The sequence below is a fragment of the Salmo salar genome, chromosome ssa03 (genome assembly GCF_905237065.1).
Source record: "Salmo salar chromosome ssa03, Ssal_v3.1, whole genome shotgun sequence".
Classification (NCBI taxonomy): domain Eukaryota; kingdom Metazoa; phylum Chordata; class Actinopteri; order Salmoniformes; family Salmonidae; genus Salmo; species Salmo salar.
This window is the reverse complement of record NC_059444.1, coordinates 71887641-72007279: the sequence shown is the minus strand read 5'-3', so window position 1 is coordinate 72007279 and position 119639 is coordinate 71887641. Positions and strand designations below refer to the sequence as shown.

The 119639-nt window shown below is 44.9% G+C and overlaps 4 protein-coding genes and 3 non-coding genes across 13 annotated transcripts; 5 read left to right on the top strand and 2 right to left on the bottom strand.

Moving 5' to 3' along the window:
* Nucleotides 1-406: 406 nt before the first annotated feature.
* On the bottom strand, nucleotides 407-9616 carry grna (granulin a). Of its 2 annotated transcripts, none has more exons than XM_014193858.2 (17): nucleotides 9464-9616; nucleotides 8299-8439; nucleotides 7892-8029; nucleotides 7094-7222; nucleotides 6840-6924; nucleotides 6645-6751; nucleotides 6271-6421; nucleotides 6062-6166; nucleotides 5868-5959; nucleotides 5486-5728; nucleotides 4835-5045; nucleotides 4623-4714; nucleotides 4241-4483; nucleotides 3473-3802; nucleotides 2026-2268; nucleotides 1519-1764; nucleotides 407-1301 (listed from the first exon to the last, which is right to left on the bottom strand). In XM_014193858.2, the coding sequence occupies exons 2-17, from the start codon at nucleotides 8437-8439 to the stop codon at nucleotides 1158-1160; spliced, it is 2700 nt and encodes an 899-aa protein (XP_014049333.1). In that variant the 5' UTR covers nucleotides 9464-9616; the 3' UTR covers nucleotides 407-1157. The 2 variants fall into 2 exon arrangements, with proteins under 2 accessions (XP_014049333.1, XP_014049335.1); XM_014193860.2 differs by having other exon boundaries at nucleotides 6062-6163.
* A 157-nt stretch (nucleotides 9617-9773) lies between these two features.
* On the top strand, nucleotides 9774-31412 carry slc25a39 (solute carrier family 25 member 39). Of its 6 annotated transcripts, XM_014193862.2 has the most exons (12): nucleotides 9775-10846; nucleotides 15109-15214; nucleotides 26201-26260; nucleotides 26850-26900; nucleotides 28028-28137; nucleotides 28316-28383; nucleotides 28579-28703; nucleotides 28901-29074; nucleotides 29274-29383; nucleotides 30123-30204; nucleotides 30326-30406; nucleotides 30523-31412. In XM_014193862.2, the coding sequence occupies exons 2-12, from the start codon at nucleotides 15118-15120 to the stop codon at nucleotides 30639-30641; spliced, it is 1077 nt and encodes a 358-aa protein (XP_014049337.1). In that variant the 5' UTR covers nucleotides 9775-10846; nucleotides 15109-15117; the 3' UTR covers nucleotides 30642-31412. The 6 variants fall into 6 exon arrangements, with proteins under 6 accessions (XP_014049339.1, XP_014049337.1, XP_014049338.1 ...); XM_014193864.2 differs by lacking the exon at nucleotides 26201-26260 and having other exon boundaries at nucleotides 9774-10846; XM_014193863.2 differs by lacking the exon at nucleotides 26850-26900.
* Nucleotides 31413-31471: 59 nt separating this feature from the next.
* On the top strand, nucleotides 31472-36835 carry rpl3 (ribosomal protein L3). Its single transcript, XM_014193861.2, has 8 exons — nucleotides 31472-31591; nucleotides 32260-32452; nucleotides 32743-32911; nucleotides 33334-33469; nucleotides 33748-33934; nucleotides 35579-35937; nucleotides 36234-36353; nucleotides 36706-36835. The coding sequence occupies exons 1-8, from the start codon at nucleotides 31589-31591 to the stop codon at nucleotides 36748-36750; spliced, it is 1212 nt and encodes a 403-aa protein (XP_014049336.1). The 5' UTR covers nucleotides 31472-31588; the 3' UTR covers nucleotides 36751-36835.
* On the top strand, nucleotides 33539-33632 carry LOC123741971 (small nucleolar RNA U83B). The gene has a single exon (XR_006769493.1). It is a non-coding gene; the product is annotated as a small nucleolar RNA U83B (small nucleolar RNA).
* On the top strand, nucleotides 33938-34030 carry LOC123741970 (small nucleolar RNA U83B). Its single transcript, XR_006769492.1, has one exon. It is a non-coding gene; the product is annotated as a small nucleolar RNA U83B (small nucleolar RNA).
* LOC123741961 (small nucleolar RNA SNORA54) lies at nucleotides 36490-36620 on the top strand. Its single transcript, XR_006769484.1, has one exon. It is a non-coding gene; the product is annotated as a small nucleolar RNA SNORA54 (small nucleolar RNA).
* An 11698-nt stretch (nucleotides 36836-48533) lies between the features above and the next one.
* On the bottom strand, nucleotides 48534-108758 carry LOC106601533 (voltage-dependent calcium channel gamma-2 subunit). The gene is made up of 4 exons (XM_045715265.1): nucleotides 106710-108758; nucleotides 65500-65583; nucleotides 52072-52212; nucleotides 48534-49892 (listed from the first exon to the last, which is right to left on the bottom strand). Exons 1-4 carry the CDS (start codon nucleotides 106933-106935, stop codon nucleotides 49360-49362), a joined length of 984 nt encoding a protein of 327 aa, XP_045571221.1. The 5' UTR covers nucleotides 106936-108758; the 3' UTR covers nucleotides 48534-49359.
* Between the last annotated feature and the right edge of the window lie 10881 nt (nucleotides 108759-119639).

The following is a 119639-nucleotide window of genomic DNA, read 5'->3' as shown; positions in this document are numbered from 1 at the left end:
TGCAACGCCAGGGTTGTGGGTTTGATTCCCACGGGGGGCCAGCACAGAAAAAGAATGTATGAAATGTATGCATTCACTACTGTAAGTCACTCTGGATAAGAGCGTCTGCTAAATGACTAAAATGTAAATGTAATATTTATTTTATTGGTTTCAAACCGTCCAGTTGGTGGCGCCAATACATCTTTTTGGGTGAAGTCCACCATAAAACCCACAGAAAACTTCCCAGTGATTGGTAATTAGTATCAGACGTTGAATGTGGTTTTTCTCCAACTGTAGTCCACTCAGTACTCACCTTTATCACCTCTTGAGTTTTTTCCTTTTTACTTGCAAGGCCTACTATAGTTACATCCTGGGCACAGATTTGCGTGAACACTGATTACAAACCAACACGTGCATATTGTACAACTGATTTGGCAATGACTTTTTTATTCACATTTTACAGCTAATTAATTCCCTTTGGTAGCAACAGCAAGAATCATTACGGACTATTTAAAATTGCATAATTTGTAAAACACAAGGAAGTGGGATAATCCATGTCTTACTTAAAACGTGGTAGCAACAAGACAGAGGGCATATGGGGCGGCAGGTAGCCTAGTGGTTAGAGTGTTGGACTAGTGACCGAAAGGTTGCAAAATCGAATCCCCGAGTTGACAAGGTGAAAATCTGTCGTTCTGCCCCTGAACAAGAATTTGTTCTTAACTGACTTTCCTAGTTAAATGAAGGTAAAAATGTCATGTAAATGTCATGTAAAAAGCATTTCAAAGGTATACCTGAAACTATGAGGCACAATGCACTTCACACGATCAACTAAAAAACAACACACTTCCTGTTTAAAAGGTAACATCAAACATTGTAAAACAGTACTAAGTTCTTGTCATTTATATGCTCCTCTGTGACAATCTTGATAGTTTCTGTTCATGAGCAAGCATGGGTATCTCTTGAAGTAAATGTAGTAACATTCCAAGCACCTACCAATGGTGCAAAATGTTACATATTTTCACTTCCCTTTCCTAAATATGCACACAATATTTTTCCTCTGTAAAAAACACAATTTGATATACTGTAACAGTGATATTAAGTTCCTGCGTCCCTTCATTAGTGCAATGCGTCTGGTGGTGGAGTTTGGGCCTATCACTCCAACGGTTGGCCCAATGTTGTCACACATGCAGGGCTCTCTTCTTGTTGGAGAAGAACACCTGCCAGTGGTCCCATTTGAAGCCAGTGGACTGGGTGCAGGACCCTCCCTCACCACAGGTGTAGCCTGTAGTGCAGCAGTGCTTCATGTCACTGCAGCACACCGCCTAGGAGGACAGGTGGAGGAAGACAGGGATAAGGTGGAAGGGAGAGTAAAAAAAAAGACATCGATGAAGCAATGAGAGAAATCATATAGGAATTTGACTATTCAATAGAAGGAGAGTAGATGCCTTAGTCTTGAACTCCACTAACATTAGTATGACATTTTCATTTCTAGAAGCGTTTGTGGTGTCTGTGGTGAGAGGGCGGAGGTGTATATCATACATTTGGAACGGGACAGCAAGCCCATGTAGTGGCGGAGGCCTTGCAGCATGTCTCCTCATTATTGCAGACAAACGGCCCCCCACAGTGGATTTCCTTCTCCTGTGGGGTCGGGGGCTCAGGCGCAGATACCCGGGTTAGGGGTACCGTCTGGAACTGAAGAAACATTAGCTTCTGGCAAGTCCCTGAGCCCATGTTACAGCTGTAGCCCTGTGGACAGCAGTGCTCCTCATCTGCACAGCACACAGCCTATACAGTGAGACAAATTAGTTTTATTTAACTAGGCAAGTCAGTTAAGAACAAATTCTTATTTACAATGACAGCCTACCCCGGCCAAACCCGGACAATCGCTGGGCCAATTGTGCGCTGCCCTATGGGACTCCCAATCACGGCCAGATGTGGTACAGACATGAAAGGTTCCCCATGTGAGATAGCAGAGCAAAACTGTTTCTAGGGTTCTCTATACGCATGTGCATACCAACACACACCCTCGCTCACACAAACACACACCTTGCGCAGGGGGCAGCAGCCCCACTGTCCTGTGGAAAGTTGGCAGCAGCTGGAGCCTTCAGGGCATCTGTTCTGGGTGTCACACTTCACAGAGAGGGGGGTAGTAAGGGCAATGTCATGTGGCTCAGCTGCCAGCTTGTTGTACCATGGGATCACCACCCCACCCTTAGAGCAGGAAGTCTTGCTCATATCACATATGTAGTCTTTGGGACAGCAGTGCTCTCCATCAGCACAGCACACTGCCTGGGGAAGAGGGAACAGCGAGTAGTGAGGGAAAGGGCTTTCATTCCCTAACATCCTTCCTCACTAGTTGGGAACACCATTAATAGTGCTGAGTGATTGACATGTTGGTTATCAAACAACTAATTGACCGATGTCAGTTCAATTATTTTAATTCCATTTTGTTCAGATTTTTTTATGAGCTCAATGCGCACGTTGCAGTTCCTTTAGAGATAAATCAGATCCAGCCTGAACTGTGAGATGTTGTAGGGAGTTGTTTCCAACAGGCCAATATTCTACATAGTTTAGCGCATAAAACATTGTAATTAACTACAATGACTATAATCCATTGCGCATCGACTTGTCCGGTCTGTGTTTCTTTTATGCCTGCTACGGAAGGGATATAGAGAGCGCTTGAGAAGCAGACCAGGCTGGGGTTTGAGAAGTCAATGGGACAAGTAAAAAAAAAAAAGTGTCCTTACATTTTTCATCCAAATCTAAAAGGTACAACCTAGATTCGAGCCAATGCCTTTTTATAGTTGAACAAGTTATTACTCCAAAGTGACAATCTTACACGTTTTCATTTTAATCAAAAATTACTATATTGAAGAAGTGCCTTTGATTTGATGGCATGAACATGCGCAGTTCGGCACGTGATGCCCGTTAGACCCAATGACGTTTCTGAACGAGCTTAGCTAGCCAATGTCGCCATGACATCGCCTACAAGCATGATTGGATATTTCTATTGGAGAAGCAGTTTCTGCCTATCTTCATACTGTACTGTCTTTGGAGCAGCTGTTGCTTCGCGAGGTATCTCTACCTGAAAATACATGATCAAAGTAATTGATAGTTGGTATTCAGCAGTCATAAAAGTATGCCTTATTTATGTTGAAGAACTAAAATGTTTTTGATTTTGTCAGACAGCATAGGCAGCAGCTCTATAGAGATGAAATGATGAATTGGAATGAAATAAAGTTCTTAAATTAAAACAAATGTAATATACACAAAAAGTAATATTTTATTAAAGTAAAGCAATGTGATAAGTGATAAGCAGTAATGGGCAGTCACTTCCACCATGGGACTTGTATTGTTATATTCTGTGCTGTTACAGCATTCAACCCAAATAATCGAAACCGAAATCCGTTATTATTTATTTATAATCGAACCGAAACTGAACAGACCTCAAAAGCACCAATTGCTCAGCAATAACTATTACTGTAACACTCACCTGTGGCAGTGGGCAGCAGCCCCATTTCTGGGTGGATTTCATAAAGCAGCAGGTGGCGTCCTTTGGGCAGCTGGTGTGGGCGTCACACTGTGTCCTGTGCAACTCCTCGTCTTCGTCACTTTCATCATCCTCTGTAGGCAGCTCCATGTCGTCCATCTGCACCCCCTGGTGGTCTGCAGGTGCCTCCTCATGATCAGGTGCCAGGGTTGTGAGGGCGGGCACCTTCCCCACCATCGGCTCTGGCCCTGAGGGGCCATCACAGGTGAGGGTAGCCAGGTCACAGGTGGTGCCATGGGGGCAACAGTGCTCGTGGTCCTCACAGCAAACAGCCTTAAGGAAGGGAAAGGACACACAACAAGCATTTTCTGTCATTTAAGACTGTCACAAGCCTTTATAGAAATTATGTAGAAGTATTGCTGGTTGCAGAAGAGATTATGCAAGTTAGAGAAAAGTTGTGACTCCCTATATTACCCAGTTTCCCAGTTCTACTTTTCAATGAAACATAGCCCCCCTTGCTATAAAACAACATGTGGTTCAAGCTCCAAAACCCCTTTACAAGGCAGAAGAAATGTTAAGATCACAAGCAGCAGCAAGCTGACAGGAGTAAAGAATGAGGAAGTGATAATGGGATGTCGTAAAGACCAAAACTAAGTGCCTCTTTGTTAGCCATACAGAATCTCTCACCGCATCGCAGAGCAGTCAAGTTAAGAGGCCATTCAATTAATGTGCCTATCCACAGCAGTAGTAGCCATATCTATTTGTCCCTACCTCAGGCAAGGGGCAGCAGTCCCAGTCTCCTGACGCTGTCTTGCAGCAGGTGGTGTTGTCGGGACACATGTGGGTGGGGTCACAGGTAACATCTCCTGGCAATTTACCCTCCCGAGGCACGGCAGGAACCTTCTTCAGCCAGGGCTCAGAGGGGGAGCCTGAGGGGTCGTCACACGTCTGGGCAGCCAGGTTGCACTTCTTACCATGTGGGCAGCAGTGGACAAAGTCACTGCAGCAAACTGCCTGGAAGAGAGAAGAACCCAAACAAAAAGGGGAAGCTGTCACGGGACAAGCAAAAGACATGCAATCAGGTTGATCTCTCTTGAAGAAATTGATTAGCTAAGAGAGTGAATGGGCCCCTACAGTATGAGACATAGTATACCTGTGGCAGAGGACAGCATGCCCATCCTCCTTCCTGTGTTTTACAACATGTGGTTCCATCCAAACAGGCCGTTGACTCATCACAGGGAACGTCTGGAGAGACAGCAGGGTGTTAGCGATCAACACAACTGGATGAGCTAACAAAATATTTAATAAAGCAGCAGGTGGTGTGGGCGTCATACTGTGTCCTGGGCCCCTCCTCGTCTTCATCACCTTTGTCATCCTTTGTAGGCAGCTCCATGTCATCCACCTGCACCCCTTGCTGGTCTGTGGCTGCCTCTTCATGATCAGGTGCCAGGGTTGTGAGAGCTTGCACCTTCCCCACCATAGGCTCCGACCCTGAGGGACCATCACAGGTGAGGCCAGCCAGGTCACAGGTGGTGCCATGGGGGCAGCAGTACTCGTGGTCCTCACAGCAAACAGCCTGGATGGAGGAAGGGAAAGGACACTCAAAACATTTTCTGTCATTTAAGACTGTCACAAGCCTTTATAGAAATTATGTCGAAGTATTGCTGGTTGCAGAAGAGATTATGCAAGTTAGAGAAAAGTTGTGACTCCCTATATTACCCAGTTTCCCAGTTCTACTTTTCAATGAAACATAGCCCCCCTTGCTATAAAACAACATGTGGTTCAAGCTCCAAAACCCCTTTACAAGGCAGAAGAAATGTTAAGATCACAAGCAGCAGCAAGCTGACAGGAGTAAAGAATGAGGATGTGATACTGGGATGTCGTAAAGACCAAAACTAAGTGCCTCTTTGTTAGCCATACAGAATCTCTCACCGCATCGCAGAGCAGTCAAGTTAAGAGGCCATTCAATTAATGTGCCTATCCACAGCAGTAGTAGCCATATTTATTTGTCCCTACCTCAGGCAAGGGGCAGCAGGCCCAGTCTCCTGACGCTGTCTTGCAGCAGGTGGTGTTGTCGGGACACATGTGGGTGGGGTCACAGGTAACATCTCCTGGCAATTTACCCTCCCGAGGCACGGCAGGAACCTTCTTCAGCCAGGGCTCAGAGGGGGAGCCTGAGGGGTCGTCACACGTCTGGGCAGCCAGGTTGCACTTCTTACCATGTGGGCAGCAGTGGACAAAGTCACTGCAGCAAACTGCCTGGAAGAGAGAAGAACCCAAACAAAAAGGGGAAGCTGTCACGGGACAAGCAAAAGACATGCAATCAGGTTGATCTCTCTTGAAGAAATTGATTAGCTAAGAGAGTGAATGGGCCCCTACAGTATGAGACATAGTATACCTGTGGCAGAGGACAGCATGCCCATCCTCCTTCCTGTGTTTTACAACATGTGGTTCCATCCAAACAGGCCGTTGACTCATCACAGGGAACGTCTGGAGAGACAGCAGGGTGTTAGCGATCAACACAACTGGACGAGCTAATAAAATATTCCACAACACTATTGTATTGTTCTAAGAAGAAGTGTAATGTCATACCTCCTGTCCTAATGAAGGGTGGAGAAGTACCCTCCCAAAGAGAAGCAGGACTCCTATTGGCTGAGGTGGTAGTGTCTGGAATAGGTGTTGTCACTTGGGCAACTTCTGGAAGCACGTACAGCAAAATAATCATATACACATTAACATCCAGACAAAAATAGACCAGGAAAATATGCCTTTTGGAGGGGGGGCAGGGGGGTGAAACCTACCATTCTGGGTTTCCCACTCTGCCCTCTTGCGGGCAGGGAACTTAGCCCACATGGGCATTTCCTTGTTGGTAGTGGATATACACTTGGATTGCTTGATGTCACAGGTGCTGCCCTCAGGACAACAGTGAATCTTATCCTCACAGCACACAGCCTGGTCAGTGCACACAGACACACAGAGAATCACCTCATGAGATGACCATATATAAACAAAGGGTTAGCACATAGGCCATGCAAATCCTTGCTTAGACATCTCTCCATGGAGTGATTACAGACACTGGAGAGTGTACATGTCACACATTCAAAGGACCAATATTATTCCTGACTCGCAAATCCATGATGGTAACCCCCTAGCCCCCTCCATATAGCCCCCCCACCTTGGGCATGGGGCAGCACCCCCAACTCCCATCTGGAGTCTCACAGCATGTGGTTCCCTCTGGACACTCAGACTCTCTGTCACTGCACATCACTGCAACAACAGGCTCTGCCGGGGTGGAAGAAGGCAGAGGGGTTAGTGATGATGTTGCAACAGAAGCATAAGATGGCAACACATGACTCCACAAGAGTCTAACCTGTCTGTTTGATGCAGGAGCTGCAGTCTGTGTTGCACTGGTGGCCTTCAGGACAGCAATGTTTCCCATCAGAGCAAGGCACAGCCTGTGTGTACATTAGATAAATGTACTATTCACTCAGGCCTGCATCCTAACTTGATATCTGTGCACATAACTCCAGTTTTTCCATTGACACCAATGCATGTTTATGTGAACGGTATAACAGTATGAATCTGGCGGAAAGGGCTAGATTGCAACAGTGGTTAGGTTATTACATGAGCAACAGGACAGCAACCATAGCCTGTAGTGGCCTTCAGACAGGAGAACTCTTCGGGGCAGTGGGACTTGTCAGGGCAGATGTTATCATCCTCATCCCCGGCATTTGCACTGATCATTCTGAAAGACTAGAGGGGTAGAAAAAAATACATTTTACTTTTTCAATGACAAAAAACATGACTGATCATAGTATTTTTGATTACCTTACGTTCATCTATGTTAATTACGTTGTTGGGGCAAAATGGATTTGTTACAGTCTAATGGTATGCTTGAGTTGAATAGTACTGTATGTACTTTTCACTGTTAATTTTCAGTACCCTCTTCACACACCGCACAAAGGATTGATTTGTTTTTGGCTCCTTATCTCTAGAACACTAAAGGCGTAACCAGGCTGAATTCTAGTTCTGTCTATTTAGGCTCTAAAGATCTTATCACTCCCCTAGCTTAGGCTGTGAGAACTGGTTAGAACCGATTCTTGTTTGTATAAAGCTTTAAGAGAGGAGTAAGCAGTTCTTTGTGTAGATGAAGAATATAAATGACTGGGTGATTCTGGACATTTTTAAGTTCCTCTCCAGTTTCATCCAGAAAGTGATCATCCCTGCAGTTGCTTGAATAAAGTCTTATTGCTGATAAATGAGTTCTGCCTGATTCCTACAACATGTTTTCCTCAACAATGTGAATGATTGAAAACAGGGACACATATTGCCATGAAAGTCAACTGGTGTCATTGTTACAGTGCATTTCAACGTTGTCAATAGTCAGCTACACTTTCTTCCTGGATTCAATGACATTCTTACTTTAGGATATATGGACTGTTTAGCAGAGACTCTCTCCACCCATGGTAGGGAGACAGTTCCATTCACACACATGGACTCATTCACAACGCAGAGTGTTCCCTCAGGGCAGCAGTGGATATGATCCTCACAGCACTCAGCCTGAGATAAATGGTAAGAGAGTAGTTTGATTAACAAAGTGTGTTAGAATCTCACATCTTACAGACCAAACAGATACTATGAGAGAATGCTAGCACAAGCGTGCAATTAAAGAGGTATCTATTTCAGGGTAAGAGACAATGACACCATAGTCTACCTATTTGGTTTGTACACTTCTAATAGATATAATTCAGTGTACAAGGGTTAGGGAACTCGGGTTCAGGCTGCAAATAAAGCTAAGGGCTAAGCTCTGCAGGCACCATCCCATATACCTGATACATTGGGCAACATTCATAGCCATCGGAGGGGACCTTGCAGCAGGTGTTGCCCTCCTCACACGCCTCTCCTCCTGGGCAGTCATCAGCAGAGACCTGGGCCAGCAGGGCCATACAGAGCACCAGATACCTCTGCATCTGGAGAGAGAGAGACATAAATAACTTGTAACACAAACTGTATATGATATACATTTATTGTACAATCAATAACTGACAAATGTTATAAAGCTCTTTTGTACAGAAATGCATAAAATCGCAACAATGGAGTCATCAGAACTAAATCTAGACAGAACTCTCACTTTCCTCTTAACTAGAGTAACTTTCAGACAATCTCCTGAGGTACTGCTGTAGCCTACTAAAGTATATCAAAATTCCCCAAGCTATTTTCATAGATTCACTTCCTCTTTTATGTTCCATGGGGTGAGCTTCAGACAGTTAATAGTTCCACATTCTTACCAAGACAAAGCCCTCCTCATATGCAACCACATTTAAGGAATGAATCTATGATGCAGGGATGGGGATGTGATTATACTGTTACTAAGTGTTGAGCTTCATAGGGGAGATCATTAAAGCAGTCTACCATTGCTTCAATGTTGTTTAGGCTACTAGACACAAAAATGATGCAGCATACAGCACTTCTACTTTCGGTTTACCTGTTTTTATGAAAGGAAAATTCCCCTTAATCTGAGCCAAGTACCTCCCATAAGAGATACTTTCCTTCATTGTGGTATCAAGAGCAATAGGGAACACAGGTGTATTAACCACAGACAATATTCACCTGACAATCAGTACTGTTCACTAACTGTATTTTGTCACAAGGTGGTTTCAAAAGGAGAAGAAAATGGACTTTAACAGTTTCAGAAGAACTGTGGACCCTGATATATCACCATGCTTCTTTTTATATTGGCACACACTCAATCACGTTGGTCATAATGTGCATTTAGAATTTTAAAAGATGGACCCACCCACCTAGGTCCATATTAAATGATTTGTAATTGTTATCACGAAAGACAATGAACAATGACAACAATTTAAAAGCAATGACAAGGATAGCATAAACAACATATGCAATTTCATTTGAAGTAGAACATTTGGTGCATTTATAATTGAATATTTGTCATTGAGATCTTGCTACTATCTAAATAAAAAAAGTTGACCTTACCTCTATCTCAGTGACTTTACAGGTGTCCGCGCTCCTTGACAATGTAGCCGACTCCTGAACGCGCTGAAGTTTCTCAACAACAAAATATCAAGTACAGGAAATATGTTCACGCCCCTTCCTAGCTATTCGACATTCTGAATGGTTTACAAAGGTGTCAATCTACCACACACGCACCACTGACAGGTACTAGAAAAGCTTCTCCGCTAGGAGGTGCAGTAGTTCAAAGGACAAATATAATTACTGTCATTGGTACAAACCAACAATAACAGATAGGATGGAGGAGAAACAAGCAAGGGGAAGGACTCAGATAATGTAGTGGGGCGTTTCGGACCTCGCCGGTGGCTGCGCTACAGGTGTAGATGGGGGATATACCATTGTAGATTAGGAGACAGCAGTTGGCAATGAATTATTGGGTCAACCTACAGGAACATGGGGTGTCTCATCCTGCAAAAGGGATTTTACAGGCATGCTGGGAACATGAGCGAAGACAGAACACAAGCTTTAGGAGGGTGGGTGGGTAATACCCAGGAGAAGGAGATGGGACTGTAATGAAGAGAGTTCAGTCTGAGGACAGAGGACAGGACGTACTGGGTCAGCATTTGTAGGGCAGGAATGTGGGGTGGCAGTCAGGAAACATTACAGAGTATCTGGCTGTATATAAGGCAGAGTTAATGGCCATACTGTTGGCCTTGCAGTGTGGGTGGAGGAAGTCAAACCAGACAGAGTAGTTATTTGCTCTGATTCATGTGCAGTGTTGATGAGTCTCCAGTCTTTTAGGTCACGTAGCAGAAAATACCTGCTTAATGAGGTTCTACAAACCCATGGCAGGATTAGACAGATGGGTATACAGATAAGATTTACTTGGGTCCCAGCCCATGTGGGGGTGGAGGAGAACGAGGCAGTTGATGGACTGGCTAAACAAGCACTTAGTAGTGGGAATGTTGATGTTGTAGTTTACTATGAGCAAGGCAGAGGCAACAAACCTTATGTGGACAGTGATGGTGCAGAGATTTATTTCAAGTACAGAGGCAAGTCGGGAGGGGAAGACGCACATTTATAATTCTAACAGCTTTTTTGTTGGCAGAGTATTTAATTGTCTTATAATATAGTTCAATTTCTTTTTGCATGGGAAGAAGAAGAATTACCAGGCACCAAGCAAGAACCGTGGTCAGATGAATTGAAGGCGTGTCTTGTCACGACAGATGAATCGGGTTGTTTTGCTTGTTCTTACCAGCTCCATAGCTTTGTCAAGTTAGCTAACAGCAGCTCACGGCTATGGACAGCATGTCCATTCAACACTTAGGGAAACAGGCAACATGCCATGAAATCCCATCAAATTCACAACGCAGATAGATACCCTTATAGCTAAGCTATAAACTAGAGGTGAGTATCAAGCTTTGACATGTTTATCTTCTGTTTTGCGATATTTAGTCAGCTAGCTAGCCTTAGCTATCAAGCATCTTGAATTGGGGAGAGCTGGCATGTGTTCCTGTTTTGCCATTAGATTAGCTACTCTATTGTACATGCACGATCGCTCATGTCTAGCTAACGTTACCTAGGTAGGCTCCACAACAAATGTTTTGTGAGTGTTATATAATTGAGAAAGGAGCACGACAACATGTTTTAATTTTTGTATTTAAAAAACAACAACATTTGAGCACAACATGTCCGTGTTAGTCGTTCATCATCATTACATCACCACGCCAACAAGGCTACAAGGTCAGATTCGCTGACTGGGTGGAGATGTCACAAAGTGTCTTTGTAGATGTGCATGTAGTGCAAACATGAGATGCAGTACAGTGCAATATTAGTTACTTAGCTAGCTATAGTTCGTTGTCCTGCACCAGAATATAACTTTAGCAGGGTCATTCCTACTGAGCGGTGCCTTTTGGACCAAATAACTTTTGGGGAAATAAAGTATCTATTTTTTTCTATCAGAAAAAGGACGTGTTTGACTTTAAGAAAAACATATTGTGACGACCCTGGGGTCTTACAGGAACCCGCTCACCGGCCAAGCACACGCACTGTCGTGGATGCAAGGTCCGATCACTTCTGACACCAATGTAATGAAACAGCAAGCAGGGAGCAGGTCTCGAACCCTCGACCTTCAAGCACGAAGTCCGGCGCGCTATCGACTGTGCCGCAAAAGCATGCTCGTCCGGCAGAGTCGATGTCCGCGCTTATAAACCCAGGGTCGTTACACTATTGATCAAACTCAGGCACTTATATTTTTTGAGGTGCATTTTCCAATCTGGTATGTGCATAATCCTAACAGGGTTGAAATGTAAAGACTAAATTAGTCATAGGTCTGTGAGTGAGTGAACTAACACAGTGGTTCCCAAACTTATTATAGTCCCGTACCCCTTCAAACATTCAACCTCCAGCTGCGTACCCCCTCTAGCACCAGGGTCAGCGCACTCTACAATGTTGTTTTTTGCCATCATTGTAAGCCTGCCACACAAACACTATACAATACATTTATTAAACATAAGAATGAGTGTGAGTTTTTGTCACAACCCGGCTTGTGGGAAGTGACAAAGAGCTCTTATAGGACCAGGGCACAAATAATAATATAATTGATCTCTTTATTTAACCATCTTACATATAAAACCTTATTTGTTAATTGAAAATTGTAAATAACTCACCACAGGTTAATGAGAAGGTTGTGCTTGAAAGGATGCACATAACTCTGCAATGTTGTATTGGAGAGAGTCTCAGTCTTACATCATTTTCCACATACAGTCTGTGCCTGTATTTAGTTTTCATGCTGGTGAGGGCCGAGAATCCACTCTCACATAGGTATGTGGTTGCAAAGGGCATCAGTGTCTTAACAGCACGATTTGCCAAGGCAGGATACTCTGAGCACAGCCCTATCCAGAAATCTTCAATTTCGATGAGGCTCTCTTGTTCAGATATCGGTAAGTGGACTGGAGGCAGGGCATGAAATGGATAACGAATCAATTTTTTTTGTGTCATCTGTTTTGGGAAAGTACCTGCATAATTGCGCACCCAACTCACTCAGGTGCTTCGCTATTTCACATTTGACATTGTCCGTAAGCTTGAGTTCATTTGTACACAAAAAAATCATACAATGATGTAAAGACCTGTGTTGTCCTTGTTAATGCAGACAGAGAAGAGCTCCAACTTCTTAATCATAGCTTCAATTTTGTCCCGCACATTGAATATAGTTGCAGAGAGTCCCTGTAATCCTAGATTCAGATCATTCAGGTGAGAAAAAAACATCACCCAGATAGGTCAGCCGTGTGAGAAACTCACCATGCAAGCGGTCAGATAAGTGAAAATTATGCTCAGTAAAGAACTTTAAGTTTATCTCTCAATTATTTATTTTTTTCAATACTTTGCCCCTTGATAACCAGCACACTTCTGTATGTTATAAAAGCATTACGTGGTCTCTGCCCATGTCATTGCATATTGCAAAAAATACATGAGAGTTCAGGGGCCTTGCTTTAACAAAGTTAACCAGTTTCACTGTAGTGTCCAAAATGTCTTTCAAGCTGTCAGGCATTTGTTTTCCCACCAAAGAAATTACACTTCCTGAATGTATTGTAGGAAGGGGTTGTTTTCTTAAATGGAGAATTACAACAAGCTATTTATTTTATGTTTATTTAACTAAACAAGTCAGTTAAGAAGAAATTCGTATTTACAATGATAGCCAAACCCTAACGACGCTGGGCCAATTGTGCGCTACCCTATGGGACTCCAAAACACGGCCGGTTGTGATACAGCCTGGAATTGAACCAGGGTCAGTAGTGATGCTTCTAGCACTGAGAGTTTTATTTTATTTAACTAGGCAAGTCAGTTAAGAACAAATTATTATTTACAATGATGGCCTAGGAACAGTGGGTTTACTACCTTGGTCAGTGGCTGAACAACAGATTTTTACCTTGTCAGCTCGGGGATTCGATCTAGCAACCTTTCGGTTACTGGCCCAACACTCTAACAACTAGGCTACCTGCTGCCCCAGATGCAGTGCCTTAGAACTGCTGTGCTACTTGGGAGCAACTAACAGGGTGGAAAGTGATATCAGGGACACACATAATCTTAAATAAAATAATAAATACAATAATCATGAAGAAAACATTATTGTTGAGAGAATTTAACTAGGATTATAAAATAATGAAGAAAGATTTTATTTATTTATTTTATGGCATATTTCTCGTGGAAGTTGATGAGTAACACCTGGGGACATGGTAAAAATGCCTACATCCACAGAAAATATTTTTGAGTTTAAGGTAAAGGACAGCTGACCTTATATTTAAAGCCTTTTGGAATCCACCTTTTACAGAAAATAAGAAGTTATATTTCCTGGGGACAGAAAAGGCACCATTGTAGGAATGACCCTGCCATTTATCACACAACACAGGGCAAGATTGATGAAGCACATGGATTAGAAATATTATGCATAATAATCAGATGCATGAGCCATAGAGGAAGTATTTGTTATAATTTTTACTCTTAACAACTTGCTATAACCAATGCTGTCTTAATTCTGTGAAATTAGCCTAGATAATGTTGTAAATGTAGGAATCAGTTCCTGGCCTGTGTTCATATTTTTGCTGAGGGTCGGGATATGGTGGGATTTGTTTTAGGGTAATACTGCCACAGTCAGCTGCTGTAGGGGGAGGTGATAGCCAGGGAAATTGGAACGTGATCGTCTGCCTGCAAGCCAGCAGTACGAGACATTCGGCATGGCTTGATAAGTGCTCAGTTCCTCTGCAGTGCACAAACACATTCAGCAACACATTCAATCATATGCTTGAGATGGCTCCCTCTGATCAAGAACTGGGCTAGAAATGTTTATACATCTACGCGAGAAACGATTAGCCCTTTACAGAGCTATGTTAGTGGTACTGGAAAGAGAGAGGTAGATGTTCTCTCTTGTTGCTTTCTAGACTCTTGCATTCATAATCTGCCAATTATTAATTTATCTTAGTAAACACATTTGTTGTCACCCATTTTCAATTTGCCAGGTTCTAATCCCCCTCGCTGTCTGTATTGAATGTGGGCTTAGTCAATCTTCTGTGGATAGTAGTTTATGTCACCAGACGTGCTATTGTATCAGTGAGGTGTTGTGGGAGTGTGTGGGGTTTGAGAACTGGGTGCAGTAGCTAGGAGAGAGGAGACGTGCCCACAACAGATACCTTATCTTAGTGTGTCAAGCTCTCTATTATAACCCCTCCTATCCCACATGAACGAGGCTACTGTACGTCTAGTCACTATCCCTTAGAAATAGACTCCTGAATAACAAGCTGTTTGTCATTTGGACTAGTAATGGCTGTTGGCGATTCAAGGACCCCTAAGACACACGTTTGGATAATATGCAGGAGCCTGGGGTTAGGCTAAGCTCAAGCTTTACAATAGCCATGCTGTTGTCCAGGCAGTGACCACTCTTGCCGTCTTGCCCTGAGGACATTCTGTATTCTGTCTCAGTAATCAGGCACAGTTTGACATAGTATAGCCTAGCTCAAAGCAGAGGCACTCCCCAACAGCCTTGTTTAGTTCACATATAATGGAATCTGTCAAGCTCTAACTAGCCTCTCATTAGAAGAGAAAATTAAAGTAGCACAATGACATTTGAGTATTGTGGTTAAAGTTGGTGTTTTCTGTCTCCCTGCCTGTCTCAGGTGGTCAGGATGGGGGAGCGGCCTGTTGTTACCCCCTCGGCTGGGATCACTCCAGTGCAGCAGATGCTGGCCTCTGGCACTGGGGCGCTGCTCACATCAGTGTTCGGTAAGATCAATGTCCAATAAAGGGGCACAACAACAAACATGTCCTCTCTCTGCCAATAAATAAATAAATAAACCTACCTAGGGAAATTTAAGGGAACCAGTAAAAGCACAGATTGCAAACACCAAGATGGTGGACTGAACACAGCTACGTAGACCACCTCAAGATAAAAACGTAATATTAAAAATCGGTAAGTTAGACTAAATATTAGCACTACACAATCTGGTGGGTAATAACCTTCAATCTGGATAACAAAACAAATCATATCATAAGACTAGAGAAATGTATCAACAAATATGATGAAAACAACCAACACCCAAACATGGCAGAGAGTAAGACAGGGGAACCTATTTCAAAACGAAAACGTGACTCTCCTACAGACACAGACGATTTAATATTTTCACCACCGGGAATGGTAAAGGACAAAACCGATCTGTTAAAATCAATAAATGACAAACTGGATATACTTGAACTAGTCAGTGTTGGTCAATTTCTTCAACAGATGATCAGGTCTATATAATTATCAAACTTATATATACAGTTGAAGTCGGAAGTTTACATACACCTTAGCCAAGTACATTTAAACTCAGTTTTTCACAATTCCTGACATTTAATCCTAGTAAGAATTCCCTGTCTTAGGTCAGTTAGGATCACCACTTTATTTTAAGAATGTGAAATGTCAGAATAATAGTAGAGAGAGTGATTTATTTCAGCTTTTATTTCTTTCATCACATTCCCAGTGTGTCAGAAGTTTACATACACTCAATTAGTATTAGGTAGCATTGCCTTTAAATTGTTTAACTTGGGTCAAATGTTTCGGGTAGCCTACCACAAGCTTCCCACAATAAGTTGGGTGAATTCTGGCCCATTCCTCTTGACAGAGCTGGTGTAACTGAGTCAGGTTTGTAGGCCTCCTTGCTCGCACACGCTTTTTCAGTTCTGCCCACAAATGTTCTATAGGATTGAGGTCAGGGCTTTGTGATGGCCACTCCAATACCTTGACTTTGTTGTCCTTAGGCCATTTTGCCACAACTTTGGAAGTATACTTAGGGTCATTGTCCATTTGGAAGACTCATTTGCGACCAAGCTTTAACTTCCTGACTGATGTCTTGAGATGTTGCTTCAATATAGCCACATCATTTTCCATCCTCATGATGCCATCTATTTTGTGAAGTGCACAAGTCCCTCCTGCAGCAAAGCACCCCCACAACATGATGCTGCCACCCCCGTGCTTCACAGTTGGGATGGTGTTCTTCGGCTTGCAAGCCTCCCCCTTTTTCCTCCAAACATAACAATGGTCATTATGGTCAAACAGTTCTATTTTTGTTTCATCAGACCAGAGGACATTTCTCCAAAAAGTACGATCTTTGTCCCCATGTGCAACCAAGACCAGTGAGGTCTTGGCTGATTTATTTTGATTTTCCCATAATGTCAAGCAAAGAGGCACTGAGTTTGAAGGTAGGCCTTGAAATACATCCACAGGTACACCTCCAAGTGACTCAAATGATGTCAATTAGCCTGTCGGAAGCTTCTAAAGCCATGACATCATTTCCGGGAATTTTCCGATCTGTTTAAAGGCACAGTCAACTCAGTGTATGTAAACTTCTGACCCACTGGAATTGTGATACAGTGAAATAATCTGTCTGTAAACAATTGTTGGAAAAATGACTTGTCATGTACAAAGTAGATGTCCTAACCGACTTGCCAAAACGATATAGTTTAACAAGAAATTTGTGGTGGTTGAAAAACAAGTTTTAATGACTCCAACCTAAGTGTATGTAAACTTCTGACTTCCACTGTATTTCTTCCATGGGCAAAGAAATTCAAAAGGGGTGATGATATTAATTAACAGTCATTTTGATCCAAATGTGCACATCGTCCAAACAGATTATCAAGGTAGATGGATTATTTTAAATATGTTATTGGACAATAAACAGATATAAGAATGTATCAACTCTACAAGCAACACTAGACTCTATTATTATGGTGGGGGATTTTAATACGATTTTAAATACCTCTATGGAACGTAAAGGAAATCACACTACAAACTATCACCCTCAGGCACTTAAGGAAATCATGAATGTCATGGATATATGGAGGCTTATATACCCTGACCTAGTGAGAAATACATGGCGGAGGCTTAATCAAGCTAGTCGTCTTGATTACTTTCTTAGCTAAATGCTTGGCGCATAGAATTAAAAAGGAATTGTCAGATATTATTCATCTTAATCAGACAGGTTTTTTTACATGGACGATACATTGGAGATAATATAAGACAAGTACTGGAAACAATAGAATACTATGAAATATCGGGGAAACCATGCCTGGTTTCCATAGCTGATTTTTAAAAGGCTTTTGATAAAGTACGACTGGAGTTTATATATAAATGCCTAGAATATTTCAATTTTGGAGAGTCTCTTATAAAATGGATTTATGTTATGTATACTAACCCTAGGTGTAAAATAGTAAATAATGGCTACATCTCAGAAAGTTGTAGCCATGTCAAGAGGAGTAAAACAAGGTTGTCCACTCAGTATATCTATTTATTATTGCCATCGAAATGTAAGCTGTTAAAATTAGATCCAACAATAATATTTAGGGATTAGAAATCCCTGGCTTAAAAACAAAGGTGTCATTTTACGCTGACGATTCATGTTTTCTTTTAAAACCACAATTAGAATCCCTCCACAGCCTCCGAGAGGATCTAGATACTTTTGCTAACTTCTCTGGATTAATACCAAATTCTGATAAGTGTACTATATTACTTATTGGGTCACAAAAAAATTATACTTTTACATTACAGTGTAGTTTACCAAGAAAATGGTCTGTTGGGGATGTGGACATACTCGGTATACAAATCCAGAAAGAAAGAAATTCTCACTCCAATAAATTTGTATAGAAAGTTAGCAAAAATAGATACGATTTTGCTACAGTTGAAGTCGGAAGTTTACGTACACTTAGGTTGGAGTCATTAAAACTCGTTTTTCAACCACTGCACAAATATCTTGTTAACAGACTATAGTTTTGGCAAGTCGGTTAGGACATCTACTTTGTGCATGAAACAAGTAATTTTTCCAACAATTGTTTACAGACAGATTATTTCACTTATAATTCACTATATCACATTTCCAGTGGGTCAGAAGTTTACATACACTAAGTTGACTGTGCCTTTAAACAGCTTGGAAAATTCCCAGAAATTATGTCATTGCTTTAGAAGCTTCTGATAGGCTAATTGACATAATTTGAGTCAATTGGAGGTGTACCTGTGGATGTATTTCAAGGCCTACCTTCAAACTCAGTGCCTCTTTGCTTGACATTATGGGAAAATCAAAAGAAATCAGCCAAGACCTCAGAAAAAAATTGTAGACCTCCACAAGTCTGGTTCATCCTTGGGAGCAATTTCCAAACGCCTGAAGGTACCACGTTCATCTGTACAAACAACAGTACGCAAGTATAAACACCATGGGACCACGCAGCCATCATATCGCTCAGGAAGGAGATGCATTCTGTCTCCTAGAGATGAACGTACTTTGGTGCGAAAAGTGCAAATCAATCCCAGAACAACAGCAAAGGACCTTGTGAAGATGCTGGAGGAAACAGGTACAAAAGTATCTATATCCACAGTAAAACGACTCCTATATTGATATAACCTGAAAGGCTGCTCAGCAAGGAAGAAGCCACTGCTCCAAAACCGCCATAAAAAGCCAGACTACGGTTTGCAACTGCACATGGGGACAAAGATCGTACTTTTTGGAGAAATGTCCTCTGGTCTGATAAAACAAAAATAGAACAGGACAACAAAGTCAAGGTATTTTAGTGGCCATCACAAAGCCCTGACCTCAATCCCATAGAACATTTGTGCGCAGAACTGAAAAAGCGTGTGAGCAAGGATGCCTAGAAACCTGACTCAGTCAGGAGGAATGGGCCAAAATTCACCCAATGTATTGTGGGAAGCTTGTGGAAGGCTACCTGAAACGTTTGACCCAAGTTAAACAGTTTAAAGTCAATGCTAACAAATAATAATTGAGTGTATGTAAACTTCTGACCCACTGGGAATGTGATGAAAGAAATAAAAGCGGAAATAAATCATTCTCTCTACTATTATTCTGACATTTCACATAGTTAAAATTAAGTGGTGATCCTAACTGACCTAAGACAGGGAATCTTTACTAGGATTAAATGTCAGGAATTGTGAAACTGAGTTTAAATATGTATCTCAGCAAAAAAAAGAAACGTCCCTTTTTCAGGACCCTGTCTTTCAAAGATAATTCGTAAAGATCCAAGTAACTTCACAGATCTTCATTCTAAAAGGTTTAAACACTGTTTCCCATGCTTTTTTAATGAACCATAAACAATTAATGAACATGCACCTGTGGAACGGTCGTTAAGACACTAACAGCTTACAGGCGGTAGGCAATTAAGGTCACAGTTATGCAAACTTAAGACACTAAAGAGGCCTTTCTACTGACTCTGAAAAACACCAAAAGAAAGCTGCCCAGGGTCCCTGCTCATCTGCGTGAACGTGCCTTAGGCATGCTGCAAGGAGGCATGAGGACTGCAGATGTGGCCAGGGGAATAAATTGCAATGTCTGTACTGTGAGACGCCTAAGACAGTGCTACAGGGAGACAGGACGGACAGCTGATTGTCCTCGCAGTGGCAGACCACGTGTAACAGCACCTGCACAGGATCGGTACATCCGAACATCACACCTGTGGGACAGGTACAAGATGGCATCAACTGCCCGAGTTACACCAGGAACGCACAATCCCTCCATCAGTGCTCAGACTGTCGCAATAGACTGAGAGAGGCTGGACTGAGGGCTTGTAGGCCTGTTGTAAGGCAGGTCCTCATCAGACCTCACCGGCAACAACGTTGCCTATGGGCACAAACCCACCATCGCTGGACAGGACTGGCAAAAAGTGCTCTTCGCTGACGAGTCGCGGTTTTGTCTCACCAGGGGTGATGGTCAGATTCACGTTTATTGTCGAAGGAATGAGTGTTACACCGAGGCCTGTACTCTGGAGCGGGATCGAGTTGCAGGGTCCGTCATGGTCTGGGGCGGTGTGTCACAGCATCATCGGACTGAGCTTGTTGTCATTGCAGGCAATCTCAACGCTGTGCGTTACAGGGAAGACATCCTCCTCCCTCATGTGGTACACTTCCTGCAGGCTCATTCTGACATGACCCTCCAGCATGACAATGCCACCAGCCATACTGCTTGTTCTGTGTGTGATTTCCTGCAAGACAGGAATGTCAGTGTTCTGCTATGGCCAGCGAAGAGCCCAGATCTCAATCCCATTGAGCACGTCTGGGACCTGTTGGATCGGAGGGTGAGGGCTAGGGCCATTCCCCCCCCAGAAATGTCCGGGAACTTGCAGGTGCCTTGGAGGAAGAGTGGGGTAGCATCTCACAGCAAGATTTGGCAAATCTGGTACAGTCCATGAGGAGGAGATGCACTGCAGTTCTTAATGCAGCTGGTGGCCACACCAGATACTGACTTATTTTTGATTTTGACCCCCCCCCCCCTTTGTCCAGGGACACATTTCATTTCTGTTAGTCACATGTCTGTGGAACTTGTTCAGTTTGTGTCTCAGTTGTTGAATCTTATGTTCATAAACAAATATTTACACATGTTTAGGTTTGCTGAAAATAAACGCAGTTGACAGTGAGAGGACGTTTGAGAGTTTATATACACACACACACACACTACCGTTTAAAAGTTTTGGGTCACTTTTTGAAAGAAAAGCCCTATTTGTTTTGGTCCATTTAAAATAACATCAAATTGATCAGAAATACAGTGTAGACATTAATGTTGTGAATGGCTATTGTAGCTGGAAACAGCAGATAAAAAAAAAAAAGGAAAATCTATGTAGGCGTACAGAGGCCCATTATCAGCAACCATCACTCCTGTGTTCCAATGGCACATTGTGTTAGCCAATCCAAGTTTATCATTTTAAAAGGCTAATTGATCATTAGAAAACCCTTTTTTGCAATTATGAAACTGTTGGTCTGATTTAAAGAAGCAATAAAACTGGCCTTTAGACTAGTTTAGTATCTGGAGCATCAGCATTTGTGGGTTCGATTACAGGCTCAAAATGTCCAGAAACAAAGACCTTTCTTCTGAAACCCATCAGTCTATTCTTGTTCTGAGAAATGAAGACTATTCCCTGCGAGAAATTGCCAAGAAACTGAAGATCTCATACAATGCTGTGTTCTACTCCATTCACAGAACAAACTGTCTCTAACCAGAATAGAAAGAGGAGTAGGAGGCCCTGGTGCACAACTAGTCCTCAGCTGGCAGCGTCATTAAATAGTGCCTGTAAAACACCAGTCTCAATGTCAACAGTGATGAGGCGACTCCAGGATGCTGGCCTTCATGAATGTCTCGTATGCTGTATAATGGAACGAACAAATTAATGACTTGATTGATGCAGTAGCCTATATAACTATTGAAATATAGGCCTAAGAAAGTTACAGTACACAGGATGTGGTCTTAGGCCTACAGCTCGATGGTGGTTATACAAGGCTGCTATTCTAAGCCTACTAATTATGTCATTACTTATTATTATTATTATTATTATTATGATGATTATAATAATAGTAATGATAACAATAAGGAGTTCCAGAAATAGGAGAGTTATTATTATAAATAATTTTTCTGACAATTTTGAACAGTGTAAAAAACACTAAATAATATCAGAGAAGTCCGATTTAATCAATGAAAGTCAGTGTAAATAAAGGGTAAAGGTACAAGACTGTGTACATATCTGGCTGTCACAGTTCCAAGACCAGTTAGAAACGTCCAGCTAACCCTACGCCAATGACGCCCATGAATCTGAAAACTGATGTTGGGTCCGTTTTAAGTAGCAATGATATCCTTCTCCACCGTCTTACGACAGATTTCACAAACCAGTCATGACTGTTCAATTTTTTATTTTTTTAATGTAAGTTTCTTTCCAGCAAATTATAACTATTGTAGCAAAGGAGTTTTGAAGTTGAGGGTGTAGTATTTCTGAAGTTTGGCAATGAGGACAAAAACTAGCATAGTTCAGTAGCCAGCTAGTTTAGCCAGGGAAAATGAGCTCGGACCTAGTGCGCATGTGCACCAGGCAAATTCAGGAGAAAGATTATAGATTTTATGCCCTGATATCAGGAGCTGGTGGCGAAAAGTGAGATTAAACAATTCAGACACTAAAACAAATAAATCAGATGACAAATATATTTTTTATTTCACCTTTATTTAATCAGGTAGGCTAGTTGAGAACAAGTTCTCATTTGCAACTGCGACCTGGCCAAGATAAAGCGTAGCAATTCGACACGTACAACAACAGAGTTACACATGGAACAAACAAAACATAGTCAATTATACAGTAGAACAAAAGAAAACAAAAAGTCTATATACAGTGAGTGCAAATTAGGTAAGTTAAGGCAATAAAATGGCCATGGTGGCGAAGTAATTACAATATAGCAATTAAACACTGGAATGGTAGATGTGCAGAAGATTAATGTGCAAGTAGAGATACTGGGGTGCAAAGGAGCAAGATAAATAAATAAATACAGTATGGGGATGAGGTAGGTAGATAGATGGGCTGTTTACAGATGGGCTATGTACAGGTGCAGTGATCTGTGAGCTGCTCTGACAGCTGGTGCTTAAAGCTAGTGAGGGAGATATTAGTCTCCAGCTTCAGAGATTTTTGCAGTTTGTTCCAGTCATTGGCAGCAGAGAACTGGAAGGAAAGGCGGCCAAAGGAGGAATTGGCTTTGGGGGTGAGCAGTGAGATATACCTGCTGAAGCGCATGCTACGAGTGGGTGCAGCTATGGTGACCAGTGAGCTGAGATAAGGTGGGGCTTTACCTAGCAGAGACTTGTAGATAACTTGTAGCCAGTGGGTTTGGCGACGAGTATGAAGCGAGGGCCAACCAACGAGAGCGTACAGGTTGCAATGGTGGGTAGTGTATGGGGCTTTGGTGACAAAACAGATGGCACTGTGATAGACTACATCCAGTTTGTTGAGTAGAGTGTTGGAGGCTATTTTATAGATGACATCACTGAAGTCGAGGATCGGTAGGATGGTCAGTTTTACGAGGGTGTGTTTGGCAGCATGAGTGAAGGATGCTTTGTTGCGATATAGGAAGCCGATTCTAGATTTAATTTTGGATTGGAGATGCTTAATGTGAGTCTGGAAGGAGAGTTTACAGTCTATTTGTAGTTGTCCACGTATTCTAAGTCAGAGCCGTCCAGAATAGTGATGCTGTACGGGCGAGCAGGTGCGGGCAGTGATCGATTGAATAGTATGCATTTAGTTTTACCTGCGTTTAAGAGCAGTTGGAGGCCACGGAAGGAGAGTTGTATGGCATTGAAGCTCGTCTGGAAGTTAGTTAACACAGTGTCCAAAGAGGGGCCAGAAGTATACAGAATGGTGTCGTCTGCGTAGAGGTGGATCAGAGAATCACCAGCAGCAAGAGCAACATCATTGATGTACACAGAGAAGAGTTGGCCCGAGAATTGAACCCTGTGGCACACCCATAGAGACTGCCAGAGGTCCGGACAACAGGCCCTCCGATTTGACACACTGAACTCTATCAGAGAAGTAGTTGGTAAACCAGGCGAGGCAATCATTTGAGAAACCAAGGCTGTCGAGTCTGTGAATAAGAATGTGGTGATTGACAGAGCCGAAAGCCTTGGCCAGGTCGATGAATACGGCTGCACAGTAATGTCTCTTATCGATGGCGGTTATAATGTTGTTTAGGACCTTGAGCGTGGCTGAGGTGCACCCATGACCAGCTCTGAAACCAGATTGCATAGTGGAGAAGGTACGGTGGGATTCGAAATGGTCGGTAATCTGTTTGTTAACTTGGCTTTCGAAGACCTTAGAAAGACAGGGTAGGATAGATATAGGTCTGTAGCAGTTTGGGTCTAGAGTGTCACCCCCTTTGAAGAGGGGGATGACCGTGACAGCTTTCCAATTTTTGGGAATCTCAGACGATACGAAAGAGGTTGAACAGGCTAGTAATAGGGGTTGCAACAATTTCGGCAGATAATTTTAGAAAGAGAGGGTCCAGATTGTCTTGCCCGGCTGATTTGTATGGGTCCAGATTTTGCAGCTCTTTCAGAACATCAGCTATCTGGATTTCGGTGAAGGAGAAATGGTGGGGGCTTCGGCGGGTTGCTGTGGAGGGTGCCGGGCAGTTGACCGGGGTAGGGGTAGCCAGGTGGAAAGCATGGCCAGCCGTAGAGTAATGCTTATGAAATTCTCAATTATAGTGGATTTATCGGTGGTAACAGTGTTTCCTAGGATACCCGGCCAGGTTGATTAGAAAGGCCTGCTCGCAGAATTGTTTTAGGGAGCGTTTGACAGTGATGAGGGGCGGTCGTTTGGTCGCAGACCCATTACGGATGCAGGCAATGAGGCAGTGATCGCTGAGATCTTGATTGAAAACAGCAGAAGTGTATTTGGAGGGCGAGTTAGTTAGGATGACATCTATGAGGGTGCCCGTGTTTACGGATTTGGGGTTGTACCTGGTAGGTTCATTTGATAATTTGTGTGAGATTGAGGGCATCAAGCTTAGATTGTAGGATGGCCGGGGTGTTAAGCATGTCCCAGTTTAGGTCACCTAGTAGCACGAGCTCAGAAGATAGATGGGGGGCAATCAATTCACATATGGTATCGAGCGCACAGCTGGGGGCAGAGGGAGGTCTATAGCAAGCGGCAACAGTGAGAGACTTGTTTCTGGAAAGGTGAATTTTTAGAAGTAGAAGCTCGAATTGTTTGGGTACAGACTTGGATAGTAATACAGAACTATGCAGGCTATCTTTGCAATAGATTGCAACACCGACCCCTTTGGCAGTTCTATCTTGGCGGAAAATGTTATAGTTAGCAATGGAGATTTCAGGGTTTTTGGTGGTTTTCCTAAGCCAGGATTCTGACATGGCTAAGACATCCGGGTTAGCAGAGTGTGCTAAAGCAGTGAGTAAAACAAACTTAGGGAGTAGGCTTCTAATGTTAACATGCATGAAACCAAGCCTTTTACTGTTACAGAAGTCAACAAATGAGAGCACCTGGGGAGTGGGAGTGGAGCTAGGCACTGCAGGACCTGGATTAACCTCCACATCACCAGAGGAGCAAAGGAGAAGTAGGATAAGGGTACGGCTAAAGGCTATTCGATCTGGCCGTCTAGCACGTTTGGAACAGAGAGTAAAAGGAGCAGGTTTCTGGGCACGATAGCATAGATTCAAGGCATAGTGTACAGACAAGGGTAAGGTCGGATGTGAGTACATTGGAGGTAAACCTATTAAAGGAGAGTGAATTGATATACAGTACTGAAATCAGCTGTAACTGTCAATTGTAACAAAGCTATAATAGATACTGTCTCAGAATTAGCTAGCTTGTTGACCACGCTGTTTTTCATCAGGTTACGGGAAGGATTACGATTCATGATATCAAGACTTGATTGGCACTCTTTTAGCTGTTGAAAAATAAAATGTTTGTAAAAAGTATTTGTATAAAAACGATTAAATGTTATTAAAATGTACAGAATTTACATGAGCTCTCTGCCTAGCCTGCCACTAGGTGCCATGGCAACTGTAGAACTAGGATGAAATATTCCATCATGGGTGACCAAAGCCTCCACGACAACACAAGAGTCTGCCACAACTGCATCAGCGTCACTGGTTCAGTTTGTGTGTCAGCCTGTGTCCATCTGAGCTCCACTCCAGTCTGGTTGTACAGGTTGAGGTCTGGCTAGTCTGACCAGACTCCAAAGCCTGTGGAACAAGTGTCCAAGCCTTATGTGTAGGAACACCCCTGCCCCCACAGATTTTTTTTCAGAGAAGACACCGTTCTTGTAGAACACTATTCCATTTTCCAAGATCCACACACACACTGCACCACACACGCTCACACTCGTGTATGCACATGTTCCTCATTGACGAGGCCCATGATGGGTGTAAATAGATCAGTATAATTGACTCTGTCTCTCTTTCACAGTCACACCACTGGACGTGGTGAAGATAAGGCTGCAGGCCCAAAAAACACCATTCTATCAAGGTAGAACACTAACAGATAACATTCACTGCTTATACGATGAGTCTGCTTATTGCTTCTTACCATTGCGGGGATAGCCTGAGAATTAGATGTTTATGTCCCCACTCCCCACCCAGGTAGCCTAGTGGTTAGCGCATTGGGCCAGTAACCGAAAGGTTGCTAGATCGAATCCCCGAGCTGACGTGGTACAAATCTGTTGTTCTGCTCCTGAACAAGCCACTGTTCCTAGGCCGTCATTGTAAATAAGAATTTGTTCTTAACTGACTTGCCTTTTTAAATAAAACATTTATAAATTAAATTAAAAGAAAACTCAACTGCACTGTCATCAGTTTCCCTGTGAGAGACTACATTCAGCCTCTTGCCCATCTGCTCCCTAAGCCTAAATAATAGAAGAGGGGTTGAGGTAAAGGGGGTTTAGAAGTCCTTATGTCGGCAATGTTGACCTTCGGCAGCCATGTCAGGCTACATTTAGTGGAATGTGAGGCATGCTTTAGCTTTTCTCTGCTCAAATGCTTATTTTGTGTGTCTTGTGCTCTTTCATTGTCTCTCCACCTCTGTGTTTCTATCTCTCTCTCTTTGCTTTGTTTCATAGCTTTAGCTGCTGACTCTGCTTCATGGAGTGGTGTAATCCGCCCCTCCAAATGTGAGTATAACCCTCCGGCGCCGCTCGCTGCATGCCCAGACTTTGCCCAGTCTGACTGACTACATGTGCCTATCTGGCACTGCTCTGCCAATATGACCTACTAACAAACTGGGTTTCCTGGGAAAACAAATGCACTTTAACCATAGTCTGAGCAAATTGATTTTGAAGTCTTTGGCAATTATATGTGTACCCTCTGTCAAAAAATGTAACTTCATACTCTTCCTCAGTGCGCCCTCATACTCTTCCTCAGTGCACCCTCATACTCTCAGCTGAATGATTATATGGGCTACAGCCTTGGCTCTCTCTCTCAGCTACACCATGACTCTTTCTGAACATTTTATAAAGAAAACTAAGGAAAATTAGCCCAGATAGTGCAACCAGCTAGTTAGTATGAGCATATTGAACTTCACAACGAAAGGATGTGGTAACAATGAGTGTTTTCTGGTACTTGAAAGAATTCAACGTGATTCATAGCTACCGGGTATCAAATTGTGCTTTGTGGTATTTGTGTTTACGAATCTCAAAGAAACAAACAAGTAGTTCATAGGTTATACTGTATAACACCCATTTTACTATGTCATTTTCTATTACTAGAGGAGCTCGTTTGTTTGTTTATAGATTTTCTCCTCAAATCCTTTGCCTTGGATTGACCATTTGACAATACCTAAAATAAGGCAAACACTAGTAGTCCAGAGCAGGCCTTGGCTAGAGCAGCCTTGGTGTTATCGTCCCCAGTGTCTGTCTGACCGGTCATTGCCATTACCTCTGTTATTAATAGCTTATCTAACCTCTGTCATGGACACCCTCACATCAATATAAGTTAAACTATTGACTGAAAAACAAACTGGAAAAAAATAAATACTTTAACAATGTCATTATTTTATAGAACTATTGAATATCCATTAATTTGACATAGAACTAGAAGCTATAGATGTATCAAACGGACATACTGTAATTACACATGAATGCGTGCCCTACAGAGACGCCAACGTTTGGCATTACTCCCAGTAGGTTCACATTTACCGATCTATAGTCTAGATAGAAGTAGAGCTTCATGTCTCATATAGTAACGTATTAACCAGTATGGTTATGTTTTGGTGACCCTGTTCTTGTGTTTTGTCTCTCAGGGAAGTGCCTCCTGTATTGTAATGGCCTGATGGATCACATCTATGTGTGTCAGTATGGGGCCAGCTGCACCAGCTGGTACAAAACACCAACCCACTTCAGTGGCACCCTGGTAAGAGACTCAGAACCCTCTTATTCGCTCCCACCAACACAGCACCACATCACCTGGTTTGACATCATTAAAGCACTGGATGGGGAACGACCTGTCTTTTGAAGTCCCAAATGTTTGTATTTTTTTGGAACTCCACAGTTCCCCAGGACAAACACGGTGTGGTTTTTTTTTTTCTCAGGATGCTTTTGTGAAGATCACGCGCAACGAGGGGGTCAGGTCTCTGTGGCGCGGGCTGCCTCCCACGCTGTGAGTCACTCGGGTATTTCAAGTACATGTATTTGTAATGAAGAACGGTAACAAGAGCGATCAGTCCTTGATTGTATAAAAGAGAAACTCAGAACTATGACTTTATGGTTTCAATATCAGTGTGTTGTTTTGCACCTAATCATGTAACAGCTTGCAGAGCTTTGAGATTGACAGTCTCTTCCTGTTTGTGTACAGGGTGATGGCGGTGCCTGCCACGGTCATCTACTTCACCTGCTATGACCAGCTCAGAGACTTACTGCGCTACGGCATGGGGTTCCAAGGCAACTACATCCCCCTGGTGGCAGGGGGTCTCGCTAGACGTAAGTGGACTACATGGGAGGGGGGTCACAATGTCTGTAAATTGATTAAGTCTTGATTATGATACAGTTCAGTTGTCACACACCACACTAAGAATGTAGATGTATAATAATGCCATTATTACATTTTTCCCTTCTGTAACATATTGTGTTTGTTGCTGCCCCTCTTCCGTTGACTCCCCCGTCTCTGTGTTCTCCAGTGGGAGCAGTGAGTGTGATCAGCCCATTAGAGCTGGTGCGTACCAAGATGCAGTCCCAGAAGCTGACCTACAGCGAGCTGAGGGTGTGTATCCGCTCTAGTGTTGCCCAGGATGGCTGGCTGTCCCTGTGGAGGGGCTGGGGACCCACCGTCCTACGAGACGTCCCCTTCTCAGGTGAGACTTCACCTCCATGGACGTTATGTCACTAACCATCTATCTGTCACTGCTAGGGCTTAGTTGGACTGGTTGATAGAAGTTGGGGGTTACATAATGAAGATCGCCTGTGTGGGTGAATAATAAATACTATCTTCGGTGTGATAATGTTTCTCAGTGACTTTTCAACCTGACTGTTTTTCTGTGTCTGTGTGTGCAGCCCTGTACTGGTTCAACTATGAGCTGGTGAAGGCCCAGCTTTGTGATCAGTACGATGTGTCTCAGGCCACCTTCTCCATCAGCTTCACAGCAGGGGCCATCTCTGGAGCTGTGAGTATCTCATTAATACATCTACTGGGAATTTACAATGTAAAGCAGATGTGTTCTATTAGATTTCATGAAGATGATGGATGGTTTGTACATTGCAAGGTGTATACAGTTAAATAGTCAAACAATTTTTTTCCCGCTCCTATTCTTTTCAGTTTATTGTAAGTGAGGCAGAGGTGTGTTTTATTGTAGGTAGATCATTGACAAATATGGATAAGATTTCAGTGTGCTCTCTCTCACCAGGAAAGGAAAGCCAGTTGTAACCCAGATGTTATTTGTATTTATGACAGAAAGAGGCCATGATAAATAAAACCAAATGCCTCTCCCTGCTGAAAACAGGCCTATGTTTGTTTAGAGAGATTCTCTCATATGTGAGAGAAGTGGACACACTTACTTAGCCTAGATCTGTAGTAAAACAGGAAGTTCCCTGTCAAATCATGGCAGTTCTACAGTCCTCATGAGTTATTATAAGGGTTGTGTTGACACCAGAAAGAAATAGAGAATTGCTGTGTTATTGTGACAACCATTAGACTGTTGATAATTGATAACAGGTGGATCCCTGGTTAAAGCCTGTCTAGTTACATAACGTACTGCTGATCAATAGATCAGGGGGTAAGTTATGTTGATTTCACTGGGTATTGCTGTTGATTTCGCTGGGTATTGCTGTTGATTTCGCTGGGTTTTGCTGTTGATTTCGCTGGGTATTGCTTATAGAGAGTGTGTCTATTGTCTTCTGTCCCAGGTGGCTGCCATCATGACCCTGCCTTTTGACGTGGTGAAGACGCGGAGACAGGTCCAACTGGGAGAGATGGAGACACTGGGAGGTGTGTAATTACTGGGTCTTATGTACCCATATGGACATTCACGTCTGATATCGTATTTTATCCTCTCTGATAGAACGTAGGATTGCCCACTAAATTGCTGTCTTTCTCCCCTTCCTCCCAGTCCCTGTGAAGAATCCCACATCCACATGGCATATCATGAGGGGAATTTGGGCTGAATCGGGATACAGGGGGCTCTTTGCGGGTAAGTCCAAAAGGATATATAAAAAGTATATATTTGCAATGCCTGAAGCGCTGGTATAGTACGCAGTCTGAATGGAGGACTAAATCAGGTAAATTGTGTCTCTTTATCCCCCTCAGGTTTCCTACCCAGGGTGATCAAAGTGGCCCCAGCCTGTGCTGTCATGATCAGCACCTATGAGTTTGGGAAGATCTTCTTCCAGAAGATGAACCTTGACCGGGAGCAACAGGCCTGCTGAGGGGCTGTATGTGTGGAGAAGCAGGGTTGGCTGCCTTCTTCTGGGGCAGAATGGGAAGAGACTATTAGCAGCTGCCAATGCACGCTCACATGCACACTGTGCAAGACTGCTCCTGGTTAAGACTTTGCACCTAGAAACCTGAGCTTCAAATCACACTGGAGGAGTCTGTCTCTCAATTCAGACAAAGGCAAAGACATGAGGAATGGGCTTTTTTTGTCTGTTTTCTAGCCCTTTCTATTGGCCCACAGGGAGGCTACTCCTACAACTGTGAACACTGTCATACGTGTATCCATGAATGTGTCCATTAGTTAAATTCAGAACTGTGGGGGAACGGCCCTGTGACCTAAGGCTTATTCAGACTTTAGCATGCTTTCCTTGCACGCTAAAAGGTGTTCATCTTTGCTAGTACAGCCCCCTGCTGTTCATACCTGAGAGAACACTTCTAACAACAACCCTAAAAAACTGCATGCAAAGTAATCCATTCAATCAAGACCTTCTCTTCAACGACCTTGATCTTCAATTTGTGTGTTTATTATTTCTTGTGTACCTTACATGGATGTATAGAATGTTTTATATGCTGTGACTGGTTTTACGCGTTTTTTTTAATTTATTTTGTTTCAGTCAGAGGGATACAGATCATCTAACAGAATGCCTAATTGGATTCAAAGACATTTGAAATGTTTTTTTTTTTCACCTTTATTTAACCAGGTAGGCTAGTTGAGAACAAGTTGAGATGGACAGTTGTAAAATAAAAAAAGGTGTTGCACCAATCACAAGAGTTTTTGCCTTGTTGCTCAAAATCTACAATTCTAGTGTAAGCCTTTATACAGCAGGAAGGCGGAACCATAATGCTGGTTGGCGATGTTAATCACGTGACGGGTCACGTCCTTGTATAAATACCAAACCTCCCTCTTCCGTAGGCCTCTTTCAATCGGCGCTGAGGCAAAATGGTGAGTTCGTGGTTCTTATTTGAGACTTGCGTTTTCAATCCGTTTTACATCTTCGCAATCCTTATCTGTTCCCCCTCTAAGTCAATAGGTAAGATATGTCTATCTGTAATTAGTACAGTTGTATGATGTTAGACCTTACCATAATAACATGGTCTTAGATTATTACAGAATGAATGTATGCTGTAATCGTTGGCATACTGGTAGTTTAAAATGGCTGAAACACTGAGGCCTAGCATGCTTCGTTACTAAAATCCATTTTAAATAAACATTTTGTAACGTTAGTTCACAATCAAACTTGTTTAAAACTGAGAACGTGCTAGTTAAGTTTCTACGGTTAACGGACTTTACCTTATGAGGCCTGACACCCATTAGCCCGACAACAGTAGCTAGTCGAGGTCCTCCGAACCTCTAACGTTACATGTTTATTCCAAGACTCTGTTTACATCGTCAGTTGGGATTTATTTAATGAGGTTGCTACTCCGGTTATTGATTAAACATCCAATAGGTACAAATCATTGAATATGGGAGACGATTCCCTCGACGGGCGGACAGAATGGTTGGCCTCGTGCTGTTCCTGTTCAATGTCGAGTTGTGACATACTGACTGGCGTGCGTTCATATCGTTTTGTATGCCTCATGGACAATGTGCTGAATTGCTTTGTCTTACAGTCCCACCGTAAATTTTCTGCTCCCCGCCACGGATCCTTGGGCTTTCTGCCCCGTAAGAGGAGCAGACGTCACCGTGGTAAGGTGAAGAGCTTCCCCAAGGATGACCCCAGCAAGCCAGTCCACTTGACTGCCTTCCTTGGCTACAAGGCTGGCATGACTCACATCGTGCGTGAAGTCGACAGACCTGGCTCAAGTGAGTATTTGGCTTCATGCAGTTTTGTTAGTTTAATTGACTGGGTGACTATTGTTGTGAGATTTATGAATACATAACCGAGACATATTAGGTTCGCTCTTGCAGTACTGTAGTTTGTCTTATTTTTTTCTGCCTATGATGATCCCCTCGACGGGCGGACATATTGGGTCTAACCCTTGATGAATGTCGAGCACTGAGCGCAGTCAATGAGCATTGACATTTTGCAATTTAAGTCTACTGTGGAACTCCTGTATTACAAACGTTTATACCTGACTACTATTTTCCTACAGAGGTGAACAAGAAGGAAGTGGTTGAGGCTGTGACCATTGTGGAGACTCCTCCCATGGTTGTGGTGGGTGTTGTGGGCTATGTCGAGACCCCCCGTGGCCTGCGCTCCTTCAAGACCATCTTCGCTGAGCACATCAGTGACGAGTGCAAGCGTCGTTTCTACAGGAACTGGTGAGTCATTACACACATGAAAAATAATAGACATTTACAAAAACATTTTAACTATTGGTTGAATGTAGTGTGTAATTACGTTTAGATAGACGCTTTGAAGCATGATGTTGCTCGACGTATAAAACATGTAGTGTTTTACTGAGCGAGTCTTAACATCCGGTGCCCCCACTGGTGGCAGCTCCGCTCGGGTCCCTCGTGGCCTGATGAGCTCCGGGCTCCTCTGGCCGGTGGAAAGTGCTTCTTAGAAACCGCGCCATGAGCCGAAACCCCTTCTGAAGCTGTAACTGCCCCCTTCGCCCCTGTGAAGGCTGGGCGAGCAGCTGAGTGCAGTGTTCTTCCGCTGGCCCCCTGGGGTTATGAAGGACCTGTGCCAACCCGTGTGCCTCTTCTCCCCTACCCTCGGTCACGCTGCATGCTCTCAGGTACAAGTCCAAGAAGAAGGCCTTCACAAAGTACTGTAAGAAGTGGCAGGATGACGAGGGCAAGAAGCAGCTGGAGAAGGACTTCGCCTCCATGAAGAAGTACTGCCAGGTCGTCCGCATCATCGCCCACACGCAGGTGAGTCTGAGCAGGATAGAATACGCTCCCTGCAATGCCCCGTAGTTTTAATGAATCAGATCTCCCTCTGACTGTCTGTGATGAGACCACGGAACACTGCGTCAGGCATGACGTCCGACACACATGAGGATACATTCCATGCTGCCTTCCTTCTGAGACAATGTCCCTAGAATCACATTTTAACCCAGTTTTGGGTTGAATACATAGTGTTTGTACCAGCTATACTGGTCCTTGTCCCAGGACTAGCAGGCTCACCTGCCTCTCTCCTCCCCCTCCAGATGAGGCTGCTGCCCCTGAGGCAGAAGAAGTCCCACCTGATGGAGGTGCAGCTCAATGGAGGCTCCATCTCTGACAAGGTGGACTGGGCCCGTGAGAGGCTGGAGCAGTCTATCCCCATCACCAACGTCTTCACCCAGGATGAGATGATCGACGTCATCGGTGTCACAAAGGGTCACGGATACAAAGGTTTGTGTCTGTGATGAGACCACGGAACACTGCGTCAGGCATGGCGTCCGACACGCATGAGGATACATTCCATGCTGCCTTCCTTCTGAGACCACAACCCACTAATGACCATGTAGTTAACCTCTCTAGGCTAGGCGGGACGAATTCGTCCCACCTACGTAACAGCCACTGCCAGCCTGTGGCGCGATTTTCAAAACCTTAAAAATCCTATTACTTCAATTTCTCAAACATATGACTATTTTACAGCCATTTAAAGACAAGACTCTCGTTAATCTAACCACACTGTCCGATTTCAAAAAGGCTTTACAACGAAAGCAAAACATTAGATTATGTCAGCAGAGTACCAAGCCAGAAATAATCAGACACCCATTTTTCAAGCCAGCATATGTCACCAAAACCCAGAAGACAGCTAAATGCAGCACTCACCTTTGATGATCTTCATCAGATGACAACCCTAGGACATTATGTTATACAATACATGCATGTTTTGTTCAATCAAGTTCATATTTATATCAAAAACCAGCTTTTTACATTAGCATGTGACGTTCAGAACTAGCATACCCCCCGCAAACTTCCGGGGAATTCGCTAACATTTTACTAAATTACTCACGATAAACGTTCACAAAAAGCATAACAATTATTTTAAGAATTATAGATACAGACCTCCTCTATGCACTCGATATGTCCGATTTTAAAATAGCTTTTTGGTGAAAGCACATTTTGCAATATTCTAAGTACATAGCCCAGGCATCACGGGCTCGCTATTTAGACACCCGGCAAGTTTAGCACTCACCATAATCATATATACTATTATAAAAGTTTGATTACCTTTTGTTGTCTTCGTCAGAATGCACACCCAGGACTGCTACTTAAATAACAAATGTTGGTTTGGTCCAAAATAATCCATCGTTATATCCGAATAGCGGCGTTTTGTTCGTGCGTTCCAGACACTATCAGAAATAGTAAAGAAGTGTCGCGCGCATGGCGCAATTCGTGACAATAAAATTCTAAGTATTCCATTACTGTACTTCGAAGCATGTCAACCGCTGTTTAAAATCAATTTTTACGACATTTTTCTCGTAGAAAAGCGATAATATTCCGACAGGGAATCTCCTTTTCGGCAAACAGAGGAAAAAATCCCAAAGGCGGGGGCGGTCGGGGTCACGCGCATAAGCCCAGTGTCCCTTGATCGGCCACTTGAGAAAGGCGATAATGTGTTTCAGCCTGGGGCTGGAATGACGACATTCTGTTTTTTCCCGGGCTCTGAGCGCCTATGGACGACGTGGGAAGTGTCACGTTAGAGCAGAGATCCTTAGTAAATGATAGAGATGGAAAAGAAGTTCAAGAAATGGTCAGACAGGCCACTTCCTGTAAAGGAATCTCTCAGGTTTTGACCTGCCATTTGAGTTCTGTTATACTCACAGACACCATTCAAACAGTTTTAGAAAATTTTGGGTGTTTTCTATCCATATGTAATAAGTATATGCATATTCTAGTTACTGGGTAGGAGTGGTAACCAGATTAAATCGGGTATGTTTTTTTATCCAGCCGTGTCAATACTGCCCCCTATCCTAAACAGGTTAACCAAGCTTCAGTTATTCATGCCAAGTCCTCAGGTACTAAACATTGAAATTTCCCCGTTAGGTGTCACCAGCCGTTGGCACACAAAGAAGCTCCCCCGTAAGACCCATCGTGGTCTGCGTAAGGTGGCCTGTATCGGTGCCTGGCATCCCTCCCGTGTGGCCTTCTCTGTGGCCCGCGCTGGTCAGAAGGGCTACCACCACCGCACAGAGATCAACAAGAAGATCTACAAGATAGGCCAGGGCTACCACACCAAGGACGGCAAGCTGGTGAAGAACAACGCTGCCACTGAGTACGATCTGTCCAACAAGAGCATCACCCCTTTGGGAGGCTTCGTCCACTACGGAGAGGTGACCAATGACTTTGTCATGCTGAAGGGCTGCACGATTGGAGTCAAGAAGAGGGTGCTAACCCTGCGCAAGGTGAGGAACAAGGCAATTCCGTCTTATACACGTTTATTCCAATGCATTGTCAGTTGGGATTTAGGTACTTATAAGTTGGATAAACTGAATAGGTAGATATTTAATATGGGTAGTTCCCTCCCTGGGCCGACTGAAGGAATGGCTGTGTGCTGTCCTTGTTGCATGTATAGTTCTGATGTATACTGACTCTACGGCATTTGTTTCATACCAGATGGACAACGCACTTAATATTGTTGCCTTGTATGTCCTGTTAAAGGAATTAATCTTAAATAATAATAAAAAACTTCTGTTTTCAGTCTCTGTTGGTGCAGTCGAGCCGTCGCGCCACGGAGAAGATCGACCTGAAGTTCATCGACACCACCTCCAAGTTTGGCCACGGCCGCTTCCAGACAGTGGAGGAAAAGAAGGCGTTCATGGTGCGTTCAGTTTCCATGACATTCACTTGTCTCTTCCCTTGTCTTCCCTCTGTTTCACAAGTCCCCTGCATCTATGTAGTGGACCCACCCTAATTCACATACAACCGGCATTGCAGCTCAGTCCCCTATGCCCGTAGTGCACTTATCGTAACCTGGTTCACTCTTGGTATGAATTTGGGTTCCATTCAGGTGCTAGATCAAACTTCAGTGAGGCAGGGGAGCGGCGTCATTTTTTTGCTGTTCCCTGTTCACTCTCTGGGAACATCACCCCTGGAGCCACAGATGGCCTAGAGGTTGCTTATTAAACTCTGTATATGCATCGTCACTGACCACTTGTCCTTTCTGTCTACAGGGACCACTCAAGAAGGACCGCATTGCCAAGGAAGAGACGGCCTAAATGCCGTGTCCTCTAGCTCTGTCTGGTGGTATGAGTCCTCATACTGCACTGCGGAGTTGTTTAATAATAAAACAAGTGAAAACTCCTTTCTCGTTTCTTAAACTTTAATCTGAGACCTAACTGGGCCCAGCAAGTTGAGTTTTTGTTAAACAAAAAATGGATGGTTATTTGCTACATGTGGCTTGATCAAATTAAGTTGAGTCCTGATAAGTAGGACTGTTGACGGCCCAGCGGTTTTCAGGGAGAAATTCAGCTAGCTTATTGTTTTGTGACAGTGGTGTAGATACTGTTTGTACCACTTAACCCGCTGTGATATTGTCTGACACTGGTGTACAAAGACTCAAACTGAATAGATGCGTAGAACAGATCTACCCCTTAGACTTGCTTCGATGAGTGCCTCTAACTACATTTCTATGAATTTGGTCGGGTAAGTTAAATAATGCAGTTTCAATTTAAGGTGCTGTTCATGAGTATTACACAGCCAATTTTGGCTGTGCATACTGCCTGTTGACGATCTGCCCCCATGGGCAACAATGGTTCCACATCTTGCCACCAATTTTGTAAACCTTTTCAGTATTTGTCACTGAAGGGGTAATCTGCTTTAATGCACAATCTAGTCATGGGCTCTATGCGGTTGCACATGTTGGCAGTAAACTTGTCAAGGTCAACATGGCTCATGAAATAAGCTGACTTCAAAAGGACTGCTTGTTCAGTGTAGCGGTTGCCTACCTTGGAGCTGAAGGGTGTTGATGCGTTTGGGCAGTACTGGTGGCCTTGTACCGCTGCCTGTCAGCATATTGGACTGCTGCAGATGACAGCTCAGTGAATAATGAAAACAGCAGATGTGGTTAATTAGTACAGTTCCAAGGCTAATAGATGGGTTGTGAATCTCATGACAACCTGCATAGTTACACGGCAAGGGTACGTGTTGTATAAATGCTCTCCGCTAAAATCATTTTTGTGCTTTGGGTGCGTAGTGGGAATTTGGTCAGGGTAACAGATCCTGGCACTTGTTCCATCAACACATGTTCCTCTTGAGAAAGTGACTGGACTATTGTGATATGGCCCACAGCTGCAGGCTGTCCAGATTTTCACGGGAAAGAACACTGCGGTCCCGAGTGCACTAATCAGGGTGATGTTATGTCTGTAGACGATAAAGTCCTTGTCAGTTTTAGACCATTATTGATTTACATGAATGTGAAAGTATACAGCCACATGTCTTTTTAAATGCAAGTAATTTTCCATTCAGCCAACAGTGGCTATACAGTGTACAAAACATTAAGAACACCGTTCTAATATTGAGTTGCGCTCCCTTTTGCCCTCAACAGCCTCAATTTGTTCGGTCATGGCCCATGTTGACTCCTGTGCTTCCCACGTGTCACGTTTTTATTTTTTTTTACTAGGCAAGTCCGTTAAGAAAAAAGTTCTTATTTAAAATGACAGCATACCAAAAGGCCTCCTGTAGGGACGGGCTGGGATTAAAAATATAAAATAAAAAATATAGGACAAAACACATCACGACAAGAGACACTACAACAAAGACCCAAGACAACATAACATGGCAGCAACACATGACAACACAGCATGGCAGCAGGACAACATGGTACAAATATTATTGGGCACAGACAACAGCACAAAGGGCAAGAAGGTAGAGACAACAATACATCACGGGAAGCAGCCGCTGCTGTCAGTAAGAGTGTCCATGATTGAGTCTTGCTGCTCGTTCCACTCGCTAGCTGCAGCGAACTGAAAAGACTAGCGACCCAGGAATGTTTCTGCTTGTGGCAACTTTAGCACAATGTCACTGGCGAAACGGGTGTTGTATGTGGAGGATGAGGGCTGCAGTAGATACCTCGGATAGGGGGGAGTGAGGCCTAAGATGGTTTTATAAATAAGCATCAACCAATGGGTCTTGCGACAGGTATAAAGAGATGACCCGTTTCAAAGGTACTTAAATATTTTGTCGTGCCCGTTCACCATCTGAATGGCACACATACACAATCCATGTCTCAAGGCTTAAAAATCATTCTTTAACCCGTCTCCTCCCCTTCATCTACACTGATTGAAGTGGATTTCACAAGTTACATCAATAAGGGAGCATAGCTTTCACCTGGTTAGTCTGTCATGGTAAGAGCAGGTGTACCTAATGTTTTGTACACTCTGTGTATGTCCATGTGTTCTACCCATATTTGGCTTCAGTCAGGGCTCACCTACCTCTGTACAGCAATTAAGCCTTCCACTCTGACTCATCTCAAAAGTGCTTTCACCTCCACTTCAGCAGGTAATGAGGAGGACCCTGAGGGCCTCGCACTCCATTTAGACGTCCCTCACATCTCCCGCTAGACACATCTCTGCATAATATTCTGCACCCTTTGCAAAAAATTGGATTTTCAGAAGGATTTTCAAGGTCCTTATTTCCTATTAACGTAAAGATGTCCTCTAGTGATTTTTTAACTTTTCCCAAGTATAAAGACAGTAAAGTACACACACTAAAGGGTAAACAAATATGTTTTTATTAAAATAGTGTTTTTTAGACACAACTGCAAACTACAAGGAGGGCATTCAAGGAGTTGGTTTGATGGGAAGTCCATTGGCCTTCCCCTTGCTCGAGGAACAATAGAAGAGCAATAGAGAACACCCCCACTTGTGCCATGTCAGACTTACCTGGACCACCTATTGAGATGTGCCTTTTGTTAAGTAAATCAGGTGTTCAATGAGGTGAGAATGAGACTGGAGTGCTACTTTAAGTCTTTGGAGCATTGTTCACATAATAGCACATTTCAGTTTTTCAAAAATTTCCCCAATGGAAGCATTTCTCGTCGTTGACGTCCAAGGAGGGGAAACAAATCCCAAAGAATGTGATATGAACATGATGCATCCACTGAAACAAGTGATACAGTGTCTGGTATGACTGTTAGTGAGAAAGACAGAGAGGCAGAGCAGTATGTCATTGTATCTCGAGGGAGAGTCATGGAGATGGCCTGTGTTATGTAATAATAACCTCCAGAGGCACTGACCCTCACTGCAGCGCAAGCACAGATATGTCCAGTCCCAACACCTACAGCGCTCTTATACATAATATCACATTTTCTCCAAATCAGCCAGTAACACTGTAAAATACAGAACTAATTACTCCCTGCCTTTCTAATGGAGGTGAGGTCAACTGTTCAGGTAATGGCCTCTTTCTGGAAGAATCTCTCCATCTGCTCCGTAGTACCTTTTCAGGGCTTTATCAAATATGAAACAGCACATTTCTGCCTCTGCTATTCTTTTTTTTTTTACCCCTTTTTCTACCCAATTTCGTTGTATCCAATTGGTACAGTGGCTTGCGAAAGTATTCACCCCCTTAGCATTTTTCCTATTTTGTTGCCTTGCAACATTTAATTAAAATTGTTTTTTTTTGTGGGTTTATATCATTTGATATGCACAACATGCCTACCACTTTGAAGATGCAAAATATTTTTTATTGTGAAACAAACAAGAAATAAGACAAAAAAAAATAGAAAACTTGAGCGTGCATAACTATTCACCCCCCCCCCCCAAAGTTAATACTTTGTAGAGCCACCTTTTGCAGCAATTACAGCTGCAAGTCTCTTGAGGTATGTCTCTATCAGCTTGGCACATCTAGCCACTGGGATTTTTGCCCGTTCTTCAAGGCAAAACTGCTCCAGCTCCTTCAAGTTGGATGGGTTCCGCTGGTGTACTGCAATCTTTAAGTCTTACCACAGATTCTCAATTGGATTGAGGTCTGGGCTTTGACTAGGCCATTCCAAGACATTTACATGTTTCCCCTTAAACCACTCAAGTGTTGCATTAGCAGTATGCTTAGGGTCATTGTGCTGCTGAAAGGTGAACCTCTGTCCCAATCTCAATTCTCTGGAAGACTGAAACCAGAATGCCAAGAATGTCCTTGTATTTAGCGCCATCCATCATTCCTTCAATTCTGACCAGTTTCCCAGTCCCTGCCAATGAAAAACATCCCTACAGCATGATGCTGCCACCATCAGGCTTAACTGTGGGGATGGTATTCTTGGGGTAATGAGAGGTGTTGGGTTTGCGCCAGACATAGCATTTTCCTTGATGGCCAAAAAGCTCAATTTTAGTTTCATCTGACCAGAGTACCTTCTTCCATATGTTTGTGGAGTCTCCACATGTCTTTTGGCGAACACCAAACGTGTTTGCTTATTTTTTTCTTTAAGCAAGGGATTTTTTCTGGCCACTCTTCCGTAAAGCCCAACTCTGTGGAGTGTACGACTTAAAGTGGTCCTATGAACAGATACGCCAATCTCCGCTGTGGAGCTTTGCAGCTCGTTCAGGGTTATCTTTGGTCTCTTTGTTGCCTCTCTGATTAATGCCCTCCTTGCCTGGTCTGTGAGTTTTGGTGGGCGGCCCTCTCTTGGCAGGTTTGTTGTGGTGCCATATTATTTCCATTTTTTAATAATGGATTTAATGGTGCTCCGTGGGATGTTCAAAGTTTCAGATATTTTTTTATAACCCAACCCTGATCTGTACTTCTCCAGAACTTTGTCCCTGACCTGTTTTGAGAGCTCCTTGGTCTTCATGGTGCTGCTTCCTTGGTGGTGCCCCGCTCTTAGTGGTGTTGCAGACTCTGGGGCCTTTCAGAACAGTTGTATATATACTGAGATAATGTGACACTTAGATTGTACACAGGTGGACTTTATTTAACTAATTATGTGACTTCTGAATGTAATTGGTTGCACCAGATCTTATTTAGAGGCTTCATAGCAAAGGGGGTGAATACATATGCACGCACCACGTTTCCGTTTAAACATTTTTAGATTTTTTTCAAACAAGTCATTTTTTTCATTTCACTTCACTAATTTGGACTATTTTGTGTATGTCCATTACATGAAATCCAAATAAAAATCCAGGTTGTAATGCAACAAAATACAAAAAACACCAAGGGGGATGAATACTTTTGCAAGGCACTGTAGTTACAGTCTTGTCTCGTCGCTGCAACTCCCGTACGGACTCGGGAGAGGCAAAGGTTGAGAGCTGTGTGTCCTCTGAAACACAAACCAACCAAACCACACTGCTTCTTGACACAATGCCCACTTAACCCGGAAGCCAGCCACACCAATGTTTCAGAAGAAACACAGCACACCTGGTGACCGTGTCAGCATGCACTGCACCCAGCCCACCACAGGAGTCACTAGTGTGTGAAGGGACAAGGACATCCCTGCCAGCCAAACCCTCCCCTAACCCGGACGACGCTGGGCCAATTGTGTGCCGCCCCATGGGTCTCCCAGTCGCGGCCGGCTGTGACAGAACCTGGACTCAAACTCAGAATCTCTAGTGGCACAGCAACACTGTGATGCAGTGCCTTAGACCACCGTGCCACTCGGGAGGCCCTGCCTCTGCTCTTCTACTGTAATGATGTTTTATTATTTTTTAAACTGGTGTGTTATGTAGGTTTGTCTCAGATAACCTGGTATGTAATTGTAGTGCCAGTCAGAGCAGTAAGGTTGTTTGTTGTTGTCCTGGGTTGGACTGGGCTGGGGCTTTGGGGCTGGGGCTTTGGGGCTGGTGCTTTGGGCCTGGAGCAGTGGAACCTCCAGTCTAGTGCAGTGGGTGTGGGCCCCAGGCCTGAGGCAGCAGCTGTTAGTAGTGGGACTGAAGCCATCTAGCCAGGGAGCATGCTGGGACAGGAGAGAGGAGGGCCAAGCATTGTGTGAGTGTGTGTGTTTGTGCACGCTCGTGTGCCTGTGTGTAGGTGTGTGAGGGGTGCCCTGGCCTGGCCTGGCACATAGGCTGGCAGAGAGTCAGTGTTGTCCTGCAGGGTGAGGGAACTGACTGTGGCAATATGGCAGGGAGTCTGACAGCCAGGGAGACAGACCATCAGGGAGGACCTCACACTCAGGATCAGGTCCCATGGAGAGGATGGGGTCAGGAGTCTGTCTGTCTGAAGGAGGCCCTGACTCCCCCGTCCCTCATCCAGCAGGTAATAGAGGGACGATACAGTATTATATTTCAACATGCTGAAACATGAACTGTTGGAGACAGTTAAAGAATAAAAACAAGGAAGCTCATTAGTAGATGGCGGATCACAAATCATACACCTATATATGTGAAAGGCATGTGTGGTTGCAAAATGTCATATTGATTAACTTCTGTTTTCAGTCTCTGTTGGTGCAGTTGAACCATCTTGCAACGGAGAAGATCAACCTCAAGTTCATCGACACCACCTCCAAGTTTGGCCACGGCCGTTACCAGTGGAGGAAAAGAAGGAGTTCATGGTGCATTTTAGTCTAATGTCGCTTTACTTTCAACATTTAGAGACAGTGGGTCACAAATCATACAATCCTTTATGGGGACCAGAAGGACTGACTGGGGACTTTGACAAGCTTAGTGACAAACGCAATGTGAACATGATGAGAAACTATTTCACTGCTGCTATTTGATCAATGTTGTATTATTATCTTTAAGATATTCACAATCGAATAATAGTGACAGGGGGTACTTTGTAAGCCCGGTTTTGACAAAAGGGGAAGATTTGATGATAGCCTTCAGACATTTAGAGGACAGCTGTAATGAGAATACCTAAGGCCTTAGCCTGAGCTTGCCAGAATAGACTGCAGCTCCAATGCACCCCTGCACTGTGGCATCAGTATTCCAAGCCCGTTCCCATGGACACAGCTTTCCTTTCTTCCCCAAGCTTATAGTAGCAGGAGTGCCCTTCTCCCTGCATGAAGTACTGCCTCTCACCGCCAGAGTGCAGGATGGGTAGGATATCATGGCCCATTTCCCCCATTGCCTTTTTAAAATCCCTGTCATGCTGTCTAGTGGTTCTACTGGTTCTTCATGAGGAACCTGTTTCTTTTCTACTACTGTTTCAAACGCTTTTGTGAAAGTACAGATTGCGCACTTAACTATTGTTTCCTCCCTCTGTTTTGAGTATAGCGGTTGTTGTGACGATGTAGTGATTTTTGAATTTGTCATTTTGAACTCAGTGTTCGTTTGTTCTCGTGACATGTCCTATAGAGGAGCCATGCCTAGCTATCTGTAGCCTCTCACCTCTCCCTGACCCAAAAATAACCTAGGTGAGCGCAGTCAGCAACTCTCTGGTCAGCATAAACAAGAGGCTATCTCTCTCTCTCTCTCTCTCTCTCTCTCTCTCTCTCTCTCTCTCTCTCTCTCTCTCTCTCTCTCTCTCTCTCTCTCTCTCTCTCTCTCTCTCTCTCTCTCTCTCTCTCTCTCTCTCTCTCTCTCTCTCTCTCTCTCACACACAGTCTTGTACAGCTAACCTTATGGGGTCACTCTTCAGCTGAACAGTTTCCAGCCGTGCCCAACCGAGCCCTTCTCTTGCGGTGGCCTTTTCATTGGGGATAAGAGGCGAGTCTTCAGGTGACGTGCCTGACGGTCCCATGGGGTGCTCTGTCCCAGAACACTGGCTGCTAAAGTCAGATAAAGGTCATTGTTGATTTGATGCGAGGTTATGTAACCTTGGAGACTGCTGTACTTAGACCAAAGACAGCCCAGAGAAGAGGATGGTCTCTTAGTATTCCCAGCCAGAAGGGGACAGTATGTTCCTCCGGCCTCATCTCCCCCCACACACTTCTCTGATCACACAGCACTGCAGAGAGACACACCAGGCACTTTGATCACAACACCGGGAGAGAGAGAAAAGGAAATGGAGGGATAGAGGGAGAGGTACACAGAGAGAGGGAGACACTCAGAATGAGAGGCTAATTTCTTGCATGCTAAAATGCAGATATTGACACACAGTAGGAGAGGGGAGAAACAGCAAAAGGGAGGATAGAGAGAGAGAACCACACACACAATTAGAGTGTGAGAAATCTTTCCCTCCTCTGGCTCCATTTCAGATATGACACTTTGTAACCTTCAGCGACAGAGCATGGGAAACCCAGCCTATGATGTGAGCCGTGTAGCTGGATCCTTGCTCTCCTCTCACTGCGGTGGGCGAGGAGAGTTAACCCTCCATGACGTCACCACGGAATGTCCAACTCTGTCAGGCTGCCAAGAAAGGACTTGACTCTTCAAGGGCACGTCTAGCCACTCCAGACTCTAACTCTCCACTGTCAGGATGGGAGACGGGGATAGAGGGATGAAGAGAGGATGGCTGTTGAAGCCACAGAGAATCCAGTGGTAAGGAGCTCATTAGGAGTGTGGCCCACAAATGCATCTTCCCCCGCAGTGAGCTGGGACTCTCGTATGGACGGACACCACCGCCACGCTGTCAATTACATTTCAGTGATGTCAACAGCACTTCCCTCCTTTCATCACATATCCTGCATTCTAAGACAGAGAGAGAGAGAGAGAGAGATAAAGAGAGAGGGATGGGTGAAGAGGGAAGGAGAGATAGAGGGAGAGAGATGTTCTGCATTCAAGAGAGCAAGCAAAAACAACAGAAGAGGGAGAGAACATAGAGAGACAGACAGAGAGAGAGCGAGAGGAAGAGGAAAGAGATGAGAACGTAGAGGAGAGGGGGCATATAAGTGGGAAGAGGCATGGTGATAGCAAGAGTCAATGGGGGAAGACGGGTGGGAGAAGGGAGGAGATAGTATGTGAGTGTGTAAGTCACAGAGGGATAGAGAATGAGAAATTGTGCAGGAGAGGCAAATTAAGGACAAGCATGTCAGCCAGACAAGATGGAGGAAGTGAGAGAGGGAGGGACAGAGACAGAGATGAAAGAGAGAGGGAGAACGTCCATTCCCAAAACATAAAAAACTTGTGTGTGTGTGTACGGCTAGTATGACTCGATGTGGCTTCATGGTAATGTCAGTATCTCCTCTCCTCCACTTAGGATTTAATGTAACCCAGCCTTGTAAAATGGCTGCTCCTTATGAATTCTGAATAAAAATGCCTATACTGTACATAAAAAGCCCTATTCATTCAGAGTGCTTCGTGGACACATTCATAGACACATTTATGGAGAGAAGCTTTTGTCAGTGAACTCAGATAATACAGTGAATCAAGATCTCAGCACTTTGTCTAATAGAAAGAGTTTGGGGTCTTTTTCTTTTCCCCATGAACCTGCTGGTCCTTTAATTTGAATGGAGTTTGAGCCCAAATAGATTGCAGATGGCTCATTGCTCCCACACTGCACAGAGACCATAATAGGATCCCTTGAAGTTATCAGCAAAGTTAGTGCTAGTAGTAAAATACAATAATAAAAAAAAAATTGGGCAGGGACTCTGCTGTCCTAGCATCAGGGAGTAATGGGACAGAGAAGGGCTTTGACTGGCCTGTGCGGGAGCTGATCCCATACTCTTCATTGGCTCTCCTGGAGATCCATTTCATGAGCCATGCTGGACAGAGAGACACTATATTACTCCCTCTTCATGAGCCATGCTGGATAGAGAGACCACTATATTACTCCCTCTTCATGAGCCATGCTGGATAGAGAGACCACTATATTACTCCCTCTTCATGAGCCATGCTGGATAGAGAGACCACTCTATTGCTCCCTCTTCATGAGCCATGCTGGACAGAGAGACCACTATATTACTCCCTCTTCATGAGCCATGCTGGATAGAGAGACCACTATATTACTCCCTCTTCATGAGCCATGCTGGATAGAGAGACCACTATATTACTCCCTCTTCATGAGCCATGCTGGATAGAGAGACCACTATATTACTCCCTCTTCATGAGCCATGCTGGATAGAGAGACCACTCTATTGCTCCCTCTTCATGAGCCATGCTGGATAGAGAGACCACTATATTACTCCCTCTTCATGAGCCATGCTGGACAGAGAGACCACTATATTACTCCCTCTTCATGAGCCATGCTGGATAGAGAGACCACTATATTACTCCCCTCTTCATGAGCCATGCTGGATAGAGAGACCACTATATTACTCCCTCCTCATGAGCCATGCTGGATAGAGAGACCACTATATTACTCCCTCTTCATGAGCCATGCTGGATAGAGAGACCACTCTATTGCTCCCTCTTCATGAGCCATGCTGGATAGAGAGACCACTCTATTGCTCCCTCTTCATGAGCCATGCTGGACAGAGAGACCACTATATTACTCCCCTCTTCATGAGCCATGCTGGATAGAGAGACCACTCTATTGCTCCCCTCTTCATGAGCCATGCTGGATAGAGAGACCACTATATTACTCCCTCCTCATGAGCCATGCTGGACAGAGAGACCACTATATTACTCCCTCTTCATGAGCCATGCTGGATAGAGAGACCACTATATTACTCCCTCTTCATGAGCCATGCTGGATAGAGAGACCACTATATTACTCCCTCTTCATGAGCCATGCTGGATAGAGAGACCACTATATGGCTCCCTCTTCATGAGCCATGCTGGATAGAGAGACCACTATATTACTCCCTCTTCATGAGCCATGCTGGATAGAGAGACCACTATATTACTCCCTCTTCATGAGCCATGTTGGACAGAGAGACACTATATTACTCCCTCTTCATGAGCCATGCTGGACAGAGAGACCACTATATTACTCCCTCTTCATGAGCCATGCTGGATAGAGAGACCACTATATTGCTCCCTCTTCATGAGCCATGCTGGATAGAGAGACCACTATATTACTCCCTCTTAATAAAAAATACACAAACACAGCCAGTGTTGCCACAGCCTCAGACCCTTTGGTTCCACTCAGAGGGCTGCTATTACGTGTCTGCCTCACACACTCACGTGTGCTCACATAAACACACACACGTTCATGCTTGCCACACACACACACACACACACACGCACACCTCATTGCAGAGAAAAACGGGTGCATCAGGTCCTGAAAGGGATGCTTTTAGGGCGGTCGTGTAGAAAGGTGTCGTATATCATTTCTACATGGATAGCTCCAGCTACAGAGTCCTGGTTTTATTGCAAACCTGTGTTCCTTTTTCAGGAATGTCATGTCCTAGAAAGACACCACGCGGTGATGTGTCTTATGTGCTGTTTTATCTTTACAATCATGGTTTCTCCCATACTGTAGCCTAAAGACAGAAACATGCTTGTTAACACAAGTGTTAGTACATGGTAGAGAGTAGAGACACACAGAGAGACAGTGTGAGAGTGTATCAGAAACATAGAACAAGGGTGTTAAGTGTAAGGATACAGTAGGTTAGAGACACAGTGAAACAGGCTGATTTGTTCTCCTAGGATTGGTATTTTATTCATCAGGACTTGATGCATCCAAGTAAAGGATAATTCGGTTTTGGCACCTTTAAAGATTTCATTTTCAATTTCAACAACACATTGAAAATCAAAAGAAACAAAGAAATGACTAAGGCTGTGTGAATTTGAAAAATAAAATACATACATATATATATATTTATATAAAGAATTAAACCAAACCATTTAAAAAAATCTGTTTTTGTTCAATGTAGATTGTTTGGTTTCTTTCACAAAAGCATAAGATAAAATGAAGTAAATAAAAAAACATAAGAGAAAAAATACTCATGAAACATTACTAGTTTAAACGTTGGCGTCATCACTTTTTTCCCCTTCTAATTATCATTATCCTTTAAAACTTAAGTTTCTCAAGAGCAGATTTGCTGTAATTTTATAGCATGCATTTAATTTCAGAAAATTTAATTCACTTAGCTTCTCTTGTACTATTTCATATTTATCTTGTTGCTTGCCTTCTACGCAAGTATTTATATTTGTATTTGGCGTCCTCTTCTTTTCCTCCCCCTCTCCTCCTTCTTTTTTCTTCAAGAAGTCGTGTTTGGAGTCTTTTTTTCTTGGTGTGAACTTTGACCCCATTGTTGTTGTTGGTGGTTTCTCTTGAGGGGTTCAACACTCCCATGACGACCCCCCCCCCCCCCAAAAAAAAAGAAAGCGAACAGGGACTCAGAAAAAGGCGAGAAGGTTCTATTAAAATAATCTCTATTTTTCTACTGTTGACTGTCTGCGTCTGTCTCTCGTCATGTTTCAGCAGCTCCGTAGTGTAGTGTACCTACAGTACTTTCTCTCTGGCTCTGTCATCCTTCCAGCAGATCCTAAAAGAGTCTTTTCTCGTGTTACCAACAGCACTTAGTTTAATTTACTTGTTTGTTTTTTTGCTTCAGTAAAGTCTGTATCTCTTGATTATTAACTTAATAATTTATTTATAAAAGTAATACACATATAGTACCTTTGTTAGAGTTTACAGACTGGGCTAATTCTTACTGAATCCCAAGCTGCAAAAATTCACAGTTTTAATGCAGAAAATAAATAAATGAATAAATATGACAACAAATCAGAGGCATATGGCAGGTGGTATGATGGGAAAGTACAGCAGCTTGTTGCACCACCAAAACTGTGGAGCCAAACTGTCAAAACCAAAAGGTTATGAAATCATGAATAGAATTTAAATCATAACCCTCCCTTTCAGTGCCCCACCCTCATCACGCATCCCCACCCATAAAAATTACTCAGTCTCTAAGGACAATCTGCCCCATTCTCCCAGTACTACCATTTACTCCAAAGGAACTCAACAAACCCCTTTAGACTCTCTCAACAATGGTAGATGGGAAAATCATGCAGTTGAATGAAATAAAATCATCAATCTCTATAAACATGGAAACTCATCCTGGCCTATGGTATATTAGAGACCTGGGTGGGGGCCTCCCTGACTCCGCTCCCCCGGGCTCTGCTCTCAGGGCTCCCTCATACGGGCGTGGTGCGGCGGTTGGCTGTGTTGGTGTTGGCCGAGTCTTTTTCCTTCTGAATACAGTTGTGGACCTGCAGGAAGGTATGGTCCCTCTCCGAGTTGTAGGTGGCGGTCGGCGTGCCCCCGGCCTTCAGGGTGTCCCGGGGCAGCGTGTACATGGAGATCTCTGTAGAGGGTAGCGCGCTGAAGCCCTTGAGGCCCACAGGCGAGGTGTCGCGGGAGTGCGAGGGGTCTGTGGACCGGGAGGAGGAGCGCGAGCGGTGCCGGTAGCGGTAACGGTAGGATGGGATGCGTGTGATGGCCGAGGCCTGGAGGTAGTCGGCAGCCCTGGCCCCTGCCCGGAGCTGCCGATGGCGGTCGATGAACATGTGAGCTGCCAGGACGCCCACCATCTCGGCCATTATGAAGGACAGGGCTCCGAAGTAGAAGGACCAGCCGTAGGAGTAGCTGTTCTTCTTTGAGTCGCTCTTAGAGGGGTCCCCTGCGTTGGCTGATATGTACACAATGATCCCGATGATGTTACTCAGGCCTGAGGGAGTGGGGGGTGGAGGGTTGGGGAGTTGGAGGGGCGGGATGAGAGAACAGAGGAATAATGTAATCGGTTAAGACAGGACATTTACCTTTTCTAGGCAAACCACATATGCAGTAGTCCTCCGTGAACCTGTTCTACAACTGATTGCATCTATCCACCACAGTGAATACGCCATTACCAAGACAAACCTTTTGAGACAAGTGCCACGGATTCACCAAAGGATAATGTACATAAATACTGAACTTCTCACTGTTTTAAAAATAGGACTGAATACGACCCAGAAATATGACCCAAGCCAGAGCCTCTGCCCTTATAGTGTTTAAGAACAAAGACTGAGATCCAGAGTCAGATCAGTTGGGACAGCACATAACATGATCACACATGTGATTCACATAGCGATCACAACCTATGATAGGGATAATAATCATATACTCATATACACTGAGTGTACAAAGCATTAGGAACACCTGCTCTTTCCATGACATAGACTGACCAGGTGAATCCAGGTGAAAGCTATGATCCCTTATTGATGTCTCTGGTTAAATCCACTTCAATCAGTGTAGATGAAGGGGAGGAGACAGGTTAAATAAGTATTTTTAAGCCATGAGACAGTTGAGACATGGATTGTGTATGTGTGCCATTCAGAGGGTGAATGGCCAAGACAAAATATTGAAGTGCCTATGAATGGGGTACAGTTGTAGGTGCCAGGTGCACCGGTTTGAGTGTTTCAAGAGCTACAACGCTGTTGGATTTTTCACACTCAACAGTTTTCTGTGTGTATCATGAATGGTCCATCACCCAAGGGACCAGCCAACTTGACAGAACTGTAGGAACATGGGCCAGAATTCCTGTAGAACACTTTCGACATCTTGTAGAGTCCATGCCCCGTCAAATTGAGGCTGTTCTGATGTTGAGGTCTAAAGTTTTGTACACTCAGTGTATATATATCTACTTTGACTGTAGCGTTTGTCACGGGGAGAGAGAAGTGTGTGACACAGTAGAGCTGGGATGATGGATCATTGGGAAAGTATGTCAGGGACACCATATTTTTAGAGTTGAATCCCAATGGGTAGCTTCTAGCCCAGCACCCAGATCAGGAGAAAATAAGTGGATAAAGAGGGAAGAATGGAGTGTGTGACTTGTGGCTGCTGCTGAGTGGAGGCTGAGAGCTGACTGAGGAGTTGCAGTACTGGGGATGACCAGCAGAGAGAGATAGACTGCTTGTGCACTGCACTTTAGCTGGATTAGTCAACAGTCTCTTCTTTGCTGGATTTACATCCATCTGTACAACTGTTCTGTGTAAGTGAACCATAATAACATTTCATGTTAGTGACTAAAAAGTAGTGACTGAAAACATTTGCATTTGTGTACACTTTGTATCAATGAAACCAACTCATTTAAAGCTAGTCTCCCTAATTTAACCCCTACTGTCCCTCTCCACCATAGTAACTGTTTCTCTCTTTCTTTTTCCCAGTCTTCCTTCCTCTCTTCCTCTACCTGCCCTAGACACACACCCCTTCCTCTCTCTCTTCCCCTCTCTTCTCCTCTCTCTTCCTCTCTCTTCTCCTCTCTCTTCCTCTCTCTTGTCCTCTCTCTTGTCCTCTCTCTTGTCCTCTCTCTTCCTTTCTTTCTTCCACTCTCTCTTCCTCTCTCTCTTCCTCTCTCTCTTCCCCTCTCTTCTCCTCTCTCTTCCTCTCTCTTCCTCTCTCTTGTCCTCTCTCTCTCTTCCACTCTCTCTTCCTCTCTCTCTTCCTCTCTCTCTTCCTCTCTCTTTTCCTCTCTCTCTCTTTGTTTCTTTCTTCCACTCTCTCTTCCTCTCTCTCTTCCTCTCTCTCTTCCACTCTTTCTTCCTCTCTCTCATCCTCTTTCTCTTCCTCTCTCTCTTCCTTACTGTCTTCCACTCTCTCTTCCTCTCTCTTCCACTCTTTCTTCCTCTCTCTCATCCTCTTTCTCTTCCTCTCTCTCTTCCTTACTGTCTTCCTCTCTCTCTTCCTCTCTGTCTTCCTCTCTCTCTTCTACTCTTTCTTCCTCTCTCTCATCCTCTTTCTCTTCCTCTCTCTCTTCCTCTCTCTCTTCCCATCTCTCTCTTCCTCTCTCTCTTCCTCTCTTTCTTTCCCTCGTTCTTCCTCTCTCTCTTCCTCTATCTCTTCCTCTCTCTCTTCCTCTCTAGACTCACCTGCAGACACAAAGAAGATCCCTGCGCTGAGGATGATGTTGTGGCGTGACTTGTAGAACTCGCTGGCAGCTATACACAGGCCTCCCATGAAGAGCAGGATGACACTGAGGATGGGGAAGATGCTGGAAGCTCGTACCGCACCTGAGAACAGATAGAGGACAGGAGAGGAGGAGAATAAAAGAGAGGGCGGACAGGGGGGTTATATAGGGATAGAGAAGAAGAGAGAGATAGGATAAATAAAATGGTAAATATAGAGAGAGAGATAGGAGAGGAAGAATAAGAGCGGAGAACAGTGAAAAATGAGGGAGAGAGAAGAGAGATGTGGCTCCCTATCTGAGCCACATCATAATCAACACTGCATCAGCGCTGTGAAAGTCTTGATCAACACCAGCCAGTGAGTGTATCTCCTCAGTGAGCCTCTGTTACCCAACGTTATGTAATCACGCCACCTGACTACACACAGCACAACACAACACTCAGTTAGCACACACAGCTCCCCAGATTGGAGCGTTGCATTACGCCATGTCATGTAGTGCAAATGACATTAACTCCACCAGAGCTCCAGGGGCCTAGCCTGTGGGGTAATGGGGGGCGATGCTCTTCAAACCAAGCTCACGTCCTTGGCTGATACTGGTACGGATGACAGAGCAATAACTAAAGGGTTTAGGTACTGATGACAGGGCAATAACTGAAGGGTTGAGGTACTGATGACAGAGCTAGAACTGAAGGGTTGAGTTTCTGATGACAGAGCTAGAACTGAAGGGTTGAGGTTCTGATGACAGAGCTAGAACTGAAGGGTTGAGGTACTGATGACAGAGCTAGAACTGAAGGGTTGAGGTACTGATGACAGAGCTAGAACTGAAGGGTTGAGGTTCTGATGACAGAGCTAGAACTGAAGGGTTGAGGTTCTGATGACAGAGCTAGAACTGAAGGGTTGAGGTACTGATGACAGAGCTAGAACTGAAGGGTTGAGGTACTGATGACAGAGGTAGAACTGAAGGGTTGAGGTACTGATGACAGAGGTAGAACTGAAGGGTTGAGGTACTGATGACAGAGCTAGAACTGAAGGGTTGAGGTTCTGATGACAGAGCTAGAACTGAAGGGTTGAGATACTGATGACAGAGCTAGAACTGAAGGGTTGAGGTACTGATGACAGAACTAGAACTGAAGGGTTGAGGTACTGATGACAGAGCTAGAACTGAAGGGTTGAGGTACTGATGACAGAGCTAGAACTGAAGGGTTGAGGTACTGATGACAGAGGTAGAACTGAAGGGTTGAGGTACTGATGACAGAGCTAGAACTGAAGGGTTGAGGTTCTGATGACAGAGCTAGAACTGAAGGGTTGAGGTACTGATGACAGAGCTAGAACTGAAGGGTTGAGGTACTGATGACAGAGCTAGAACTGAAGGGTTGAGGTACTGATGACAGAGCTAGAACTGAAGGGTTGAGGTACTGATGACAGAGCTAGAACTGAAGGGTTGAGGTACTGATGACAGAGCTAGAACTGAAGGGTTGAGGTTCTGATGACAGAGCTAGAACTGAAGGGTTGAGGTACTGATGACAGAGCTAGAACTGAAGGGTTGAGGTACTGATGACAGAGCTAGAACTGAAGGGTTGAGGTACTGATGACAGAGCTAGAACTGAAAGGTTGAGGTACTGATGACAGAGCTAGAACTGAAGGGTTGAGGTACTGATGACAGAGCTAGAATTGAAGGGTTGAGGTACTGAGGAGCATTAAGGTGTTGAGGATGGAACCCACAGGTGAGACTGAATGTCGTGCTGAGGTCTATAGAGCATAGAGGAAATACTTCAACCTCCTCAGGTCACCCTTGCTCATCCTTCCTTCCTTCTTCCTTATGCCTCCCTCCTCTCTCACTCCCCCATCCTCCCTCTCCTCATATTCTCTCTCTCCTGTTTAACATGCACACTTAAACTTTCATCAGGCTGGTTACATTTTTTCCACCCCTTTTTCACTACTTCACCTTGCCTCTCTGCGCGGCTGCCACCTCAGCACTTTCCCCAGCTTCTCCCCAAAATGCTGACGCCGTCGCCAGGGCTGGGTGGCTGCGTGCTGAACTTTGCCGCCTGCACCCCCGCGGGGACCCGGGGCTCCTGGCGGCCCAACTGCCTTCCCTGCCTACCTGCTGCCCGCCTCCCTCCCTTCCCCTCTCATCCTTCCCCCATGTCCTAACGCGCCACATCACACATCACACAGCCTCCAATCCCCTCCATGCACGGTAGGGGAGAGGAGAGCCACGGTGAGCCCACAGGCACCCTGGGAGATGGCAGTAGCAGCAGCAGGCCGACAGCTGAGGAGGACTGGGCCAAGTGGTGGCCACGGCTGGCTGGGTCACCATCACTCACTCACCCTCCACTGGGCCCACAACAGTAACTACAGTAAGACTGGAGACAGGAGAGACTGAGGAGGCCCTGTAGGGTACTGAGGATGGATGTTCATCAAGACTGTATTGATACTGTATGTGGTTGTGGAGTTATGTATTACTAGTCGGAAATGTAATTTGTGTTTTATGCCATTATTATTTGAAATGCTGTATCTCTTTCTTCATCTCTCTCTCTCTGTCTCTCTGTCTCTGTCTCTCTCTGTCTCTGTCTGTCTGTCTCTCTCTCTCTCTCCCTCTCTTACCCTCTCCCGCTCTCCCGCTCTCTCTCTCCCTTTCCCCTTCTTTCTCTCTCTCTCCATCCCTTCATCCTCCTCCTCTCCCTGTCCTTGGAGCAGAGGGAGTAGTGTGGTGTAGTTACAGGTGGCGTGGTGATTAAATATGAAGTTGTCCTGGGAGTTGACCCTGCTCTTTTGTCCCCCTTCTCACACCTCCCCCTCCTCCCTCCATCCCTCCAATCCGGCTCACGTTAACCCTGGAGATATTAAAATGGCCAGTTACTCTACATTACCTGGGAGAGGGCAGGGGGGCTCTTTCTCATCCATCAGCTTCATTTGCACCGACAAAAGAGGGATAAAGGGCCAGACAAATTGTATTGATTGTTGACAGAGAGAGTTTTTAATACTGCAGCTCTCAAGGTGACGCCAATGTGAAGGAAACCTCAGAGAGAGAGAGAGAGAGAGAGAGAGAGAGAGAGAGAGAGAGAGAGAGAGAGAGAGAGAGAGAGAGAGAGAGAGAGAGAGAGAGAGAGAGAGAGAGAGAGAGAGAGAGGAGCCAGCTCAGTGGTTGCTGGGTAAGTTTGCCACGTTGCGTAAAAAAAACTGCACATTAGGCTGAGTTGAATAATTTAGCTCTTTGGTATGTTCAGCTATCATTTGGGCCTTGTTAAAAACCGAATGTCATTCTTTATTAAATGCATTGCTACATTTAATGTGCTTTGAGTCAAAGATTTAAGAATCACTTACTGGACTGAGAAGCAGCTGGACTCCCAGGCAGAACTCCCTAGGTTATGACCGCAGGGGGAAATCTTGAAAGCAACTATAGTATAGACTTTCGATAGGGAGCTTTTCAAGGGCAAGAGAATGGTATCAGTCAGCCCAGTGCCTATGTATTCTCTTTATATTACCCACCATGCTTAGCAGCACACTCCAAAGTGCACTGACCTTCACAGTAACCTCCCAGCATGCTGTGCCTTCCCTCGGTTCAGGCTGCCGTTTGCTGCGCCAAGTGCCCCTGGGTTTGGCTATGCACGCTCTACCTCCGAAACGAAGAAAGGCTGGGGTCCCTGCAGATTTCTTACGCCAGAACTCACTCTATTTTACTATAATGTTGAATATGTCAGTGAAGTGTTCGCTTAGTGGATGTATGAAATTCAGACAGGTGTTTTTATGAGGGCTCCTGTTCCTTCGTTCCAGTGAGGGCATGAGTGAGGGCTGGAGATGGAAGTTCTCGGAGGGAGACGGAGAGATAACTTTGCCCCAAGGCAGTGAGTGCTGCTACCTCCACCCAGTGAAAAATACCTCAGTGTTGCCAAATATCGGAAGTTTCACATCTTCTTTGGTTCTTTTATGCGTCTGTCAGGGGTTTGGCTCCTGCCTGGAGGGGTGTGTTTTAACATGGCAGATAACCTGCGGGACGCTGGACAGACAGGCAGTGTTCTCCAGCTGAGTATAGGATTGATTATCACAGTAAGTGAAGGTTCCTCTCCACAGTCATGCCAGTGTGATGTGTGGCTAACAGTGGGCTTTAGTGGACGGTAGTAAGATTTGTGTGAGTGAGAGTGGATGGATTTCGGATTGAGAAACTGTAGTTGTGATTGAACAGCTCAATTCAGAGCATAACTTCTGATAAGCTTTCCCTAAACTTTCCAGGTGTAATGAAAAACATACAGTACACTCACTGTAACAGCCCAACATAATCTATGAACCAACAACACACCGTATGCCGACTAAGTGTTCTGTGATTAGTTATCCTACCGTGGCAGGTACAGTAATATCCCATTATCTGAGTAGGACATTATTCTGACTTTGGGCTGCAGGGAGGTGGACTATGGACCCTGTCCTGGGAGGTGGCTGTGGGGACTCTCTTGTGTCTCAGAAGTCTATCAAGCTGGAAAACAATGACCCTGTCTAAATGAAAGCGTTGACCTCTCTGCTGATAGCCAGAGACAGCGGCGACCTCGGTCGCGTCTTGTGTTTCCGAAGTCCCTCTCGGCGACACGGCACATGAAAGGAGGAGCGCTAATCGAGAATGCGCTCTGGAGCCCTGTGATTATCAGCCAGGTCACCGTTTTGATTTGGGTCGAGGTCACTATCACAAAGAGCCTCGCCAGGGACCACTTCTGTCTGTGTGGGTCGCCAGGGCCCACTTCTGTCTGTGTGGGTCGCCTGGGACCACTTCTGTCTGTGTGGGTCGCCTGGGACCACTTCTGTCTGTGTGGGTCACCAGGGACCACTTCTGTCTGTGTGGGTCGCCAGGGCCCACTTCTGTCTGTGTGGGTCGCCTGGGACCACTTCTGTCTGTGTGGGTCACCTGGCCCACTTCTGTCTGTGTGGGTCGCCTGGAACCACTTCTGTCTGTGTGGGTCACCTGGAACCACTTCTGTCTGTGTGGGTCGCCTGGGCCCACTTCTGTCTGTGTGGGTCGCCAGGGCCCACTTCTCTCTGTGTGGGTCGCCTGGGCCCACTTCTGTCTGTGTGGGTCACCTGGCCCACTTCTGTCTGTGTGGGTCGCCTGGGACCACTTCTGTCTGTGTAGGTCGCCTGGGACCTATTTGGGGAGAGGTATCTCTGCCTCCTCACCTCGTCCCCTCCCTGTGTTCTCGCTAAGCCCAAAGCGTTACCAGTCAGGCTGGTTATTAAAGTAGTGACACACAGCAGCCCTATGCTATCCTGTCCTTTATCAGCTCCACTACCACATACCCTCCATCCGGCCTCATTAGACAGATAGAAAGCAGTCCTGCCTGGGATGGATGTGTCCCTGCCTGTCATTGGGAAAGGCGTAGTGATGACTGATAGTGGCTTGTTAGAGCTGCCCTGCCCCGCTTTGCCGCCTGTCTGTGAGTGCCAGTGTGCGTGCCAGGCTGCCCACAGAGATACAGAGCTGGTGTGCGCTGTATTGATTGGCACTGACTGACCACGTTCTTACACACTACTTCACGCAGACTATTGTACACATATGTAACACATCAGTGTCTTTACAGTATCTAACCACCTCTCCACACATGCTGATCACCTCATAAGGAAGTAGTAGGGGAGAGTGGGGTAAGGTGAGCCTTTTTTTACATTCAGCATCTCTCCATCAAGGGAAATATAGTATTAATTCTAATAAAGATATCTACATATATTTCAGGATGTTGCGTATCCCTAGAAATAATTAGAATTCATGTAACCTTTACAGTTTTGAAAACAAAGCTTGTCCAAAAAAACTGGTCTCTTGGCACAATTTACACCAGGTACGGGGTAAATTTAGCTGTGGAACAGGACAAGCTAAGCCGCCTACAAATGTCTGTACTGAATGAAATATTACCACTACCTTTTTAAAATCATGTCTATCTTTATTTCCCAAACACAATTCAACACAATCACAATCACTTTTTTGTCTTTTAATCATTTAAAGCATCTTTTAACACAGGCTGAACACCTAACACCTAACAAACACTTTTAACATAAGCCCTGTTGTTACTTCATATCCAAGCGATAATTCCTTGCATTATGCCTGTAAAGAAAACACTTTTGCAATTTGCTTAACTTTTGCAATTTGCTCAACTTACCATTGGCTCAACTTACCCCAAGGCAAACATGACTATATTAGCCCACACAGCTACAAACCTCTAACACAATAAATTAATTTGACTTGGTGAAAATCTGTTCTTTGGACTGAACTTGCTTACCACTTTTTCCATGTGTTTTTTTCCTTCACATACTCAATGAAATGATGACCTCTTCCTAAATATTTGGTGAAATGAGACATTTTGTGTACGGTGTCTTAGAAACAATGGTGGCTCAACTTACCCCACTCTCCCCTACCAACACTACCCAACACAGCTCCAGAGTGACTCACAGTGACTCACAGCCAGGGATCACTCTATTGCATTAACGCCACATAACACATATTCACACTTAACATCATGTCCATTTACCAGTACATTGCCAGTTTACGGCTTCAGCATATAAACCAAATAATATGTTGTATACACACAAAAAAACGCATGCATGCATGAACGCACACACACGTACATACACCAATAAATATGCAAAGAGTTCTCTTGACAAAGGCATCTCTTTGAACCTTCTCTCTCTTCTCTCTTCTCTCTCCCTCTCTCATTGACAGCGTTGTGAGAGGAAATTAGCATTGGCTCTTAATCAGCCTCCCCCAGCACTGAATGTGCTGATGTGCAGGACAGGGTCATGCTAATCAGGTGCCTCAGCTCCCAGGCACATTGATTTAAAACTACAAACACTTATTAATCCAGCCCGCCCTCCTCCTCCTCAATACTCAGCCTCAACCAAGAAGCCTCCTGCAGGAGGCTGGTGAGGGGAGGATGGCTCATAATAATGCCTGAAATGGAATGGTATCAAACACATGGAAACAGTGTGTTTGCTGTGTTTAATACCATTCCATTTACGCCGTTCCAGCCATTACTATCCTCCTGTCCTCCCAAATTACCGTGCCACCAGCCGCCTGTGACACACATATGCACACAAAGTTATCATATGCCCTCAGAGTTGCACACAAGCATGTGTATGCACACTCTCACACTACCCCTATTCACGTACACTCTCTATATGCACACAGCCAAGTTTATCTTTCTCAATTTTTTTCTTACACGGAAAAGTACTGTACGACATAGGACTACACTGGACTGCATGCTCTCTGACACTGCAGTCCCCCACTGAATATCGCTCTGTCATACTAACATAACATATCACACAGCAAAATCCCTATCTACACACACCCCTCACACACTCATCCACACACAGACTGGTCACTGGAGCACGGTGGAAAAGAATCTGGGCCGCCCGACACATTGAAGTTCCTTCACATGACAGGACTGCTCAGACAATTAAAGACCACATTTCAATTACTGTAATTACCCTCCACTCCACTGCTGATGTCCCCATAGATCAGGCCTGCCCGTCTGCCTGCCTGCCTGACAGCACTGTGCCATAGCTAGCTGCTCTGGGTTAGCTTAGCACCAACAGCACAGAATCACTACTCGCTCTGTTAGCGTAGCATTGACACAGTAGCCTACATAATCACTGCTGTCTGTGTTAGCTTATCTTAGCCTTAGCGTTTACACAAACAGCATAGTAGCCCATAGACTAACACAGGGTAGAGGAGGCCCTATTAGTTTGAACAAACTGAACAGTAACCCTGCTTAGTCTGTTAGCTAGCTTAGCAGCCAGAAAAGCATGATTAGTAGCCCAGAGCACAGGGCAGAGGAAGCTCAATTTAAAATTAGCCTGGTACAACAGTGAATGGCATGATAGCACAGAGAGATGCTCCAATACAAATGGATAAGACTGGTAATACTGTGGTTTATGTCACGATATGCCACTGTTAGCATAGTACCACAGCACGGACTAACATGGGTCAATACAGAGAAACCCTGCATTCAATGTGGATATGTCAATGCGTGTGTGAAGGAAGGCTAACAAGTGTCCATATGCAGTCACAAATAATGGTTGTGTAATCTCTGTGTTATTGTTACTGTCCCTTTGTTTTCTAGATACTGTACATTCTCTCACCTCTGAGTTTATAAGAGGAGGCTTCCATATTTCCAGCCTTAATGAGATGTGTAGTTAGAGCGCTGGTACTTGCTCGCTCCACCAGGCCACTAAAATGATTGCCTTTTCATTTATGGGCCTGTATGTGTTTAATGTATCTGTCGATGGACTCCATATTTGTCGCCTAGGCCACCACTGTTACACAGCTACACTGTGACATCTCTCTCTAGCTACCTAACACCACACAGTAAATCCAAGTGGACAGTCATAGTAATAATAGTCTCTAATAGAATCACTTTAAGGCTGTCACTCATGATTAACACATTATCCTGATGACTATCCTCTACCGAGGCAGTGGAGGTCATGTGATGTGACCCTCTCTCTGGTCCAATGGCTGTGACCGTGGTCCACGGTCCTGGTCTCAGGTGGAACCGGCGTGACCCACCAGGGCTCAGGGCCGAGCGACCGGCTGCCCATCCCCCCTCTGGAGCTGCTGCTGGAACTCCCATGCTGGGCCACAACCAATGATCTCCCCAATGTCGCCTACACCCCCCATCGCCCCAGAGCCCCCACTGTCCCACCCCTGCTGCCCTACATGCAAGTCCCCTGTGTGTGTCCTACCCCAGACCCATTGATTTTATTGGGCCAGATTAGGCCAGATTCCAGCCCCCCTCTCTGTATTAACTATGTAGCTCATCACACCATGCTCTGACCCCTAGTGAACCCTGGCTAGGATCCACAAACATGAGACATCTTTACCACAGACTGCCATCATTGTCACTACTGACAGAACATCCACTATAGCTACAACAAGACTGACAACGCATTTTCTACTCAATCTGACTCTGTCTCTGTCTCTCTCGCTCTCTCTCAGTATCTCTCTCTCTCTCTGTATCTCTCTCTCTCTCTCTCTCTGTATCGCTTTGTCTGTATCGCTCCATCTGTATCTCTCTCTCTCTCTCTCTCTGTATCGCTTTGTCTGTATCGCTCCATCTGTATCTCTCTCTCTCTCTCTCTCTGTATCGCTTTGTCTGTATCGCTCCATCTGTATCTCTCTCTCTCTCTCTCTCTGTATCTCTCTCTATATCTCTCTCTTTCTGTATCTCTCTCTATAACTCTCTCTCTCTTTCTGTATCTCTCTCTGTATCTCTCTCTGTATCTCTCTCTCTTTCTGTATCTATCTCTCTGTATCTCTCTCTGTATCTCTCTATTTCTGTATCTCTCTCTCTCTCTTTCTGTATCTCTCTGTGTGTAAGTGTGGTTATCACAGTAATGTATTTAGGTGTTCTAGTTCCTCCTGCATCAACCGTTTCTTGCATAACTGGGTGTTTTCCTTTACTCCTCTCTTCTCTCTCTCTCTCTTTCTCTCTCTGCTGCTTAGCGCCCAGTAGAGCAGTGGATGATGGGAGCTCGGACACGGCATGATCTAAAAACCCACTGGGGCTTTAGTATGCCTCAGCTGGGTTATATAACCGTGTGTGGATGTGTGAACCGCCTGGCTATGGGGAGAGCCGAGGATTCACAGTCACTACAGTCACTACTGCAAAGCAGCTTGCTACTGTGTGTGTGTTTGTGTTTGGGGATGTCTGTGTGTACTATGTGTGTGTCTGTGTGTGTTTGTGTCTGCGTGTCTATGTCTGTGTCTGTCTATGTGTGTTCAAGTATGGGGGAGGGGTGGTGCACGTACGTATTCAAGAACATTCTGTGCCTTTCCTCTGTATATGTCAGATTTGCTCACTTCCAATACTGGTGTAGGCTGGTGTACTGTGAGCTAGCAGGTGCTGAATCACAGGATTACATACATCATAGACGAGTCCCCTCAGTCTGAGTGTGAACTCCCTCTGACATCACTTCCTGTAGGTTTTTACCTGAGGTGACATAATCTCTATTGCATAACCCTTCCCCTCTCATTCTACCTTGTAAATGGCTGGCATACTCTCTCTCTCTCTTTGGTCTCCCTCCAGATGCTCTGAGCAACACCTCATTATGGAAATACCAGCTGTGTGTCCTCCACTAAAGTCAAATGGGGTAAGTATATAAACGAATTCCCTTCACAGACCACACCAGCCTGGCTATGATGAAACAGGCAGCGGAGATATTAAAGCTACAGTATGACATCCACCTCTCTCTGAACCTGTCCCAATGTGGCCCACTGTACCCTCATGACCTCACCCTGCCCGACCTTCACAGAAGAGAACACACAAATGTAACACAAACATACAAACGCAGACACACAGACACACTGAGTGGCCTGAATAGGGGCTCACTTTGTCACTACAGTGGTACAGAGGTACAACTCCAGACTGAAAAGACATGCCAGTCACAGACGGGTGCGCGGGGAGAGAGAGGGAGAAAGAGAGAGGGAGAAAAAGAGAGGGAGAGAGTGATAGAGGCCTGACCTATATAGGAAGGAGGCTGAAATATTTATGGATGTGAGTATCCTAATTGGCAAGCAACTGGGAGCACTGCGGCCCTCTCGTCCAATCACAGAGCAGGAAGCGGTTAAAATACATGTACAACACACACACACACACACACACACACACACACACACACACACACACACACACACACACACACACACACACACACACACACACACACACACACACGTATGGGTGCATGGTCTGAGGTCCGCAGTGTCACCTCGCCCCTGCGCCCCTGCGCTCCTGTCAAGGCCAGTGACTTCGGGCACCTAGTTATGGCCCAGCTTTGCTAGGGCTGATCCGGCTTCGTTAAGGCTTCAGCATCGTTAGAATCATTACCAGAGCTGTTATCATAACCGTCCTCTCTGGCACATATGGACGAGCACTGTCGCTCAGAGCGTTAAGTCAAACACAGCCTAATTGGCTAGGCTTCATCTCCAGGACTGGCAGTAACACGCACTGCTCCGCTCTCCTCTTCTCTCAGAGTGGGCTTCAATTACTGTCTGTTCTGATGGAGACCAGGAGATGAACACAACCTGAATCCAGTTCAGTTGAGCATCACTGGGTGGGAGAAGGGAGGGGTCAAATGTCTGGAGCATTGTTAAACAGGCGGTGTGTCACCGGTGTCGTTTTGAACAGACCAAAGCGCAGCGTGTATAGTGCTCATCTTCTTTGTCCACGGTCCTGCCCCATCCAGGATTTCCTCCCAGGTCCACGACTCGATGTACCTCCTCCCACGCTGCTTGGTCTTCTTTTGGTGGGTGGTTCTGTCACCGGCGTCGTTTTGAACAGACCAAGGCGCAGCGTGTATAGTGCTCATCTTCTTTTATTTTGTGAGAACGCTTGAACAAAATAACCAAACGACAAACAACAGTTCCGTAAGGTACAACGACAATACGGAAACAACCACCCACAAAACCCAAAGGAAAACAGGCTGCCTAAGTATGGCTTCCAATCAGAGACAACGAAAGACACCTGCCTCTGATTGGAAACCATACTCGGCCAAACCTGGAAAACGAAACATAGAAAATGAAAACTAGAACATATCCCCTGGAAACCAACAAACCCCAAAACACACACAACAACCCCCCTGCCACGCCCTGTCCATTCTACTATGGCAAATGACCCTTTTACCTGGTCAGGACGTGACACGTGGGGCCGAGGCACTGCTCGTAACATGGAAATGTGTGCTAATCAATTGGATCAAAGCACTGATCCACCCAATGGGTTGTTTGTGGTAAAATTACATTTTCCTTTTCCTATATTTTGAGTGAGAACTGTTCAGGGGAAAAATGAGGTGACCTTGCAGCACTTTTTGAATGTACTAGGTCAATATGCAGAGGTAGTGTTAGTTTAACTTATTTGTTTGAAACTCTCAATACTGTGTTGAAACTGTGTATTGTTCTATGAAAATAAACAAAACCCATCATTTGGGTTTGAGCATCGTACACTTCAAAGTCTCACAGTCACAGGAATCTTGTGAGATGCGGGAGACATGTTTTGATCCCAGTTAGTCCCAAGAGAAACATTAAATAGGGAGTGGAAAGGCTATCCTTAGAAGGGCTGTGACAGGGCTATTCACCTACAGTATGTTGTTATTGGGGCCAAATTGCAGTTTTTGTGACACTCCCTTCTAACAAGGCCTGCAATCATCATAGAGGGAAACAGAAGGCATGACCATGTTCCAGGGAGTCTTAGCTTTCAGGAATGGAGTCATAAAAACTGTTCAAATGCTAGAGCCAAATTCATAGGAAAACATTTTATTCAACATGCCACATTGACTTCAGAAGCTTCTGTTTATCACAGTGAGCGTTTCAATCTATCTGTTCTCCTCTACTTTTCCTGGTTGGCAAAGTGCCAGGATGTTGTCTCTGGTTTTGAATCTGAATTTAGAGAACTCAACTTAAAAACTTAATCTAAATGCATCTGAGAAGTTCAATATATAATATATAAAGTATATATATATATATATATATATATAAAGTATATACTTTTATAAACTTGAAATGATAGTTTGTAAACTTGATACACAGATAATGAATGCAATATCTATCATATTGAAACTGAATATATAAATATTGAATTTGAATACTCAATTAAATGTAAATTGAATTTTAAAACTGAATGCAATATTCACTCAATTCAGTTTCAAATCATGAAATACAAGTTTGTGCATTACAAATTCAAAAATATTACATTCAAATTCAAAATCCTAATACAAATTCTAAATTATGGAATTCAAACACAATTTCTGTTGGCATTGAAATCATGTAATTTTAGGATTATTACCGCAGCTTGTTTGACACTCATTTCCATGTCTTGCTAGCAGTGAGGAAAACAGAGCACAAATCAATGTGGGGAGTTTACAGGGTACACAGTGGACTGTAATACTGCACGTTACGTTACACATGGCATGCAGTAAAAACAGCCAGGAGAGGAGGAGTGGTGCCTGGTAGAGTTCAGACCAGACAGACAGGCACTCACTAAAAGCAGGATACAGTTTAGAGATATCTAAAATAACACACAGGCCCATCAGAACTACTGTCTGTATTGACTGTCAGGGGCTGGGTGGGGAAAGTGGGCTCAGGTATTAATTATGAACAAGTTGTCAGTTGAAGTAAGAGGATGCATTGTTGGCTGATTTCTGTCCCCCCTTGTCACCTGATTGAAGGTTACCTCATATTAAATACTACCCTCTCTTAACAAGATTAGAAAGTACAGAGTTGTACATTTGTGTAGTATTTGTGTAGTATTTACACTATTCACTACAATACAGTATCAAATGTGCAGATGGGATGCCCAGACCACACTATCCCTTGAGGTTCACTGCTTCCTCTGTACTGTAAAAGTGGAAGCCAAAGAGAGGAGACTCACGTAAGAAGTACTCAGAGGGGTCCGCTTCATAGTCCGTGTCCTCAGGAAAGTGATCTATCTGTTTACACATCCCTTTAAAGTTCCCTGGAGGAGAAACAAGAGAGAAAACACACAGGGTCAGAAAAGCAGTCACAGAGGAAAAATAATAATAGAATCAAGAGAAACGCCATGGTAACACAAAGAGTGACATGAGTCAGTTCAAACCCATGTAGTTATGAGTGTACAGGTAACTGCCAAAATAAAGGAAACACCAACATAACATAACAACATAAAGAAAGAGCTTGTGAGATCCACAGGATGCGTTGAATAGAACAGATTAATTCTTCTGGAGCAACACAGCACTTAAGTGAAGGTATTGTATGCCTGCAGGAAGGAAGGGATGGTGAGACACGTGAGGAGTTCAAGTCATGGAGGAAGGGATGGACGGATGCATGTTTTGTAGATGGAGGAATGGAGGAGGATGTGGATCCAGTTCCGGTGTGTGAAACATATGGGCCAGTGATTTGTTTGTGTGGGCTGCAGAGAGATGAATATATAATGAGTGATAGGATCCTGGACATTTAGTCATTACATCCATTCTAGATGGCTGCCGTTTTGCAAGCTCTGACCCAACTTAGCTATTTTGTGATTTTCTTTTGTATTACATTTACCCCTTTTTCTCCCCAATTTCGTGGTATCCAATTGGTAGTTACAGTCCTGTCTCATCTCTGCAACTCCCGTACGGACTCGGGAGATGAGAAGGTCGAGAGCCATGCGTCCTCCGAAACACGATCCAACCAAGCAAAACTGCTTCTTGACACAATGCCCGCTTAAGCCGGAAGCCAGCCACACCAATGTGTTGGAGGAAACACCGTACACCTGGCAACCGTGTCAGCGCATGCCCGCCACAGGAGTCGCTAGAGCGCGATGGGACAAGGACATCCCTGCCGGCCAAACCCTCCCCTAACTTCGATGATGCTGGGCCAATTGTGCGCCGCCCCATGGGTCTCCCGGTCGTGGTTTTTATCTGACTGGATAATAATATGTCCCCCTCACTTCTAAAACCAAAGTTGCGCCCCTGCTTGTATGTATGTATGTATGTAAATGTAACACACAGCGATGTTAGGAAACATGATGATGAAACTCTACAGAGGAGTGGGCGCTCTGCCCTTCTCATAAGCACCAGGGACTGGGTTTCCCTAGCTTAGGCAGCACATGCCCTGGTCTGGCTCTGGTGGTCATGCGAGCCTGAGGTTGCTAGTCAGAATGGAGACCTCTCCGGCAGCAGGTGGTGGCTTGTAAACAAGAGTGGCACAGCTGGTGAGACCTGGAGCGGCTCCAACTGCTGTGCAATGGGAACTTCATCTCCTAATGCTCATTCATTTGGCTGATGCCTCAGTGCCCAGGCTGCCAAGTCACTCGCTCTGCCCTTTCAGGAAGCAGCCTGCCTGGCCTGGCCTCTCTTTCTTCCCACTTCCCACTTTTCTCTATACCTTCATCCCTCCATTCCTCCATGCTGTGGTACCACAGAAGGTCCATCCGTGATGGGGTCACTCAAGGTCGCACGGCGAAGGAATCACCCAATACAGAGGTCATTACTGCACCCCTGCAGGGCATGTGATTGGGCCAGATTACTGTCTCATTAACTTATTCATCTCCTTCTCCCTCCAGTGTCTGTCTAATTAGGTGAACAGGTGTTTGTTAGCCGGGTGCCAGGTGTTGCCGAGGAGAAGATGGCGGGAAGGCAGGATGGGTGCCGCGGGTGCGGCTGGGTGGGGCGCTGGGTTTGTGAATGGACCCCACGTACGGAGAATTGACCCCCGGCGAGAACCGCTCGGATATGAGAGCGACTGGCGTCTGCAGGAAGAGCTATCAAACAGACTTAACACTGCTCTTCCTTCTGTGCACACTGTGTGTGGTAGGGCTCACAAGGCTGAGGGGAGTCGGTGTTTGATACCACAGACGTAACTGTCTGTTAACTGTCTGAGGGTAGTTAAGGTCTCATCAGAGGAGAGTTTGTTGTGATTGTTCCAATGTCATTGAGTTTTGACCAAGCAGTTGGCAGAGGCCATGCTAGGCTGGAGTTGGGCCGCAGCAGAGGAGTGTGGGAACCTCCGTGTGAAACACACACTAATCCTTCCTCGGTGGACAGAGTCCAAAGTGCTGACGGTGTGTGTGTGTCCACTTCTCTCTCACCTTCCCCAGCTCTGGCTCATAATCAAAAAGCACTCATTGATTTCCATCAACAAGCTCTGCGGCAATTAACAAGAGACAGGGAGGAATATATAGGAAAGAGGGAGAGACAGAGGAAGGGCAATGAACAGAGAGAAGGTTGAAGTCCAGAAGAGAGGGGGATAGATCTGCTTCCATTGTCACACTTTCATCATTGTTGGATCGAAACTCATAGGTCTAAAAAGCACATCAAACTCAGTGTGCGACTCTTACCACCACTGACACCACAGTACAGCCACTGAGCCTCCACAATAAACAACATCTATCAAAAAGTGGGTCAAATGCAGTGAAGGAGAAAAACAAGGTGTATCCTGAACTCTTTCATTTCAAATCCATTTCAATAAGGATACGACTGTTTATGTAGTTACACAGCACAGTCGCCACGGAGTTGTCGGAACAAAACTTGTAACATTGAGAACACAGCATCCACCCACAGTGCACCATGTGTCTTTGTCTTATCAACAGCTGACATCACAGAGTGGGAGTATGGTATAGTTAGCTGGCTGTCCCGTCCACAGTTGTGTCATTTGTTCAAGCAGCTGCAGAGAGTAGACTATTGGGGGAACCACTTCGATTAGTGCGCTGAAAGATTTATGTGACACTTAACCGCTCCAAACTGTCCTTTTCTTGTCAGACATGTAAACTCAGCACGCTGGTAAATGTTTTATACTGACATTTGTATTTTTCGGAAACCTCCCATACAAAAGTGTGTGACCGTGGGAAGGGTGAAGGGTGGAGGGGGGAGAGGGGGAGAGAAGGGAGGAGGAGGGCAGAGGGGGAGAAGGGGAGGGAAGGGTGGGGAGAAGGGTGGAGGGGGGAGAGGGGGAGGAAGGGAGGAGGAAGGGAGGAGGAGGGCGGAGGGGGAGAGGGGGAGGAAGGGAGGAGGAGGGTGGAGGGTGGAGGGGGGAGAGGGGGAGGAAGGGAGGAGGAGGGCGGAGGGGGGAGAGGGGGAGGAAGGGAGGAGGAGGGCGGAGGGGGGAGAGGGGGAGAGGGGGGGAGAGGGGGAGGAAGGGAGGAGGAGGGCAGAGGTGGGAGAGTAGGGGGGAGATGTGAAGGCCCATCTGGCAGGGGACCCACAACAGGTGTCTGGTGGGTCACGACATCTTCATTCAGCGTTTACAGACAGGCCATATTATCCACTATGTTACCTCTATCTAAGGGTTGCTCACTATAGCAAGCTGTAGTACTACAATAGCATCATGTCAGTACATACTCAGCCCCGTGGAAAGTGCTTGATGTTAAAAAGCAATCGAGGCATTATAAGTATAGCTGGCCTTCTGGCTGGGCGTATAAGTCTTGTGCTAATCATTATAAAGCAGTTAGCATTAAGAGCAGAGCCAGGCCATGGGACTCTCCTGCACTGACCGACCCACTGGGTCCCATCAGCTGGCTCCATACTAGGGGTCAGCGCTGGACTTCCTCAATCACCCTAACGACCACTGGCCACCATGACCCCTACTGTAGGGATGAGCTGTGGCCTAAAACCTAGGTCCTTTCCTGTCCTCCCTGTCCCACTGCCATAAAGCACTTCAATACTAGAGCAGACCAGGGTGAGACTGAGATCCATTCAGGAGAGGAGAGGAGAGGAGGAAGAAGGGAAGAGGGAGGTGGACACGGTCAAGTGAGTGGGGCTGGTAGGTGGGTGTAGATTTACAATCACCCATCCCACAGAGGCTCCTGGTCTGCTCAGCCCCTGGATATTCCGGTCGATGTGCTCCCATTTTCTGTTCCCTAGAGATGGCTGTATAGTATGTCTCCAAGGTTGTGTCTTCATGGGGAGATTCCAGTGATGAGGCTGTGATTTGTAAATTGGCCTGTGCCCTGGGGAGTCCTACTCTATTGGTATGACCGTCATGTTGGGATCAACATTCTGGATAAACATCCTCATATTGAAATCAATACATTCCAAGGTCGGGGTTAATTGTTTAAGAATCCCACAGAGGTACTTTTTCCAATGCTATTGAAGCCACAAACACAACCCCTGCTGGGCTGCCTTCTGGTTATCTCCTCAAGCTAGAGTGAGAAAAGTTACATTTTTCTCTCTGGCTTTCACTGAGGAGAGGATTCTTGGCCCCGGTGCTTGGGATTTTTTGACGGTTTAAGTCGGCTGTGGATTTCCCCACTTGGACGGAAACCATACTCGCTCACTCTTTTTTCTCTCTCTCTGTGTCTCTCCCCTCTCTCGTACTCTCTTTCCCTCTCTCTCTCTCTCTCTCTCTCTCTCTCTCTCTCTCTCTCTCTCTTTTCCGCTCTCTCTCCCAACATCCGGCTGATAGAAATAAGCACTGGCCCATAAAACCCGGGGAGCCGCCAGATACAATGGGCCAAATTACGGCAGAAGAAATTGTGATTTTTATTTTAATTGTAATCTTTGACTCCCAACACATTTTCTTTCCACACAATTTCCATTCACAGGAAAAGATTACTGAGGGATTATTCAAGATAATTGGGAGTGTTCAATTACCAACTGACCCACCTCCCACCTCCCCCCACCTCCCCCCTCAACTTCTCCAACTAATATGACATCTGAAAATACTCTCCCTACTACATGTGTAATACATTTTAGATGCGACACTTGTGCCCAAACAAAAACCACAATGTCTAGACATGATCTCGACACTGTCAGCTCAGTCCTGGTAAAGAAAAAAGAAAGACAAAAACACATCCTTGACAATATGGGAGTGTGTGTGTGTGTGTGTGTGTGTGTGTGTGTGTGTGTGTGTGTGTGTGTGTGTGTGTGTGTGTGTGTGTGTGTGTGTGTGTGTGTGTATGGACGCAGGTGAGAGAGCTAAGCATTCCTCCTCTTCCTTAACCACCCCCCCTGCTGCTGCTGCTGATGTCATCCATCAGTGGTGTCTAAGACTCCAGAGATTCCCCTAGGACACAACAGAACAGAACATAGAGAACCGGCCAATCCCCAGACCCCTAGCCACAGACAGACACACAGGAGGGCCCGCCCACACACACTGACCTCCTAACAGTAGTGTCACCACCACAGCTCCCGAAACACAGGCAGTAGTTTGTTGTTCTGGGACATAACCATGGAGGAGGTGCTATGAGATTCTGTGGATGGATGAAGAAGGGAGGGTCAACAGGCCTGGTTCAAGTAGGAGGCGTTGTTCGAGGGTGAGAGACAGACAGAGAGAAAAAGAGAGAGGAAATGCAGCTTTGGTGCACCGGATTCCAGCCGAGTGCTTACTTCTGTGCCGGTGGGCGGAATTCTGGAAAAGTTCGCAGGCAGCCACCTAGTGCGTCAGCAGCAGCCACCCCCACACATCCCCCTCCCCTCTATCCCCACACCCTCCCTTCTATCCCTCCTCCCTGCACTGTCCCCACGGCAGCCGTTGCCATGTGGACATCAGAACCAGTCGCTGTGAAAAAAAAAAGAGATTCCTGGTGTGGGGTTGCCATGGAGACAGTTATCTGGGGCCCACTTGAAGATGATCACATGGGTGGAGCTGATGTTTGGGCCAATCTAGTGATGTGTTTAACCCCTGGACTGACTCACTGCTCACTTGGCTTTATGCAGTGTTCCTACTCACTAAGCTGCCCTACACCTTTATGTTGCTAACCAAGATTAGTATAACATAGCATTCGGCTACACCTGCACATCGACCTCTACATGTTAGCAACATTCTATACAGTACCAGTCAAATGTTTGGACACACCTACTCATTCAAGGGGTCGTCTTTATTTGTACTATTTTCTACATTGTAGAATAATAGTGAAAGCATCAAAACTATGAAATAACACATATGGAATTATGTAGTAACCAAAAAAGTGTTAAACAAATCAAAATATATTTTACATTTGAGATTCTTCAGAGTAGCCACCCCGTTACCTTGATGACAGCTTTGCACACTCTTGGCTTTCTCTCAACCACAGCTCACAGCTTCATGAGGTAGTCACCTGGAATGCATTTCAATTAACAGGTGTGTCTTGTTAAAAGTTAATTTGTGGAATTTCTTTCTTTCTTAATGCATTTGAGCCAATCAGTTTTGTTGTGACAAGGTAGGGGTGGTATACAGAAGATAACCCTATTTGGTAAAAGACCAAGTCCATATTATGGCAAGAACACCTCAAATAAGCGAAGAGAAACGACAGTCGATCATTACTTTAAGACATGAAGGTCAGTCAATACGGAAAAGTTCAAGAACTTTGAACGTTTCTTCAAGTGGAGTCGCAAAAACCATCAAGCGCTATGATGAAACTGGCTCTCATGAGGACTGCCACAGTAAAGGAAGACCCAGAGTTACCTCTGCTGCAGAGGATACGTTTATTAGAGCTACCAGCCTCAGAAATTGCAGCCCAAATAAATGCTTCACAGAGTTCAAGTAACAGACACATCTCAACATCAAGCCTTCATGGTTGAATTGCTGCAAAGAAACCATTACTAAAGGACACCAATAAGAAGAAGAGACTTGCTTTGGTCAAGAAACACGAGCAATGGACATTAGACCGGTGGAAATCTGTCCTTTGGTCTGATGAGTCCAAATTTGAGATTTTTGGGTCCGTGTCTTTGTGAGACGTAGAGTAGGTGAACGGATGATCTCCGCATGTGTATTTCCCACCGTGAAGCATGGAGGAGGAGGTGTGATGGTGTGGGGGTGCTTTGCTGGTGACACTGTCAGTGATTTATTTAGAATTCAAGGCACACTTAACCAGCATGGCTACCACAGCATTCTGCAGCAATACACCATCCTATCTGGTTTGCGCTTAGTGGGACTATCATTTGTTTTTCAACAGGATAATGACCCAACACACCTCCAGGCTGTGTAAGGGCTATTTGACCAAGAAGGAGAGTGATGGAGTGCTGCATCAGACGACCTGGCCTCCACAATCACCCGACCTCAACCCAATTGAGATGATTTAGGATGAGTTGGACTACAGAGTGAAGGAAGTCCTTCAAGACTGCTGGAAAAGCATATCATCAAGGAAAAGGGTGGCTACTTTGAAGAATCTAAAGTATAAAATATATTTTGATTTGTTTAACATAATATACAGTACCAGTCAAACTTTGGACAGACCTTCTCATTCCAGGGGTTTTCTTTATATTTACTATTTTCTACATTGTAGAATAAAAGTGAAGACATCAAAACTATGAAATAACACATATGGAATAATGTCTGTAGACTGCTGGAGTACCAAGACAAAACAACCAAAAATGTGTCACTATCCCAATACTTTTGGAGCTCACTGTATATGTTATTGTAATATATGTTATTGTAAGTTGTAAACAATCGTTTACAACTTACAATAACATACAGTTTTGTCTTTGTACTCCAGCACTTTGGACTACATCACGCTTGTGACTCTACAGATTTGTTGGATGCACTTCTACATTAATGTGGATGCTACCATGATTACGGATAATCCTGAATGAATCGTGAATAATGATGACCTAGAAAGTTATAGACTCACAAATATCCTACCCCTCCAAAAATACTAACCTCCACTGTTACTGTAATGGTGAGAGGTTAACATGTCTTGGGGGTAGGATATTTGTGCGTCTGTAACTATCTCACTCATCGTTATTCACGATTCATTCAGGATTATTCGTAACCATGGTAGCATCCACATTAATGTAGAAGTGTTTAGAAACATATTCTACGCTTATTTACAATAAAAGTGACTCCAAAATGACACAATACATTATTAACCATTCATTTATATTGGGCACAAAATAATCTGGAACACAACCAAAACAAACAGCAAATGCATCCAACTAATTTGTAGAGTCACAAGCTTGATTTAATCATTGCATGCTGTGAATATTGGACCAAATACTAAACTTATGACAACTTTAATACACATATAAGTGAATTTGTCCCAATACTTTTGGTCCCCTAAAATGGTGGGACTATGTACAAAAAGTGCTGTAATTTCTAAACGATTCACCCAATATGGATACAAATACCCTCAGATTAAAGCTGACAGTCTGCACTTTAACCTCATAGTCAATGTATCATTTCAAATCCGAAGTGCTGAAGTACAGAGCCAAAACAACAACAAAAATGGCCACTGTCCCAATACTTTTGGAGCTCACTGTAGTATTATTTAGCAGAAAACATACAAAACGGCTACTAAGGACATGACTAGAGCTCAGCACTCAGGTGAACACAATGCATCTCCCTTGTCCTGGTATCACACTTACAGAGGCATCCCCAAACCGTAGTTTCATTTGATTTCGATTTTATTAGGATCTCTTTTAGCCCAAGGGCTAGTCTTTCAAAAGTCCTTAAAGTGTACCCTATGGATGTGTACCCTATGGATGTGTACCCTATGGATGTGTACCCTATGGATGACTGGGTAAGGTGGTTAATGTGTGCATGACGTAGTAGGCACGCTTTCGTCCCCTCCTTAATGAGGGGTAGGCAGCCCCAGCACCCAGCAGCTAGGACAACAGGCCTAATCACCTTATTCGTCCTTATAATCACACTATTCATCCTTATAATCACACTATTCATCTTCATAATGACCCTGCTAAGGTGGGAGCCTAGTGCAGCGTCACACAGACGCACACATACACGCACATACACTCATGCACACACAGGCACTCACGTGCGCAGACACAAACAAACACACAAACACACACACACAGGAAAGGGAGAGACATGGGGATGATAATGATTGTGTTGGATAAAGCATACTGTAAATACATATTGACTATTGTAGCTGCTAATCTGCAATGGAATACAAGCCAGTATGCTGTGGATAAGCTATAGCTCTCTCTACTGTGCTAATACTGCTTGATGTTTGATGGACTGATGAACTGATTTGACAATCCTGGCAGACTTCTCTTTGCAAAACATCTACATATCATCCTCTTTGAAGAACGCTGACTATACATTTAGGCAGATCTTTTCCAACAGACTGTCTTTCAGAATCTGGGATTCCTGCCCTTAGCTGTGGGATGGGAAGTGTTTCTGATGTACAGACACACTAGTTATACACTATCTGTACAGTAGAAGATGGAGGAACGTGTAGGGACTTGAGGAGGGGTTATGTCTCAGTGTTTACTTGTGTGGTGATGTGTTGATGGAGGTAGTGTAGGGGGGATACAGGGGGGATATAGGGGGGATACAAGGGGGATATAGGCGGATACAAGGGTATATGGGGGGATACAGGGGGGATATAGGGGGATACAAGGGGGATATAGGGGGATACAAGGGTATATGGGGGGATACAGGGGGGATATAGGGGATACAAGGGTATATGGGGGGATACAGGGGGGGATATAGGGGGATACAAGGGTATATGGGGGGATGTAGGGGGGATGTAGAGGGGTACAAGGGGGATACAAGGGGGATACAGGGGGGATATAGGGGGATACGGGGGGGGATATAGGGGGGATACAGGGGGAATACAATGGGGATACAGGGGGGATATAGGGGGATACAAGGGGGATATAGGAGGATACAAGGGGGATACAAGGGGGATATAGGGGGATACAAGGGGGATATAGGGGGATACAAGGGGATATAGGGAAATGTAGGGGGATGTAGAGGGGTACAAGGGGGATACAAGGGGGATACAGGGGTATATAGGGGGGGATATAGGAGGATACAAGGGGGATACAGGGGGGATAGGGGGGGATATAGGGGGGGATGCAGGGGGGATACAGGGGGATACAAGGTGGGATACAGGGGGGATACAGGGGGATATATGGGTATATAGGGGGGATACAGGGGTATGTAGGGGTGTTTAGGGGGATACAGGGGAATATAGGGGTATATAGAGGGGATACAGGGGTATATAGGGGGATACAGGTGTACTGTATATGGGGGGATATAGGGGGGATACTTGTATTTATGAGAGGTATTGACATGTTGGATGCACCGAGCTGTCTGTCTAAACTACTGGCACACAGCTCGGACACCCATGCATACCCCACAAGACATGCCACAAGAAGTCTCTTCACAGTCCCCAAGTCCAGAACATACTTTGGAAGGCGCACAGTACTAAATAGAGCCATGACTACATAAAACTCTATTCCACATCAAGTAACTCATGCAAACAGTAAAATTAGATTTAAAAAACAGATTAAAAAGCACCTCATGGAACAGCGGGGACTGTGAAGCATACACACACACACACACACACACACACACACTATAGCATATGCACTATACACACACGTACACATAGATTTTGACTGTATATATGTGGTAGTGGTGGAGTAGGGGCCTGAGGGCTCACAGTCTGAATGTATTGTAATGTTTTTAAAATTGTATAAATTGCCTTAATTTTGCTGGACCCCAGGAAGAGTAGCTGCTGCTTTGGCAGCAGCTAATGGGGATCCATAATAAATACAAATACAAATACAATTATTTATAGTCTCTTCAACCTCTCAAGTTTTTCTCTCCCCTCCTTTTCGACTCTTTTGTGTCTGCCCCTATTTTCTACAAGCCATTTCCACATACTGTAAAACCAAAGTGCCAAACACAGAGAAGCACCAAGAACCCTAAACAAGGTTTTAGAGGCACTCTGTGACCTCAGACACAAAGTAATGAGAGGTAAATAAGAGGTGGAATAGATGGAGATAAAGACGGGACAGAGAGGAGAGAGGGAGAGGGAGGGAGAGAGGGAGAGGGAGGGAGAGAGGGAGAGAGGGGAGAGAATGAGAGAGGGAGAGAAAGGGGAGAGAGGAAGAGAGAGGGAGAGAGGGGAGATAGGGAGAGAGGGAGAGAGAGGGGAGAGATGGGAGAACGGGAGATAGGGGAGAAGGCAAAGAGAGGGAGAGAGAGGGGAGAGAGGGGAGAAAGGGGAGAAAGAGAGAGAGGGGAGGGAGGGAGAGAGAGAGAGGGGAGAGAGGGAGAGAGGGGAGAGAAGGGAAAGAGGAGAGAGAAGAGAGAGAGGGGAGAGAAGGGAAAGAGGGGAGAGAAGAGAGAGGGGAGAGAAGGGAGAGAGTGGATTGACGGATTCCTCCTGACTGTCCATAGGACTCCATGATGACTGAGCCCAGCTGAGAATCTTGACACTTTTGGGGGAAGTGGGGTCATGAAGGGGCATGATGGAAGCTGAGAGAGAGAGTGAGAGATGAGATTTCACAGATCCAGGAACAGTGAGTCAGTGAGTAACGGGTGTCTAAGTGGGGTGCGTCACTGCCTTCTGGTCAGACAAAGTCAGAGCCAGAGACGCCCCATTCTCAGAAGAAGAGTCCTTCAGCGCTGGCTAGCACACAGAGAGAGACAAGGACATTCTCAGAACAAAGATCAGCGTAAACATCAACAACAACCCACCTATGCCAATCACAACCATCTCATTATCTCCACATGGGAGACTCTATTTTCTATCCATGTGCAAAGTCAATTAATACACTAGATGATCAAAAGTACATGGAACATCTCATTCCAAAATCCTGGACATTAATATGGAGTTGGTCCCCCCTTTGCTGCTATAACAGCCTCCACTCTTCTGGAAAGGCTTTCCACTAGATGTGGGAACATTGATGCAGGGACTTGCTTCTATTCAGCCACAAGAGCCTTAGTGAGGTCGGGCACTGATGTTGGGCGATTAGGCTTGGCTCGCAGTCGGTGTTCCAATTGATCCCAAAGGTGTTCGATGGGGTTGAGGTCAAGGCTCTGTGCAGGCCAGTCAAGTTCTTCCACACCGATCTCGACAAACCATTTCTGTATGGACCTCGTTTGTGCACTGGGGCATTTTCATGCTGAAACAGGAAAGGGCCTTCCCCAGAAACAGGAAAGGGACTTCCCCATGAAAAACAGCCCCAGACCATTATTCCTCCTCCACCAAACTTTACAGTTGGCATTATGCATTGGGGCAGGTAGCATTCCCCTGGCATCTGCCAAACCCAGATTCGTCTGTCTGACTGCCAGATTGTGAAGCGTGGTTCATCACTCCAGAGAATGCGTTTCCACTGCTCCAGAGTCCAATAGTGGCGAGCTTTACACCACTCCAGCTGACGCTTGGCATTGCACATGGTGATCTTAGGCTTGTGTGCGGCTGCTTGGCCATGGAAACCCATTTCATGAAGCTCCTGGTGAACAGTTATTGTGCAGACGTTGCTTCCAGAGGGAGTTTTGAACTCGCTAATGAGTGCTGCAACCGAGGACAGGCAATTTTTACACACTACACGCTTCAGCACTTGGCGGTCTCGTTCTGTGAGCTTGTGTGGCATACCACTTCGCGGCTGAGCCGTTGTTGCTCCTAGACATTTCCACTTCCCAATAACAGCACTTACAGTTGACCAGGGCAGATCTAGCAGGTAAGACATTTTACAAACTAACTTGTTGGAAATGTGGAATCCTATGACCTTGCCACGTTGAAAGTCACTGAGCTCTTCAGTAAGGCCATTCTACTGCCAATGTTTGACTATGGAGATTGCATGGCTGTGTGCTCAATTTTATACAGCTGTCAAATAGCCAAATCCACTAATTTGAAGGGCTGTCCACATACTTTTGTATATATAGTGTACGATCTGAGCCAGCATGCATATTAGACTAAATAGGATGGAGCTCTGCTGTTCTATTAGCCTCTGAGTCAAATGTGCAGACAAAATAGGGCATGTCATATCAACCCGTTTTTTATATGTGGTTTTATCCAGCTTGTTTTAAAGCAGACTCCTCGGTCATGGTCTTCTGTAGACAGACACATTCTAAATCCAACAACTACTTGTATCCCAGTTAGGATGGAAACTTTTTTAGGTCGCCCCCGATTCATTTCTCACCTTCAACACAAGAGTACAGAGTTGGAAGGGAACTGTATAGAGAGAAAGAGAGGAAGGAAGAGAGAGAGAGAAAGAAAGGGGATTCCAGGACTGGGAGGAGAGGAAGAGGAGAACACAGTCAACAGGGACTGTAGGGCATTCTAAAAACAGCTGGTGAGGGAGAGGAGAGATAGAGGCGAGAGAGAAGAGTGAGGGGTCTCTGTCTCTCTGTCTCTGTTTCTGTCCCTGTCTCGGTCCCTTTCTCTTGTCTTTGTCTCTGTCTCTGTCTTTCTCTGTCTCTGTCCCTGTCTGTCTCTTTCTCTGTCCCTGTCTGTCTCTGTTCCTGTCTCTGTCTCAGTCCCTTTCTCTTCGTCTTTGTCTTTGTCTCTGTCTCTGTCCCTATCCCTGTCTTTCTCTATATCTGTCCCTGTCCCTGTCTGTCTCTTTCTCTGTCCTTGGCCCTGTCTGTCTCTGTCCCTATCCCTGTCCCTGCTGTATCTGTGTCAACAGGCAGGAGATGGAGCTCTGAGTCTGGGCTGGGCTCTGCCATTAGGCCCTCCTCCCTGCTACGCCACAGGACCCAAACACTCCCCTCTGCATGAGTAGGCTGAAGCATAGAGCCAAGCTCAACCATACCCACACAGACTAATCCCTGAGTTAATGGTCCGGAAGTGACTTGGACACCAGTCATACATTCAGCTCCCGAATCTGATACACAGAATGCAAATTATTACACCTACATGCACACAGGGCCTACATCAGGGATGGACAACTTTGATGGGGGTGGGGGCCACAAAAAATCTGAACTCATCATGAGGGGCTGCAGTGGCTGGCGGTTCTGCGTATCCACATCCATACCCACATATGCAGTCAGAGCCTTTTTGTGGGCCCTAAGCGAAAATGTGTTGCATAAACCAAGTAATATGTTGTAATAAAAATGTACATTTGGCCCCTATTGAGCATAGTCTGTGAACTCAGATACACACAGCATCGTGGTCAGAGCACACACACACACACACACACACACACACACACACACACACACACACACACACACACACACACACACACACACACACACACACACACACACACACACACACACACACACACACTCTTCATATGCAATTACACAGGAGCACACAGAGAAGAAATAAACATTCACATAGCCCAAGTCCACAATGAGGACGACTTAGTTGGCAAACCACACTCTGACATCAATCTGTATTTGTCCTACTCACATAGTGGTGGCAGGCAGTGTGATCGCAGTGATGTCATCATTGTGGTCAGAGCACAGACACACACACACACACAAACACACACACAAACACACACTCATACACACACTCATACATGTCACTCATACACACACTCATACACACACACACACACACACACACACACACACACACACACACACACACACACACACACACACACACACACACACACACACACACACACACACACACACAGAGGGCATCTCTGGGGCTGTGATGTCATATGGCTATAGCCAGTTATTTGTTAAGCCAACAGGTGATTGGCTGTGCTGCTCTCATTAGCAGGCTAAGGCCTGGCCAAGTCCCTAGCAGCACTAGGGCTAATTTGATTAGCATCATACAGTAGCAGTGCTGCCTTCCCCATTGGACAACCACTTTATCCCGCGTGATGCCTCTATCCAGCATGAATGTCATATTGTGTAAACACACAATTAAGTGTACACACACATTAAAGTAACATGTGCATGTACACACGGATGCATGCACACACAACACACACACACGTCTACACACACATTTACTCACAACACTCTTCATTTTTTTCAATCAGTTTGGCCCATTTTTCAGGTGTAACTGGTATATTTTCAAAACTCTAAGTACAAAACTCTAAACTAAACACTTGTAGTGCCACTATTTTATGTTCAGAATCTTGTGTGTTAATTGGGGTTTCATACATCTTTCACCCCTGAGTCATCCATGCAAAATCAACGTTTTCTGTGAAATACCATGAGAACATTAAGTTTAGTCACCAATACATGTAGCACATAGAGTGACTCTTTCCACTTATTCCACCTATTCCACCTATTCAAGCACACTGGCTGATGGAGAATGATGATGTAGTATTTACAGCCACATCCATATATGATTTGGTTTTATCTTCCAACATAAATTGATTTCAAATTGACACATTTTTTAGGTAAAAATATAGAAATGTACAGTGTTCAGCAGGTATCAAACTATATACACTATATATACAAAAGTATGTGGACACACCTTCAAATGATTGGATTCTGCTATTTCAGCACCTTTGCTGACAGGTGTATAAAATCGAGCACACAGCCATGTAATCTCCGTAGAAAAACATTGGCAGTAGAATGACCTTACTGAAGAGCTCAGTGACTTTCAATGTGGCACCGTCATAGGATGCCACCTTTCCAACAAGTCAGTTTGTCTAATTCCTGCCCTGCTAGAGCTGCCCCGGTCAACTGTAAGTGCTGTTATTGGGAAGTGGAAATGTCTCGGAGTAACAACGGCTCAGCCGCGAAATGGTAGGCCACACAAGCTCACAGAACTGGACCGCCGAGTGCTGAAGTGCGTAACGCGTAAAAATTGTCTGTCCTTGGTTGCAACACTCACTACCGAGTTCCAAACTGCCTCTGGAAGCAACGTTGGCACAAGAACTGCTTGAGCTTCATGAAATGGGTTTCCATGGCCAAGCAGTGGTCTGGGGCTATTTTTCATGGTTCGGGCTAGGCCCCTTAGTTCCAGTGAAGGGTAGTCTTAATGCTACAGCATACAATGACATTCTAGACGATTCTGTGCTTCCAACTTTGTGGCAACATTTTGGGGAAGGATTTTTCATGTTTCGGCATGACAATGCATCCCGTGCACAAAGCGATGTCCATACAGAAATGGATTGCCGAGATCAGTGTGGAAGAACTTGACTGTCCTGCACAGAGCGCTGACCTCAACCCCATCAAACACCTTTGGGATGAATTGGAACACCGATTGGGAGCCAGGCCTAATCACCCAACATCATTGCCCGACCTCACTAATGCTCGTGGCTGAATGGTCCCTGCAGCAATGTTCCAACATCTAGTGGAAAGCCTTCCCAGAAGAGTGGAGGCCGTTATAGCAGCAATGGGGGGACCAACTCCATATTAATGTCCATGACTTTTGAATGAGATGTTTGACGAGCAGGTGTCCACATACTTTTGGACATGTAGTGTAAATAAGCTAACTAGGCAGCACATCGTTTTCCTTCAGTAGTTATCTGTTTGGAGCAGTGTGATGTGATAGTTCATTTTATTGTTAAGAAATGACAAGAAAATCATCAAAAGTAAAGTGAAAAGCAGATACTTAGATTGAATATGTATCCAAATTGATTAAGTGATTTGTGAGTTTGTATGTTTTACTCAGTCATGAGCCACGTTAATGATCTGTTTAGATTTGTGTGCTTAGAGTTGTGAAACAGGAGCCACGTTGATGATCTGTTTAGATTTGTGTGCTTAGAGTTGTGAAACAGGAGCCACGTTAATGATCTGTTTAGATTTGTGTGCTTAGAGTTGTGAAACGGGGGCCACGTTAATGATCTGTTTAGATTTGTGTGCTTAGAGTTGTGAAACAGGAGCCACGTTGATGATCTGTTTAGATTTGTGTGCTTAGAGTTGTGAAACGGGGGCCACGTTAATGATCTGTTTAGATTTGTGTGCTTAGAGTTGTGAAACAGGAGCCACGTTAATGATCTGTTTAGATTTGTGTGCTTAGAGTTGTGAAACAGGAGCCACGTTGATGATCTGTTTAGATTTGTGTGCTTAGAGTTGTGAAACGGGGGCCACGTTAATGATCTGTTTAGATTTGTGTGCTTAGAGTTGTGAAACAGGAGCTACGTTGATGATCTGTTTAGATTTGTGTGCTTAGAGTTGTGAAACAGGAGCCACGTTGATGATCTGTTTAGATTTGTGTGCTTAGAGTTGTGAAACAGGAGCCACGTTAATGATCTGTTTAGATTTGTGTGCTTAGAGTTGTGAAACAGGGGCGACGTTAATGATCTGTTTAGATTTGTGTGCTTAGAGTTGTGAAACAGGGGCCACGTTGATGATCTGTTTAGATTTGTGTGCTTAGAGTTGTGAAACAGGAGCCACGTTAATGATCTGTTTAGATTTGTGTGCTTAGAGTTGTGAAACAGGAGCCACGTTAATGATCTGTTTAGATTTGTGTGGTTAGAGTTGTGAAACAGGAGCCACGTTGATGATCTGTTTAGATTTATGTGCTTAGAGTTGTGAAACAGGAGCCACGTTAATGATCTGTTTAGATTTGTGTGCTTAGAGTTGTGAAACGGGGGCCACGTTAATGATCTGTTTAGATTTGTGTGCTTAGAGTTGTGAAACAGGAGCCACGTTAATGATCTGTTTAGATTTGTGTGCTTAGAGTTGTGAAACAGGAGCCACGTTGATGATCTGTTTAGATTTGTGTGCTTAGAGTTGTGAAACAGGAGCTACGTTGATGATCTGTTTAGATTTGTGTGCTTAGAGTTGTGAAACAGGAGCCACGTTGATGATCTGTTTAGATTTGTGTGCTTAGAGTTGTGAAACAGGAGCCACGTTAATGATCTGTTTAGATTTGTGTGCTTAGAGTTGTGAAACAGGGGCGACGTTAATGATCTGTTTAGATTTGTGTGCTTAGAGTTGTGAAACAGGGGCCACGTTGATGATCTGTTTAGATTTGTGTGCTTAGAGTTGTGAAACAGGAGCCACGTTGATGATCTGTTTGGATTTGTGTGCTTAGAGTTGTGAAACAGGGGCCACGTTGATGATCTGTTTAGATTTGTGTGCTTAGAGTTGTGAAACAGGAGCCACGTTGATGATCTGTTTAGATTTGTGTGCTTAGAGTTGTGAAACAGGAGCCACGTTGATGATCTGTTTGGATTTGTGTGCTTAGAGTTGTGAAACTGTCACGTCCTGGCCAGTATAAGGTTAATTGGTATTGTAGTTTGGTCAGGACGTGGCAGAGGGTATTCGTTTTATGTGGTTCGGGGTGGTGTGTTTGTTGAAGGGGCATTTGATTTAAGTATTCCGGGGTTTTTGGGCACTGTTTGGTTTTCATGTATTCTATGTTGAGTCTAGTGTGTCTGTTTCTATGTTTTGTTAATTGGGGTTGGGACTCTCAGTTGAAGGCAGGTGTTGTCTATTTGCCTTTGATTGAGAGTCCCATATATTAGGGTGTGTTTGTGTTTGTCATTTGTGGGAGATTGTTCTGTGTTCCGTGTGTGTCAACATTACAGGACTGTCAGTTTATCTTTTGTTCTTTTTGTGTTCTTTTTGGAGTTAATAAATGTTCAAAATGAACAACCGCATGCCTGCTGCGTTTTGGTCCTCCTTCACCGCCGATAAGCGTGACAGAAACAGGGGCCACATTGATGATCTGTTTAGATTTGTGTGCTTAGAGTTGTGAAAATGTAGCACATACAAAGTGATAAAAAGCCTGTAATGTATTTGACTTTTTTCTGCAAGAAAGGCGTTCACAGCCCAGTCATGTTAGAGGTGATAAAGCTGTGGCCGAGGCTCATATACTGTCATGAAAACCTAAGCGATTTGACCCCTCTGCCACCCGTTGCTATGATTTACATTATCGCTGTGGAAGTGAGCTCATGCTATCAGTGTAAAATCTGCACAGTGAGGCAGTGGCTGAGCATCATAAATTCACCCTTAAAACAGCTGGCCATTGATCTTAGGACGTGTCGTACTCTTATCTAAATCAATTGGATTTCCAACCAACATTAATAAGAGTGTGAACACTTCAGGATAGATCTGCTGGGCGGGGGGGTTACTTTTACTAGAGACTATAAAAGATCACAAATCAAAGGCGGTCGATGCAGCTGTTTCACTAGATTATAAAGATGACTGTATGAGCGCTGACCCACAGAGAGAGAAAGCGAAAGAGAGAGAGAGAGGGAGAGGGAGGGAGGGAGAAGATAGAGAGCTGGGGGCATGTGAAGATGGGAGAAGTATGGAAGGGACGGGTTAAAGAAAGAGAGGGAGGGTTAGAGAGAGAGAGAGAGAGAGAGAGAGAGAGAGAGAGAGAGAGAGGGAGGGAGGGAGGGAGAGATGGGGAGAAACAAGGGGAGAGAGGGAAACGCAGATATAGAGCGAGAGGGGGGTGAAAGAGAGAGAGAGAAAGGGAAGAATCAAAAGAGATTGAGAGTAAAAAAGAGTGAGACAGCCAGAAAGCAGGAAGTCAAGCAGGCAGGAAGTGTGGGTTCAGTGTATTTCAGTGGAGGCTGCTGAGGGGAGGACGGCTCATAATAATGTCTGGAATGGAGTCAATGGAAAGGTATCAAACATTCCTTTGACGTTTGACGTGGTTGATACCTTTCCAATGACTCCATTCCAGACATTATTATGAGCCATCCTCCCCTCAGCAGCCTCCACTGGTGTGTCGTCATGGGAGACTTCCTGCCCCCTGAATCCCCCTGATTACTGAACTGATGATGATATCACTGCGATCACACTGCCTGCCACCACTATGTGAGTAGGACAAATAGAGATTGATGTCAGAGTGTGGTTTGCCAACTAAGTCATCCTCATTGTGGACCTGGGCTATGTGAATGTTTATTTTTTCTCTGTGTGCTCCTGTGTAATTGCATATGAAGAGTGTGTGTGTGTGTGTGTGTGTGTGTGTGTGTGTGTGTGTGTGTGTGTGTGTGTGTGTGTGTGTGTGTGTGTGTGTGTGTGTGTGTGTGTGTGTGTGCAGTAATGTGTGTGTGATGTTTGTGTCTGTGTCCATCTGTGTGTGTGTGTGTGTGTGTGTGTGTGTGTGTGTGTGTGTGTGTGTGTGTGTGTGTGTGTGTGTGTGTGTGTGTGTGTGTGTCCATGAGCATCTCCATTGACTCAGTGCAGGAGAGGAACACAGCAGTAGAGTGAGTCACTGCGCTGGGACGTCTGGGTTCAGTACACTCTCCTGTTTCACACATTTCAGCACTGCTGTCAGGGATGGATGCTACCCAAATACACACACACACACACACACACACACACACACACACACACACACACACACACACACACACACACACACACACACACATGCGCGCACACACACACACACACATACACATACACATACACATACACACACACACACATACACAGTACCTAACTCAACATATACACCTACAAAATGATAAAATAACACAAACTATTACCACCATTCACACACAAATACTCTCCCATCCAACTGCAAGGTGCTGCTAGACAGGGTTGAGAACTGAGATCTTGCTCCAGACTCAACTCTCCAGAGCCTACTTGTCTTGTCTGCCAGTATACTCTAGGAAGCCTCTGTTCTCCCACTTGCCTCGTCTCCTCAGTTAGGCTTCTGCCAGCAACAGCACCAGTGACATATCCGGTTATCCCCACACTGCACACAGAGCCAAGCCCGGCCAAGCCAAGCTAAGCCACGCCATTCAGCTGACGGAGCTATTGGTGCTGAACACAGTGTTGATTTGTTGTAGCTGTTGATGTTGTTACTGTAGACCTCTTTAGGTTGCTTGCCAGAAAGATCATTGGGTTACACTGGGATACCCACACGGCTGGGAAAGCACTTCACTTCATGCGCTGATTCATAGGGGTTCAATGCGGAAGACACATTCTGGTTTAATGCATTCAGTTGCTGAACTGACTAGGTATCCCCTTTCCCTTTCCCTATGTAGGCCAATATACTGTATTGTAAAACAGGGCTGAGCTCACACTTAGAGTGACTCGCTTTAGAAAGGATAGCGTATGCCATGTTATTTCGCTGGGAGTGATGACAACAGTAATACAGTGTAATACAGTACATTTGTAATACGGTGCATTTTGCAGGAATCAGGAATCTATTCCTAAAACACATCATTTCTGTATAGCAGAACCATCTGGCAATATTTGCTTCAGCACGTTTTATATGAAATGAGAAAATGTATCACAAAAGTAACATTCTAGACCTGGTAGGCAGTGAATCCTTCATGTCTGTGAGAGGTGGTGTTTGGTATTCTGTCCTTCACTAATAAGTCATCATCAATTACGTCGTATTGAAGAGATCTCATAAAGACATGGATGGCTGCCAACAGCTTGAGAGGGTGAAAGAAAACTGTTAACTGTGTATAATAAAGGCCTGTATGCCATACCTTCAACATGAGCAATTACTCCCTATCCATCATGCATGCATTACACACAAACACACACAAACAGTCATATATGCAAGCACGTATGCTACGGGTGCGAGGAGGCTACATTGTTTTCAGTATAGCACAAAGCTAAATGAATCACTGTTTAGACCTGTTGTCTTTTATACATCACTCATATGTCTCTCATAAATCATATCTCATATATATACCTCAATCCACATACTGTATGTATATGACTCAAATAGATACACGTTACATGCATGAGGCATTATAAACATATAAATCTGTTGGTCTTCCTCACTCGCCTTCTCTCTCCCACTCTTTCTGTCTCTCTTTCCTGCTTTCTCCTCTTTCTGCACAGATATGATATGAATCTTTCCCTCTTTTTAATCTTAAATCCCCTTCCCCCTCTCTCAAATTGCCTCTCTACCTCCCCATTCCCCTCCCCTTCCCCGCTTTCTCCCCCTCTCAGAAGTGTCTGGTAAAAGATCACTCCCACCAACACAGTGAGAGAGAGAAGCGAAGCATTTCCCCAGGCAAAATAAGTACTTGTCGTTTTGAGTGGAGTGAGAACTGGCAGATGGGGAACACGCTCCCGTTTTGAATGCAGGCTTAAGGTCTAGCTGGGGAAATTTCGTGCAGATTTCTCAAGGCTTATGTCTTGAGAGGTGTTCTCTGTACGTGAGACCCCCTGTCACATCTACACACGGTGGTGGTGGAGTCAGTACCACCGCTTCAAGCACCAACCCAAGTCACTAGGCTATGTGCAGGGTAAATGTTATGAACAAAAGATTACGTTGGACCAAAATCCTGTCGGAAAAGCCTGGATTTGGACGTAGCTGAGGGAGATATCCAAATGGTTCTAGGTTACTTCCCTCTCACCCAAGCACTAAACATTAACCCAACCATACTTATCTTTTGAGTCCAAACAGAAAAACAGAAAGTTCCTTTTTAAATCCCAGTAGATCAATACATTTTCTTTGCAGTCACTAAATCATGATACAACTATCAAAAGGTGCAGAATTATGAGTAATTACTCTACTCTCATGTACTGTATATTATACCAAACAGCTTCATACACATCAAATATGATTCCTGATCAAGAAGAAAATGGAAACTAAGCACATTGTGTGCAGGATTTATTCACTACTGGTATCATCACAATCCAGTTCCATGCATTCAATACATAGGCTTGTAGACTTTCCTTCAGCAGCAGAAACACAATCTCCATTAGAAATAGTGAATAGAGTGGAGGAACACAACTGGTATGAATGTATAGGCCTCAGTCCACACCAAAGCAAAGCTCTGTAATGGAAGATCACAATGTTGGAGACAGATGATTTAGGAAGAACCCAAAGTTACTTAGAAGTAACTCATCTTCATTCTCTGCATCTCTGCAATGTTGTAAAAAATCCTAGAAATTAGGCAGCCCCCATTGCCTAGATCTTTCCCTATAGTGAACCTGTTTTAGGCATACTACTGTTAAAGACATGCACATTTTCGTGCAGTAGTATTTACTGATTGCCGGAAACAGTGAACACATTTCCGACCTTTTCTTTTCTGATGAAAACAACGTGTGGATATTCTGTGAACAAAGCACTTTATAGTGAATTTCCGACTCATTGATGACTGTATAGCTTCAGTACATATGTTATGGCTGGATGGTCCGTCTGGCATCCATAGCTCTGTCTATCAGCTTGAGAGTGGTTATATTTCTCAAGCCCCATTCTTCAGTTGTTTACCAAGACAAGTGGCGGGGTGACGCTTCGTTATTGTTTGAACTTAGGAAAAAGACCAAGTACAGTATCACACCAGCAGCTGTTTAGATCAGTGTCAAACGATCATGTGTGTGTGTGTTTGTGGTTGCATGCACACGCGGTGAGATATGCTTACCTGTATGCAGGCAAGTGTATCTGTCTATGCACAGTACATTCGAGTGTGTCTAAGTACTTAATACCCTTGCGTCAAAAAATAAAGATTTAAATCTGTCTCATTGAATTTAAATAATTCCATCAAAATTCCCTTGCTCCTTAAAATTGCATTCCTCAGCAACACTTGTGCAGTTTGGAAGATAAGGTTATTCAGCGTAGATAACAAAGTCTTTGCAGGAGGAAAAATGGAGCACTATAGAGTCATGCTAAAATGAAAAATAGCTACTCTATCAGGTGAATTCAGGTACGTCTCTACATATTTAACTAATGGTGAGTCTTGGTAAAGACATGCTTTCAGGCAGCTACATAGACATTGAATTGTTAACCAGTTTTCAGCAATGAGCAAGATTATATTTAATACAGTAGCTAATTCAAATAGCAAAAATGTGTGCTACCAATAATGTTTCTATAACGGCACAGGGCGAGACCCAGATGCAGACACATGAGGCCGATGGTTTGAGTCTCTGATATTTATTCATATACAAGGGGCAGGCAATAGGCAGGTCGAGGACAGGCAGAAGTTCATTAACCAGGTCAGAGTCCGAAAGGTACAGGGGATGCAGGCAGGCTCGAGGTCAGGGCAGGCTGAATGGTCAGGCAGGTGGGCTCGAGGTCAGGGCAGGCTGAATGGTCAGGCAGGTGGGTTCAGTGTCAGGGCAGGCAGAACAAGTCGGAACCGGGAGGGCAAGAAAACAGAGACTAGGAAAACCAGAAGCACGGCAAAACACGCTGGTAGTCTTGACAAGACGAACTGGCAACAGACAAACAGAGAACACGTATAAATACAATGGGGATAATGGGGAAGATGGGTGACACCTGGAGGGGGGTGGAGACAAGCACAAGGACAGGTGAAACAGATCAGGGTGAAGACAAGCACAAAGACAGGTGAAACAGATCAGGGTGTGACAGTTTAATTGAAATACCTTATTGTACCTTGTTGTTAACTAAGCCTTGACAAGTCTGGACCCTGATGGTCAAATTCACTGTGTTTGTTCACATGTGTACGTGTGTGTGGTCCAAAACCCCCTCAATTCTCTATCTCTCTAAACGACACACTCTCTCTCCCTGGCTCATCTCCTCCCCCTATCTCACGGACTGCCTAAGGCACAATGATTAATTTGTGGCTATTGATTTCTCTTTCTGAGCTGAAAGTATGTGAGAGAGAGAGAGAGAGAGAGTGGGAGAGAGTGAGAGAGAGTGTGAGCACGTGTGAGAGAGAATGAGAGAAAATGTGTGTGTGTGTAAGACAGAGAAAGAGTGTGTGTTTGTGTGTGTGAGAGAGAGCGAGGGACAGAGAGAGTGTGTGAGAGAGAGAATCGGTGTGTCTGTATGTGATGGGGGTGAGAGAGAGAGGGAACAGAGAGAGAGAGAGAGAGAGAGAAAGACAGAGAGAGAGAGAGAGAGAGAGAAGAATACATCCAGTATTCAGTGTAGTGCTTCTCTGCAGTTCTTTTTTTCTGATCTTTAATGTAGGAAAAAAAGCCAATGGTTGCAGTCTGGATGCGTCAAACCACCTCCTCTCTGCCTCCCTCTCTCTCTCTCTCTCTCTCCTTTCTCCTCTCTCTGGCAATTGGCAATTCACTGAGTGTCCACATGTCATCTTCTGCCCTGCTGCAGCGGAAGGGAGAGCGAGGGATGGGGAGTTGGGAGGGAGGGTTAGGGCGGGCAAGATGGCAGGGTGGGTGGAGGAGGGTTTTCATCTATTTCCCTGTTTTATTACATCTATGTAAATGTCGCTGGATTTGTGTTTGCTTTCTCCCTCCTTGAGTCCCCAAACACATACAAGACAAGCAGCTTCTCAGACACATCAGTGCTCTCTGATATATCACTCCCTGTCTCTCTCTGTCTTTCTTACTGTTGTTCTTTCTCTCCCCCTTTCTCTTTTCTTTTGCCGCTTTGCCTTCAACCGAATCCCCCAAAAGTCAGTATGAATCTTTTACAGGGGAATATAATATCTTAATTGGCTGTAATATAACACCCACCAGCCTAATCCGGAAGCTAGCCACACCAATGTGTCGGAGGAAACACCGTTCAAATGACGACCTAGGTCAGCCTGCAGGCGCCAGGCTGCAAGAAGTCGCTAAAGCACGATGAGCCAAGTAAAGCCCCCCCGGCAAACCACGCTTCTTAACAACCCCCCGCTTAACCCGGAAGCCAGCCGCACCAATGTGTCAGAGGAAACACTGTTCAACTGACGACCGAGTCAGCCTGCAGGCGCCTGGCCCGCCACAAGGAGTCGCTAGAGCGCGATGAGCCAAGTAAACAATTAACAAGCTAGTTAGCTACCACATGTTCTTGTAAAACTGTCAACAGAGTTGCTAGCAAGCAACAAGATATGCCAAATAACAGTCTAAAAACCACGCGGGGGCAAATATGTCAGATTCGACCATTCAGACACAAGTTGCATGGCCGGGGATCAGATTTGTATCTGACTTTAAACCACCAACGAAGGTGGTTTGAAATGTGGCTTGAAATATTCGATTCCATTAGCTTTTTGGCTGTTCAGACTGCAGGAAAAAGAAGGCTTTAGACCTCAGCAAAACGGTCAAAAGGAATGACAGATTTCTTGGTTTATCTTTGATTAATTCTGACTTTTTTGAGGAAGTGTATACTGGCTATGTTGATGCTACAGCGTCTCAAAAGGGACAAACAGTAACATTGCCATTTTTTTCTAGTTTTTTAAGCGAAGGTCTTTTAAGGGAGTATGCGAGGCACAGACGTTCACTTCGCCTAGCCGAGTTCTGCTAGGAGCAAACCAAATCTAGTATGCGGGAGCCTTTAGCCTCTAGCTATCCGGATAGCATCGCACTGCAGCATTGCGATCCAATGCAATTATTCTGTACTGTGAACAAAGATGGGCGCCCTGCAGCAAGTCACACAACATGATGGGCTAAGCTTCTGACTCCAGCTCTAGAGTCTCTGTTTGTTACACACCTCTTATCTTCAAAACACAGAGGGCAAACAGCACTAGCACCAACATTGACCAAAATCAGACAGACATATGGAAATGAGGCTAGCAAAAGGCTAGAGCTAGCAGTTAGCATTAGCATTAGAGCAGAAACGTAGTCTAGCGATGGTCAGCCTTTGGCCCGGGGGGCAACGGTAAGGCTGTGTGTGAGCTCTACTTAATTCACTTGATTAATCGTTTTAATTAGGCCTCTGGGTAACACTTCCTGTGTGTGAAAGCCCTTCACATAGTATAAGCACATTTTATTATAATAGTAATAATAATAATTTGGTGGGTGCTTATATTTTTCCTATTTCACACACGTCACATGTGTGAATTAGAAATGTGTTTTTTGCATATCCCAACTCTACCTGAGACACCCTCAGAGAGTGTGCTCACAGCCAGGGTCTGCCATATCAACGGCAACCCTGGAGCAATTAGGGTTAACCCTATAAAGTCTAAGCCCTGTCTAAGGGATCCACTAAGCTATAGTGCATTCTGAAAGTATTCCGACCCCTTGACTTTTTCCACATTTTGTTACGTTACAGCCTTGTTCTAAAATTGATTTCATTGTTTTTTCTCTCATCAATCTATACACAATACACCATAATGACAAAGCAAAAACAGGTTTTTGGAAATGTTTGCAAATAAAAAATATATAAAAAACAGAAATATCATATTTACATAAGTATTCAGACCTTTACTCAGTACTTTGTTTAAGCACCTTTGGTAGCAGTTATAGCCTTGAGTCTTCTTGGGTATGACGCTACAAGCTTGGCACACCTGTATTTGGGAAGTTTCTCCCATTCTTCTCTGCAGATCCTCTCAAGCTCTTCAGATTGGATGGGGAGTGTTGCTGCACAGCTATTTTCACTGTGTTCTTGGGGACCTTCAATGCTGCAGAAGTGTTTTGGTACCCTTCCCCAGATCTGTGCCTCGACACAATCCTGTCTCGGAGCTCTACAGACAATTCCTTCGACCTCATGGCAATGTTTTTGCTCTGACATGCACTGTCAACTGTGGGACCTTATATAGACAGGTGTGTGCCTTTCCAAATCATGTCCAATCATTTGAATTTACCACAGGTGGACTCCAATCAAGTTGTAGGAACATCTCAAGGATGATCAATGGAAACAGGATGCACCTGAGCTCAATTTCGAGTCTCATAGAAAAGGGTCTGAATACTTTTATAAATCAGGTATTTCTGTTTTAATTTTTTTAATAAATTTGCTTAAATAAATTTAAAAAACTGTTCTCACTTTGTCATTATGGGGTATTGTGTGTAGATTGATGAGGAATTTTAAAAATATATATATTTTAGAAAAACGTAACAAAATGTGAAAAAAACCAAGGGGTCTGAATACTTTCCGAATGCACCGTATATGGAATTGTTTTAAGAAGGTCATACCAAGGATCATTTAGCTATTTGATTTTAAGACCCCTTGAAGTATAAAAAATCAATATACAGTATATAAAAATGTATTTGATAAAAAATGTAATTTGGCCTTACTGATATTAGCCCATAAAAATGCATTGAATAACATATTCACTACATGGAACAACAGAGAGTCCCCCCAACAAATCTAAATGAAGTTTGTTCTGAAGTGTATGTCCTATATCTGAGAGATATAAGAAATATAATGACCATCATTTTTTTTATATGTATTTAAACCCCTTATTTTTGGCACCAAACAGTCTCCATATACAGTAAACTGTTCTTCCATTAATGTTTCCAACTGATACCAGGGGCCTTCAGACAAGTCTTGTGAGGCCTGTGGGCGTCCTACAGCAAAACAACCAACATGTATGTGTTTGTGAGAGTCTCACCTTTCCACTGTAGACACATATGACAATGGCTAACTTGGTTACAGGGTTGCCGTAGGATGTCACTCCTACACAGATATAGTGAGCCAGTGAGATATTCAGTCAATTGTATGAGTGATACTGACACTGTCAGTAGCAGACACTGAGGCCGACAGTAATAGTGTTGTGTTCTGAGCCTTTGTCTGCCATCAGCCGCGGAGCTCTCCAACAGGTGGTATGAGGCGTACTGAGGGGAAACTAAATATAAAAGCCAGGCTCCTTACAGCCCATCATCACAACTTAGCTTCATTTTGATACAATATGTTCATTTTTGACTTGTGCAACCCCATGAGACCAGCAGGTCTGGGGTATGGTGGTTACAGCAACATGAGACCAGCAGGTCTGGGTTATGGTGGTTACAGCAACATGAGACCAGCAGGTCTGGGGTATGGTGGTTACAGCAACATGAGACCAGCAGGTCTGGGGTATGGTGGTTACAGCACCATGAGACCAGCAGGTCTGGGGTACGGTGGTTACAGCAACATGAGACCAGCAGGTCTGGGGTACGGTGGTTACAGCAACATGAGACCAGCAGGTCTGGGGTATGGTGGTTACAGCACCATGAGACCAGCAGGTCTGGGGTATGGTGGTTACAGCACCATGAGACCAGCAGGTCTGGGTTATGGTGGTTACAGCAACATGAGACCAGCAGGTCTGGGGTATGGTGGTTACAGCACCATGAGACCAGCAGGTCTGGGGTATGGTGGTTACAGCAACATGAGACCAGCAGGTCTGGGGTATGGTGGTTACAGCAACATGAGACCAGCAGGTCTGGGGTATGGTGGTTACAGCAACATGAGACCAGCAGGTCTGGGGTATGGTGGTTACAGCACCATGAGACCAGCAGGTCTGGGGTACGGTGGTTACAGCACCATGAGACCAGCAGGTCTGGGGTATGGTGGTTACAGCACCATGAGACCAGCAGGTCTGGGGTATGGTGGTTACAGCACCATGAGACCAGCAGGTCTGGGGTACGGTGGTTACAGCACCATGAGACCAGCAGGTCTGGGGTACGGTGGTTACAGCACCATGAGACGAGCAGGTCTGGGGTACGGTGGTTACAGCACCATGAGACCAGCAGGTCTGGGGTACGGTGGTTACAGCACCATGAGACCAGCAGGTCTGGGGTACGGTGGTTACAGCAACATGAGACCAGCAGGTCTGGGGTATGGTGGTTACAGCACCATGAGACCAGCAGGTCTGGAGTATGGTGGTTACAGCAACATGAGACCAGCAGGTCTGGGGTATGGTGGTTACAGCACCATGAGACCAGCAGGTCTGGGGTATGGTGGTTACAGCAACATGAGACCAGCAGGTCTGGGGTACGGTGGTTACAGCACCATGAGACGAGCAGGTCTGGGGTATGGTGGTTACAGCAACATGAGACCAGCAGGTCTGGGGTACGGTGGTTACAGCACCATGAGACCAGCAGGTCTGGGGTATGGTGGTTACAGCAACATGAGACCAGCAGGTCTGGGGTACGGTGGTTACAGCAACATGAGACCAGCAGGTCTGGGGTATGGTGGTTACAGCAACATGAGACCAGCAGGTCTGGGGTATGGTGGTTACAGCACCATGAGACCAGCAGGTCTGGAGTATGGTGGTTACAGCACCATGAGACCAGCAGGTCTGGGGTATGGTGGTTACAGCACCATGAGACCAGCAGGTCTGGGGTACGGTGGTTACAGCACCATGAGACGAGCAGGTCTGGGGTACGGTGGTTACAGCACCATGAGACCAGCAGGTCTGGGGTACGGTGGTTACAGCACCATGAGACCAGCAGGTCTGGAGTATGGTGGTTACAGCACCATGAGACCAGCAGGTCTGGGGTACGGTGGTTACAGCACCATGAGACGAGCAGGTCTGGGGTACGGTGGTTACAGCACCATGAGACCAGCAGGTCTGGGGTATGGTGGTTACAGCACCATGAGACCAGCAGGTCTGGGGTATGGTGGTTACAGCACCATGAGACCAGCAGGTCTGGGGTACGGTGGTTACAGCAACATGAGACCAGCAGGTCTGGGGTATGGTGGTTACAGCAACATGAGACCAGCAGGTCTGGGGTATGGTGGTTACAGCACCATGAGACCAGCAGGTCTGGGGTATGGTGGTTACAGCACCATGAGACCAGCAGGTCTGGGGTATGGTGGTTACAGCACCATGAGACCAGCAGGTCTGGGGTATGGTGGTTACAGCAACATGAGACCAGCAGGTCTGGGGTACGGTGGTTACAGCACCATGAGACCAGCAGGTCTGGGGTATGGTGGTTACAGCAACATGAGACCAGCAGGTCTGGGGTACGGTGGTTACAGCACCATGAGACCAGCAGGTCTGGGGTATGGTGGTTACAGCAACATGAGACCAGCAGGTCTGGGGTATGGTGGTTACAGCACCATGAGACCAGCAGGTCTGGGGTACGGTGGTTACAGCAACATGAGACCAGCAGGTCTGGGGTATGGTGGTTACAGCACCATGAGACCAGCAGGTCTGGGGTATGGTGGTTACAGCACCATGAGACCAGCAGGTCTGGGGTACGGTGGTTACAGCACCATGAGACCAGCAGGTCTGGGGTACGGTGGTTACAGCACCATGAGACCAGCAGGTCTGGGGTACGGTGGTTACAGCACCATGAGACCAGCAGGTCTGGGGTATGGTGGTTACAGCACCATGAGACCAGCAGGTCTGGGGTATGGTGGTTACAGCACCATGAGACCAGCAGGTCTGGGGTACGGTGGTTACAGCAACATGAGACCAGCAGGTCTGGGGTATGGTGGTTACAGCAACATGAGACCAGCAGGTCTGGGGTATGGTGGTTACAGCACCATGAGACCAGCAGGTCTGGGGTACGGTGGTTACAGCAACATGAGACCAGCAGGTCTGGGGTATGGTGGTTACAGCACCATGAGACCAGCAGGTCTGGGGTATGGTGGTTACAGCAACATGAGACCAGCAGGTCTGGGGTATGGTGGTTACAGCACCATGAGACCAGCAGGTCTGGGGTATGGTGGTTACAGCAACATGAGACCAGCAGGTCTGGGGTACGGTGGTTACAGCACCATGAGACCAGCAGGTCTGGGGTATGGTGGTTACAGCAACATGAGACCAGCAGGTCTGGGGTACGGTGGTTACAGCAACATGAGACCAGCAGGTCTGGGGTATGGTGGTTACAGCAACATGAGACCAGCAGGTCTGGGGTATGGTGGTTACAGCACCATGAGACCAGCAGGTCTGGGGTACGGTGGTTACAGCAACATGAGACGAGCAGGTCTGGGGTACGGTGGTTACAGCACCATGAGACCAGCAGGTCTGGGGTATGGTGGTTACAGCACCATGAGACCAGCAGGTCTGGGGTACGGTGGTTACAGCACCTTTAGGCTGGTTCGAGTACAGGCTGCTGTATTTCTCCCTCTCTGTATGCATGTGTTTGTCAGGTATGCGTGTCAGTAAGAGTAGCGGTGCACACTAGCTGTGATAGTGAAGAATTCCTTCCTGACCCTGGTTGTGAATGTGTGTGTATGTTATGGCACAGGAGCAGTCCATGTGCATGCTGTTGTGAACTCATGAGAGACTCCTGTCCTGGAAAACGATCTGAGAGAGCAAAGGAAAGCCACGCTGCTCGCCATTACCAATTCATACTGTTCCTTACTGCACACAGGCAATGAGCATACACACACACACACACACACACACACACACACACACACACACACACACACACACACACACACACACACACACACACACACACACACACACACACACACACACACACACACACACACACAGAAAGGAGTGGGACAGAAGGGGTTAAATGTGATGGGCTGGACAGGAAGTGTTGCATCATCTTCCTCTGTGATTTAGCAGAGCCTTATCCCCAGCTACATCAGTATGTAGCACCTTCATTTTGTCAAACTCCCTGATTCAACCTGATCTGGAGATTACCATAGCATTGTCTTTCATCTTCAGGAAAATCAGATGCGTTGTCAGCATTTTGGCCAAGGCTGTGGCTGAGCTTCAGAGTCAGAGTACATACATTATCCCTCCATAGACATGAATAATTGAGTGTCAGCCATACCTGGACACCAGGTTTACATCATTTCCTGTAGAGAACATATTCCATCATCAGCCTTCAGATTAACCCCCAACTCACTCCGTCACTGCTAAAGCTACAGTTCACAGGTAAGATACAAGTTGGGACAGACTCATTCTGAAATAACATTGAGTGTAACTTACACAAAGTTTGTGTAGGTTAAAATGGGATGGCTTTAATAATGTTTAGATTGCATAACTATAAATTTATATAAATTTTTTACCTTGTCAACATCATTACTCCCATTCAAGTCAGCCGGTGACATCACCACCTTCCATTTTTTTTCTTAGCTTGGAGCAGTTTCTGATGGTCTAATTTGACAGATAGAGTCTCATTACAAGTGTTTGTTTTCCCAACAGCACCATTTGCTGTGACAGTGGGGTCTGCCAGCTCTGTCGGCTGCAGTAAAAACTCACTCTGGAGTGCAGTTAACAGGACCATCTGAACAGCCCCACACACACACACACAAACACACGCATGCATGCACGCACGCACACACACACACACACACACACACACACACACACACACACACACACACACACACACACACACACACACACACACACACACACACACACACAGTCTTACACACACAGTGGCCAGTCCCGTCTTTGGAGAATGACACACAGTCAGAGCACAATATGGCCTCTGCAGGCCCCCATACAAACATGGCCACCGACATCCCCTTAAAGGAGGTAAGGCACAGAAGACCTTCAGTCAGTGTGCTGTGAGAAAGATTTCCATTTGCCTTTGCAACCTCAAATGTTACTAGTCAATAACGTTGCCAAAATGTGACATTACTCTCTCTGACCCGGGTCGATTAACAATGAAAAAAGAAACGAGGGGCTCAGGTGAGTACAACAAAATCATTACTCTATCTGTCTGCCCTGCAGTCAGGACTCAACTCTTTAGCTGTGCAGAAATCCAATACCCTCAAAACTCTGCACATCTCATATTACAACTCTGTCTAGCTCCATTGTATTGTTATACCTAAAACACATTGATTGCAGAGTATATGAAAGTGGAGTTACACTCTCTACAGTAAATATACCTGGACCAGGCAGGGAGTGGAGCTGTCAGCACCTTTCCCACTAGGTGCTAAGAGGGTTCTACAGAGGTGGGAACATCTCATTCTCCTCTCCCCAGCAACACTGAGAGCCTGTTGTCTAGGGCTGGAGTCGTAACCCCGTGAAGGACCGGGGCCTTGGTCTTACTGGATCCAGGTGCAGGCTCACCTCACACCCCATACAGTATGGCAGGGTGTTGGGGAGCAGACAGAACTCTACCCACTCCCACTCTCCGGGATGATGCAGTGTGTTTGGGCTCCGCACTGACACAAAGCAAATACGGTGTAATAGATGGCAAATGAACTGGGCTGTGGACACCACCAATTAATCAAAAGGCAGATTGCTGTAGTTTCTCCTCACTATCGCAGGAAAACGGAGTGGATCTCACCTCCTTAAAATGAATGGATTGTATCTGAGGTTAATTATTATTTACTATTGGGTCTCTTTGGGAGATTTCCACTGCTTAAGGAAATGGCCGCCGATGTGGAACCAAGGTAAGAGACTACTGTGTTGTTAGGAGCAGTGAACTATTTATTTGTGCCTGTAACCATGAAATATCCAGCCAGGATACATTCATTTCTTTCAGTCTCATCTCACTGTTTCTGGTGTCAGTGCATCACATGTATTTTCATCAAGTTTATGAACAATAACAGTCAACTGTAATCGGTACAATAACATCTATTGGCAGCCAGAGTCCAGTGCCCCCTGTCCATTCAATAGTGTTACAGAGACTAGCCCAGAGCGTGACAGTCACAGGGTATGACTATCCCAGGGTATGACTGACCCAGGGTATAATGACTCCCCCAGGGTATGACTGGCCCAGAGTATGACCCTCCCAGGGTATGACTGGCCCAGAGTATGGCCCAGAGTATGACCCCCAAGGGTATGACTGGCCCAGAGTATGACCCTCCCAGGGTATGACTGGCCCAGAGTATGACCCTCCCAGGGTATGACTGGCCCAGAGTATGGCCCAGAGTATGACCCCCAAGGGTATGACTGGCCCAGAGTATGACCCACCCAGGGTATGACTGGCCCAGAGTATGGCCCAGAGTATGACCCCCAAGGGTATGACTGGCCCAGAGTATGGCCCAGGGTATGACTGTCCAAGGGTATGACTGGCCCAGAGTATGGCCCAGGGTATGACTGTCCAAGGGTATGACTGGCCCAGCTGCCCAGCCCATGTGCACTATTGCTTTGTTCCCTAGCCATGTAGGATAAAGATAGACTCCCCCTCAACACAACTGACTGCAGCTAAAAAATAACATGTGTAAATGAAGGCTAGAGCCACACACACACACACACACACACACACGAGTTTCAGGGACTGGAGAGGACTGATGTAATTATCATGTGGTGACCCGGACGCCGTCCCCTCTTTGACACGTGTCCTTTTTTCTAATTTACGACTGGCCCTCTCGTTTAGTGGAGCAGGGGGACTCCTACACGCTGAGTGGGCAGGCGGGCAGGCAGGCGGGCAGGCAGGTGGGCGTGCAGGAGGGCGGCTTTTATGGGACAGGGCTACCAAAGTTTACAGCACGTCTCCCATCGATCAAAGCCATCAGTGCCATTAATCATACCCTAAACCAATTACTATGGCATCTCCCCCTCCATAGCCCATCACACAACACGGGCACATGGAGGAGATGGAGATGAGGATTATGCCGCTTCACACCACTGCCAAGCCAGGAGAGGCCTTCTCTGGCAGGTACAGTAAGCTAAGTGTGGGGGAGGGGAGATTCAGAATAGCATGGAGACTCCTACATACTACACACCTCCACTATACTGGAGCATAGAATGAGAATGAGAAAACCAGATAGGAAAGTGATATAACCTTCACTGTACTAAAGCATGTTATAATGTCAGAAAGGAGGGGCTTAGTGATTGACCTACACATGACCAAAACACTACAACAGCATATTAGATTGTCTTGAACCATAATCACTCCCACTATTCACTCTCTTTCCAATAAGAGGAAACCCCAAGGCAATGGACAGTACATTATAAAGGAGTAGAACTACAGTACATGGCCATCTCCACAGTGGGACAATGACAGACAGACTGACACCACAGACACTGTACTACTGTAATGAAGGTGATTGAGTCTCACACAGCCCCATCCAGTAATGACTGTACTGTAATAATCAGGCCTTAGTGGCCAATAGAACAGACCAGTAGTGTCTGTCTGCAGTCCCAGCAGAGCAGAGCTACTGTAGCCACAGCGGCAGACAGGTCAGAGCTAAATGAATCCCATCTATCTATGTGCTCTGGGAGAGGTGACAGTGCAATAGAGCCCAGTCACTTAGATAGCAGCTGAGTGGAGGGATGTGACTGGGGCAGATGTCATTCCACAACCCTCCGAGTTTGGATAGCCAGTCCAATGAAACACTAAGGGAGGGATTGTCCATGAACCCCTATTGCCCCTATCTCAACAAGTGGTTGAATACCAGACCACTCTGAACTGCCACGGATACAGTACTCCGTATTCAACTTGAAACGGCCATCCAGTACACTGGTGTGCGTGGCTACGCTGGGGTTCGTTGATGGCGGATATGCGGCCATGTTATCCTGTTCATGCAGCTGGGTGTACAGTGGAGCCGTGTCATAATACAGCCTAATGCCACTTTAGGGTCGGGTCATTAGCCTGGGTGGGCATGTGCCAGCCGGTGTAATCCTTATCTGATTGGACTATGAGACTAATCCTGCTCTGGAGCACTGCCCAGCCCAGCCCAACAATCTCTGTACTAGCTCTCATTCTGTGTCTCTCTCTTACACACACATACACACACACATACACGCCGGATATATACACATGCATGTACGTACACGCGCATGTAAACATTCACACGCACACCCACACAGACACACACACAAACGTGTACACACACACAAACAAGTGCTCAAGCTCAAACACACATACACCAACAAAAACATACACATGGAGAAAACACTAGTAGATTACTCCCACCTGTTCACAACGCTACACCCACATACTCATGTAGAAAACCAGAAGATACAGTGCCTGTACACACACACTGGTATAGTCTCAAGATGATTGACAGGAAGGAACCGAGGGAGACCACACGAACAAGTCCTGGAGTTTGGTCATTCATTTCCTCAACCATCCTACATGCATTCTCTTCAGCACCAGTCCATTTCCACAACTGAGAAACCAGGAAAGGGTACCAAGTGGGTGGATTTCAAGTTTTTTTCATGCAGAGGGTAAAGCTGGCCCCCATATATTTTCATTCATATGGCATCACAAAGCATTGGACTACTCTTCCAAACGAAATCGAAGTAGCAAACAAATCACATGTATTCCCTCTATTGCTGATAGTCCTTCATGGGAATCGGCTCTGCCAGTGAACCCCGAGGCAGGGGGTGAATTATTGGTCTTACTGAAGAAAACCACTCATACAACAGGTGATAGGAGGAAAGGGGGGGAAACACAGCCACCAAAGTAGCCCTCTTTTGTCAAAGGATTTTCCCATCTTCTATTGCACCTCCTGCCCGCCCTCCCTCCTCCTCCCTTCCTCCGTTTCTCCTCCTATAGCCGAGGCAGAGGGGGGCGCTGTAATGAAGATGAATGGGGCAGATTAGCGTGGAGCGATGGCGTGGCGGTGTGCTATACCTGGCTGTGAGGAGAGGAGGCCGTGCCGACCGATGTGGATGCTCCGGTAGGCAGTCGCCCAGCCCAGACAGGATGGAGCAGTGTTCCCCCCTTCCTCTGGGGCTCAATCCATTAGCACCACACATGTTTACCGTATGCTTAACACACACAGAACATAGCCCCAGACAAATCCCCCTACCTCATCCCTTTGTATGGCTCTGCCTCAGACAATAATACACAGAATAGTTTGCACAGGCTTCCAAAGCATAGGCCAGTATAACTGCTCGTATAACTGCCAGTATAACTGCTAGTATAACTACTAGTATATATGCCAGTATAACTGCTAGTATAACTACTAGTATAACTGCTAGTATAACTGCTTGTATATCTGCTCGTATAACTGCCAGTATAAATGCTAGTATAACTGCTCGTATAACTGCCAGTATAACTGCTAGTATAACTGCTCGTATAACTGCCAGTATAACTGCTAGTATAACTGCTAGTATATATGCCAGTATAACTGCTAATATAACTGCCAGAATAACTGCTAGTATAACTGCTTGTATAACTGCGAGTATAACTGCCAGTATAACTGCTAGTATAACTGGCAGTATACCTGCCAGCCAGTATAACTGGCAGTATAACTACTACTATAACAGCTAGTATAACTGCCAGTATACCTGCTAGTATAACTGCTAGTATATCTGCTAGTATAACTGCCAGTATAACTGCTAGTATAACTGCTAGTATAACTGCCAGTATAACAGCCAGTATAACTGCCAGTATAACAGCTAGGATGACTGCTAGTATAACTCCCAGTATAACAGCTAGTACAACTGCCAGTATAACTGCTAGTATACCTGCCAGCCAGTATAACTGCCAGTATAACTGCTACTATAACAGCTAGTATAACTGCCAGTATACCTGCTAGTATAACTGCTAGTATATCTGCTAGTATAACTGCCAGTATAACTGCTAGTATAACTGCTAGTATAACTGCCAGTATAACAGCCAGTATAACTGCCAGTATAACAGCTAGGATGACTGCTAGTATAACTCCCAGTATAACAGCTAGTACAACTGCCAGTATAACTGCTAGTATAACAGCTAGTATAACTGCCAGTATAACTGCCAGTATAACTGCTAGTATAACTACTAGTATAACTGCTAGTATAACTGCTAGTATAACGGCCAGTATAACTGCTAGTAAAACTGCTAGTATAACTGCCAGTGTAACTGCCAGTATAACAGCTAGTATAACTGTAAGTATAACTGCAAGTATAACTACCACCAGTATAACTGCCTTTGGGGTTTGTGGGTGGTTAATTTCTGTTTAGTGTTTTGCACCTGACAGAACTGTTTGGCTGTCGGTTTCTTGTTTTTGGTTTAAAGTGTTCTATCTTTAATAAATTCATGATGAGCACTAACCACGCTGCGCCTTGGTCTACTCTCTTCAACGACGGCCGTTACAGGAATTTAGTATTGTATTGGGATCCCTAAGTACTCTTCCTCGGGTCCAAACAGGAAACAAATAACAAATAAAATACCTAAAATTCATAATATAATATGCATAATCCTCGTGTTGGTAGAGCATGGTTTGTGGGTTCGATTCCATAGGGGACCAGTACGAAAAAGTATGAACATGTATGTACTGTAAGTCACTGTGGATAAGAGCATCTGCTAAATGACTAACATGTAAATGTGAATAACACTACATAATACTACATAACCTCCTGCCTCTACCTCACGCTTCAGAAACAGGAGATGACTCCTGCCCTATGAGCCGTTCTGGCTCTCACAAGGCCACCCACTTACACAATACAATATACTGTATAATACAGTGCAAATTACAATACAAAACATATTAAAATGACTGCGTCTCATTTGATGTGAATGAGTGGAGTAAGCATAGAACTGTGATGTATGCTGAACTCTAATCTTTGACCTTCCTCGTAATGGACTGTGTAAATCCTGTTAGATGTTGTTTGCCCAAATAGTAAGCCAGGAGCACATTGTTGCCAAATCTTGTGGAGGGCTCTTTGCTGATAGCACACATCTTTTGGTTTCTCTGATGTCAGGACAATTGAATCAAATACTGCAACAGATCAAGGGACTCAGCATTCATATGAACCAGCTCCAAGGGCAATGTGAGATTTCACAAATTAATCGCATGCTTTGGCGATGGCATATGCTATTGCATTTTCAGTATGACTGATAGCACAGGCGACTAGTGAAAACAAGTGTAAATCTACAAAATCTATATAAGCCATATGGAACCATCGAAGTGCTCCACTCTCTTTCCAGTGCTGGAGAGGGAAAAGGACCTGAATGTTCACCGGAGGAGAGATCAGTGAGAAGTGCCTCTACCGTCACACAAACATGCATACAACCCCCCCCTCCCCACACACACACACGCACACACACACACTCAGCCTGTATGGTTACTTTCTCATGGGTGAGGCTAGGTATGGTATTACAGTGACTGGAGTGAGCAGTAGAATGGTAGATGGTTGTGTGGGCATTCCCCTCTGTGATCAGGGGCTCTCCTCTCCAGGAGCGGATTAAACAAACACAACCCCTCACCCACTTGGGCACACAACATGAGCTGTATGAGTGGGCCAGAGCTGGGCTACAGCAAATCACTGTCTGCATTGTCAGTTGTGATACAGACAGGATGCATCATCATCCATTGCAACAAGGTAGCTACCGATATATGAGACACAAGGTGTAGGATGATGATTTTCCATACAAAGTACCCACTTGATTTCAGCATTGGCATGAACCTCTTCATGCTGTAGTTACAGTATCCACCTGAGATGGCAGACATAGCAGCAGCACACCTGGTCCGTAGCAGGAGCTTCTTGTGGCTGAGCTGCTGCTTATTCTCCACTGCAGCTGGATCCGGCTCTGCAGTTTACTTCCTATTTTTCAATATCACAGATTTCAGTATAAATTGTGCTAATTACCCATGAATAAATTTACCCGATTGCGTTTTTTTAAGCCCAATTTCCACAGCAGGAAGTCGTTTGGATTGGTATTCAAATGAATCTGACCTCGATGTGTAAATGCGATGGTGCCGTTCTCTGCTTCCTCCCCTCATCAAGGCCTGAGACCATTCATGAATCGCAAATTACAAATCAGTGTTTATTTCCTGCTATTTGGATCACCAATTCAAAGGAGGGTGGCTGTTATCTTGCCACAAAAGAGAAGCTGCGGCATATGGGCTTTGTAGTTGTAATTCACCTTGTGCCATGTATAGGAGATTTTGGTCAGGTCTGGACTATGAACAATTGTCTGTTAATTACATAACAGCCTGACTAAGGCAAAGGCCAGTCATATCACACCACTGATTTTCTCCACCTTCACAGATAAGTGTGAATTTTCAACAGAGGTTAAAAATCTCTTGTCTTTGAAAACCTCTCCACCGCTGTAGTTAACCCGTGATGGGTCACGTTGAGACCTAAAATGGCTCTCCCACTGTATGTCCTGGCTAGCACAGGAGAACAGATGCAGAGCTCCTGGAAAGGGTAGCTGCAGGGTGTCAGACAGACCTTGAACAAACCTTTAAGCAGATGCTTAAGCCGCCCTGACAGATATGGCCAACGTCAGCCATCCTACCTTGGTCAAAATCACCCAGTAATGTTGGTTAATAAATTAACATACAACAGTACTTTTATTGCCCAGGAAACTCTCTAAATAAAAATACATCCCTGTAATTTCCATTTTTTTTGTACATTTTTGCCAATGTGAATTTAACATGCCAAAAAACACATAACTTTATGTGCAAACATACACATTTTGAAGAGTTCAAATCATCAGATCTTTACAGTTGAGTGGCACTGACATTATTTTCATAAACCACTTCCTTGGGCTGACTTCACCTCAGGCTGTTAGAGCAGAGATCTGACCTGAGACTGACTGCTTACTGCTTATCAAATGACAGAGGAGTGTGCAGAGAGACAGGAGGCCTGTGTGAATCTCTCTGCTAAGAAGATGTAACGCTGCGTGACCTCACAAGGTTACGCTCAAAGTCAGCATCTGACGCCTCCACCAGAGCATGACAGGAAACAAGACCCCGCTGTGTGTCAAGTCAAGACGTGGGAGGTGGTCTTGAACCTGCGCTTGAGAGGTGACTGTGTTTGACAACTCAGAAAATACTAAGCACTGCCAGGTCAAAGGGTAAATGACAAGCACTGTTAAGGCACCCCATCATCCCGAGGTCAAAGGTGGGGTCTGGATGGAAATAGACCTTTGACAGGAATGGCTGACTCTCTGTTGTTATCACAATTAGAAATGTTTGAAGAATGACATGGTCACTTGGTGCTGTTTTGAACAATACAATCGACTGGTGGCAAAGAATGTAGAAAAGTCATGTTTTGAAGGTGTCACTTGGGGATTGTGTATAGGCCTAAGAGGTGTGAAATGGAGGGTTCTTACAGTAGTTCATTGGCCCAATTCTGTGTTTGATACACTGTATGGGGCTTAAGATAAACCTGATCCACATGGCATATGTCAGTAGAAAAGCAAAGGAAGGGATAAAAGTTATAACGTCAACGAGTGGGATAGGTTTTACTACATGTAGCTAAAGGTTAAAATGTAATCACTATGGTATACTGACATGGAGAAAATAAAGTGACTGCAAAACGCATGTGGCTCAATTACCTTCTAAGCAACACGTCCTCCACAATCCCGAATGGGTCATTACCTCTTCGTTCTTCTTGCTGGTCTCGTTATCGCTGACCGACTTTGACTTGCACGTGCCGCGCGAGTACAGCCAGTAGTCCGTACCAACCGCGATGGTCATGAGACTGAAGGCGGCAAATGCGCCGACCGTGGTCAATAGCATCTGAACTCCGCGGTCAAACAGACCCATATTTCCGCATTCCATGAAAGGGGGACCCCCTTTCCTCTTGATATATAGGAAATAAATATTTGAAAATTTACGGGACCAAACCAAACTAAAAAAATGGGATATATTTGAGCGAAAGGAGGGGGAAGGAGGTGGATGCGGTAGGAACCTTATGGTTGCGTTTGGGTGAGGACTGACTAAGAGAAATTGGGTTTCCTTTTAGGGTAGTTTGGGGAGGAGGACGCAGTGTCTCTCTCCCCAGATGGGTTCTTACTAAATGTTACCCCAAATATAAGAATTATGGACAAGGTAATGGCCTCTAAAATGGACTATAGCGTCAACTGTTATCCCTATGACTACAACTAGCCTACACTTGCAGTTGCAGCATGAACCTACTAATGTAAAGATAATATGATGTATAATATACAATCACAGTAAGTGATAGGTAGAGAGAGACTGTAATATAAATGGAAAAGGGGATAGCCTCAATCAAAATTCAGTAGGCTATTCTGCTTTGAGACTAGCTTTTGTCTCATGGTTTACAATGTAGCATTTAACACATGTAGATCGCTGGCAATGTGTTTCTTGATGTGCAAGGTTTGCAGATAAGTACTATTCTATGGATAGCGCTGAATGAATATGAGCTCAAATGGATGAAGAGAAGAGGGTAGGGGTGGTGTTAGAGTAATGGTAGGCTTACAACAATTCTGCCTGGCAAGTCAATACGTCTCTTAGATGCGAAATTAATTACAATTATTGTTGGCATATAATGCTGAATTTGTATATATTTTATGTTTAATTGTGTTTGAATAACCCTATGTCAGGGTTATTATAGTCTAGATGGAAAAGCAAGGAGAGAAACAGGGACGGGAAATGAAGGACAGGGAAAATAAGAAAAGCAATTGTAAATAAATGGACGATTCAAGTCCAGTGGAAACAAATAAAAATAATCCTGGGGTCTATATTATATATGAAAGTAAAATACTATAGGGCTTGCATCAATTTGATAAATCAACCAACAATGGAATGAAGAAATCAAGCCCAATGAAAAAATACATTAACTGGTAAAGAAACAGATTAATCAGGTCGAAAACAAATTAAACAAGCGCTAGATTTCCTTTTTCCTAAAATTCTGATCCCCAGTTTCCATATGTAGCCCTTAGCTCTTTGAAGGTTTCCTCCGAAAATGGTGATTTGCGGTTGGAAAGGGTGCAGTCGACGATCCGGAGAGAGCGGGGTGCATCCAACAAGGCAAGCCGACCATTACTCGACATAAAGCCGGGAAGAGGAGAAAGAGGAGTTGGGGATGCCGCCGGAACTGATCCGTTTTAGTACCACTGTTAATACTGTTGTTACTTAGATATCCAAATTCACGGTTGTATCACACCCAGAACCGGAACCAGAACCTTCACACTTGCATAGCCCTTGCGCCATGTAAATCGAAAATAATCTGATAGAAAACTCAGTTGCAAATCAAAGCAAAAAACGACAGTATATGTTCCAATCCTTGTTCCTTCCCTTGTTCGTTCAGATGACAGCTGAGTTTTTCTTCTGAGGGTGTAGGAGTGTGTAGCTGGGCTAGAAAGATATTACACAACCGGAGGAAGAGACCGACAGCACGCCACGCCGACCCAACAGCACAGATCCACAGAGCCGTTGAGAGGGGCGCAAATTGGACTCCGTATATTCTGGATGTCAGTGTCACAGCGCTATGCATTTAATTGAGGTTTTCTCCTCTAAAACGATGGTTTATGTCAGTGTTTGAATGCTGATTGTAGTGCTGAAGATTATGACTATATTTTCTTCCCACACTGACTGATGCTATACTCTGGCTTTAGTAGGCTACAGTGCTCGTCCACCTATGCTGGAAAGATAGCCTATTAAAGATTTTAATTCCATTTCTGGAGTGGAGGGAGGGGTGAGTAGGGGGTGCGGGGGTTGCGGGCTGGTTTTGTGTGTATGGGTATATGTGTGTGTGTGTGTGAAAAGAGGGGGGTGGGGTTAGTTAGAACTGGTTGAAGGATTATGGAGAACTGTATTTTATATTTATGCATTAGCATTATAAGCCCTGACGTGCTTTGGGTTATTGCCACCACAGGGTTTTATGATAGCCTATTCATGGTGCTCATAATGTTCCTAAAATAGTCCCCCAAAATGATTTATTGGATTGAGTCTGAATTGCGTGACTCTACTATTTCTCGTGCTCGCTTGGATTAGACTTTGGGTGCCAATTTCTCCGATTTTACAGCCTACACCTTTAGTGCAGCTGTGGTTTCTCTCCCTCTATCATCATTTGTTTAATTACCAAATAACAGTTCCATGTTTTGACGCTGGACAGCCTTATGAGATGGACTCGCTTTTGGGCTGTTTTCAGATTTGGCCATTTTGATCCAAACAATCTCGGTGTCATTTATAATTGCAAAGTAATCAGATGTATTAGCTCCTGCCACTGCCAGTAAAATATTTTCTCGGTCCTATACATGTAATTACTCCATGTACCTTCACTGCAATAACTTTGAATGGGGAAATAAGCTGTAGGAAGCCAGAGAAACGCGCGGGGGTTGTCCGCCACTGCTCTTGAATGTGTGGTCCTCCTCAAAGTGCTGAAAGGACAGCTCCCTCCGCGCGCCGTAAGCGTGGTTCAGTGTTCAGGAGCTTGTCTCCCCCTAGCTTTCATGCGCCGCAACTGCAATTGAGCGTTTCATTCCAACAGCTATAGAAAGAACTACGGAAGTCCAGAGAGGACCTATAAATAAAAAAATGATTCCCTCCTATTGTGGAGATATTTTCTAGTGATCATTACATAAAGGTTGTTAAGTCGAGATCACGAGATGAACTCTATACATAGGAGTGGATGTATTGATGATAGCTTGACAATATGGCTAAGGCAGAGCCAAGGGTGGATCAATGCATCCATTTTTATTTTGATAAGGGATTAACCCAGGCAGAAATTGCATTTTGTCTGGCAGTTATATATTGCCAGTTTTGGCTCCAGTACAATCCAATTGTAAAGACATGTAAAAGTGATGTTGCACTACTATTTTAATTGAATGTTGAATGTTTATGGCAAGAAAAGTTAACATTGAGGTTTGTGGTTGCAGACTACCGATGAAAGTTTATTTTAATTTCTTGAATAGTTTTAACAGAGAGGTTGGTCTGTCAATAGCAGCCAAACACAGTCACAAACAACAATAAAAAAAGAAAAAGAATAAAACTAGTAAAACAGGTGAAGTGAATCACATGTTGAGGTTTCTAAATACTCATACATTTTATGAAGGTTACAGTCTGTTTGTCATTTCAGCCATAAATGGTGGGCAAAATGTTGTGTTACTGAAGGACAGCACCGCCATTCATCCAGTTATAAAAATCATCTCACTGACACATTTCGGGCGGCAGGTAGCCTACCGGTTAAGAGCGTTGGGCCAGTAACTGAAAGGTCACTGGTTTGAATCCCAAAGCTGGCAAGGTGGAAAAAAACTGCTGTTTTGCGCTTGAGCAAAGCAGTTCACCCCCAAAAACCACTGTGCAGATGACATTGATCAAGGCAGCGCCCAGCATCTCTCTGATTCAGAGGGGTTGGGTTAAACATGTGCAGTTTGTAATTCCTCAGTTTGTCTTATATTGCTGGAGTTTTGATAAGACAACTGTTGTGCTCTAATCAAAGATATTAGATCTTTGTAGAGACATTCTGTCTTTGGTCCACTATGACACTGCTGTCAATCTATCATCAATACATCCAGTCAAACAACTTTTGTTATGTCGTGATGAGAAGATAAATAAGTTGTGATCTCGACATAACAATGCAATAATTGTTGTATTAATATGTGCACTCTGGACTTCTGTAGAGAACCAACCATAGTCCTACCATACATTTGTGCAATTAACTCATGCAATGTATGGCTATAGTTTGCGTATGGATATTCTTCTGCCATTCCATTAGGGCGGAGTCCTGTCGACTCTTGCTCCTCGCAAAATGGCCCATTAATTTGATCTTCCTGGTGATTCTTCAGTCCAACTCTTCAACTATGGCAGGCTTCTCTCTCCATCACTCATCTCTAATGTTTACCCAACCCAGCCATGTGCACAGATCTGGGGGCCCATTAGCCCGTGTCCCAGTGGCTTTACCGAGCAATTAGTAAACAAATAGCACTGCTAGTTTTGGCCAGGGACTCTGTGATCTCAACAAACCGATGCAGCAAATAAACTGATGCACGAACACTGGATTGGGACTGAGAGCTGGGTATTGGGTCCACAGTGACTGTTGCATAGGGTTGGAGTGAGATGTCAACACAAGATCGACATGATCTGGAAAAACTCTGGGCCTAGTTTTAGGTACAACCTAACTAGGCCAGGAGATTTTCCTGGGCAAGTCATATGATCAGGAAAACCTGCTGGCCATAGTCATCCATCCTAATTTGAGTGTTTTTAAAATGCAGGCCATTTTGAACCTGGTTACTAACTGTATTGGCAGTCCCTAGCGCCCCACTCATTAATAATCCTGATGTATTAGACCCATGGGACCCACCTCTGATCGACACAGCCCTTCCATTGGATATCAAATAAACACTTGAGCCTATAAGGTGAGCAGAAACCTGGCCCTGGCACACACATACCACTGGCTCTGTCATCTGGTCTGTGCAGGTTGAATGGCTGGGAGCTTCATCATAAAAGAAAAGTCATCATCATTTTCTTCCCAAGCATTAGGTTATGAGCTGTGGCCAATGTCTCCGTGACACGTTTGGACAAGGTGATGTGTGTTTCTCTTACTTCAGCATTTATCAGTTCTGAACAGAGAAACACTCCCTCACGCTGTAGGTCTTTAATGTGCGACTGAGATGAAACAGTTTCATCGGTGTCTTGCTGTGAATGGAAACCTCACATACTTTTTTCTCAGCTCACTGTGTCCTCTCTGTCCTTTACTTATTTCTTCCTCTCTTCCTCTCATCTGGGTCAAGATGAAAAATGCTTAGTCTCTGTAATCCCTAGTCCCGTGGAAAATGCAATTTTTCCTATGACAATAAACAGCACCTTCATTTCACCCTCATATTTGTGTGTATTTTTCATCTATATCTGTCTTTCAGACTGTCTTTCTGTGTGTCTTCGTTTGCTTGCCCTTCCCCTCTCTTCATCCATTCTGGATCCCTCACTCACACTACCACTACCCAGCTGGGAGGGGGGCCTTGTGCTCTGACTAAAGACCTCTCTGATTCGCCGTCGCGGCCAGGATTTGGGACACCCTCGGGTTTATTAAACAATTACCCCTGACAGGCGAGCCTGCACCAATCAGAGGGAGCCCAGTTCCGCACCCACACAACTCCCAAATGGACTCTTTATGTCAATCTGTAGATCCGGCCTAATCAGGGCCTTGCTAAAGCACCCCTGGAGCATTGGCTTAAGGAATGCTTTAAGTAAATTGTGCTCTGGAGTAAAAAAAATGGAGGAGAGGGAGGAGAGGGAAGAAAAGTGTTGGCCCACTTTGAAGGAGGGAGCAGCCCTTTGAACGCTCGTCTCGATCCCTGTTAATTGAAGGTGATCCCGTTAAGTGGGAGTCTCTGGGTGAGGTTCTACTCTGGAGCCGTTTGGTCTCTGGGGCCGATCTCTCTAGTCTCTACAGCTCTGCTCTGAGGCAGGGAGGAAGGGATCCCAGAGACAGGGCTGCACTGCTGCCATAGGGGCTAACAGTACAGTGCATCATGTGCTTCTGTAGTCTATATTAACAGGGTACACAATGGATATGGTTGTGTTGGACAAACCGCATGAATCCAACAAGCTCATCCCATTGCTGACCCCACTCAAATGTCATCCCTTGCTTTAATTTTCCAGTCTGTTTCACAGGACAGTGTAAAAATACAACAATTTCTTCCCCTCTAAATGGATAGCATAATGTTTCATTGTGGCCATTGACAGTTATTTTAGATAAAGCTGATGACTGGCAGCTGGCTGCCAGAATAACTAGACTCGTTCACCAGGGGGTGCTAGTCTTCTCTTCACCAGGGGGTGCTAGTCTTCTCTTCACCAGGGGGTGCTAGTCTTCTCTTCACCAGGGGGTGCTAGTCTTCTCTTCACCAGGGGGTGCTAGTCTTCTCTTCACCAGGGGGTGCTAGTCTTCTCTTCACCAGGGGGTGCTAGTCTTCTCTTCACCAGGTAGATGTGGGGGTCTTGGACCTACTTATTGTTTCTCATCATTACCAACTGATAGACCACAGTGTCCACAGCAGTCCCATTCTCAGACTGAGAGTAGCCTATGAACCAGGCTGCCAGTGGAAACATGTCCCTATGCCACAAAATTGTTTGCATTCCAGTTCCATCTTAACTACATCCAGACAGTCAAAAGACAACGTACCAAACATCTTCCCTGACAACATCCCCACCTTCCTCCCCTCTCTCCACTAGATTATCTGTGTAATGAATTGAATCACAGGTGCCACAATTCCTCCCTACCCTGCTATCTACTCTTCCCTTATCCCTCTGTTCCTCTATTCTTCTGTTTCTCTATTCCTCTGTTCCTGTATTCTTCTATTCCTCTGTTCCTCTGTTCCTGTTTTCATCTATTCCTCTGTTCCTCTGTGCCTCTATTATCCTATTCCTCTGTTCCTCTATTCTTCTATTCCTCTGTTCCTCTATTCCTCTGTTCCTGTATTCTCTGTTCCTCTATTCTTCTATTCCTCTGTTCCTCTATTCCTCTGTTCCTGTATTCCTCTGTTCCTCTATTCTTCTATTCCTCTGTTCCTCTATTCCTCTGTTCCCGTATTCCTCTGTTCATCTGTTCCTCTATTCTTCTATTCCTCTGTTCCTATATTCCTCTGTTCCTCTATTCCTCTGTTCATTTATTCCTCTTTTCCTCTATTCCTCTGTTCCTCTGTTCCTGTAGTCCTCTGTTCCTCTGTTCCTCTATTCCTTGGTTCCTCTCTGTCCTGTTCCACTGTGTTCTGTGGTGTTGGCCTGTGTTAGCCTGTGTTCTTCTCCACTGTTCTGCTGTGATCCTCAGTCTTTTGCGTTTTTGTTTAGCTGTGTTCTCCAGTGTTCTGCGGCTGTGTTGCATGTTGAGGACACTGCCCTGTCAGCAGCGGTTCCTCTCTGATCCCCGGGTGCCTGCTCTGAGCTGAGCTGAGTGAGCGTTCTGACATGGCTGTGTCTCTCTGCTGCAGCGACTCAGCTTCTTCACCTGACTGGTGTTCTGCGGCTGTGTTCCACACAGATCCAATCAGTGTTCAATTCTGGGTCATTGTCTTGGTCACCCAATGTTCCATAAAAGGTATGGGGATTTTGCACAAAATTGTGAATGCCCACTGGAGCGTTGTATCTTGTGCACATGTTGGTGAATGTATGCAGATGTATAATGCTTGATATGCTTTTTTCATGGCTCTCTATCTGGCATAACCTTATGTGATTTCCCTATGCACAATGTCAGTGCTATCAGAAACATAGCCTACATGGTGCATCAATGTCATTGTGCAACTAAAGACATGAAGGCTGTGCATGCTTTCTGCAAGGCACTCTGTCTGGCAGAGTGGCGTGACCAGTCTACATGACACTCAATATCTCAGCATTGAAGCAGGTTGTGTTCAGTGCCTGGTGCTGTTGAAGGCACTTATTGCTACTGCTGTGCTATGGAGAGACAGTGCTGTACTGAGTGAGGATGCTATTGTAGTGCCCAGGGGCAGACACACAGGTATGTGTGCGACTCAAACTGACAGCTACTCACTTCGAACTTACCATCTGTCTTTTCCCATTTCACTTCTGCTTGTGTTCCGTTTCTAACAGCCATACAGGCTCAGCAAGGGCCTGATTGTACCCTCAACACACACACACACACACACACACACACACACACACACACACACACACACACACACACACACACACACACACACACACACACACACACACACACACACACACACACACACACACACACACCTCTCTCGCTATCCACTGTTTTCCTCCCTCCAACTCTCACTCTGTTCCCATAATCAATCAGGTGTGTGTAATGGATAAAGGGGAGGGGTTTGTCCATATTTAATGGGGGTGTGGCTGGAGGTAATGAATGACCATTCTTTCTCTCTCTCCGCTCCTATTTCCTGGTGTGCCACTTCAATGCATGATCATTCTCTCGCTCTGGCCTTTCTTCATTAATCAATCTTTTTCTATGGTGTGAATAGGCCTGAAGCAAATACAGTGCATTTGGAAAGTATTCAGACCCATTGACTTTTTCCACATTTTGTTACATTACAGCCTTATTCTAAAATGTATTACATAGTTGTTTTTCCTCATCAATCTAGACGCAATACCTCATAATGACCAAACAAAACCAGGTTTTTAGAATTTTCAAAAAATGTAAACTGAAATATCACATTTACCTAAGTATTCAGACCCTTTAGTCAGTACTTTGTTGAAGCACCTTTGGCAGCGATTACAGCCTTGAGTCTTCTTGGGTATGATGATACAAGCGTGGCACACCTGTATTTGGGGAGTTTCTCACATTCTTCTCTGCAGATCCTCTCCAGCTCTGTCAGGTTGGATGGGGAGCATCGCTGCAGAGCTATTTTCAGGTCTCTCCAGAGATGTTCGATCGGGTTCAAGTCCATGCTCTGGCTGGGCCATTCAAGGACATTCAGAGACTTGTCCCGAAGCCACTCCTGTGTTGTCTTGGCTGTGTGCTTAGGGTCGTTGTCCTGTTGGAAGGTGAACCTTTGCTCCAGTCTGAGGTCCTGAGCGCTCTGGAGCAGGTTTTCATCAAGGATCTCTCTGTACTTTGCTCTGTTCATCATTCCCTCGATCCCAATTAGTATCCCAGTCCCTCCCTCTGAAAAACATCCCCACAGCATGATGCTGCCACCACCATGCTTCACCGTAGGGATGGTGCCAGGTTTCCTCCAGACGTGACGCTTGGCATTCAGGCCAAAAAGTTAAATCTTGGTTTCATCAGACCAGAGAATCTTGTTTCTCATGGCCTGAGATTCCTTTAGGTGCCTTTTGGCAAACTCCAAGCGGGCTGTCATGGGCCTTTTACTGAGGAGTGGCTTCCGTCTGGCCACTTTACCATAAATGCCTGATTGGTGGAGTGAGATGGTTGTCCTTCTGGAAGGTTCTCCCATCTCAACAGAGGCACTCTGGAGCTCTGTCAGAGTGACCTTCGGGTTCCTGGTCACCTCCCTGACCAAGGCCCTTCTCCCCCAATTGCTTGTGATTGTGAGTCCCATAGGGTGGTGCAAAATTGGCCCAGCGTTGTCCGGGTTTGGCCGGTGTAGGCCAATTGTAAATAAGAACTTGTTCTTAACTGACTTCCCTAGTTAAATGAAGGTTACATAATAAAAAAAAGGATGATGGAGGCCACTGTGTTCTTGGGGACCTTCAATACTGCAGAAATGTTTTGGTACCCTTCCCCAGATCTGTGTCTCAACACAATCCTGTCTCAGAGCTCTACGGACAATTCCTTCAACCTCATTGTTTGGTTTTTGCTCTGACATGCACTGTCAACTGTGGGACCTTATATGTGTGCCTTTCCAAGGTGTGTGCCTTTCCAAATCATGTCCAATCAATTGCATTTACCCCAGGTGGACTCCAATCAAGTTGTAGAAACATCTCAAGGATAATCAATGGAAACAGGATGCACCTGAGCTCAATATCGAGTCTCATAGCAAAGGGTCTGAACACTTATGTAAAAAAGGTATCTGTTTTTTATTTTTTATAAATTTGCAAAAAATTCTAAAAACCTGTTTTCGCTTTTGCCATTATGGGGTATTGTGTGTTGATTGATGAGGAAGACATTTTATTTGATCAATTTTAGAATAAGGCTGTAACGTAACAAATTTCTGGAAAAAGTCAAGGGGTCTGAATACTTTCTGAATGCACTATAAGTTGGAAGACTTATGAGACCACTATATGCTAATGTTCCCATGTTCATTTCAAGGAAATACTTCATCTGTGAGGCTCATCCCCCCTTTTCCCTGTAGTCCACCATTCTCTCTCTCCCTCTCTCTCTCTCTCTCTCCCTTTGCTGGTTCCACACTCTGGAGAGCAGAGCACAGGGAATCAATATGTTTTCAATTTACAGCAGTGACTCGCTCCCTCGCATTCTAATTAGAGCTTCTGGCCTCCCTTACTCCCAGTCACAGAGACACAGAGAGAGAGCGGGGACAGACACACAGACACAGAGATGGACTGAAAGTGAGATGGACGAGAGTGAGAGTGAGGATTTTAGAGTTTGGTTTTTGTACAAAATGCTGGGTTTGGGAGATGGATCAGAGTGTAGTTTCTGCAGTCCTCATATTCCAACATCACGTTCCAACTGCCTCTGCTCATGACATCATTGATGCTCTGCAATGGCTGCTTGTGATAGTACTGTAATCTGATCTGAGACCTGTTTGTACTAGAGTGCAGGCTGTGCGTGCTGTGTTGTTGTGTGAGCCGAGATCGTAATGAGGTCAGTGGTAAAGAAGCAGCAGGGGGAACCCGGCAGATCCAGCTGTAACAGTGGCAGAAATACAGCTGTGCTGACTGCTCTGTTTCCATGGAAACAGCACCAAGCCTGCCCTCCACCCCAACCGCATCTTCAGCTTGCACACGCTAGGCTACATACAGCCTGGTTCACACTTGCCTATAGATGTGTCATTAAACATGTCTGTGAATTCCTGGGTCAATGTCCATGTACATTCCATGCTCTTTTAATTGTGTTTATGTATTTTTGAGTTGGTCTATGCGTGCGACTGTGTAAGTGTGCTTGGGAGATTGAGAGATTGCTTTAGATAGCAACATAGCAGTTGAGAGACTCTGCAGGAAAAGAAAAACAGGGACACAGTGAAGAGATAATAAAATACATACATATATTGACCTTATTTAATCCATGAATGGCGATAGCTATAAACAGTTTCCCAGTTTCAGCGCTGGCCCATTGGACATTTCCCGACTGCTGTCGCTTGTGAGCAGAGACTTTGTGTGTGAATTTGTGTGTGCGCTTTAAAGAGCCTGCATGCACAATATGTTCAGGGGGAGTATGTTGTATACGTCATGATCATCTCAACGTTGATTTGCGCACATTGGTGAGGGTGTGTGTACATTTGTGCATATGAATGTATGTGAATGGGCACGCTCTCTCTCTCTCTCTCTCTCTCTCTCTCTGTCTCTCTCTCTCTCTAGCTGCAGTATGCTGTGGCTCTGTATGCAGGACCATCTTTGCCTCTGTCTCGGCATTACGTCACAAAGAATGGTCTGAGACAAGAGGTACAGCTTTATTTTGATTAATACACAGTTAAACGCAGCACAAGTATTTCATTCAGTTTTTTCCCTTTTTATTCCTAAGGGTATGTCATATATGACCCTAATTCGCTTGTTATAACAGATCACAGTTTATGAAACCAATCAGTTATAGTATTGTTGTAATTTCATCCACCAGTTTTTACTTTCTTATTCCACATCTACAGTAAATGTTCGTGTTGGAACCCAGCTTTAACTATATGTTATTAGTAGGAAGAGAGTAGGGGGGTGGGGAGGGGTCTGCCAGCCCAGCACCAGGTTAAAGCAGGCGAGCTGAATCAGGTTGAGCTTGCTTCAGTGGTATTGGAAGACTTGACCTTCCCAGTCACAGCACTTTTTCAATCCAATCTATTTAGTTTAGCAATGTGTCACCACCAAAGTAGTGTGGTGCGAACATGCTGGGGAATTCCAATGTGAGAGCAGGGCCCATATTTAATCTCCCTGAACCCAGTGCCTTCGGGAGGAAAGATGAAGCACAGAGACACGTGACTTAGAGACACAGGGAAATATGCAGTATTTACAGGGGAATATTGAACCACTCTCTAGGCTTTTCTTTTAGTACAATGCCTCCACTTCTGTCTCAACCAAATCCTTTCCCCAACATACTCTTATTCTGTCACGTCCTGGCCAGTAAAGGGGTTATTTGTTATTATAGTTTGGTCAGGACATGGCAGGAGGTGTTTGTTTTATATGGTTCGGGGTGAGTGTGTATGTAGAGGGGTGTTTGGTTTATGTATTCCGGGGTTTTAGTCATTGTTCTATGTTAGTGTATTTCTATGTTCTGTCTAGTCATTTCTATTCCTTTGTTTAGGTAATTGGGGTTGGGGCCTTCAATTGGAGGCAGCTGTCTATCGTTGCCTCTGATTGAAGGTCCTATAAATAGGAATGAGTTTGTCATGGGATTTGTGGGAGGTTGTTGTTGGCATAGCTGTGTGTTGCCTGCAAGACTGGTTGTCGTCCGTTTGTTTTCTTGTTTTGTTGATTAAGTGTTCACATTAAAAGTTAAATATGAGCACTCAACCCGCTGCGCCTTGGTCCATCCATTACGACGACCGTTACATATTCTGTCCTTTATTTCATAGAAAGATGCTATGGGGATATCTTATTCTCTTCCTTCCCTCGTCACTCTGTCCCTCACACACCTGAGCTGCTTGTGAGCCACGGTGGCAAATCACCTCATCTCTCTCTGCTCCACTCTGTATGCTAGAAGTGCACTGTCTACCTCCTCACTTTATTGAACTGATTTTAAACCTGCACCATCCCTAACCTTGACTGAGGGACAGAGGCAGTGCCATTATGATTGAGGTGGGATAAATGCAAATGCAAATAAAATAATACATTTGCAGGTTGCAGGTATAATAATAAAAACATCCTACATGCATATAAATGAATCCATGAGTGAGTAAATGGATGAATGGAAAAAACAGTGAACAAATTTCACTTTGAGTAACACATAACACATGGAACAAGAAAGACATTGGAACTAT

Bases quoted from the DNA above. Each gene is read 5' to 3' on its own strand.
- grna (XM_014193858.2), bottom strand. From the start codon at position 8,439: ATGCAGAGGTATCTGGTGCTCTGTATGGCCCTGCTGGCCCAGGTCTCT. The intron at 6,752-6,839 runs GTTAGACTCTTG...CCACCCCGGCAG, and splicing joins CTCCTGCATCAAACAGACAG to AGCCTGTTGTTGCAGTGATG. The intron at 5,046-5,485 runs GTAGGGACAAAT...TCCTCCATCCAG, and splicing joins CCTGCTGCCCCTTGCCTGAG to GCTGTTTGCTGTGAGGACCA.
- LOC106601533 (XM_045715265.1), bottom strand. From the start codon at position 106,935: ATGGAATGCGGAAATATGGGTCTGTTTGACCGCGGAGTTCAGATGCTA. The intron at 65,584-106,709 runs GTAATTGAGCCA...TTTCTCCTCCAG, and splicing joins GAGGACGTGTTGCTTAGAAG to GGAACTTTAAAGGGATGTGT. The intron at 52,213-65,499 runs GTGAGTCTCCTC...ATCTGTTCTCAG, and splicing joins CCCCTCTGAGTACTTCTTAC to GTGCGGTACGAGCTTCCAGC.
- rpl3 (XM_014193861.2), top strand. The intron at 32,912-33,333 runs GTGAGTCATTAC...GCATGCTCTCAG, and splicing joins CGTCGTTTCTACAGGAACTG to GTACAAGTCCAAGAAGAAGG. The intron at 33,470-33,747 runs GTGAGTCTGAGC...CTCCCCCTCCAG, and splicing joins GCATCATCGCCCACACGCAG to ATGAGGCTGCTGCCCCTGAG.
- slc25a39 (XM_014193862.2), top strand. From the start codon at position 15,118: ATGGGGGAGCGGCCTGTTGTTACCCCCTCGGCTGGGATCACTCCAGTG. The intron at 26,261-26,849 runs GTAGAACACTAA...TTTGTTTCATAG, and splicing joins AAAAACACCATTCTATCAAG to CTTTAGCTGCTGACTCTGCT. The intron at 28,138-28,315 runs GTAAGAGACTCA...TTTTTTTCTCAG, and splicing joins CCCACTTCAGTGGCACCCTG to GATGCTTTTGTGAAGATCAC.